Genomic DNA, 135,972 nt, shown 5'->3' on the forward strand with positions numbered 1-135,972 from the left:
CACAAAAGGTCAAAACAGACCAGTCTGAGGAATGCACTTTTAGAATTCCACCGCAAGAGGATAAAAACGGGCAACCCAGTCCCTACAGTGAAAGGCAGAGGATGCAGTCAGAAGCAGATCCACTGTGGTCTAGTGGTTAGAGATGTGGACTAGGATCTGGGAGACCCAAGTTCGAAACCCCACTCGGACAGGGAAGCTCCTTGAGAGATGTTAGGCCAGTAACAGACCCATGCTCAGCTTAACCTCCATCCCAGGGTTGTAGTTGAGGATAAAATGAAGCAGAGAAAGGTCTTAGGATGAGGGTATAAATGAAGTAAACAAGTTCCCAACTCAACAGGGCCTGGCTCAGATACAGCATTTAATGCCCTGTCAAATACCAGTGGTTCCTGTTCGGTGCAGCTTTGAGGCTCTGCCGTTCTAGCAGTAACAGACGCCTAAACCAGCGATGGTTGGCCACGGAACCGCCTGCAAATATAATGGGAGCCCCTGTTGAACTGATATGCCAAACCCCATGGACTGCCGCAACTTGTCAGCCAACTTGTCCTGGCCTTGCTGCCTTTGGACGTTTTGGACAGAAGCAAGAAGCTGCCTTGCTCCTGGACCTTTGTCAAGAGGCAGAAAAAACGGCTCCTTTTAGTTGCAAAGATTTCCAGGAAGGTGGCAGGGCCAGCAACCGGCCTAGGACATCGCTTCTGCCTAGGAGACCTTCGCCCCGGATCCCGCATCGCTGTGAGGATCACATGACCCAAGCAGCTATTCATTTCCTAGTTCCATAAAAGAAACCTGTGAAAACACACAGGGAAACCGCAGGGTTCAAGAGGTCATCTAGCCCCCCCTGCTGCCACAAAAACCTCTTTAAAAGAACACTAGGTGGGTTAAATGAGCCAGCTTCTGATTTTACACACTCAGCTATAAAATACACAAAAAATGGTTCACGGCTAGAGAACCTCATAAAATAGCTGTTACTAGCAGAGGCTGTAAGTTTCCTCAAGCCTAGCTTGCTCCCTAAAGCTCTCCCCTTGAAAGCCCATGCTTTTAATCAACATTTGTTACTCAAAGCCCTGTGCTACTAGGAAATAGATGAGAAAGGGAGGGGGGAGCTTGTCCTACGAGCTCTCCAACTGCCTTACGAGAAAACTCTGGCTTTTCAGAAACTCCCCTGGAGCTTCTTGAGAGGCACCCAACGGTGGGTGCCTTTTTGACTGATAGGCCACGACATGCCATGGCACACATTCTTTGGAAAAACGCCTCACCATCAGCTGCCCTGTTCAGAAAGATGGCAGATGAGGATGCTAACTTCTATTTGGCTCGATTCTAATTATTTGTGGAGGAGCTGGCTGATGAGGCGAACATAAAGGGAACCAGGAGAAAAGGGACCACAGAAGTCCATGAGAGCTAGAAATGGGCAGCCAGACAAGTACCTCGAGCTCCAGGAAGGAGAAGCAGAGCTACAGAATATTCAGAAAGGAGGGTTTTGGGGAGACGTCTCCATTTAACTTCAGCACTAGGAAAGACACTACAACTGTTTTATACGGGGGGTTAATAAGCATTTGAGGAGGTTTCCTGTAATATTTTGGTTAGCCAACTTGTTAAAGGTGGGGCAGATGACAGGTCCATCAAGTGGACTCACAGCGGAGTGAAAACCGCATTTGCAGAGTTCTCGTCACAAGACTGAAAAATAGGCAACAAGGATTGCTGGGGGTCTGGGAAACAAATCCTACAAAGGAAACAAAGGAAAGGCTGAAGGAACAGAAGGAGCTGAGCTAGAAGAAGACTGGGAGAAAGGGGAAGGGCATGATGCTGCTCTTCAGACCACAAGGAAGAGGGTGAAGTCATGTTCTCTGCTACTCTGGAGGGAAAGGCTAGGTCTAATGAGCTGAAGTTACTAGATTTCAGCTGAACACCTTCCTCATGGCATGACCAGGGTGGAGGTTCTCTCTGGAGGTCGTTGAGAAGAAGTTGGGCAGCTTTCTTCTGGGATAATCTTGCTTTGAGTTTGATTTGAAAGCCTAAAAGACCACTTCTGGCTCTATACTTGTACTCCAAAGGCCTGGCCAATGTTTTGGGCAAACAGAGTATATGCCTTAGAAGGGTAGGTTTTCATCCTTTCTGTCTTCTGGGAAAACTATCCACACTGACTTTTGGAAAGACTCTCAAGAAATCCCTGTGCAGAACCCTTGTGTATTGCAGAGGACTGTGGGACACTTCAATTTCTTCTGGGTGGCAGCGCGGCTTGTAAAAGCCGTGTGAGTCCATGTGAGAAGAGAATACGCCCTACAACGGAGGCAACAATCCCCAGCAGCCATCTGGCAGGGGAAGATTGTCCTACTCCCCCCAAAAAGCTCAGGTGAGCTGCAATTTGACTTCCATTCCCAGTCCTTTCACCCAGAAATCTCAGGATTCGTGGGAAACCACTACTTTAGAACATGCCCCAGAATCCTTTGCAGCTTGAAGGGCTTCTGCGGCACAAGCACAGTTCTGTTGTAGGGGCAGAGGCCTGAACCTCCTGAATCAAGATTTTCCTGGAATGGGGCAAGCTGAGGGACCCAGAAACAGTGCAGAATCTAATGCTCCACGTGGCACTTTATTCCCGGTTCGAAATCAGCCTTCCTGCAAACCAAGTGCCTTCTTCTGACCACGGCGCTCTGCTGGGGAGGGATGCCTTGAATGGCAAACTCACGAAGCTCCAAGCAGGCTCCAGCTTGGAGAGGATTACAGCTTGAGTTCCCGCTCAGGTTTCATGCTGAAGGGCTCCAATCGTTCGCTCTCGGGTAGCAGGCTGTTGAGCCGATCCATCAAGGGGACGGTCTGGTCGATGCCCATCTGGATGCGGCGAAGGATGGCAGACATCTCGTTGACCTTCTGGATCTGCTCCGCGTACTTGGCGTACCTCTTCTGCCGCTCCTGCATCAAGCTGTACAGAGTTTCTACTGAAAGGTCCATCTGGTTGCAAAAATAAAACAAGAAGCGGGGGAAAGGACTGGTTACGCAACAAAAAGGCATTTTGCCACAGCAGCAATTCGGCAAGACGACTAACAGACCCAACCGTTTCCTGGTAGGTTAGATCCAGCTGGTTCTTTCACACAATTGCTCTCTTTACTACAGCCTACCTGCTGCATGGCTTTTGTACATTGGCCTGTTGATCAGAGGATTTGGGTGGTCAAAGGGGACTCTGCCTTCCTTCAGTGCCAGAAGACAAAATAAAAAGAGTTGGCTTTTATACCCCACTTTTCTCTACAGCCCATGAGGCTGGTAGTTCGATCCCAGCAGCCGGCTCAAGGTTGACTCAGCCTTTCATCCTTCCGAGGTCGGTAAAATGAGTACCCAGCTTGCTGGGGGGTAAACGGTAATGACTGGGGGAGGCACTGGCAAACCACCCCGTATTGAGTCTGCCATGAAAATGCTGGAGGGCGTCACCCCAAGGGTCAGACATGACTCGGTGCTTGCACAGGGGATACCTTTACCTTTACCTACCTTTCTCTACCAGAAGAAGTCTCAAAACAGCTTACAATCGCCTTCCCTTCCTCTCCCCACAACAGGCACCCTGTGAAGTAGGGGAGGCTGAGAGAGCCCTGATATTACTGCTCTGGGAGAACAGCTCTAACAGAGCTGTGACTAGCCCAAGGTCACTCAGCTGAATGCATAAGGAGGAGCAGGGAATCCAACTCAGCTCGCCAGATTAGAAGCTGTCACTCCTAACCTCTACATCAAGCTGGCTGGATCCAACCTCTGCTTGCAATGCTCTCACCTTGAGCACCTAGCACCGTACCTCTCTTCCATTGTGCTTCAGATTCTTCCCCAAAAGCCAAATTTCCCATAAAGCATTTGGTTTAGGCTCTTAAGCTTGATGTATGGGTTGGGGAAGCACTTAAATCAGGGGTAGTCAGCCTGTGGTCCTCCAGATGTCCATGGACTACAATTCCCATGAGCCCCTGGCAGTGTTTGCTGGAGGACCACAGGTTGACTACTTCTGACTTAAATGACTGCTTCCCATTGGCTCACTCCCAACGGGAGAGCTTCTGCTATTGCTCCTCCATGAGTTCAGACTCTGGTTCTGCTCTTTTTGCATTTAACTGAACACTGCCAGAACCCTGATGGAATAAAGGTGGTACCAACAAACCAGCGGTTCCCCCATCTGAATTTGGAGCACACACCGGGAAGGTGGCCCAAAGGAGTAACAGGGCCATTGTGTTGCTTTTCGGAATTCATTGCAACAACTTGTAATGATTACTAGTCTCTCCTCCCCTCCCGAAAACCGCAGAACCATTAATTGCCTCGAACCACTTCTCTTTAAAAGTAAAACATTTTTTAAAAACCCAGAAATTGTTCCAGCTGTTAATAACAAAATAACTGCGGCCTGTGTTTTTTTTGCAACTGTTTCAAATTGTGCCACTCACTGAATGATCCTGAGTCTCATTCAAAGCGGGCTGGAATATGCCAGCCTCTCTGGAAAGCACCCAAAGCTGAAACAAATGATGCTCATCAATGTTTGGCCACCAAATCCCACAGCTGCACCATTAGATACCCTCTGCCAGATGCCCCAAACTGTCAGGGAATGTTCTACAACTAAAAACTAACACACAGAGACCATCTGGGGATCTTAACTTGGGCCTCCCCTTCAGCAAAAGACCTTGAGGAGCCCTTCATGTGTCCAAAGGAAAAGCTAGGGCAGCTTCCATTGCTAGAATGGGGTCAACACATCCCCCCACCCCTACAAGAGCTTCTCCTTATGTGAACGGTCCAGACCCAGGAGCGGTCAAAGAGGGACAACTTATGATCTTCCAATTTTAAACATAGAGGCAATAAAAACTTTAGCTCCCAATTTCCACCCAACTTGCACAAAGTGGTGGCCATCTAAATCAGGGGTAGTCAAACTGCGGCCCTCCAGATGTGCATGGAGGGGCTCATGGGAACTGTAGTCCATGGACATCTGGAGGGCCGCAGTTTGACTACCCCTGATATAAATTGTTAGTAAGGGTCAGGAAACCAGGAGAAAAAGGCCTGCCAGGGCAAGGTGCCACCTCCACCGAAAGCCCAATGGAAGAGGATGGCTTTGCAGGCCCTGTGGAACTACAGACAATACCGCAGTTAACTGCTTGCTGATTGGGCGATTGTTTTGATGGTATAATTATGGCTTTAATATTAGAGATCTACATAGTATTTTATTAACACATGTCTACTGTTTTATCGGAATATGTCGAAAACCTCCCCGAGCCGGCTGTGCTGGGAGGGGTGGTGAAGAAATCAAAGAAAAAATAAAGAAAAAGTTCAAGAGTCAGCATTATGCTGCCGAAACCCAAGTCTGACTCCTTTCACATTGGAGCTGAAACCCACCAACTTTCCTCTGGGGCTTTCCCAAGGCTCCCCCCCTCGCCCCCAATCACACGCACGATATAATAAAAGCAAGCAGAGCACGCCATTCTACTGGGTGTGGAAACAATTTAAACTCAGCGCAGAAGTTTCCACTTTAAAGACACTCAGCTTAATGAACTTGGTGCGCTGGGGCTAGCCCTGTGCGTTGCGGCGTGCAAACCAGACCACCGGCAAGTCGACCCTTGCATGACAGGGAAGCAAAGGGCTGCCAAGATTCCAAAAAATGGATTGTCCCATCTAATAAGAGACAGGGATGCGGAACAGGGAGCCCGCTGGATGACTTCCAAACTCTTGTATGCTTCATTAAGCAGAGCAACACAAGGCCCTCCCCCAATGGGTACAAATATGGCCTCTAATAAGCAGTAACTCACTGCTCCTCTAATGCAGTAGCTCCCTCTCCGATGGAGATGGGTGAGAGAACACTAGTCAGAGCTCCACTCACAGCTTGGACTGGCTCCTGGTTGCTTTCTAGATTCAGTGTGAAGCGTTGATAATCTTCAAACATATTCTGAGGCACCCTACATGCCATCCTGAACCTCTGATATCATCCAGGAATGCTGTTGTGTGATTCTCCATCTAGGCCAGGTTTTCACAACTAGAGTTTTGTGAAACCCCGGGGTTTCTCGTTAGGCCTGGAAGGGTTTCCTGAATGGGTGGAAGTTCATTAATGGGTGGAAGTTCATTAATTTTTAATATAATTTTTCATTTTGTTTAACATGTATGAAGTGGTATGACCATATATAGTCAAGTCGATCCACCCATCCCCTCCCAAAATGGCCAATGATGGGCTTGGAGGGGGTGGGGAGGGGAGGGACCCCAGGTGGGCGTGTACACAGCTATACTTCCCAACCATATTTTCTAGGATCATGCCACTTCTGGCTTTCTCGAAGCCTAAACAATGGTTCAGGGGTTTCTCAATGGTAAAAAAAAGTTGAGAAAGGCTGATCTAGCCCAGTGGTCCTCAACCTTCCTAATGCCGCGACGCCCTTTGGGTTGCCGAGGCTGCCTGTTTAGCTTCTGAGATTTGATGGGACTGGGCTTGCCTGGGCTCCCCAGACTGGGTTGGCCGGAGAAGATTACAGAATCAAGGAACTCTTGCAGACTCCAAAGGGAAATCAAAAGCAGACAGCAAAGGCAGTGCTCCCGCCTTCCCATCCCAGCACAGCCTTTGAACTGCCTTTGCTGGACAACGAAAAACACGCTTGACCAGCAAAGCAGCCGCACAGCACACCACACACAAGTTTGCACAAAGCCAGCCTGGGAAGCTTCACTCTGCACCCGGGGAGCTACAACGGTCTGGAAGCCCTGCTTTCCTGAGGAGCCACCAAGCAGATGCCTTTCGCCTCTAGGCACACAGCCTCAGGGGTAGTCAAACTGCGGCCCTCCAGATGTCCATGGACTACAATTCCCAGGAGCCCCTGCCAGCGAATGCTGGCAGGGGCTCCTGGGAATTGTAGTCCATGGACATCTGGAGGGCTGCAGTTTGACTACCCCTGGCTTAAGCCCAGGTCCCACTGACAGTGCCCTCTTTGCCATTCACGCAGCCTGTGACACCACTGTAACCAGAGAGTAATGGTGCAATCCTCTACAGAGTTACTCCAGCCTTACATCATCAGAGAAGCCATGTTGGATCAGGCCAGTGGCCCACCTAGCCCAACACTCTGTGACACACAGTGGCCAAAAGCTCAAGAGGACCACCAGTGGAGCCAGAACTCCAGAAGCCCTCCCGCTGTTCTCCCCTAGGCACCGAGAATTCAGGGCAGCACTGACCCAGACAGAATGTCCCACCTCCACATTGTGCCTAGGAACCACTCACAGAAGAAGTTCTTTTGAAAATCTGTTCTAAACCTGAAATTGATGGAGCGCTTGCATTGTAAGAAAGGGAGAAAAGGATTCCGTGTGAGTACAGGGGAGAGCTTCCTTACCAACGATGCTCACTGGGACAAGTTTCAACAGCTCCGGAAGGATCATTGTCTGCCCTCCCTTACAAGCAGCCACTACAGGGAAGAGACATTGGAGACACCCCCCCCCCCCCGCATCCCTTTCCCCCTGCAATAGCAGCCCATACCTCTTTAATTCGCTTGACTAAAGCATTCTGGTCAAAGGTCACGGCCTCCGCGCACTGGTGAAGGTGGTCTTGGTACCGGAGACAGAGCTGCAGAACTTGTTGAGAATCCAGCTTCTCCAGTTTAATGTTGGTCGGTGACGTCTGCCCGCTGAGTAGGCCTACAAGAGAGTCAACAAGAGCCATAAGCAACCCTTTGGGAGCACCCTTTGGTTTAGGAGTCTGGAGCGGGGCCCACGCTGCGGCTGTGATGGCAGCAAAGTGGTTTCACGTCTCTCCTTTCTCCACATCATTATTTATTATTCATTATTGTATTTGTATGGCGCTGCTCCCGCTCCTGCCGTCTCGTGATGGCTAACAACAGTAAAAGCGTACAATAAAAGGGAACCATGCAAATGCAATCGCATAACCCCCCAAACGCCTAACCCCACATCCTACCCCTACCCCTAATTCTGCCAGATCCTTGAAGGCACCAGGGATGATGTTCCAGATGAGAGACTCCAATCTCCTGGGGAGGAGCAAGATCTTCTGTCAGCTTGATCTCAACCAAAAGCCTGGCAGAAGAGTCCTAAGTCCACTACGGCTGGGCCCTTAGCTCTTCTGGGAGCTCATTCCACCAGGCAGGGGCCAGGGTCGAAAAGGCCCTGATCTAGGCCAAGGTCAGGTGAACTTCCCGTTGGCTGGAAATCACCAGTCTACTTGTACCTGTAGAGGAAAGTGCCCTGCAAGAGATGTAGGAAGACAGATGGTCCTTCAAGTATACTGGGCCAGCAAAACCTTCCCAGGTTGTAAGTTTTTTCAAGCTACATTCCAGCTGCATGGACCTCCGATTAGGATCACAGTCATGTGGGAAGGGACTTACGTTTGTATGGCATCTCTCCTGAAACCACACTCCTTCTGCTAGCATGAACCCTGGAACAGGTGGGTGGGGGGACAATGCCAGGGGTAATTAGAGCATAATGAGTCATATTAGTAGGAAGAGGTAGAAGGATTGAAATGCCTGTTCCGTCTGGCTCTGATCCAAACTGGGCTTTTCGTCTGACTGCAATCTAACGATTTAAAAAAGAAAGAAAGAAGAAGACCTTGTTTATTTTGATCCCTGGGACCAGTTGATACTCTCAGATCGCAGGGCCATAATCCGCATGTCTTTTCTCAGAAGGCGCACCAGCTACACGATGCTCAAAAACAGACAGCGCCATTTCATAAAGGACTCAGTCAATGTGGAAAGCTCTCCCTCTGCCTTGCGCTTTTTCAAGCGCTGGTGCAAAACAGCCGCCAAAGAGTTCCACTGGCCCATCATGTGCTCCAGAGAAGCAGCCATGCCTCTATGCCCCAGGAGGTATCTATATTTATCGATGTGATTTTTACACCGCTCTCCCAGCAAGCTGACTCAGGTCAGCGTACAACATGTACAATTCATTAAAGCAAGAATTAAGAATCAACATTTAAAATTCTGTTTAAACAAATGGGTGACCTTGGGCTCACCAGAGCGATGATAAAGCTGTTCTGACCGAGCAGCAATATCAGGGCTCTCTCAGCCTCACCTCCCTCACAGGGTGTCTGTTGTGGGGAGAGGAAAGGGAAGGTGATTGTAAGCCGCTTTGAGACTCCTTCAGAGAGAGAAAGGCGGCATAAGAACCAACTCTTCTTCTTCACTAATATCAGGGCTCTCTCAGCCTCACCTCCCTCACAGGGTGTCTGTTGTGGGGAGGGGAAAGGGAAGGCAAATGTAATCCAGTTTGAGACTCCTTCAGGGAGAGAAAAGGAGCATATAAAAACCTTCTTCTTCTGTGCTAGACCATGTTTTGGGAAGGGCCAGCAGATGTTCGTCACGACACCAGCAAGTTCTGATTGGCTGCATCATACTTTCTGGGGCATGATCCCCCAAAGGGCTATAATCACTCAAGAAGGAAGTAAACAGACCTGAGCATGGGGCTCAGAGAAGGAAAGAGAGGTGGGGAAAGCTGCAGGCATCCTCAAAGGGAGGAGGGCATTTAGCTCAGCCCTGCAAGCACCCCCCTCCCGTACACACCTCTGATCATTAGGAAAAAAGCCAGAGAGGTTCCATAATTTTCCTGACCACATTTTATCTGACTTTGATTATCCTGCACACTGTCTTGGGCAGGGTGGTCTAAAAGGTGACGGGTTATGTTTAAAGATGCAATTATGGCCACACCACTTCCGCTACAAGCTGCTTTTCGCGTCTGCATAATTGAACAGTGGTTCTTGCTGCTGGGAAGATTTGATTAAAGACTTACTCCCCCCCTGGAACAAAAACCAGGGAGAGGGGGAAACCAATTTAGCTATTTTACACTTTAATAAAATCTTCCCCGAGACTTTCCAAGGCAGTTTCAATTTGGAATAATATTCTGGGCGGCAGAGACAACATGGGTGGCTGAATTTGAAAAAACAAAACAAAACAGAAAAGCAGGACTGCAAGAGAGATTTGCTAACCATCCTATTATAGCTCCTTTCAAGCCCCCCACCTCCCATTAGCCAGCCTCAAGTGGCTTCGCTCACGCAAACACAGATCCATTTCTGAAAACAGTGTGAAGCGACAGAGACCCAGGATTCTTCAACTGTGTGCTGCAAGACGATTGCTTCTGGGTCAGGGGGAAAATTAAATGACCTAAAGACCCTCGTGAGCCCAGAATCCACAGTTCAGATCAGCCGATGCCACCTCTGCAGGACTTGCTGCTCTACCCTCCATCTGCTTCCTACCAGGGCATCCCTCCCATCCATACACTAGAAGGGAAAGGCAGTGGATGGACAGGTCCTTCTAACTGGGCAGCATGCAAGGGGAGCAGAAACTAGGCTGGGAATCCCTCAGTGCACAGATGGATGCCAAAATGCACATCCCCCCCTCCTCCGGTACCACACTGCATTTCACCTGCTACGTTCATGGGGAGGGTGAGGCTTTCTTCAGCTCATGCAGGGAAAAGTGGCAACGAAGCTTATTTGGGGTCAGAAGAGACCCCCTGCCATTGGTGTAGGAGCTACATTTTAACCTGATGAGAATTCTCTGGGGACTGGATCAAACCAATGGGACATCCCGTTGCCTGCCCTTCAATCTAGTCCTGAGAGCCTTCTGCTGAAATCTGTGGCTTTGTAAAGTGCCAAGGCCTCAACCAGAGCTGGGCCCAGGGCCCATTCTGCACACGCTAGATAATGTGCTTTCAATGCACTTTCAAAGTAGACCTTCCTGTTCTGCACAGGATAATCCAGCACACTGAAAGTGCATTATCCAGTGTGTGCGGAATGGGCCCAGTAGTCATGCTGGAGGAGGGAGGGAGGGGAAGGGAAGGGAAGGGAAGGGAAGGGAAGGGAAGGGAAGGGAGGGGAGGGGAGGAAGGAGAGGAAGGAAGGAAGAAAGGAAGAAAGAAAGAAAGAAAGAAAGAAAGAAAGAAAGAAAGAAAGAAAGAAAGAAAGAAAGAAAGAAAGAAAGAAAGAAAGAAAGAGACTTCCAACACAGAATTCAGCACCGCAGTGACCTTGTGCCAAGGGCCGGGGGATTGAAAGCCCCCTTCACTTCTGACTTTTTGCACCTTCAAAACTCACGAGAGCCGTGCAGCAGGACCTCTCAAATTATGTTTACAACTCAACTATTTCTCCCTCCTCCGTCCCCTTTTCTTTCCTCCCCCCCTCCCGTTTCGTGTTGTGCTGCTTTGTGTGGAAAGAAACAGAGGCCCCCTTCTTGCCAAGGCTGATCTCAGCTCATTCTTATTCGATGATATGCAGGCAACTTTCACTCTCGCAAACATTTGCAGAGGTTGGACGCTCCAAGGCTCCTGACCGTCTCGGGCCGTGCGCACTTGTGGCTCGCTTTTCAGCAGCGGCCGGGTCTCAAAGGGCGACAGTCCTGGAAGGGTCAGGAATGATCAGGAGACCCTTCTTTCCTGACACACTCAAACCTCTCCCCTCCTCACACACCCTACACAACAAGGGCTGACCGACGTGGAATAGTGGGGCAAGACAGTGGCCGAAATCCCACTCAAGTCTCTTCTTGACAAAGGTTTAAACTATTTCATAACCCCCTCCTCCCCCAGACAGCATTTTTCCAGCCCCAGGAATATAACCCACATTTATCGGGTCCACTTTGGTAACTACCCGGATGGGTGTGCACACAGCTATGCTTCCAAACCATATTCTGCAGAATTGTACCACTTCTGGGGTTTCTCGAAAGGTTCAATGTTTAAAAAGTTGAGAAAGGCTGCTCTAGTACTAAGGATGCCAGCTTCCAGGTGGGACCTGGGGATCCCCTGGAGCTGCAACTCATCTCCAGACTACAGAGATCAGTTCCCCTGGAGAAAATGGATGTTTCAGAAGGTGGACTTTATGGCATTTTACCTACCTGGGGTCCCTGTCCTCCATCCTCAAATCTCCAGGTCCCCAATTTAGATCTAGCAACGCGACCATCCCATCCCCTGCCAGTGGCCAGGGGGAGGATCTGGCAACCCAATCTAATACAGACACATTCCCCTGAAACAGCCCCACGACAACAGTAAGGACACCCTACCCCAGGCTCAGGTGGTCAACCAAGGTTTGCACCACTGGAGGCCCATGTGACTTCTTATCCCTCCCCTTACGTACTATCGTTCCCCGGATTAAAGCAACAGATCCATCCTGGTAACTACCTAACCATCAGTTGCCTTCGTTGTTCAACATGCTTCCAGAAGTTCAGAAAGGATCGGACAGTGTTCCAAGGACGCCGCGTCTAGTTCACAAGCAGAAACTCCGATAAAAAGTCAGGACGAAATCAAGGGGAATAATTTATCCTCCACACTGTTGAAAGGAATGCTCATTTAGGGCACAGTGATGAGCCCCCCACAGGGCAGCCCTGGGAGATTAATTAGCTCCAGACGAGCAGCGTGGAAATTTATCGGTCCTGTTTCTGCCACCCACAAAGGCAGCAGCACGACTGGCTTCAAACAGGGTTGGAGAAGATAAGCATGTTACCGAAATAACCTTCAGCAGAGACGGAAGGACATCCAAAATGGCGGCAGCTGCAGGCAAATCTGTCCTACGCCCCACTGCAAGGCAGAAACCAGCATTCCATCCCATCACACACCCTGTCGGGTTACCATTTCGTAACGAATTCTAAACACACCACGTTGGATCCCATCACTCCCTGCTGCTAAGATTTTCTCCAGTGGTGAAGGGAAGAACACTTGGTAGAAGGATACTGCTCCGTAAGGGAGCCAGCTTGGTGTACTGGTTAGGAGTCTGGATTTCTAATCTGGCGACTGTAAGCTGCTTTGAGACTCCTTTGCATAGAGAAAAGCAGCAGATAAGCACCAACTCTTGTTCTAATACCATCGTGGTTGCTGATGAGGTTTTCCGGACACACACTGTGAAGTTATAGACCTTCTTCTCCCAGGAGATCAGCTGTTACCCTCTAAAAGGCCAGGCAAATGCTGTGCTGAAAAGCATTCAGTATTTGGTGTTCTTGTTAGTGTTTCTCTGTAAGCTCAGAAACCCTGGGCCAGTTTCTGGAGGGCAGTATATAAATAAATGTAATAAAATAAAACCAGTGAACTGGGATTCTGTCCCTGTTAGGCTGCAATATTAATTTCTGTAGATTCAAGTGGGTAGCCGTGTTGGTCTGAAGTATCACAACAGAATCAGAGTCCAGTAGCACCTTTAAGACCAACAAAGATTTATTCAAGGCGTGAGCTTTCGAGTGCAAGAGTGCTTGCACTTGAAAGCTCACGCCTTGAATAAATTTTTGTTGGTCTTAAAGGTTCCACTGGACTGATTCTGTTGTATTAATATCTGTAGTGAATGACCTTGAAGCAGGGGCAGTTTTAGTGATTCAGGGTTTGGGCACCAAAATTGAGTCCTCTGCATCTCAACTTACTCCGATGAAGAACAAACTACCTAATTTTTCACAATGTATGCCCCTTCAGAAATGCACTGCAGTTGGCTTTTAGATTACCCATTCCCCCAATAGTTCAAAGCAATACAGAAAATATTCTGCTAGTACTGTAAAAAAGAAACAATAATATTTGAACAGGAATGTAATGATTCTAGATTTGTTTGACATCTCAGTGTGAATGCATCACACTGGGCTTTAAAAACAATATATTATAGCTATAACTAGGGCGGAAATGAAGCTGGTAGGATAAATGTGATTTCATTTATCTTACCAGCTTCATTTGAGGCCTCACTTCAAGAAGGACGTAGATAAAATTGAAAGGGTACAGAGGAGAGCGACGAAGATGATCTGGGGCCAAGGGACCAAGCCCTATGAAGATAGGTTGAGGGACTTGGGAATGTTCAGCCTGGAGAAAAGGAGGTTGAGAGGGGACATGATAGCCCTCTTTAAGTATTTGAAAGGTTGTCATTTGGAGGAGGGCAGGATGCTGTTTCCGTTGGCTGCAGAGGAAAGGATACACAGTGGGACAGAGGCCTATCAAGAGCACCCAATGCTCTTCGTACAGTAGCAAAAGTTGGCCTCTGTGGAAAAACCAAGCCGAGAGAGGCCTACTAAGCCGGAATACAATGTGGCAGGAAAAAGAAAGGTCGACCTGATCTCAGCCCCCTAGCCAAGTTGACAGATTACCCCCCCCCACCCAAAGCAATCTCAAGATGTTCTGAATATATGTTGATTCACAGGCAGCTTCTGGAGTCTGACATTCTGCTCAAGAAATATGGTGCTCGCCTCAGTTTAGGATTACAGAGGGCCCACGTCCAACACACATAAAACCCAGGCCATGCCGGGCCACACTGCAAGTCAAGAAGGTTGTAAACGCTTAATTTATTGAGTTATGCTCGAAAACAACCGTCTCCCTCACTCGCTACGTTTTGTGGGTTTGATGCTTTAAGGGGGGGGAAATCTAGTGATTTACGAGGAAAGCGATAGTCCAAAAAGTATGAAGCCTACAAAGCCAACAGGAAAAAAAGAAAGAAAGAAAAAGTATGAGAATTCAGTAAAGCAAAACACTTTCCCTATTAGTTAATGTGTTCCTCTGGGGGAGGGCTATTTCTGGCTGGATTGCTGTATGTATTCATCGCACATGATTCGAAACCACCTTATACACAAACTTCAATGCAACTTTAGGTGTGCAGGAAAAAGAAATCCCCATGGCTTCAATACAAAACCTAAAACAAGGAGAAAGCTATGAGAATATTAACTTTAGCCCCCCAGAAACATTCCTTCACATTCCTTGACAATGACAGACAGGCTTACAACAATCCGAACACAAAATTCAAAGAATGACTGTGCTGCTGCCAGTAGCAGTTCTCAAAAAATATTGCATTGCACTGAAAACTTCAGCAGAGGCTTTATGGCAAAATTCAGCCTGGTGCCTCTCCAGAAGAGCAGTCGAGGTTTATTTTCTTAGAGAAAGGCCAGCCTCCAGGCGGGTTAAGCTACTATGAGTCCGTGCGATGCAAAAGTATAAACAAGAAACTTCACTCGTGTGTAGCTTCCACTTGAATACAAACAATGTTGTTATGTAGGGAACTAGTAGTAAAACCCGTTGCAAATTGTTGCTGGTAAGGGCTGGCCAGAGCCCACAGCCCAGGTGGGACACACCTGCACCGCTCCATCCCGACCTCAGCCTGCAAGCCTCTACCACTGTCTCTACTAGACCAGGGGTAGTGAACCTGTGGTCGTCCAGATGTCCATGGACTACCATTCCCATGAGCCCCTGCCAGCAAATTGTAGTCCATGGACATCTGGAGGACCACAGGTTCACTACCCCTGTACTAGACTATAAAGATCAGCTCAACAGGCAAAAATGGCTGCTTTGGAGCATGGACTGTTTTGAGGCCCCACCTCCAAACTTTGAGTATTTCCAACCCAGGGGTAGGCAACCTCCAGGTGGGAGATCTCCTGGAATTGCTGCTCATCTCCAGACTATAAAGATCAGCTCCCCAAGCAAAAATGGCTGCTTTGGAGGGTGGACAGGGCTGTTGTGCAAAAGAAACATTTGAGGCCTCCCACACAGGTTGTTGTAGAGATGAAACACTTGAGGCCTACTGCACAGGGCTGCTGTGCAAATGAAGCAGGAGGGGAAGGAACGCCCACAACAGCATCCAGTTTCGTCTGCACAACAACCTTGTGCAGTAGGCCTCAAATGTTCAGAGAGTGGTGGAGAAGAGACACACGAGGCTTGGCTGTGTCTTCCCTCTAGCACTGAGGTTGGCCAGAGCAGTATTTTAAGTGAGAAGGGGCTTTTCTGTGGCCTCCCTGTCAGCCAACTGTTAGGTAGAAGAAGAAAGCTTTCCCCCCTCAAAAGGAATGAATGCCCATGCATGCCCACAGACTCCCCTGCATTGCTCTTGGAAATGCGTCCCTCCCCTCAGCCAGGGGCTGTTAAGGTCTCCCTTCACAGCATGCCTGAAGGGAGGGGGGGTGTGGGCAGAATCCTGAGCAAGAGCCTCAATTGCCCCTGACTGGGGGGATGTTCCACCAATAGGCAGCTTCAGAATCTTCAGCCGCAAAAGTATCCTGCACTGAAGGAACGGCTTCCCTCTCCATTTGCTGGAGGCCCAAAGCCCTCTAGAAGGGGTGGCCAAACTGTGGCTCTCCAGATCTCCATGGATGACAATTCCCAGGGCTTGTGGGAATTGTAGTCCATGGACATCTGGAGAACCACAGTTTGGCCACCCTGCCCTCTAGCATACTCGGCGTTGCTAGCCCTGTGGATGCCTTCTTCCCAGCCAACTCAAGTCCTAGAGGGGAAAAGCATTGTTGTTACTGCCTACAGAAGTCTACACATTACCTACATTTGTCCTGGGGCGTGAAGGAGTAAGTGGAACGTTACCAACCGTCCCTTCAACTCGGGGCAGACTGGGACACTCCAGTAGCCCTGAGTAAGCTGTGCCTAGCTGTCCTTGAGGTCCCAGTAGACCTACATCTGCTGCCATGGTTTGGATCTCAGCTGAGACCTTGTGTGATGCTATCTCAACACAGGGGCCCCTTGGCTTTGCAGGCTCCCGGCCCCAACGGCCTTCCTCCAGGAACACCTCGTCAATTCAAGGGGTGCATCTGCCCCTGCAGAAATTGCTTTGCCTGCACATTTCCTTTTCTCTGTGAGCAATCAAGCCTGTCTGTTGTGGTAGTCAAATCGTGTCTGCATGCCCCCCAGCTCCCATGCTGGTCACAATGCTGCTGCAAAAAGGAGTGCATGAAACCAAAGCCTCACAGGGTGTGCATGGGTTTCAGCGCCCCCTACTGGCTGTGGGCTGGTATTGAATTCCAAGCATTACCCGCTCCAAGGAACAACTAACCAAGATGTTCTGTAGTAGTGGGTCAAGGCAACAGTCTGCAGCGCCCCCTGGTGGACATTGAATTTGTTTACGTCATTTGTCTATCTCAAAAAGGGAATTAATTTGTTATATATTTTTAAAATATTTATTGGTCGATGTGACCATCTGTGGTCATGCTGACCTGCCCCTCCCAAAATGACCAATGATGGGCCTGGAGGGGCATGTAAATACACATAATATATCTATTCCAAATAGCGATCTTGAAGCTAGCAAGCCCCTCACAAGAACTGGGGGTTTTCCATGACTTGGAGCACCTTCCCAAAGTAAGTTTACCCTCCATGGCTGATTACGTTATGAGAGGTGGGAATCAACTTGGATGTTTTGCTACACTCCAGCACATTTACTGCGGCCATTTCGGTAACGTCAGAACAGGTGGTTTGAAAGTGAGGTCAGAATGTATGTATGTATTTATTTCATTTTTATACCATCCTTCCCTCGTGGGCTCAGGGCGGTTTACAGAAAAAATAACAAAGCAGTCACAATCCTAAAAAATAGTAGTTGAAATCGATAAAATGACTGAAAGCACTACCGTAATAAAATCCTCACAGCTGAACCCAGATACCCTTTGGTAAGGTAAAGGTATCCCCTGTGCAAGCACCGAGTCATGTCTGACCCTTGGGGTGATCCCCTCTAGCGTTTTTTTGGCAGACTCAATACAGGGTGGTTTTGTCTTTCCCAGTCACTACTGTTCTACCCCACAGCAAGCTGGGTACTCATTTTACCAACCTTGGAAGGATGGAAGGCTGAGTCAACCTTGAGCCGGCTGCTGGGATCGAACTCCCAGCCTCATGGGCAGAGCTTCAGACAGCACGTCGGCTGCCTTACCACCCTGCGCCACAAGAGGCTCATACCCTTTGGTATTAAGCCTTTATTTATTATTCTCAGTTACGACTAAGCTGAGAGGGAGAATCATTTAACTCAGCAAAACAGAACAATACAGTGAAGGTTACGAAACCCTGGCTGCTGGACATTCTGTGTACAAACAACATCACAAGCCAGTGTGTCAGAGACCAGTCCTTTCCCCCTGACCGGCTGGATTGCTTTCCAGAAGGCCGGCAAGGCAGAGACTGGAGAAAGAGAAAGCGTGAGGAAGCCTCAAGGACCAGAAGGGTTTTGGAAAGCAGACTGGAGGGGGGGGGGCATGTTTCTATACTCAACATTCAGCCGTGTCCTACCTTTCAGAAGGGGCTGGAAAGTCGGGATTTCCTGAAGCTTGATGACTTCCGGGTCGTTGCTGACGTTGCGTGATGACGGAGTCCCTTGTGCCACGACCACAATGTCATCCATTTTGGCTCGCTGCTTGGCTGGTGAAGGGGATGCTGGGAAAGAGAGAGCCAACCTATCAATCAAGGAAGCACCGGAAGGACAACGCCGGTTCACAACTAGCACAAAAGGAAGCATTCAGGTGGGTGGCCTCATTAGTCGGAGGAAGAGTGCTTGCACTCGAAAGCTCACGCCTTGAATAAATCTTTGTCGGTCTTAAAGGTGCTACTGGAGTCTGAGAAAAGGGGAACAAAAACCCAGCCTGGAAAACAGGCAAGGGCCAAAAAGGTTAGGGATGAAACCAAATATATAGGAAAATAAACTATTTATTATTAGAGTTCAAATGTTTAAAAACCATTACAAAAATCTGTTTGGCACACATGAAACATTTCAGTGAATACACCAGTAATGCTGCTAACACGTTTTGATCATACTTATCTTTATCAGAGGTCAATAGAGAGATATACACAGTTGTAAATATCAATTTTTTTCAATGGGGGGGTAGTAGTAAAAAACTTCTTTGATGTGTTATGGCTGGTGCTGGTTCTGCAAAGTATTCATCCTGGCAGAATCCTCAGCCAGCAAATATTTCTTATTCCTCCCCTGGAGACTCCTGCTGGGGGCCTGTCTGGTTCTTGTACAATTACAATTCCCAACGTCCTCGTTCCAGCCACTGGCCAGCAGCAGGCAGGACTGCTCCCTCTAAGGATGTATGATCCTGCAGCTCTCAAAAGCACGGGAACCCTGGCAGGCCCAGAGAGCTGGCAACTGCATCCAACTTGCCCTGGGAACCCCATTCCTGTGACTATTTCCTGCCCGCGCTCCCCATTGGTAGACAGGGATACATTTCCACTGCTACCCCCCAACCAGGGGGCTGAGGCCACCCCCCACACCCTGCACAGTTGGCAAGAGAGAGCAGGGTACACAATCCCTAAGGAATTGCTGGTGTGGCATGAGAACAAGGTCTGCTGGGATGAATGGCAGGTGGTGGCACTGAACCTCCTCTCGAGGGGTGGCACCATGGGAAAGGGCAAAGCAAAGAGAGTGAGGTCTAGTGCAGGAGTGGTCTGTGCCTTACGACTGTGGCCGGAGGGCGGTACCCGTAGGCCCCTCCTGGTCACGCCACATTCCTCCTTGCAGTGGAGGCTCCTGCAGATGCTTTTGCTCCTCCTCTTTGGGACTCTGGAGATAGGGGCAGCCAGAGTGGTTTCAGAGCGGCATGCCAATATCAGCAGGTGGATTGGCTGCCTTTGCGTGTGTCTGATGCCCTGGGATTGGCTATCAAGGCTGTGCCCAATTGCTGCTCTTCCAGCTCCTTAGAGCTGGGTCTCTACGGAGAGCGCCCCAGTTCTGGGCTAGTTCTGCTCTGCCCACTCTGTTGATGCAACTGAGTCCTGCTCCCCATCAGCGTGCCCTGGGAATCAGGACCTCCCCTTCGGGATTCTCCTCTAGCAGAAACACTGCAGTCCCACTGTCTAGGGAGCAAGTCACAGTTAACAAGCAAGACTTCTTTTCTGAATACAGCGGACTGCAAGATCAGTGGCTTTAGGCCACGATTGGGACCTGGCCCTCAAAACAATACACAACCGGGGCTGTCGTAACAAGATGCGTCTTGGGCTGAGAGCTGCAGAACCCGAGAACGAGCAAAGCTCAGCAGGAAATCATCCAGAGGGAACCCTTGAGAAGCAACTGCAAGGAACTTGGTGGAGAAAATCAGCCCTGGCGGCTGTGTCTCTCAGTCCCTACAGTATGAACAGCCCCGGATATTTGGACACCAAGGAGGTGAATCAGTCTGGATCGGTTTCAGTTGTTGTGACCCAGAGACATTGACCCAAAGTGCTTGGGACCGGTCTTTCCAGCACTGGATCGGTGCCCTTCATGGCCAAGTACAAATGGGCAGGGAGAGGCAGTCAAGGAGAACCAAGAAATGTTAAATTTTTCACAGAGGGATGGAAGGGCGCCAACCTTTGCTCAGGTGGGTGGCCGTCTCTGGATCTTACTCTTAGCGTTGGCAACGGATTCTTGTGGCTTATGAAGAAATCTGGGAGAACGGCTTGGAAGTGTCGACCCCCACTGTGAAATGAAAATGCATGAAGTATGTTTGCTCTTTATTAGCTGCACTGAACTGGGCCTATTCTGCACACAATAGATAATGCACTTTCAATGCACTTTAGAAGTAGATTTTCCTGTTCTGCACAAGAAAATCCAGCTGCCAAAGCACATTGAAAGTGCATTATCTTATGTGTGCGGAATGGGTCCTGGACGGCCCAGGCTAGCCCTATCTCTTTATATCCTGGAAGTTGAGCAGGGTCGGCCCTGGCCAGGATATGGATGGGAGATGACCCAGGAAGTCCAGGGCTGCTGCGAGGGGGCAGGCAAGGGCAAACCACCTCTTGTCTTGAAAACCCTACAGCAGGGATAGTCAAACTGCGGCCCTCCAGATGTCCATGGACTACAATTCCCAGAAGCCCCTGCCAGCATTCGCTGGCAGGGGCTTCTGGGAATTGTAGTCCATGGACATCTGGAGGGCCGCAGTTTGACTACCCCTGCCCTACAGGGTCGCCACATGTTGGCTGTGACTTGACAGCACCACACACACACAAACACACAGGCTGGCACTCCTGCTGGGTTTGGCTGAGTTGCATTGTATTGTATTTCTGGAGATGGGGTGCTTGACAATTTCTCTCTCTCTGTACAGTGGACTGGTATTTGAGTATTGTAGCAAAATGTCAGGGCCTTGCAACCCGTGTTACTGAAAGATGGGATAAAAGTCTGAGAGATGAAATGAAAGTATGCATCCAGAGCACTTGTGAGTGCTACGGAGATGCTCAGCATCCGCCAGCTTTTTGCCTACACTATAAGCTGCATGCAGATAAATAGCAACGGGGCTTGTGACCTTTCCAGACAACGGCATGGCCTTTATCAGCTGAAGCTGATACTTCAAAGAACAAAGCTCAAGCCCAGCAGCAGCTTTAAGACCAACAAATCTTTATGCAAGACCTTAAAGGTGCCGCTGGAACCTTGTTCTGATGCTTCGGACCAACACGGTTTCCCACACAATTCTGTTATTTACTGGACACAGGAAAAAACATGTGCACAGGACAGGTTGACTTGTAATGTACAGATGGTTTACACTGCCTGGTCCCCTCCCCCTCAGCAGAGGAGCGCGTGAAACCTGGGGTCGTGCTGTACAGGAGTAATCTGAGCACATAAATTGCTCTTGAGTAAAGCTGAAATTGGCAAGGGTAGTCAAACAAGATGTCCACAGACTACAATTACCATGAGCCCCCAGTGCATGGACACCAGGAGAGCCATCGTTTAAGTGTCTTTGCCAATTTCAGCTTTACTCAAGAGCAATTTATGTGCTTAGATTACTCCTGTGCAGCACAACCCCAGGATTCATGTGCTCCTCTGCTGGGGGGGGGGGCAGGCATTGTAAACTGTCTGTACATTGCAAGTCAAACAATCCTGTGCACATGTTCTTGGCCACCCTTAGAGGAACCTTAAATGTGCTTTTAGAAGCACTGAATAACAACAGTAAAAAGCCTACCAATGGGCCTAAAGGTCCAACTAGTGCAGAATTTGGATTTCTCCAGGAAAGAGTATCTGTGCCTCTGCAAAGCCCTCCCCACAGTGCTTGCCCTCTGCACAGGTAGACTGCTCTGAAAGGGAAGGCTCCTCCTTCCCGTCATGCTGGAATCATCTGTTTCACACCCCTGCGAGCAGCTCTCCTCTGCACCAGGCGTCTTTCCCCTGGGTCTCAACACTTACTGTTGCGATTATTAATTCTATTTTTATGCTGCCCTTCCCTGAAGGCCCAGAGCGGCTTACAAGTTACAATCAGCTGAGTTTGGGCTGCAGCCCAAGCCAGAATTCTCTCCCTAACCCAAATGCAAACTCTGTCTGGAGCAAGCTAACTGGGACAGCTAGACTGAACTGTCCCAACAGCTAGCTTTCTGCCTGCGAGGAGCTCGTGCATTCATCCCAACTGCAAAAGCCCTTCCCCCGCCCCCTGACAGCTAATTTTTTGCCTGCAAGGAGCTCGGGCATCCCCTCCCTCGCCAGCTAGCTTTCTTCCTGCAAGGAACTTGTGCATTCATCCCGGCCGCGAAAAACTCCCCTCTCGATAGGTACCTTTCTGTCTGCGAAGAGCTCGTGCATTCATCCCAGCTGCAAAAGCCCTTCCGCCGCCCCTTGACAGCTGGTTTTCTGCCTGCAAGGCGCTCGTGCCTCCCTCCCTCTCTCCCCGTCAGCTAGCTTTCTGCCTGCAAGGAGCTCGCGGATTCATTCTGGCCATGAGAGCCTCCCCCGCCTTCCGAAGCGGCGCCGGCCGCGGGCACCTACCCGACACGCTGGGCTCGTGCGGCCGGCTCTCCCCGTCGGCGCTCTGCTCGGCGCCCATGGCAGGGCGGATGCAGGAGGGCGGCGGCGCTACGCCCGGCCGGGCCGAGCCAGAGCCAACCCCAGAGCCAGGGCTTCGGCCGGGCGGCGGCTGCTGCTGCTCCCCGGGGCCAGGCGCATTTCCCGGGGCCGCCGAGGCCGCGCGGCCGCCTCTCGCTCGCTGGGCCCCGCCCGCCTCCTCCTGCGCGCACCCGGCCGGCTTCCGCCTTCCCGGCAGCCAGAGCCGCTTTCGGTTCCCGGGTTAAGCCTCGCCCCTCGCCCCGCCGCAAGGGCCGCTCCGCCGGGCTCCGCAGCTGCCGCCGCCGCACCACCACCCTCCTCCTCCTCCTTCCCGGAGGCAGGGCGCGCCGGGCTCCCGGATTTGCAAGCGGCGGAGTCGCCCAGGGCGTGTGCTCTCGCTTACTCGCGAGGAGGCCCTTTGGGAGCGCGTCTCAGGGCAGGGGACATGCGGGGAAGCGGAGGCCGAGCAGCCCCCCCCCCCCCGGTCCCTGGGATTACCATAAATGTTATGGGGCCAGAATAATCCTCACTGTACATCTCTAAGGCCCTGCTGATCAGAAAGCTCAGGGAAGGGATCCCCAGCCTGGTGCCCACCAACCTGGGCCCTGCCAAGTGTCTTAGCTGTGGGTCAGACCCTCCCTGCAGCCAGACCAGGACCCACTCTGCACACATTGGATAATGCACTTTCCATGTGTTTTTGCACTTCTAAAGTGCATGATCTAACGTGTGCGGAATGGTCCGGGTCTAGTTGCCTTGCACAAGTCCGTAGCGCCTCCTCTGGGTTCCTCTTCCACTCTCATCTGGGACTTCTCTGCCTTTCCAGTTCGGCTTACACTTTCAAAGCACTGCAGAAGTACATCTCTCTGTTTCACACAGGAAAACCTGACTGCAGAAGCACACTGAAAGCGCATTGGCCAACGTGTGCAGAATTACTTAGCTGCCTCCTCCTAGGACAGGGGTAGTCAACCTGTGGTCCTCCAGATGTCCATGGACTACAATTCCCATGAGCCCCTGCCAGCAAATGCTGGCAGGGGCTCATGGGAATTGTAGTCCATGGACATCTGGAGGACCACAGGTTGGCTACCCCTGTCCTAGGAGACGTGATGTACATCCTCCATGCTTAGACATAGTGCACCTCTGAATGCAAGTCACAGAGGAGGGACAAAACCATGGGGAAAGCCGCTGACTTTCCAGCCTACTCTTAGATCTCCCGGTTGCTGATGGCTATTGGGGAAAGGAGGCCAAATTCTGTGTGTGTCCAAGTCTGAGGCTGAAGGCAGTCTGGAGAGCCGTTCTTCCTGCAAGCAAAGTAGCAGGGAGGAAAGGGCTATAGCCTCCCCCTCTCGCCCATGCTGTTATTGAGGGAAGAACCACCTCCTAAGGGCTTTTAAAGCAAACTGGGAGAACAGTCAGTGGGAGTGCAGCTGAGCGCTCACAGCAGCTCTTTTGACCTTGGAGGAGCTCCTAACACAACACCGGACTGATTGTCCCTGGGCTGCGGAACACATAACCCGAATTATTTTATTAGACAGAACACTTCACTTTTCTGGCCAGCAGGTGGCGACGTCACATTGAGGCATTGCCACAATATCTGGCCGCAAAAGGATGTTTTTCCAGGGACTCAAAAGGTGAGAATACAAACTGTGGTGCATCATGTAAAGGAACCCCTCAAGAAGGCATCTTGGGGGCTGTATGGTGAGTTCTCTTGCAGATGCGACAAATGGGAAGGGAGAGAGGGAAGAAAGTGTTGGAATGTTCAATATCTGTAGTGAATATGAGGAAGTGTCCTGCAGGGGGCATTGGAAGAGAGGTGTATTTAGCATAGTTAGATTAGGAACTTCCTGGAATGTTTGAAGTACTCTCCTCCAGTGTCCTGATTGGCTTGTTGGAGATTTCCTGCTCCTTTGAGCACTTCCTCCCTGCTTGCCTTCAGAACAGACAAATGATTGCAGGCAACGGAGAGACAGGAGTATCTGTCCTGCTCTTTCCACACATAATTTATTTCTCTTCTTAATAAAACTATTTTAATTTTTTAAGCAGCCTGGTGCTCTGTAACTCTTTTGCAAATCTAAACTCTGCCATGTTCCAAACGGCCTTATCTGTTGAACCTTGGGAAGAGTAATTTCTAAGAAGATGTGGGGGGTACGCTGTGGAATTTGTCTATGTCACCGCAGAAGATGGCAAACTCTTCCCTGTTCCATCTCACTAGCTGGAAGAATCACCACAGGCCAGTGTTGTCAGCCTCCAGATGGGACCTGGAGATCTGCTGAGATCCAGACAATACAGCTCAGTTCCCCTAGAGCACACGGCCACTTTGGGAGTGGATTCTGTGGGGTTATATCCAGCTGAGGCCCCTCTCTTTCCCAAACCCTGCCTCACCCTAAGCACCACCCCCAAAGTCTCCAGGAATTTTCCAACTCAGAGTTGGCAACCATGTCACAGAGCAATTTAAATTCTAATGAGCGTTGATGTGTTTTGTAGGGCTGGACATTTGGACTGCCAAGATCCAAACAGGACCTGGAATCTCCCAGAATTACAACACATCTCCAGACCACTGGGCAAAATAGCTGCTTTGGAGGTAGACTCTGGCAGGGGTGGCCAAACAGTGGCTCTCCAGATGTCCATGGACTACAGTTCCCATGAGCCCCTGCCACCTGGGCCCATGCCATGTCACTGTAATTGTAGTCCAGGGACATCTGGAGAGCCACTGTTTGGCCATCCCTGCTCTAGGGCATTATACCTAAGGTCCTTCCCTTTTCCAACCCCCTTCCCTAAATCTCAGATTTCCCAAAACTTTTCCTCCAGGTAATTCCGCCTGGAACTGCAACTGATCTCCAGACTGCATGGCACCCCCCCCCATCTCTCCCTCCTTGTCCTCCGAGAATGTCGCAGCCTGGAGTTGGCATTCCTACCCTTTAACCATCAAATCACAGAAGACTACGGTGGACTGGTGGGGACTTTCAAGGCAAGAGGGATTCAAGGGTGCACTGCCATTATCCGCCTCTGTGCAGCAATGCTGAAATTCCCTGGGGGCCTCCCATCCAAATACGGGCTGGGGCTGATCCAGCTGAGCTTCCCAGATCCAAGGAGGCTGGGCTGGCTTCAGTCATCCAGCTCAGAGCTAACTTGTGCTTAAAACACCTGTGGGGGGGGATTAAGATTGCCAGGTCCCCCTCTTCGGCTATCGGCAGGGGAAGGGAGGGAGGGTTTCAGCTCCAGGTTTGGAAACGCCTTGAGATCTGGGGCTGGAGCCTGGAGGGCGTGGACCTCAGTGGAGTACAACGCGGTAGAGTTCAGCCTTCAAACCATTTTCTTTTGGGGAACTGATCTCTCTAATCTGGGGGTGAGTTCTCATTCTGTGGAACACCCAGGTCCCACCTGGAGGCTGGCATCTCTAGGGGAAGATGAACATGGAAACCTCCCCACCCTTTTCCAGCACAATGGCCCAGATCTCTATCTCTCCCCCCACTGGCCAAATTATACATCTGGAGTTCCAAGGAATTCCATTGCAACCTATAATTGAGAAAGGCACCTTCCCAGCTGAGAGGGTGTGGGCATGCAGGCAGTTGGCATCTTTTCCACAATGATGGGAGCGAGGAGGGACAATACCTGGGATGTGCCTTAGTCAGGGATGATGGGTGAGGAGCCTGGAAGCATCCATCCATCCATCCATACATACATACATACATACATAGTTATACTTATATCCCCCCGCATCAACTCATCTCGGGGTGGGTTAAAGGTAAAGGTAAAGGTATCCCCTGTGCAAACACCGAGTGATGTCTGACCCTTGGGGTGACGCCCTCCAGCGTTTTCATGGCAGACTCAATACGGGGTGGTTTGCCAGTGCCTTCCCCAGTCATTACCATTTACCCCCCAGCAAGTTGGGTACTCATTTTACCAACCTTGGAAGGATGGAAGGCTGAGTCAACCTTGAGCAGGCTGCTGGGATCGAACTCCCAGCCTCATGGGCAGACAGGTTCAGACAGCATTTCTGCTGCCTTGCCACCCTGCGCCACTTACATCATGTAAAAATACAATACTTATATACACATCTAATAAATAACAGTTAAAATTCAATGAAACATTCATAATCTCTCAGTTGAACAAATGACTCATGTGCCTGCAATTAGTATATCTATGCTGAGCCAGTTTCCTAATGCTTCCTCCCCCAAGGGGAGGCGCTGAGGGGAGATGGTGTGTTGGCAGGGGAAGTCCACATGGTGTTCAATATTCTGAGCGTTCTGGCCTCAACTAAAAGCGGAAGAGCTCCGTGGAGCTGTATTAGTTCCACCAGGGCCCTGATGTTCTCCAGGTGCTCATTCCACCAGGCAGGGGACAGAGCTGAAAAGGCCCTGGCCCAGGTGAGGCCAGGTGCACTCCTTTAGGGCAAGGAATCACAAGCTGGTTCTCTTTTTTCCTGAAGGGATTCTCTTTCTCAAGATGACCTCCCCCCCCCCTGGGCTTAAGACAAGGAGAAAATAATAGAACTGCTTTTTAAAAAGGGCTCCTGGTGGCCATCTTGAGTACCAGCACCGACAAAGTTGTCACATGCCAGGTCGGCAGCTAGGGGGCCTCTCCTCTGAAGACCCTGCCTGTCGCCAACACCAAGCGGTGTCCCTTGGGCAGGATGTTGGCTTTCCCCAGCAGCACTGTAGCCTTGTGAGCCCAGTCACGAATGGTCCAGAAAGCCAGACAGAGCTTCATTAAAAAGGAAAAAAGAACACAAGACAAAAAAAGTAGTTCTGGGTGAGCCTCAACTCACAGACCCACAGCTTAGTATCTTTGGTCCACCAGCATGAGGATCATTCTCGTTTCTTCCCCAGTAGCTGTGTGTTGTTTGTTTCCCTCAAAGGAGCTCTCCTGTGACCAGTGATCCCCTCCCACCTTCCCAGCCTAGGGTTGTCAGCTCTGGGTTGGGAAATATGTGGAGGTTTTGGGGGTGACACCTGGAATATAATGCCATGGAGTCCCACCCCACTAAGCAGCCATTTTCTCCAGGGGAAGTGATCTCCATCACCTGGAGATCAATTGTCAAGGCGGGTGATCTCCAGGCCTCACCTGGAGGCTGGTAACCCAATCCCAGGGCATGGATGAGGCATACCAAGTCTACTTCCTGAGTCAGCTGCCTCAGTTTACCTCAGGTTCAGGCTCCCTCTGTGCTTCAGCCCTTTCCTCTGTCTCCTCTTGGTTCAGAAGCCTTGGATGATAAGGAAGAGTAAGGCAGTCATTTACGGCAGGGGTAGTCAACCTGGCAGGGGCTCATGGGAATTGTAGTCCATGGACATCTGGAGGACCACAGGTTGACTACCTCTGATTTACAGTTTGCAATCGCAGAAGGCCTCTCCCTAGGAGACCTTGACCACTCCCTTTTATTCTCCACCTGCAAGGGGCGCATGTCTGATTCCCCATGCTGGGTTCAGAGCAAGCATCTCTCCCCCACAGTATGTCATGAGATTGCTTCGAGCCATTTTCAAATATCACATAGAGATAGAGCACTATTATCCTTTTTGAAGCCTGTCCTTCCAGTGTGGGCCAGGAACGACAGGTATGAGCAAACACAGAGGGGGGAAATGCCACCCAATGTGGACAGGGCAGCTTTAAAAAGTCCATCTTCACCACCACCCTCTGGATAAATCTGTCTCAGCTGTGATGTTTCCAGAACAACTGGACCAGAGCAGAAACATGGGAACAAACCAGGGAAAACAGCATAAATGTGGTGGTTGTAAAGTGATGCTTTGATGTTCCCCAAAGGCCGGTTCCTGTTTGATGGCTGCAGGGGGGTAAATCTTTCATGTGAAAGCAACCAACGTAATAATAGTAACCTACCCTAGCAAGATATTGCTTTGATCAGTTGATAGTTAATTCCAGTTCCTTGTCCAGCCAGCCTCTCTAAACTGCTTTATGTTAGAAATCTGTCCCAGAGGAAATTTCAGATTAACTTTGTACCCTTCCACTCAACCCAGTTTTCCAGGGACCTACCACAGTTTCATGTTGACATTGCAATCCTTCCTTATCGTCCAGGTCTTCTTAACCAAGCAGACAACGGAGGAATGTGCCGAAGCACTCAGGCAGCCCAAACAGGAGGTGAAGCGAGGCAGCCAACTCAGGAAGAAGAAGAAGAGTTGGTTCTTATATGCCACTTTTCTCTGCCCAAAGGAGTCTCAGAATGGCTTACAGTCGCCTTCCCTTTCCTCTCCCCACAACAGACACCCTGTGAGGGGAGGGGAGGCTGAGAGAGCCCTAATATCACTGAAGAAGAAGAAGGGTTGGTTCTTATATGCCGCTTTTCTCTACCCGAAGGAGTCTCAAAGCGGCTTACAGTCACCTTCCCTGTCCTCTCCTCACAACAGACCCCCTGTGAGGTGGGTGAGGCTGAGAGAGCCCTGATATCACTGCTTGGTCAGAGCAGTTTTATTAATATTTTTTCCCCTTCAAAAGTATCTTAGTCTTCACTGATTGTGCTACAAAGTTCAAAAATAACAATCCAGGAACTGAAGCCTGCAGATTCATCCACGGGACGAGTCATCGCAGCGGAAGTTATTAGCGGGTTTCAATCTCCACCCAACTGAGCAGCAAGTCCCCGGCATGCCTCCCTTTCTGCATCCGACTGCTGCTTCCCTTTGTGCTTGGCTCCCTCCCCTCCACCCCCACCCCTCAGGCTTCCACCAGGTGTATGCATCTCTTCATTTCCTTACTAGACTCTGTACTGTGGAAGAGACCAATCAGCCTGTCTCTCGGCTGGCTTCCTGTCTCTCCCTGCTCCAGTAGGTGTGTCCACACTCACCTGGAAAACTTAAGACACAAATGAAATACCTTCAGCCTCGGGGAGGCCAGGAAACCTTCAACCCGATTCCCGCCGGAGCTATGGCCCCAGCCGGGCCCACCAGCTGCCCGGGTCTCCAGGACGGGACACTCGTCAGGTAGGAGCCTGGGTCTCACCTGTCTTCAGTTGTTCCATGGAGGAGGCAAAGTTTGCTCTGTGGCCACATTCCAGAGAGAATCGAGGAGGGAGGGTGAGCCAGCGAAGAAGGAGGGAGGGAGCAGCGTGGGGCCTTGCACACAAATTCCAGCTGAGCTGTGTCAGATTTAATCACAGTCACAATGGGATCTGACAGGCAACTTCAGAGGAAGATGGAAAAAACAGGGACCCACCGTCTAAAATAGATATATATGTAGGGCAATACCCGGTCGGTGGTTTTTTTATGGTGTTTTCCTTGTTAGCAATAGTAGCCAAGAGTACGGTTTGTTACTTACTGGACATCTTTGCTTTCCTGTAAAGACTGTCTCCCAAGGAGGCTGGGCTTATTTCTCAGGTTTCCCCACTCCCAGGGTAAAAGTCAAGGGGTCAAGAGACTCCGGTCCCTAGGAGAAAACCCAGTGGGAGTGAGGGAATCACAGGATCTGCCTTTCAGGGTACGCTGCTTGGACTCAGATCCCATTGCATAAAGATCTGAATAGCAGAGCAGTCAGGTATGGGGCTGCAGCTGGAGAAATGGCTGCAATTAAGACAAAGTTTTGGAAGGCTCTGGCCCGTGGCTGCACAGCTGAACTCTTGTCAACATCTTGCCATCATCCAGGGCCAGATTGACATGGGAGTAGGGCTATCTTGTCTTCCGTCCAAGGGAGGATTATTCCCCCCCCCCCCGCCCAGAGAAGCAACTCCCTTGACGTCTGTCCTTAGAGATGAATAATTCCAGCGTCAGCTCCTGCTTCAGGGGGCTTCTGAGGACGGCAGCAGAGCCACACAGATGGGCACGAACTCTGGACATCTCTGTGTTTTCCTTCCTGGTCTTATCGGCTGAGGTCCTGTGACTTTTATGGGGTGCACATGTCGGAGGTAATGATCAAGTCACGGGGGCAAGAGACTTCTGTTGCTCCCTCCCTCCAGCCATGAGAATACGTAATTCTAACTGCCTCTTCCAAAGGCTGGTTGGCATAAAGGGAACCTTTAAGAGTCCTGCATTTCTCCTGCATGGCTCTGACTCATCTGTCTTCACACAGATCAGGCTTTCTCAGCCAGGGTTTTCTGAAACCATGGGGTTTCTTGACAGCCCTGGAAGGGTTTTCTGAATGGGTGGGAGTTAATTTTTCATATTTTTAAAAAATATGTTAAACATTGATTGGTTGATGCGGTCATGCCGACCCCCCCTCAGGTAGCCAATGATGAGCTGGGAGGGGGAGGGGCCCCAGCTAGGCCTGTTCACAGCTATACTTCCCAACCGCATTCTGCACAATTGTGCCACTTCTGGGGTTCCTTGAAGCCTGAAGAATGTTTATAAGAGTTGAGAAAGGCTGGCATAGATGGTCATCAGGAGTGGTCCAGGCTGCTTCTGCCATTAGAGATTCAGAATATGACCATTCCACATAAAATAAATTTCCTCCCTGATTAGCATCCAAGGCAGTTTTAGAATACTTCAGATAGACAAATGAACCCCAGAGCTCAGAGTGCAGCTTAAACTGTGCAAAACACAAAGGGGGGGGGGGAGAGCAGGAGATGTACTGTTTGTTGAGGAATCAAGATGTATCATTTAATAAATTTATCCATCGGTAATAAATGAAGGGAGTGAATAATAATTCTGGAGGTGAGCAAAAATGAAAGGAGGTCAATATCGTGTGGACAAACCCGCCAGGATGCCCTAGAGCAGGGGTAGTCAACCTGTGGTCCTCCAGATGTTTGTGGACTACAATTCCCATGAGCCCCTGCCAGCATTTGCTAGCAAGGGCTCATGGGAATTGTAGTCCATGAACATCTGGAGGACCACAGGTTGACTACCCTGCCCTAGAGTTTAACAGCACCAGGGAGACGAGTATCTGATGACATTTTCATAGGTATCCTTACCCAGCAAGAAGGACTGGGGTTTGAAGCTGGTAATTATTACGGGCCATCAAGTGTCTTATGATGACCCCTCATGGGGCTTTGAAGGCAAGGGACGAGCAGGGTGTTTACCCTTGCTTTCCCCTTCATAGCTGACCCTGGGATTCCTGGGTGGTCTCGCATCCGAGTGCTCGCTACGCTTACGTTCTGAGCTCTTGACAAGCTTGGGCTAGCCTGGGCCATTCAGGCCACTGTGACTGATAGGTCTGCATCTGCAACTGAACTGATCACCCAGGCCTTTTCAAGCTTCTAGGTGTATTGTTGGCGTGGATCAGGATGCATGTAGATCTAGCCATTGAGCACAACTTGCACAACGTTCAGCCAACTTTCAACCAGAGCCAGTGTGGTGTAGCAGTTACAAAATGGTGGACTCTAATCTTGAGAACTGGGTTGCATTCCCTACTTCTCCTTATGAAGCCAGCTGGGTGATCTGAGGCCAGTCACAGTTCTCTAAGAGCTGTTCTTGCAGAGTAGTTCTCTCAGAGCTCTCTCAGCCCCACCTACCTGACAGGGTGTCTGTTGCGGGGAGAGGAAGGGAAAGGATTTGTAAGCTGCTTTGGAATTCCTTTGGGTCGCTGAAAAGCGGGATATTTAAAAACTCAGCTTTTCTTCTTCATTTCAGCTGCTAATTACTCATTTAGGAGGCTCTAGCTATTATTCCAGAAAATAGACCCCCTGATGGCAGAGCAATAGTCTATTCTTGATAGTCACATAGCACTGACAACCCCCGAGAGACATGGGGAAGGGGAGTTCAACGTGGAAGTGCATCAGGGCAATGCTCTAGAATTCATCCCAAATAGTAAATGGTTTTACCACAAAGTTTTGGTTAATCCTAGAGAGTCACCCTGATGCAGTGATGTCACTTCAAGGTTTGCACAGAAGAGCCAGCTTAGTGTGGTGGCTAGGAGTGCAGACTTCTAATTTGGCGAGCCGGGTTTGATTCTGCGCTCCCCCACATGCAACCAGCTGGGTGACCTTGGGCTCACCACAACACCAATAAAGCTGTTCTAACCGAACAGTAATATCAGAGCTCTCTCAGCCTCACCCACCTCACAGGGTGCCTGTTGTGGGGAATGAAAGCCACTTTGGGACTCCTTCGGGTAGAGAAAAGCAGCATATAAGAACCAACTCTTCTTCTTCTTCTGTTGTGGTATTGGTGCCACTTGAATTCCATACCCCCCTTTTCTCCCAGTATACCAACTAATCAGGTACTGCCGGAAGGCCTAAAAGCAGGGAAAGAAGCCCCGTTATCCCCTGCTGTTCTTTCTCAGTAGTGGTTTACATAATCTAGAGGTTGTATTGAGCCTTCATGGCTAATGAACAAATAAATAAATAAACCGTCATTGATGGTTCTGTCCTTCATGAATCTACCTAATCCCTTCTAGTTTAGTTTAACCCCTAAACAGTTGACCATCACAACTGCATCCAGTGGCAATGAGTTCCGGAAGTTCATTTTTTAGTACAGAAGTGCTTCCTTTTGTTGGTTCTGAAGCTACTGTCCTTTAGCTTCAGGGGTTGCCAGGGAGGGAAAGTGATTATGACCCACTTTCTGCATCTTGTGCCACATTTTCAAAACCCACTTTCTCTCCCCTGGCCCCTTAGTCATCTGTTCTCTCAACTACTGAGTCCCCAGCCCCTTAGCCCTTTCCCAGTAGATAGGTGCTGCATCTCCAGTATCTTTTGTTGTGAAAAAGAAGCCATAGCTTGGCCTGAAGCCAGCCTGAAAAGAGGCTAGAGCAAGGGTATTATACAAGACGTGGAGTTAGTTCACTACTGCTCTCTCAGTCACTGTGCCCAGAATGGGTAAATGAAGGACTGGGTGGTAATTGGCCAGGTCATTTCTCTGTAGGGATAGTTTATTGAGTAGTGCATGGATTCCTGCCTCTTGGCGTGGCTGTGGGAAGGTGCTCTCAGTTAGTGAAAGGCTTATAATAGCTACTAAGTGTTTGACGTGGACCTTTGATCATTTTAACAGTCCTGATGGGTACGTAATGTCCTCCACAGATCCCAGGATTTTGTCAACATCCATCACAGAAAGTATGTCAAAATGACCCTTAAATAGACCAGTTGGTGCATTAGGCTTTTCTTCCAGAGTATCTGTTATAAACTGACATCCAGTTCAGAGAGCGTTAAGCATGGCTTCAGAAGAAGAAGAAGAGTTGTTTTTTATATGCCACTTTTCTCCACCCAAAGGAGTCTCAAAGCAGCTTACAATGGCCTTCCCTTTCCTCTCCTGACAACGGACACCCTGTGAGGGAGGTGAGGCTGAGAGTGCCCTGATATTACTGAAGAAGAAGAGTTGGTTCTTATATGCCGCTTTTTTTTACCTGAAGAAATCTCAAAGCGGTTGACATTTGCCCTCCCTTTCCTCTCCCCACAGCAGACACCCTGTGAGGTAGGTGAGGCTGAGAGACCCGGATATTCCTGCTTGGTCAGAACAGCTCTATCAGTGCTGTGGCGAGCCCAAGGTTACCCAGCTGGTTGCATGTGGGGGAGCGCAGAATCAAACCCAACTTGCCAGATTAGAAGTCCACATTCCTAACCACTACACCAAAGAAAAGTCCTGCCTCACCAAACTTTTGCAGGTGAACCAAGGAACCTGTTCTACACTAGCCATACTCTTGTCCTTCCTGATCATCGTTGATTACTCTGACGGGCAGCAGATCTCCACAGTCTCAGGCAGAGGTTCTTCCCCTCACCTGCCTTCTGCTTCTTTGAACTGGATGTGCCGGGAACAAAGCCAGGGGACACCTGCATGCCGAGCACAGCTTTGTGACTTAGCTGTGGGAGTTCTTTGTGAGTGTCACCAAATTAAGGGATAAAGGAGATCTAGGACAGGGGTAGTCAACCTGTGGTCCTCCAGATGTTCATGGACTACAATTCCCATGAGCCTCTGCCAGCGTTCATGGGAATTGTAGTCCATGAACATCTGGAGGACCACAGGTTGACTACCCCTGATCTAGGAGACAATCTGTTCTCACAGTGCAATCCTAAACGGAGCTGGAAGGGTGTAACTCTGTTTAGGTTTGTGCCCTAAGACCTCCGAGAAGCTTTTTGATTAAAATCTCTAATCAGATGCTCCTGCTTAAAATCAAAAGTCACTGGACAAAAGGTTGGATCTTGGGCTTAGAAATCAGCGAAATAAACTGAAGCAGAGGACGGGAGTAAACGGACAGTTCTTGCAAAGTATCAGTAGGTGAGACTTTGATAAGATCTTGGCAGACTGCCGTGACAGATACTGTTCTCGATAGAGCAGGCTTTCTCAACCAAGGTTTCATAAAACCCCAGGTGTTCCTGATGGCCCTGGAAGGGTTTCCTGAATGGCTGGGAGTTAATTAAATGTTTACATATTTTTAACAAATGGTTAAACATTTAATTATTTATTTATTTTCTTGGATTTTTATACTGCCCTCCCACATGGCCCAGGGCGGTTTACACGGGAATGTTGTGGGATATATAGAACATTATACATTAATAACAGTAACAACGATAGGTCAATAACAATTCCGACAGTAAACATAAGTTTGACAGGTTAGCATAAGTAACTAATTGAACAGTTTCAATAGAACAGCTTTAACAGAGCCCCTAGAGAGGTCAGAATCGTTCACATTAATGGAGGGTATGATTTGAGGGCAGACCGCCAGATGTTTCTAGGTCGGATTAACCTCAATCAAATTCCTGGGGGAGGAGCTCCCCTTTTATTGGGTGATATCATCATCTATGGTCAGGTTGACCCACCCACCTCTCCCAAAGTGGCCAATGATGAACCTGGAGGGGCTGGGAAAGGAAGGGTGGGTGTGTCCACAGCTCTTCTTCCCAACCATATTCTGCATGTGGTGCCACCTCTGGCGTTCCTCGAAGCCTGAAAAATGTTCTCAATAGTAAAAAGAAACTGAGAAAGGCTGTGATAGGCCATTTGTCTATCACATTTGTCTATGAGCCTCTTGTGGCGCAGAATGGTAAGGCAGCAGATATGTAGTCTGAAGCTCTGCCCATGAGGCTGGGAGTTCAATCCCAGCAGCCGGCTCAAGGTTGACTCAGCCTTCCATCCTTCTGAGGTCAGTAAAATGAGTACCCAACTTGCTGGGGGATAAAACAGTAATGACTGGGGAAGGCACTGGCAAACCACCCTGTATTGAGTCTGCCATGAAAACGCTAGAGAGGGCGTCACCCCAAGGGTCAGACATGATCCGGTGCTTGCACAGGGGATACCTTTACCTTTACACTTCTTAGCTGTCATTTCTTAGCTGTTTCTCCCGTTTCTCTTCACCCAAGAGCCTAAAGACATCTTGCTTTTTAATTGCTGGACTGCCCGTTGAACTGACTACATTTCAGCTCCTTTCTAAACTTCCATTTTGCAGCTCCTTCCCCAAAGCCCATCTCCCCATTCACATCACTAGCTGCTGGGGGAGGAAACATTGGGAGCGCTGTCGTAATGTGGATCAGTGATATAACACGTTATTGGGCAAAGGGGGTAACTTAACAGCTAGATCTGTAACATGTAATCCCACCCTAAGTGAGTAAGGTTGGCTTGTTTTTGTATTGGCCAGATGCCATGGCAATAATTCATTTCTTCCCCCATTCACCTCTGTTCTCCGCTAACACGTATTTTTGCTCACACTTACTTATTTAGTACTGTAAGTAGGTTAGTTGAGGAAGAACAGCTATCATTCAATCCGCACCTTGCAGAGCAGAGCAAGAATGGAGTTAAAACAGGTCTGTTACTCATTCGCTGTCGGTGACACTATGCCAAATCCAAAGCAGTTCATCTGCAGTTAAGCCGTGAGGGACATGTGCTTGAGCATCATGTTGCTCAGGGCCACGTTAGACATTATGCAAAATGTGGGGGCTGCCAAAAATGAGTGTCATAAGGGTATACCCCCTCCCCATCCTCGACACGAAAGTCTGGAAGAAGCTATCCGTGACCTGGCATTGCATCCTTCCATCTCTGCACTGCTTCCCCTCCTGCAACATCTGGATCATAGAATCATAGCATCATAGAATAATAGAGTTGAAAGGGACCTCATGGGTCATCTAGTCCAACCCCCTGCACTATGCCTTTTAAATACTTGAAGATGGTTACCAGATCCCCTCTCAGTCATCTCCTCTCTAGGCTAAACAGACCAAGCTCCCCCAACCTTTCTTCATATGTCTTTGTCTCCAAACCCCTCACCATCTTTGTTGCCCTCCTCTGGACACATTCCAGTTTGCCAACATCCCTTTCCAACTGGGGTGCCCAAAGCTGAACACAGTACTCCAAATGAGGCCAAACCAGAGCAGAGCAAAGTGGCACCATCACCTCCCGTGATCTGGACACGATACTCCATTTGATACAGCCCAAAATCCCATTTACCTTTTTAGCCACTGAATCACGCTGCTGACTCATGTTCAATGTATGGTCTACTAAGACTCCTAAATCCTTTTCGCATATGCTACTGCCAAGTCTCCCCATCTTATATTGGTGTATTTGGTTTCCCCTACCTAAATGCAGAACTTTACATTTGTCCCTATTGAACTTCATTCAGAGGGATCAGGCCCCTCTTGCACCTCTGACCACCCCAGCAAGGGTTGCCCATTTCTAGGTGGTGGCTGGAGATCTTGGGTGATTACACCAGATCTCCAGGTGATAGAGATCAAGTCACCTGCAGAAAATGACTGCTTTGAAAGGTAGATTTTGGCATTATACTCATTGAAGTCCCTCCCCCCCCACAAATCCCGCCCTCCTCTGGCTCCACCCCCAAAGTCTCCAGCTATTTCCCAACCTGGAGCTGGTAACCGTAATCCCAGCACAGGACCCCCTCCCCTTGCCCCCATGCATAACTGTACTGGAAAAAAAGAGAGGTTCTTTCTGACCATCCAAAGGGCTATGCACTGGATCAGGGGTAGTCAAACTGTGGCCCTCCAGATGTCCATGGACTACAATTCCCAGGAGCCCCCTGCCAGCGTTCGCTGGCAGGGGGCTCCTGGGAATTGTAGTCCATGGACATCTGGAAGGCCGCAGTTTGACTACCCCTGCACTGGATTGTGGGACCTGCCTGGAGAGAAGGCATGTGGGACAGATGCTGTAGGAAGGAGGGGAGATTGAGTGGATGTGGGCTGGATCCAACCCTTTATGGGTATGCCTAACACAGTGATGTGGAAAATGGTCCTGAATAATTATTGTTATGAAGGAGTGAACTGGCCAGTTTCATTTAAAAAGTGACTTGACTTTTATTAATAAATTTATTAGTAGCAGTCATGTCGTATTCTGTTACTCAGTGGAAGAAACTCAACATCCAACTGGATTTTCTCTTTCTTATGCATTTTATTTTGATGGAAGAATCTCAGCAATCAAGATTCAGAAAACCTTTATCAGCATAAAAATTAGATCCATAATGAGTAAAGTTCACAGACAAGAGTATATAGCAGGGGTGGCCAAACAGTGGCTGTTCAGATGTCCGTGGACTACAATTCCCATGAGCCCCTGCCAGAACGTCCATGGACATCTAAAGAGCTACAGTTTGGCTACCCCTGGTCTATAGTATGATAGTAACAGTAGCTTACTCGATACCAACAGTCTCCATCAATGGGAGACTTATTCTTAAAATGGCCAACAAAATTGTAGCTATCCCCAAAATAGTTGATGGGTCTTTCTCACTCAACATCATTTTAACCAGTTGCTTCTCTTCTACACAGTCATGTTTCAATTTCTTCATATAATCGCCTAGGGAATGCTGATATAACAAAAACGTAGGACAACCCAACAGGAAATGCGGCAAAGTATCTGGGACAATGCATCTATGTGAACAAGTGTGAATATCCGTGTGAACAATTAATTTCGTTAAATTAATTTTAGACACAACGGCCCCTAGCTAAGCTTGAAGGAAAGATATTTAACCTTGTTAAAAGAAAGGCTCTATTAAGAGAAGAAGAAGAAGAAGAGTTGGTTCTTATATGCCGCTTTTCCCTACCCGAAGGAGGCTCAAAGCGGCTTACAGTCGCCTTCTCTTTCCTCTCCCCACAACAGACACCCTGTGGGGTGGGTGAGGCTGAGAGAGCCCTGATATCACTGCCCAGTCAGAACAGCTTTATCAGTGCTGTGGTGAGCCCAAGGTCGCCCAGCTGGCTGCATGTGGGGGAGTGCAGAATCGAACCTGGCATGCCAGATTAGAAGTTCGCACTCACCTACCCAAGTAAATTGGCATTGATTTCTATGACAAAGGGATACCCCAGTAACTAGGTGAGCATACCATATGCAGGGATGGCCAAACTGTGGCTCTTCAGATGCCTATGGACTACAATTCCCATGAGTCCTTGCCAGGGATCCATGGGAATTGTAGTCCATGGGCATCCGCAGAGACACAGTTTGGCCACCCCCGCAGACTGATGAGCCCATTGACCAGCAATCAATTAATACAATGCATTTCGGTCACCATCAGATCCCCATCAGATTTCTATTGTGCTGCAAGACAATTAACAAAATAGCTTCATACAGAGACCTCATATCTGCACAACCTAAAATTAAAATTTTTCATGGGATGAACTCACCATCAAGTTCTCCCACAACCCTTCTAAAGACCAATTCCCACCCTCGCTCCATTCACCTTTGCCTTTCAAGGAATGAAGCGACGGCGTTGACCCACCCGCCAAGGGAGAACCCGACGGAAGTGAAACAGCAAGGGCTAATGTATGGAAACGTATGCAGTTTCAAACAGTCCATTTGCTGATGCAAGCCTAAAAATAGCTAACAAAGGGGTGATTCTAACCAGCACGGCTCGTCTAAAACCAGTCTGGCAACCCTGGGAGGTATATGAAATAAAGGTGTAATCATACATGATCTGTTCTTTAGGCCATGGGAAATCATCTCTCCTTACCAGGCAGGGTTCCATTTGTAAATGAAACATGGAGGTGCTTCTAACACAGTGGCTCTCAACCTTGGGGTCACTTGGCTCCTTCCCCGGAGTCACCAGGTTGCTGGTTGTCATGGCGGCAGGAAGCGGCATGCAGAGGCAGGTGGTGGTGGTGGTGGCGGCGGCGGCAGGCCGAGGCTGAAGCCATGGCAATGGCCGCCTCCATGCCGCCTCAATTGTTGTGAGCCTGTGCATGCATGCGTGTGCGCACTTGTGCACTCCATATGTGCGCTGCCATCACCGCAGTCACCGCCAAAGTTGGGGTCACGGCAAGGTTAAGAACTACTGTTGTAACAGATCAATGGGAGGAGTTGGACAGCCCTGTGGACAGCCCTCTCAAAGTTGTCGAGGTAGATATTTGGACATGTAGAATACTCTATGAAGGTGAAAAATTGTTAGAAGCGGTCTCCCCTTTTCGCTTTCTAGTATTGCAAAGCCATAATTCATGAGCAATCACTTGAATTCACTCCCTCCCTCCCTCCCTCCCTGGTCTCGGCCAGAGCTGGCTCACAGTAGCTTACAGTTTAAAAAGGAATGAATAAATACAATATAATAGTGTTATAAAGGTAAAGGTAAAGGTATCCCCTGTGCAAGCACTGAGTCATGTCTGACCCTTGGGGTGACGCCCTCCAGCGTTTTCATGGCAGACTCAATAGGGGGTGGTTTGCCAGTGCCTTCCCCAGTCATTACCGTTTTACCCCCCAGCAAGCTGGGTACTCATTTTACCGACCTCGGAAGGATGGAAGGCTGAGTCAACCTTGAGCCGGCTTCTGGGATTGAACTCCCAGCCTCATGGACAAAGCTTTCAGACAGCTGCCTTACCACTCTGCGCCACAAGAGGCTCTTAATAGTGTTATAGCCAATCTCAATTAAAACAAAAACAATTATACAGAGCAGCGATCAATTTCACGCCATCTCCCCCTTCCGCACCAAAAGAGGCTCCATTCACAGGGCCTTTTCGCACAGGGATCTTTGTTGCAAATTGTTTGCGGAATGAAAAATCGCCATTTAAAATAGTGGAATTCGTCGTTATGCATACCTGCCTGTGTAGTGGAATCAGTTGCGTTTTTTAGCGTTTCCCACAGGCTTCCGGTCTCGGCAGAAATCGCTAGAAAGGAAGCGCTATTGCCAAGCTCGTCCCGCCCCTGGCCGTCAAGCAGCCAATGGGCAGCCGTTAGCATGCTCCCAAACAGCCCCTTTCCCTTTAAGAAAGGTTTAAAAAAAAAAAAACCGACCCATAGCAACGAATCTAGGTAGATTCGTTGCTACGGAGAGACCCATCCAGCTGCCTAATGTGAGCTGTCGTTTGATTGTATGATCGTTTGCACGCTGCCTCGAGTGATAAAAAAAAAATCCCCCCCCCCTCTCACGGGCCCGATTTTCAGCTGAATTTATTTGTAAAAAATAAAGGGACTTTATTTCAGCAAACGGGCTTTTCAGTGGTTTGTGCTTAGTGACTAAAGGTGAAGGACTGAAGCCAGGGAAGCCTCTAAACAGAAAGAGGCTCGCCGGTGCGTTTATCCCCGCTCGCTCGGAGAAAAAAAAATGGTGATCGCTTCGCCGGAAGTTTGGAGGAGAGAGCCAGGGGGAGGGACTTTGAAGAACCAGCAACAATGGTAACGCACAGGTCTTTAGTGCTACTGTTGCAGATTGGTTGCAGGAGTGTATCGCTATCCGGAGGGTGAATCCACTTTTCTGGATTCCCCTGAAAGCGCCACAACGAAGCGCTTTTTGCTGATTGGTTTCAGGATTGTTGCAGATTGTCTACGACGTCGTGGGTTATGGCAAATTAGTGGCGTTTCCAAATAGCAACCATTGTGCTACTTTGAAGCCGTGCGAAATGGCCCACAGAATCGACCAAACACCTGGTGGAAGAGCTGTGTCTTGCAGGCCCTGTGGAACTGTGACAGCTCCAACAGGGCCCTCAACATTCTTGGGAGATCATTCCAATGGGGGGGGGGCAGGACCGAAAAAGCCCTGGCCTGGGTCAAGGCCAGGCGCACTTCACATGGGCTGGAAATCACCAACCTATTATTACTCGCAGAGTGAAGGGCCCTGCGGGGGGCATAGGGAAATAAGCAGTCCCTCAGGTATGTAGGACCCAAACCGCAAAGGCCTTAAAGGTCAGTACCAAAACCTTGAACTTGATCCGGAACACCACTGGTGGTAACCAAGGCAGCTGCCTCAGCACTGGCTGGATGTTGGCTCTCCAAGATGTCCCAGTGAGGACCCTAGCAGCCACATTCCACACCAGGGTCAAGGCCAAGGGAAGGCTTCCGGGTCAAGGCCAAGGGAAGGCTCGCATAGAGCAAGGTACAGAAGTCTAGCCTGGAGGTGACCATCGTGTGTTGCCAGGTGTTTTGGGGCCAGATAGGACGCTAGTAGCCTTGCTTTGCGTATGTGGGAAAATGCCAATTGGCAATCTCTGGTGACTTGCACCTCACTGTATACCATAGAACCATTCTGTCTAGTTTTCTAGGAGCAGGATCTGGGATAGGAGGGGTTTCTTTCTATCCGTTGAAAGACATTTGCTACCCAAGCCTCCTGCGCAGCTGCAGATTCCAAAGTGAAGCTTTCACTGGATTGTTCTCTGAATATTTGCCAAACCGTCCTGTATTTGGCATCTGGTAATGTTTCCCCCCCTCCCCAATATTTGATATTGCACTTCAGCATTTGACTGCTGACAGCACGAGCGAGATCACCACGCCGTGGTATTTATTTAGCACCCGCTGACAGATTTTGGAAATTCATATCTGATGCCTGCAAGGAACAAAACTGTTGAGATATTCCGACAAGACTAAATGACTCATCTTAAAGACCTCGCTTCTTAGAACTGATTGATGAAAGTTTGGCAAATTGTGAATATTTATGAGTACTCGTTCCAGATTTATGATGTATGGGTGTGTTTTGTTTGTTAGCCAGTCTGGAAGTGGATTTCTTTTTTAAAGAATCTCTCAGCATGTGTTGGGTGCATTTATAGTTGTTGTGGGGTGAGGTGGGGTGTTTCTAAGGGAGACACATTTCTGGCATACAAGCCTCTGTGAAGAGCCAGGAAGAGTGGCTGGGAGACAGCAGCAACCATCAATATTCTAACTAGAGTTGCCTGTCCTGTTTTTGGAAATACCTGGAGATTTGGGGGTGGGTGGGATGGAACCTGAGGAAGGTGAACCTCGGGGACAGGAGGGACCACAGATTCCACATTCCAAAGTAACTATTTTGTACAAGGGAGTTCTGTAACCTGGAGACTAGTTGTAATTTCAGGAGATCTCCAGCCACCATCTGGAACTGGTAATTCTGCTTGCTTGCTTGCTTGCTTGCTTGCTTGCTTGCTTGCTTGCTTGTTTGTCTGTTTGTCTGTTTGTCTGTTTGTCTGTTTGTCTGTTTGTTTGTTCATTCATTCGTTTATTATTTTGATTTATATACCCCCGCATTTCCTAGGAACCCGTGGTGGTTCACAGAATAAAACATTAAAATACAATAAAACCCCAATTTACAATAAAACAACCAAGTGGTCAAAGCACCAATAATCTATCCCATCCCACCTCATCCAGACGGTTCAGACGGAGGCCGAGTCTTCTTCCACTAGGAGTAAGTGCAGGTCTAGTAGACCCTAATAGACTTCGGTAGACTTTGGGAAGGGGTCCTTGATGGAAACACCGGGGGTCTACCCTGGCCTCAACCAAACGCCTGGCGGAAGAGCTCCGTCTTGCAGGCCTTGCGGAAAGCTGACAATTCCAATAGGGCCCTCAGCTCATTCAGTTCTAGTTCTAGTCAAGCATTCGGGGTAGTGGTCCCTCTAGTCCAGCGCTCTGTTTCACCCAGGGTGTAAATAAACAGAAGTTCAGCGTTTGAGTAATAATTAGTCATAGGAGCTGCATAGGATATATTCAGCGGTGTTGCTATTCTGCTTAAAACAAGCTTTGCACCCAGTCTGGTGATGTTTCACCAATGAGTCATCTGGGCAATTCTGAGGAGGGCACAAGAATTTCACTAAGAAAAGATTCCCAGGGGTGGAAACAGAGGTCTCAAAGTCTCTGGGGTTTGTAATTATTCACAGTTGCCACAAGATGGCAGAGTGAATTCTGTAAGGATAGATTCAAATGAGTAGCCGTGTTGGTCTGAAGTAGCACAACAGAATCAGAGTCCAGTGGCACCTTTAAGACCAACAAAGATTTATTCAAGGCGTGAGCTTTGGAGTGCAAGCCACCTCCCTGAGGAAGAGTGCTTGCACTTGAAAGCTCACGCCTTGAATAAATCTTTGTTGGTCTTAAAGGTGCCACTGGAAGTAGTCTGAGGAAGAGTGCTTGCATTCGAAAGCTCACGCATAAAATGTGGCAGTGAAATTTCTCTGTCGCCACCCATTTTGTCTGGCCAGTGCCACCTAGCTAATGCTTTCCAGGTAGGGAGGGGACTCTTCTGACACCTTACAATATAAATACCCTGCATACACAGTTGTGTTCTTTTTGCAAACGATTTTGCAAAAGAAGAGTTGGTTAAACTGTGTAATATAGTACAAAATCAATAATAACACATGGGGCATATAAGGAAGATGAAGAGTTGGTGTTTACACCCCACTTTTCACTGCCTGAAGGAGTCTCAAAGTCTCTTACAATCACCTTTCCTTCCTCTCCCCACAACAGACATTCTGTGAGGGAGGTGGGGCTGAGAGAGCTGACAGGACTGCTCTGTGAGAACAGCTCAATAGGGACTGTGACTAGCCCAAGGTCACCCAGCAGGCTGCATATGGAGGAGCCGGGAATGAAACCTCATTCTCCAGATTAGAAACCATTGCTCTTAACCACTACACCACACTGGCTCTCAGATTACACAAAAGTCTTGAGCTGGAAGTTAACAGTTCTTGTTACAACTGCTTGAATTAATTCCATCTACTGGGTCCTAAGTATTTTCACTAGATACATGGACAAGTGTGATTTATCATGTCAATATTCCATCTTCGCCCACCCGCCCCACTAGTCAGAGGGGATTGTTGGACTGTATTTTTGGGTGTAGGAAATTATTCACCAAAGGAAGGGATTGTGCTGTCCACTTAGGACATCTCCTTAAGATCTGCATAAGTATCAGGAGGTTGCTAGTCCTAGTCAGAGGGGATTGTTGGACTGTATTTTTGGGTGTAGGAAATTATTCACCAAAGGAAGGGATTGTGCTGTCCACTTAGGATATCTCCTTAAGAAGATCTGCATAAGTATCAGGAGGTTGCAATGCCCTGATTCTTGTGCAAGGAACTCAATTGTGTGGTGGGATTCCTTGGATGAGATAAAGCCATTTTAATCTGGTTTCCAGCTCAGTGTTGGTGCCCAGATGCCCTCACTAATGTTCGGGTCCTGGAAGAGGCTGATGAAGCAGAAGCACGTTGGTTCTCCGGGACCTCTCAGTGGCTTTCAGTACCGGTGCTGAGGTTTGGTTCTGTTTGCTTCTGGCCACCAACGTCCCACCAGGGACTTTCCCTGTAAATTTCATGGCCAGTTTGCTCTGGTCAAACTTTCTGAGAAACTGATTTATGGTGACCTAATAGACTTAAAGTATACAACCGAAAAGGGAAACAGAAACCCAACCGGACAAGACAAGTCAGGAACTTAGAGGTTGAGTTGCAAATATTTCTTTTGTTTAAAACACAAATATTTATTAGAATACTGTGCATATAGTAAATGTAAAAGCACTGATAAAATCGCAGTAGTATCAACTGTGCAATGCAGCAAGTACAAAATCAACAACAACACATGGGACATATAAGGACGAAGAGGACTTGGTTTTTATACCCCACTTTTCACTGCCCGAAGGAGTCTCAAAGCCTTCCCTTCCTCACCCCACAACAGATACCCTGTGAGGTAGGTGGGGCTGAGAGAGCCCCGATAGAACTGCTCTGTGAGAACAGCTTCTAACAGGGCTGTGGCGAGTCCAAGGTCACCCAGCTGGCTGCATGTGGAGCAGCGGGGAATCAAACCCAGCTCGCCAGATGAGAAGCTGCCACTCTTAACCACTGCACCACGCTGGCTCTAAGAAAAATGACAGGTCACCCAGAATGGAAAACCAAGGGGTCTTCCCAGAGAAGAGGACACGCAGTAATGGGTTTAAACTACAAGTACAACGATATAGGCTAGATATCAGGAAAAAGTTTTTCACAGTCAGAGTAGTTCAGCAGTGGAATAGGCTGCCCAAGGAGGTGGTGAGCTCCCCCTCACTGGCAGTCTTCAAGCAAAGGTTGGATACACACTTTTCTTGGGTGCTTTAGGATGCTTTGGGCTGATCCTGCGTAGAGCAGGGGGTTGGACTAGATGGCCTGTGTGGCCCCTTCCAACTCTATGATTCTATGATTCTTCCTCAGTGGTCAAATAAGTTTAAATGCCCTTGCGCGCTATAAAAATATATAACCTTTGGGCTTGCTAGGTGGTAATGAAATCTGGGAAGTGGTGCTCTAACTGACATGCACTGCATATAAGAATGTCTAATAGGGAGGCCACCTTGTGAAATATTGTTCAAAACTCTCAGGGTTGTCCAGCTCTCATTCAAAGTGCATTCTCATGTGTTAAGCAGAAGAAGAGCATTGCTATTTCTGAGAAGTTGACTTCTGGTGTCCCCATAGGCCAGGGGTGGCCAAACTGTGGCTCTCCAGGTGCCTGTGGACTACAATGTTGGGGCTCATGGGAATTGTAGTCCACAGGCATCTGGGGAGCCACAGTTTGGCCACCCCTGCCATAGGCTTTTCAAGGCAAGAGGTGGCTTGTCTTTGCCGGCCTCTGCTCAGCAACCCTCACCTTCCTTGGTGGTCTCCCATCCAAGTACTAATCAGGCTTCGTGGATCTGATGAGATGGGGCCATCCAGTTCAGAATGGCTTTTTTCCTAACATCTCATTTGCTTAGCTGTTGTGTGATGGCTGGAGACCAGTTTTTGCTGGGCAACTTCTTGCGGTTACCAGACTTTTCGTCATAGAAGTAATAAGAATTAAAAAAAATTATAATCCAAGTGCCTTATAAACACCCTCCCCTTCCTTTCCCCACAACATACACCCTGTGAGGTAGGTGGGGCTGAGAGAGCCCTGAGAGAACAGCACTATCAGGACTGTGACTAACCCAAGGTCACCCAGCTGGCTGCATGTGGAGGAGTGGGGAATGAAACCTGGTCCTCCAGATTAGAAGCTGCCGCTCTTAACCACTATTCCACACTTTCCTGAAGCCCTGGGGTTTCTTGATGGCCTTGGAAGGGTTTCCTGAATGGGTGGGAGTCCATTAATTTTGTATACATTTTTAAAATTTGTTAAATGTATGGTCATGTCAATCTTCCCTCCCAAATTGGCCAGTGATGGGCCGGGAGGGGGTGGGATGTCCCGCGCGCCCAGATAGAGAGTGATAGACCCTTGCTGAACGGGGAAGGGAGTGGGTTGTATATTTATTATCCACCACCTTGACATTGTGTTTTAATTATGCTTTAATGGGTTTTTACGGGATTTTAGTGTACTCGTGGATTTTTGTAAACCGCTGCGAGACATTTGAGTGTGGCGGAACATAAACATAAACATAAACATAAACATAAACATAAACATAAACATAAACATAAACATAAACATAAACATAAACATAAACATAAACATAAACATAAACATAAACATAAACATAAACATAAACATAAACATAAACATAAACATAAACATAAACATAAACATAAACATAAACATAAACATAAACATAAACATAAACATAAACATAAACATAAACATAAACATAAACATAAACATAAACATAAACATAAATATGGGGAGGGGTCCCAGGTGGGCATGTACCCAGCTCTGCTTCTCAACCATATTCTGCATGATCTCCCATCTTCTGGTTCTTTTCAAAGCCTGAAGAATGTTTCAGAGGTTTCTCAATGGTCAAAAAGTTCCATTACACCATGCTGGCTCCAAGAAACATGATTGGTCACCCAGAATGGAAATTCAGATGCATTAGAACCTGCTGAACTTGCCCCTGCACAATCGGCAACCGTCATCCGTTTGGGACAGCCAGGGCCAAGTCTTTGCAAAATGGGCCTAATGAACAGGGCTTCCCTTGTAGCACCAAAAAGAGCCCAGGTGAAAGCAAACAGCCTCCACCTGGCTCACAGCAGCGTAGGCACTGAGCAAACCTCTCTGAGCAGGGTGTTCCAGAACTGTGGCATCGCTACAGGATAAGCCCCATCTCCAATCCTACCACCTGGCTAATCTTCAGGTGAGAGTACCTGAAGCAAGGCCGCTGATGCTTATCTAAGTGATCGGGCAGGTTCGAGCAATAGGAAGCCTGTGGAGCAAAATGTGGTGCTTGTCTCAAACCAAAAACACCCCCAGAATGCAGCCTGCGATTTCAGACGGGTGGATGCTGCTCCAAAAGGGCTGCCAGGCCTCGGTGTGTGCCACCCTACCTTTCTTGCATTTGCAGATTGGCATGGGCTGTATACAAGGAGGGGGGCGTCTCTCTGCACCTGCCAGTCATTTCATTTCGTCATCCACCTTTCTCACTGAGACTGGAGCAGGCAGCACAAATGCAAAACAAGGCAGCGAGAATAATTAGTATCCAACCAACAGCGTTAACACAGCCTTCTTACAAAAACAGACCTCTACTGACCCGTGGCTCTCTCTCTCTAGCCTACAGCCCACAGGTAGCAAAAACAGCAGGTGTATCTGGAGAACGGCCGCCCTGTATCTATGGGAATCACGTCCCACTGCCAGAGAGTCCTCTTGAGTGTTTTGCATGAGAGAGATCATGCCATGTGGTTCTAGGGGTAGCTGGGAGTGCATTGTTTGGCAGTGGGGACTTCTAAAGAAGTGTGTCCCAACCTGTGTATCAGGACCCAAAAGTGGTTCACGAAACCTCTAGAAGTGGGTCTTGCTCAGAAATGAACTCCCATTTGCCTGGAGTTTATAATGAGGGCTGCTGCACCTTTGGGAGGATGTTTCTTGGCTTTTCAAAATGTTTGGTAGGATGCTGTAAAAGAAGAAGAACAAAAAGTTGGTTCTTATATGCCGCTTTTCCCTACCCGAAGGAGGCTCAAAGCGGCTTACAGTCGCCTTCCCTTTCCTCTCCCCACAACAGACACCCTGTGGGGTGGGTGAGGCTGAGAGAGCCCTGATATCACTGCTCGGTCAGAACAGTTTTATCAGTGCCGTGGCGAACCCAAGGTCATCCAGCTGGTTGCATGTGGGGGAGCGCAGAATCGAACCCGGCATGCCAGATTAGAAGTCCGCACTCCTAACCACTAACCACTCCAAGATGGACACCAAGGTCACTATTGGCCCAGGACACCCAAAAAATCTTGTCAGGCTTCATGAGGAGGAGGAGTGGGGAATCCAATTTGGTTCTCCAGATCTGAGTCTGCCGCTCTTAACCACAACACCACACTGGCTCTCAAAAGGACTTGAGGGCCAGTTGTCTCCTGAATTTAGATGGGGGAATTAGTGCATTCCAGGAGACTTGGTGAGAAGCAGGTAACCAGCAAGATCTCCACTTATGTATAAGGGGGGAGTACCTCTGTCAGAAAACTCAGGCAGAGGTTGAATTTGAAATAAAATTAAAATGTTTTATTGGATAATAAATTTAGAGCCCTAACACGCTTGCACATGAGTTGAACTAACACAAACACACAAGAGAAAAGTACAGTGCTGAGATGGTATAATAGGGAGTATAAGATTTGGGTCAGAGAAAGATCAATAGCTACCTTCTGACGTGAAGAAGTCTGAGAGAGACAGCAAATATGACTTGCACTGTGCTGGGTATGTGGTCTGGATCCGCGGATGGCGCATATGCACAGCTATGAACAAGTGTCTGGGTTTAAACACTCTTTTTTCCTGTCTGGAGGGTAAGGCTGGGCAGCTAACCCTAAAACAAAGGAATTGATGTATTTACCAGCGTGAGGCAAAGAAATGTAGAGACCAGAGACTGGTTTTGTTTTTGTGAGACAAAAGTCCTTGATTGTGTTTCTGGTTGCTCCCAGGTCAGGGAGAGCATTGATGATTACTTTAGGATGGACCCTACTGTGACTCCCACCTGAAGACAGAAGTGTGACTAGTAAAGATGTCCAGGTGTTTGATTCTCTGGTAATTAAGGGAGGTGGAAATACATTAATTAAGGGAAATAATAGCCACAGTTGTAAGAAGAGTACCAAAGAAAAGAACATGCTCTTTGGTGCCATGATTCCAACAACAAGCAAATTAAGATGAGAGAGAGATGAAGAGCAGGTTTTTTTTGTATCCTGCTTTTTAGTAGCCAAGGGAGCCCCAAAGCTGCTTACAATCGCCTACCCTTCCTCTCCTCACAAGAGAAACTCTATGAGGTAAGTGAGCTTGAGAGAGCTCTGAGAGAACCGTGACTAGCCCAAGGTCACCTAGCTCAGGGGTAGTTTTCTGGCAGGGGCTCGTGGGAATTGTAGTCCATGAACATCTGGAGGACCACAGGTTGACTACCCCTGACCTAGCTGGCTGCATGTGGAGGAGGAGCGGGGAATCAAACCCGGTTCTACAGATCAGAGGCCGCTGCCCTTGACCACGACACCAAGCTGGCTGTGGGAAAGGACAGTTCGAGAAGCCCCTCGAGAGAAGCCCCATCAGGTGGCTCTGCATACAGCAGAATTCTCCTGAATGGATGCAGCATCCAGCTCAAAAAAGTGCATTATGCTTGCAATGTGAGCGCAAACATTGCTGTGCCAGCTTCCTGGGTGAGACTGACAGGACATGGCACATTACTGTCCAAGCGATGCTTTGTTAATACAATGCAGGCAACATTGTCCCAAGGATGATTCCCAACAAACTCCCCCTCTGCCCATGTGGGGTCTGAATCAGGGGAGGTTTATCCTAGCAGCCCATGTAGCACGCACTATGGGCCCTGCAGTTCCAGAGCCCCTGCGGTGCTGTATGGATGATCCTAGTAAATGCCTTCAGCAAAGTGAAGCTGTTAGTTGCTTCCAAAGATCCAGGTATCCCTTGGAGAGGGCCCTGCAGTTACTTGTGCGGCACAAGTAACAGCTCCAGCTGTGCTCTGCTGAAGTCCTGCAAATCCTTAAACAGACTCTGGCCCTATGAGTTCCTCGAATCCTTAAACCGGGGCAGGAGTCCCTGTCCTAAAGAATATTTGTATGCTCAAGCAGTGTGGCGAAGCTGGCGTTTGGCCACCCGGGATTTCCTTGTTTGGTGCTTAGGATCAATCTACGACCGGTGCTGATGTTGCACCAGATTGTCAACTCAATGCCCGGGTGATGGCACCCAGGGAAAACCTCCCATTCTTCAGTTGGTGGCTTTTCTTAAATTTCCTCCCCCCTACCCCCTTCTACTGCAGCTGTGCCTGTTTGTTCGTGGACTGCAGCTAAGTGTGTTGAAATTTCCTGGAGCTGATAGTGATGTCACAAGCAAAGGTTGTGGGGGGGGGGGGGAGGATCTTTTTTCTTAATATATGCTTTTAGCTGCCCTTAGTCACAGCCGGGTGTTTAGACTAGAACTTCAGAGTTGCCCAACGTTCTGGCTTCCGCTTAGGCACAATGAGGGAGCGCCTCGCCAATGCGCTTTGAGCAAACAGCCATGGATTTCTTTATTTCCCTGCCTGGTGCTGCAGGAAGTTGGGGGAGAGCCATGCAACAGTAGCTTCCAAACATCCTGCTGGAACTGAGCGGTTTTTCTTGGGCTGCCTCCGGGCATTTTGTGCAGGATCCTGAAGAGCCCCTCTTCCCTCGTCTTCCTGGCCTGCCAACATCTCTGGGGCAGATTCGATGAGGCTCTTCTCGTTCCCCTACCAAGATAGAGGGGGTGTGATAGACAATGAGGTGATGTGGAGCTGCCTGCTGGGCCCTTGCTTAGGGGCAAAGGACTGTCCTTTGGAGTTTGCATAGAGCTTGCGTCTTTTACAATTTTGTTTTTCTTTTTTGGCTCATGTGCATTATCGGATTAGAGCAAATGGGATACACTAGAATGCAGAACAGGATGCATAGACATCGGAGACTGCCGAAAAAGGTACTGTGGACTTTCAAACTACCCGTCTAGGATTCCGAGTTTGCCTATTTGTACTGTCTGAGTTAGAAATAGCAGGCAGAAGAGAACTGTGGAAATCGGGGAGCCTCCATGTCCTGGGGCACTGTACCTTCCAAGTAGCAGTGGAGGGAGCCGTGGCCTGTGGGTGGCTCTGCCCCGGGCAGACTGCAAGAGTATTTGGCCTGTGACCCAATTCAGCCAGGCGAGTAGCACAGAGGTTAAGCAAATAAATGAGGAAATTGAAGAATGCAGACCTCACGTAAGCTCACAGGCTGGTCTTGAGAACTGACCTAGGTGAGAAGCCGGGCAATCTATGGCTGGAGATCTTCAGTGCTATTGGAAGGGAAAGAGCAAGCCTTGGGGGCCGGATCCAGATCAGAGCTACAAGAGTGGACCCTGCAGGGTTTCACCAACAGAATCCACCCTCCCTTATCTGCTCTGTTATTCAAGCCTGGTTCTCCAGCCTAGACCCTTAAGGCAGGGGTAGTCAGCCTGTGGTCCTCCAGATGTCCATGGACTACAATTCCCATGAGCCCCTGCTAGAGTTAGCTGGCAGGGGCTCATGGGAATTGTAGTCCATGGACATCTGGAGGACCACAGGCTGACTACCCCTGCCTTAAGGGACTGTTCACAGACACTAACAAATGTATTTTCAATCCACTTCATAACTGGATTTTACTACGTGAAATGGCAGAAGTAGATTGAAACTGCATTATTTAGCGTGTGAGAAAGAGGCCAATTAGTTTCAATTAGAAGTACCCCTCTCCCCCTGCAGTTCCTTGTCTAGTTTAGTTCCCATCAGCTACAGGGTTGCCATCTCTGGGTTGGGAAATACTTGGAGATTTTGGGGTGGAGGGATTTGGGGCCGGGGGGGGGGGGAAACCTCAGTGGAGTCTAATGCTATGGAGTCCACCCTCCAAAGCAGCTATTTTCTCCAGGGGAACTGATAATTGTTGCCTGGATAACAACTGTAATAGCGGGAGATCTCCAGGTGCCAGCTGGAGGTTGGCGCCCTTACAAACTAAAGCCCCCTGCTCTACAGGCCTAATGGCAGGTGTTGCTGAGATTTGCCTGCGAATAATTCCAACAGAGGCATGTTGATCTACTGTGCAGAGTTCCTTGTGTAAAGAACATAACGAGATAAATGTCAAGAATTGTTTGAATTGTTAGGGAGGGGCTGTGGGTCAGTGGAAGAGCCTCTGCTTTGCAGGGAGTAGTTTCCGGGTTCAAATCCCAGGTATCTTTGATGAAAAGTGAAAAGTACCAGGAGCAGGTGACGTGAAAGGCTGGCCAGCTTGGGAGGAGGAGGTCCTCCCAAGCTGGAGGACCCTCCAAAGATGGAGAACCCACCACCTCTCGAGGAAGCCTGTTCCACTGAGAAACCGCTCTAACTGTCAGGAACTTCTTCTGGATGTTTAGATGGAATTTCTTTTGAATTAATTTCATCCCAATCGTTCTGGTCTGTCCCTCTGGGGCAAGACAGAACAACTCTGCTCCATCTTCGATATGGCACCTTTTTAAATACTTGAAGATGGTTATCAGATCTCCTCTCAGTCGTCTCCTCTCCAGGCTAAACAGACCAAGCTCCCTCAACCTTTCTTCATAAGTCTTGGTCTCCAAACCTCTCACCATCTTTGTTGCCCTCCTCTGGACACGTTCTAGTTTGTCAACATCCCTCTTCAATTTGGGGTGGCCAAAACTGAACACAGTCCTCCAAGTGAGGCCGAACCAGAGCAAAGTAAAGTGACGCTTCTGTGTTTGGACCCAAACTGCTGGTCCATTGAGGTCACTGCTGTCTACTCAAACTGCCAGTGGCTCTCTAGACAGAGTTTCAGGCAGAGGTCTTTCATATAAACCTACTACCTGGTCCTTTTAACTGGAGAATTGACCCTGGAACTTCTTGCAAGCAAAGCAGAAGCTCTCTCACTGATCCACTCTCCCCAAGTTTTCAAGTGTGGCCCTGAAGTTCATGGTCACCGTGACAACGATGGGATATCACAAAAAATGTCTTCATTCTGAAACTTGTGCTGCATCTTACGTTCCCTAAATAAATAAATAAATTTGCTTTCCCCTGTTTAAGCAAACACAAAATGGGCGAAATGTCTACAAATTTCTCATCGTGGACCTGCCCAAGGAAGTGCAGACTTGCCAGAACTTCTCAGGGGTGGAGTACCAAAGAAGGTGGTTTGGCCTCAGAGGGCAACTGAGACATACACATCTGGGAGCCACCAAGGGGCTTTCTGGTCCTTATGACTGGCATGTCTCTTTTAAACCCATGTGGACTGATGAAATATGGAAATCATCTGTAGTTTACCTTAGTTTACCAAACTTAGATTACCTAATCATCCTTAGTTTACCGAAAAGCAAGAGACAATGAGGAGGGGCAGCACCAGCACGTGGTTTGAGAATAAGTGGAACAAATACAACCTCGGAGCAGATCTTTGTTCCTCCTTTCAGCAAGCAAAATGGCAAATGGTTTGTGTTTATCTGCCAGCATTGCATCTCTGCAACCTCATCCAGCAGAGTTTTTTTACAAATTGCGAGAGGGTTTCCTCTTCAAGGTCACGGTCACAGGAAAATCAGACTCTTGCTGTGACTTTGTTTGAAGATATATAGAAAATATATACCACATAGGACAGTTGTGATCTGCAAGCTGCTCATGCCACAGTGCAGCCTTAGAATGTAGCCACAGACCAGACTCGTTTGCAGTTGTTCGGATTAATTTTTAATGAACGTAGCCTGCCGGTTTGGACATCAAAAGGGTGCGTCCTCTTAGATCTTTGTTGGGCCTTTGCTCATCTGGACGTGTTACAACTTGTAAAGGAGCTGGATCCTGTGGGCAGTGATGACTCTTTAAAGAAGAATATGGACATCTCTCACCTGAACAAACTAGCCCATATGCATTTTATATATGGAGGAGCCAGCTTGGTGTAGTGGTTAAGAGCGGCAGCTTCTAATGTGGTGAGCCGGGTTTGATTCCCCGCTCCTCCACATGCAGCCAGCTGGGTGACCTTGGGTTAGGCACAGTCCTGATAGCGCTGTTCTCACAGAGCAGTCCTGACAGAACTCTCAGCCTCACCTACCTCATAGGGGGACTGTTGTGGGGAGAGCAAAGGAAGGTGATCCTAAGCAGCTTTGAGATTCCTGGTAGAGAAAAGCGACTTCTCCGTTTCATCCTCTTCCTCTTCTTTTGCTCTAAGTTTACGAACATTTTAATGCATATTTTAGATCTTTTCTTGCTTTTTCTAAAAAGGATACTACTAACTTTTATTCTCTACCATTATCCACATTTGTTTGCCCTTTCAAAAATCCTGAATCCCTTTTTCCCAGTTCATTGATTATTTGTCATGAAGTTGCATCAGTGTTTTGAGTGGAGATTAGAGTCCATGAAAAGAATACTTTGGTAGTGCAATCCTATGCATAGTTATCCCAGTCTAAGCCCATTGATCTAAATGGGCTTAGACTGGACCAGGACTGCACAGAATAGCACTGTAAAGTACCTGTCACAAGATGGGTAGCTGTGTTAGTCTGTCCGTAACAGCTGAAAAGAGAATCGTCCAGGAGCACCTTAAAGACTCACAACCTTTGTGGCAGGGGAAGAGCTTTTGTAAGTCATTGCTCAAGTATTCAGATACCTGAAGAATATCAACTATCTGAAGTTAGCAGTGACTTATGAAATCGCCTCCCCTGCCACAAATTTCATTAGCCTTTAAGGTGCTTCTGGACTCCTGCTCTTTCGTATTACCTGACACAGGCTGAACTTTGCCTGGAGTTCTGTGTACCCAGCTGGCTGGTGGTTAAATTGGTGGGCACAGCTCAGGGGCTGAACTTTAATATTCCCTTCCCCAGGATCCCCCCCCCCACACACACACACTTCCAGCCTTCTGAGTGCTGTAAAGATGAGTCTATTTTACTCTAGGCTCTTCTTATAGGAATTTGTTTTGCATTCCATCCCTTGAATTTCACACTGGGTATATTCTTGGTGGGCGATACTTGTTTTCCTCATGGATCTAGTACCACCTGGCAGCCACTCAACCAACTTCGTTTCCAGTTTTATTTTCATCAATGGTTCTTTTTGTTTTTAATAGTATTGATTTGTTGTGTTGTTGTGGGTGCTGCACGTAGGCAGGCATGAGGTCATTTTTCCTAAATAAACACATGAATGGCTAGTGTAATCACTGCATCCGTGCTTCGATCAATAATTAAGCCATGTCCATGACTTAAGTGTGTGTGTGTGCAGCAGTGGTCGTAATTTCCAGCAAAATTTCCCATTCTCTAAGGCGCATAATTTCTCATCACAATGAGAAGTAGCTAAATGACTTAACTTGCAGAGGCTCCTGCTAGAAACAATCCCTAAGTTTTGTTTACCACGTTTAATTTGGGGGGGGGGATTATTTTAGGGATGTGCATTCGGACATTTCTGGTCCGTATGCCAGTATTTTCCAAATATATTCAGGTGACTCGATGTTATTTGGGATTCTAGGAAAAAAGGGTCCCCCAAATCCCAGAAATATTAGGGAATAATGGGATAGCCAGGAGCCAGTATTTAGGGTTCCCAGAAGAGGTTTTCTAGAATTGCACTGTGTGCTTGTGTCAGTGTCTTCTTCCCAGGCCTTGGTACTGGCTTGCTAAGTTTGTTTGACTTGGATTCTGGCCTTTGAAATTGTGTTTGTTGGTCTTGCAACACTGTGTTCTTTGTGCAAGTCAGTTTGCGTCAGGTTTGTGGTTTGCATTGGATTCTCCAGTCTGATATTTGTTGGGCCTGCATCAAGCTGTCCTCGTTAAATCCGCCTGACTTGACGGATTCTCTGATTTGGCTCTATTTGCATTGGGAGGATCTTGGCCAGTGTTTCCTTTGCTTTCTCTTGAGTGTTTGGTTACCCTTTGCCTTGGAGAAAGCTTGGCATTCCAAACCATGGTACCTGGGAGCACCTTGTTCAGGGGCCCGTAAAATTGGTCCTCTTGGTCCGATTCTCTTTGAGGGACAGGCACCACCCACTCTCCTGAAATTCTGGCGCCATTAGCTTCTAAAAGAAGCCACAAAAGATTCCCCACAAGAAATAGTGGGGCTGAAAAAGACTGGGATCCTGGGGGGCGGGGGGGGGAAGCAACCAATCTGGATCCAGATACTAAACTGCTATTTGGAACCTGGATATCTGAGGACACCATTTTTATTTTTATTTTTGTCTCCCGATATCTAGAAGGTTTGGTGTACACAAGATATAAGCATACAGATTAAATTAACATTGATTGTGCGCAACCTATAAAGGTAGTTTAAAACACAGGCTCATAGGCTCATCGTTGAAATCACAAAATATGCACCAGACAATGCTAAGCCTAACGCATTTTGACCCCCCAAGTGGGTCTTCCTCAGAGGTCTAATCCTGAACACATGTGTGATATAGTAGAAAATACAACCAATGAGATTTTTAAAATTCAGTTTATTCTCTATGAATAATACGCTCGATAAAAATGGAACTGACAGATGTCCGTTGATCAAATGTCAGTGTCATTCCCAAGGGCTGCGTTTTTCTACTATATCACACGTGTTCAGGATTAGACCTCTGAGGAAGACCCATTTGGAGGTCAAAACACATTAGGTCTAGCACAGTAAGTCTAGCATTATATGGTGCATATTGTGTGATTTAAATGAATAGTCTATGGGCTCTGTCTAAGTTTTCAACTTTTTAACTTTATAAGTTGTGCACAATAAATGTTAATTTTATTTTGTTATAGTTAACAAAATAAAATTAACATTTATTGTGCACAACTTATAAAGTTGGACACCTAACTTTTGGGTTCCTAACTACTGGTTGGTTAAGTCTGTTATTTATTTATTTTTTTGGTAACACTTTCCCCTTTTGGGTTTTCTCCTGATATTCAGATCCATAAAATACCATTTTTTAAAGGTGCACATCCCTAGCTCATTCCCATGTGGAACTAACTGCTTGATCTTGCAGGTAGTCATCATGGGATGAATATTCAGATGTGAACCAGCCCTGTGGAAGGCAGCAGTGAATATCCTAGAGTGAAAAGGCAACTGGCAAGGTTGGGTTTTGATGGTCAGAGCCAACCTACCATGACACAAATCAGTCTGCTGCCTCTCTCCCCCCAGTACTGGGTATGCAAAGTGGCTTCCATGGACAGGTATCCCCTTCCTCCCCCCAGTCCTTGGTCAATATTTACAAATCACTAAGAGCCACTGTTTGGTTTAATTGTCCTGTCTGCTTCACCTACTTTCAGACTTTTCACTTTCTATGAACTTTCACTTGAGGGGCATCTCTAAGAGCCATTTCACACATTGCAGAGTCTTCATGCACCGTACTGGTGGGTCAAAGGCCCTGTCTATCAGATGTTCTCAGAATTTAACTCCCAGGCATTCATGAGCCCAATTCAGAATGGGAATGTGGTGCGTGGGGGAGAGGAAGGTTAAGCTGCCTCCGCCCACTGTTTTGCCAATCCAAAATCCTGGGAAACCACTACTTACGCTGCTTGATGGGGTGGCACATGAGATTCCCCAAGGGGGCAAATACCTGCTCTCAGTGGCCATTCCAGGTTGGGAAAATGGTACAGGGGAAAGGTTTAAACTCAAATACAGAAACCATTTTTCCCTGCCTTACTCAGCTACTGATCTCCAACTTCATCCTTCAGATAGACTGAAATTAATGAAAGCTCCCTAGTGTAATGGTCTGGCCAACTGCTAGTATCAGATTGCAGCTTTTTTAGCTCTTTCAAATAACCAAGGCCAAGGGTGGAGATGAGATACAAAGTTGTTCCAATCTGAGGTTCCGAATTCCAGAGGTCAGGCAAGCCCAATAGTCTGGTTCAGGAAGTCAAGGCTTTCAGGATTCAAGCAAGGCGGTATCAGCATCTACCACCACCCTCAAGAGGTTCTATAGTTAAATGCCAACTGCTCAGACTCAGTCCTGCAACAACTCATAATCACTTTCAGCAAGTAGATGATATCTAGCCATGAGGCGAGCGCTTCTCCTTTTCACCTTCAGCTCTGCTCCAAGCCTGTGCCTTTTCATCTCTAATGGCGCAGGTAATCCAGGCTTTCATCTGCTGGATCAGAGTTGAGGAGTGGAGGTGATTATATGCAAGCTCTGGGCTGTAAGTCTTGTCATGCTTGCACCTATCTTCTGTCTCTGGTCTAGCTAGCTGGCTCCTTCCTCCTCTGAGGAGTCCTTTAGATCAGGGGTAGTCAACCTGTGGTCCTCCAGATGTCCATGTACTACAGTTACCATGAGCCCCTGCCAGCGTTTGCTGGCAGGGGCTCATGGGAATTGTAGTCCATGGACATCTGGAGGACCACAGGTTGACTAGCCCTGCTTTAGATTGCCGAGACCATGGCTGACACCTAGACTCTTCATTTTCATTAACATCACACATTTGCCATGCCAAATTGATGGGACACCAGGGCCCCTAGACTCCTGCATAACGTATCTTTCTCACTGCTTATGCATCTAAGCTCCAGTGAGGCTTAGCTCTGCATAAACATGCACAATAGGATCAGGCTTCAAGACTGAAATCCTAAGCACATTTCCCAGGAATCTCACTGAACCCGCTGCTGAAGCACATTTCAGATGGAGCTGTTTGTTTCTTTTTGATAGCACAGGTCCACAATTAGATATAATTCTATACATTCTATATAATTAGTATGATAATGCTTTCAAAGCATTTGAAGGCTCTGAAAGTAATTATTATCCATTTCATCTCCCAACTTTCTAAGCCTCCCACCTTCACAGGCAACCAAAGTGCTTATGAAATGGGTGAAGACAGAGATCTTCCTAACCTGGTTTTCTTGGCCCGTGAGGGTTTCTCTCTGGAGGACATAGGACGTTGAAGTGCTGGTGAGATTTGTTTAATTCAGAGCATAGTAGGACATATGTCTCCCCTCTCTCTTGCACATGTTTGAGGCTTTAGGAGACAGAATATCAGATGTGCTGGTGACAGGACAGCCAGCTTGGGTCTGAGATTATTTTTCTCCAGAAGCCAGAGAAGAAGGAAGACCCGCTGCTCAGGAGCCCCTGACACATTGGCTGTGAAGCAGAGAGTGGAACATGAAGCAACACATGCCAGAATGAAGCCACACCTCACAGATGGTTAATAAACCCAGGAACAGGGCTTGGTTTTCAGCAAAACAGGAGAAATCAGAGAGAGACTCAGCAGATTTTGACAGGCAAATTGCCACTGCCTCCTGTCCTTCCATCTCCTTCCCAGGAAAGAAACATGACGGCTTCTGGGTTGCATCTCACATACTTGCATGATATCATTTTTTTTTAAAAGAGAAAAACAATACTGTGTGAGAGGAGACAGAGGTTGCCTCCGGGGTAACTGCCTCTTAGTTCTTTACTAGTTTTGCTGTAATGGCTCCCCACAAACACATAGGCCCCCACTTCTAGAAGCGGTAATTTGAAGGGGAGGGTGAAAATTTTCTGTTGGGGTTAGAGTTGGTATTCTCTAGTTGGGGCCGGAATTCTCCTGAAATGACAGAGACCAGTTTCTCTGGAAGAGACATCATTTTTGATTGATTGACTTTATGGAATTATTTCCCTATTGAAGAAGACGAGCTGGATTTTTGTACCCCATTTCTTACTACCCGAAGGAGTCTCAAAGCAACTTACAATCACTTACCCTTCCTCTCTCCATAACAGACACTCTGTCAGGTAGGTGGGACTAAGAGAGCTCTGAGAGTACTGCTCCTGGCCTAAGGTCACCCAGTAGGAATCATGCATCTCATAGGGGCTTATGATCGCCTTCCCTTCTTCTCTCCACAACAGACACCCTATGAGGTAGATGGGACTGAGAAAGTTATGAGAGAACTGGGACTGGCCCAAGTCAACCAGCTGGCTGCAATGTATAGAAGGAATGGGGAAGCAAATCCAATTTTCCAGAGTAGAGTTTGCTGCTCTTAACCACTGCACCAAGCTGGCTACTGAGCTCCTTCCCTTCCTCAAACTCTGTTCTCTCCCACAAATCTCCAGTTATTTCCCAAACTAGAGCTGGCAACATAATTTGGGGTCCTTTTGCTCTATTCTCTTCAGTTGCCAAGATATCTTGGGAAGAAAGAATAATTTAAGCTGCTACACAACAGAGATGCGCTTAAAAAAAAAAAGAAAGCGGATTTCGGAAATAGACGCCTTTCCTCCAGCATTCATTTTACCTGATTCTGCCTTCATTTGCATATCATCAAACAGAACACGTGACGTTTTAACAGAGGATTAGAAACATGAAGAAGACCACATTCAAGTCTCATCTGCCTAGATAGGAGATAGGTCTCTTAGCAGCTATGCCAGTGGTCCCTCTTCCTGCCCCCCCAAAGTGAGAAGCTCGCCAGACCGCGAGCAAGCTTGCGGCCCGGCAAGCTTCTTGTTTTTTTTTTTTTTGGGGGGGGGGAGATTCTTGCTGGACCGCAAGCTATTTGGCCGCTTGGGCGGCCGATTTGCTGGCAGCCCGGAGGGGTGGAAAGAGGGAGCCGCGGCCGGCGGCATGGCGGCTGTGCAAACGCACATGTGCAGACTGCTGCACATGCGCGTTTGTGCCCGGCAGGGGCGCAGACTGCTGCACATGTGCGTTTGTGCCCGGCAGGGGTGCAGACTGCTGCGCATGTGCGTTTGTGCCCGGCAGGGGCGCAAACATGTGCGTGCGGAAGCGCTGCACGTGCGCGGACTGCCACACACACGTGTTTGCACCCCCGCCGGGTGCAAACACGCACGGCAAGTCCGCACATGTGCGTTTGTGCTGAGTCTGCCGCGCATGTGGGGGGCACCGGGCTGCCCTCTCCCACCGCTCTGGCGCAGCGGTCTATAGCAGCCAGAATGTTGCGGACCGCTGAGCTATGCTACAGTAGCAGTGTGGGGTGAAGCAATGAAGTCAAGAGAGTAACAATGCACAGGACTGAATGAATGAATCAATTAATCAATCAAGTCTCCCGACTAGGAGAACAGGAAGGATCGCAGAGCTTGAACCTACATGAGATTTCCTTCAGCGTGATGTAAGAGTGGTTAAGAGTGGTGGCTTCTAATCTGGCAAACGGGGTTTGATTCCCTGCCCCTCTACATGCAGCCATCTGGGTGACCTTGGGCTCGCCACAGCATTGATAGCGCTCTTCTGACCAAGCAGTTCTGTCAGAACTCTCTCAGCCCCACCTACCTCACAGGGTGTCTGTTGTGGGGAGAGGAAGGGAAGGTGATTGGAAGCCACTTTGAAACTCCTTTGAGCAGTGAAAAGTGGGGTATAAAACCCAACTCCTCTTCTTTCCCAAGCATTCTGAAAACATCCTTGCTTTTAAACTAGTTCTGTGCACTGCCCCCACCACTCACATTCCAGACAGCAACCATCTTTGCTCTGTGTTTGTTCTCACAGATTTTCATAACAGTGTGCTGAAGGCTCTGATCCAGCAGTGACATTAGAGGACCTAGTGTCAACCTTTCCACCAGACATTGTAACATCTGCAGGTGGCAGATAGGATGGAACTATGCCTTGGACACCCTCTTATGCACCTGTGTCTCTAGGAAAGAAGGGACCAGCTGGTCCAGTCTTAGTGAGAGGACTCCCATCACACCCTTCTGCTAGAAACACCTTGGAGATGTGATGGAGGAAGGTCCAGTCACACCACCAAGACCACCTCCTTGCTGGTTGGTGGAAGACGCGGGCAGGGTGGGAGCTGCTCCTCAATCTGCATCTCACCCATCACTGCCTCTTCCTTCAGCTTGAGAGAGGAGGAATCAAGTGTGGCCGAAAAGGTCATGTGTTGCTCCTCCCAAGGACCCACCACCACCAAGAAAGGGGTGTGCTGCTCCCACTCTCCCAGGCAGCCTGCACAAAGTTATCAGCTGTGACGCAGTGAGCAGAACACCTTATGGAGGCCATTTTCTTGCCGAAAAACTTCCTTCTTTGCAGGAAGTGCTGAGCCAAGTAAGACAATGGCTCCTGCAAGGAAACTGGATTCCCCCCTTTGCAGCCAGAAGAGATGGGGGGTAGGCGAGATAGTTGCCAGACATGTGTGTGTGTTTGTGTGTTTCTTAATTTTTGTAAGAAATAGATAAGAGGTCAAAGGAAAAAAGTATAAACTGAAAAAAAGTTAATGCAGGAATTATCCAAGGTAAAACAGGACACTGACTTTTCCTGTACATCAGCGACCTATATCAAATTGATTTGAGTTGATCAGTCTACTCCGAAATTACTTTCTTACTCTCAAACTATTATAAATTACACGTTGATGCCAGATGTTACCAATTTGTTAGTATCTCCAATCATTATGACCTTCAGTACTGTTAAGTTTCTATTCCCTTTTTCTGTAAATCCATAAGTCATCAATTCGTTCTTTTCTGCAGAAGGTCAATGAAGGGTTTCCAATGAATAATAGTAATTTCCCCTCTAATCAAAATGGTAAGATGAACCATTTCTGCAAACTCCATCAATTTCATCATCCAGTCTTCTACTGAAAGTATTCTTGAGCCTTTCCAATTTTGTGCATACAGACGTCTTGCTGCTGCCACCCATTAGAAGAAGAAGAAGAAGAATTGGTTCTTATATGCCTCTTTTCTCTACCCGATGGAGTCTCAAAGCGGCTTACATTCGCCTTCCCTTTCCTCTCCCCACAACAGACACCCTGTGAGGGAAGGGAGGCTGAGCGAGCCCTGATATTACTGCTCGGTCAGAACAGCTCTATCAGGAGTCTCAAAGCAGCTTAACAGTTGCCTTCCCTTCTCTTTCCCTACAACAGACACCCTGTGAGGTAGGTGAGGCTGAGAGAGCCCTGGTATTACTGCTCTGTCAGAACAGCTTTATCAGGGTTGTGGCGAGCCCAAGATCACCCAGCTGGCTGCATGTGGAGGAGGAGCAGGGAATTAAACCCTGCTTAGAAGTCTACACTCCAAACCACCACACCAAGCTGGCTTTCAGATCAAGATGTTGGCTTGGGCGGGAGGAGGCTTAATCCCCTGCCTTCGTTCCATGGTCCCAATCCGAATCAGGCCCACATACACTTGGGAATTAAGTGGATATTTAATCGATTTCCATGGGGCTTATCAGGGGATGGATAACTTCCGAATCAGCCCTAATGCTTTAACAGAAACTACCCACGCACTGTCAAGCATATTTTTTGCAGCCATAACATGCAGAGCCCTGACCAGGGTGACCCAGGCTACAGCAGTCTTCTCAGATCCTGGCCCTGGTGCGTATTTGGATGGTAGACACTCAAGTAAGCCCAAGGTTTGCTATGTAGAAGCAGGCAATAGCAAACCACCTCTATTTATCTCCTGCCTTGAAAAATCTCAGGGCTTTCCATGCCATGAGACTGTGGCAACTTGGCAGCACTTTCTACCACCAACGCAGAGAATCCTCCTTTTAAACAACCAACCTGGGGCAGGCTGTGAGTTGGAGTAGAGGAAAAAGTAGAAGAAAAGGTTTTGGAGAAATGGTTGCTTAGCCCTTTTTCCCTCCACTCATATTCAGTGCAAAATCCCTCTATAGAATCTGCCTTCTCACCTCAGGTTGGGTGTGGTGGTGAGAAAGGAGACGTGGGGTCCCCCAAAGCTTCTAGCCCATAGGAACTTAGGAAAGATAATTCCAAGCTGACAAACAACTGGAAGCGAAAGGATTAAGCAGACGGTCTCCACCCAGCCTTCCTTGCTCAGGCTGGCTGTTTGCCCAGACTGGTTTTCATTTACAGAAAAGGCCAGGGAGGAAAAAGAAACAGGAAATGCTGTGCAACACGTAGTTGGAGCTTCAAGAAACTGAATTCTGTGCACAGAACCACATTCAGTGACCGCAGTCAAGTTTGCCTCACTCTGTCGCATGATGCCAATGGGACTGAAGTTCCAGATAAAAATATACACTTCCGTTCCGCGCACGTTGGATAAGGCACGTTCGGTGTACTTGAGAAGCAGATTTTCCTGGAAGGCAAAATCACAAAACTCCGACTCACTTAGTTTGGCCATATCATGTGATCCAATTCAATGGAGAGAGCAATTATGTTAGGATTGGTCAGTGGGACAACGAACATGGTGGTTAGATACGATCAAAATGGACACTGGCCAGAGCATTACACATCTAAAAGAAGCAGTGCAAGGTTGAAAAACATGGTGGCCATTGACCCATACGATCAAGAGTTGGACACGACTGAATGGCTAACATCATCATCCTTTAACCAGAAAATCCAGCTGCGAAAGCATATGGAATGTGTGTTTTCCAATGTGTGCAGAATGGTGACTGTTGTGTCTGTAGACTGCCAAGGACCAAGCATGAAGTCCAAGGCAGGATCATAATTCTGGGAATGCAACTGGTCAGCACACGGTGAGGGTTCATCTCACCCCAGCATTTGTCACTGTCAACTCAGTTGCCCTTTTAAAACTTTCCTGTCTTCCAGCTGGCCAGACTGTGGAGGGAAGCAGCACTTGATGAGGGGAGGGAGGAGAATTCCACTCAGTAGTGGTGTCTTCAGGGTTGCTTTTCCCTTCCCCTCCCCCTCTGCAGAAATGTTGCATTTTTCGTGTTTTTTTAAAAATTGTCAGCATATTTTTAAAAAGAGGGTTAAAATGTTTCTGCAACTTTGGTTCCTCCACATTTTGGGAGAAATCTCTTTTCTCCCCATATGGGCTCAATGAGTGGATATAAGTATCCACAGTTAGGGGGCACACTTGGAAAATAGTACATAGGCCAGGCTTTCTCAACCAGGGTTTCATGAGAGCCCTGGAAAGATCTCTCGAATGGGTGGGAGTTAATTAATTTTGATATATTTCTTTAATTTTTAAATATTTATCACATGACATGACTATCTATGCTCTTGTTGACCCCCCCCTTCCAAAATGGCCAATGATGGGCCTGGAGGGGGTGGGAAGGGGAGAGGCCCTGGGTGGGCGTGTCTACAGCTCTGCTTCCCAACCATATTCTGCACAATCACACCACTTCTGGGGCTTCTTGAAGCTGGAAGAATATTTCAGGGGTTTCTCAATGGTCAAAAATGTTGGAAAAGGCTGATATAGATAAATAGCACTCTTTAGGGGTTATGTACAACATTCCTGAAGCGTCCCTTGGGGTCTTTAACTTCCCATCACAAATGCCTTCAATTTCCTTGTCATGAATGCCTTCCTTCCTGCTGGCCACTTGGTCTCTATTAGATGTATTTTGAATCCATTCAGCACCTTGAGATTCTGAATGTTTTCTAGGGTATATTTCCAGCTCAATCATTTCTTAACAATAACAGGGTTGTTTTCCCCCATTTTCTAGAATGCACCATTGATGGAGTCTGAAAAACCTAAAGCGGAAGACCCATTTCCTGCAACCATCACCTCACTCTGTGAACTTTCCGATCCTGCTCCAGCCAGCAGACACCATGAAGTCACAGACTTTCTTACCATGAGTCACTTTTCTGAAGAGGAGGAGGAGGAGAAGGAAGAGGTCTCCTCTTCTCAAGATACGGCACTTCTCTTTGTTGTGGAAGAGCAGGTGTGGAGCAGACTCTCTAATCCTTCGGAAAGAGAGACACCTGTGGGACGGGAAAGAGGCCAGGGGGATCCGGGGGCCTTGACAGAACTCTCTGAGGGGGAAAGTCACTTTGGCGTACAAGCAACGAGTTTTCAGGGCCCCTCTTTGGATTTTTATCAAGGAGGATGTACAGCGACTTATTCTTCAAGCGGCCTCCAGTCTTCTCTTTCTGGCACAACTCCCTTGGAGCAAGATCCAACCCCTCCCGGCAAGGCCGATGTGGAACGGCTGCAGGACCACGCCATTCCTATTGGATTTCCCCAAGCCCTGACCCTTTGTGACGCATTCCTTCAGACGCAGTATGAGGAAACTTTGAGAACAGACTCTTTTCCTATGCAGGAAGGATCAGTTTGCAGATGCCCCCTGGTGAATCACGGGATTGCAAAATACCATCAGAAAGCTGAGTGTTCTAAACCCAGTTCAAATGAAGAACAGTCATGGGAACCAGAGACCTCACAGGGATTTGCTCCAAAAATGAAAGCAGCAGGAGGAAGTGACGATGAGATCTCCTCAAAGGCTGCCAGAGATGTTGGGGGGCAGACCACTCTTTCCTCAGGAGATGAGGAGACAGTAATAGATCTAATGGGACATCAGAATGATGTGGAATCTTATGCTTTACCTACATGTTCTGAACTTCCTAATGGCAGGAGAATAAGTTTTGAAGCAACACAAGCAATGCCCAATACGACCTCATCTCCTTCACCCTCCAAGACAATGAGCAACTATTCAGATACAGGGGAGAACGCGGAAGATTTGGACAATGAGCCATTTATTTCCAGCATCCTCCATCTCTGGGAGGACGAAGACAGCACACGGAAAGACAATCCCCATTCTCTATCCCAAGAGGGAATCCAAAGTAAACACGTGAAAAGCAGAGCAGATTGTAGGGAATCAGAACCCACACAGAAAGAGTTGGAAAAAACAGAATCTGTAAAACTGGAAGTGCTTGAGTTGGAGGGCATAAACAAGGAGGAGGAGGACAATCTGAACGGGAAAGAAATGGAGAGTGCCATGAAAACAGAACAGGAGAGGCCAGAGTTAGACCAGGGAGATCAGGAGTGGGGCATGAAGGTACAGAACATACCCAAGGAAGCATTACAGAAAGAGAGGCCAGGCCAGTCTTCCAGACCAGGTCTGGAAATCTTAGGCACCCTGGGAAGCGACTCTGTCCTTCCGGAATTCAGCAAGAACCATTCTTTGGTCGAGTCAGAAGGACTGGCCTTCCCTCTCGTGGATCTGTTCCTGCCAGATCTGCATGTCCCAACAACAAAGGCAGATGCTGTGCTTGTGAGCCAGAGCCCAAAGATACAGCCTGATGATGGAGGGTGTAACCATACCGACTGTGGGCGAAGCATGGAGAGGGGCAGCAAGGAGGGCATGGAAAATGTCAGAGAAGGGGAATGTATGAGGGCTTTGGGTAGTGAAGGTATGGCATTGCTTGTTGAAGATTTAGCAGTAATTCCTGATCCACGTGACGGACATGACTCCCAGGTTGTGGATCACTCTGCTGATGATGAAGGCTGTATTCTGGCTTTGCTACCAGGGACCATGAGCATGGCTGATATAGTGCAAGGAGATGCTGGCAAGGGAGCCGAAGACAGCACAGTAGATGATGTTATGACAGAAGAAGAACCTGATTCCATACGTGAGTCACCAGGTGCAGCGGTCTCCAGAAAAGCCTCGATACTGAGCAGTGACTTTGGAGATATCAGGAGCCACCCTAAAAAGAACACCAGCAGGATGGACTTCCAGGAAGAGACGGATGGTTCTGTCCCCGAGAGCCTCCAAATGACACCTCCAGGTGAGGGTTTGTTCAGGGCAGACAAGGAGAACGTAGAACAAAGCCTTGTTTCATCTTTGACTCCACGGGATCCAGAGTCACTCCAGGCACAAGATGCTGATGTGAATTATCTGGAGAAATTCCAGCAGCACTTGAAGCCTCCTATGAGGAGCTTTGTGTTTCCAGGCAAGGAAGCCGGAGGAGAGACGCCTGACACAATGCAAGAAACAACTCTGCAGGAGCAGCCTTGTCATGTGGTGCTGGAAGACAACGGAACAGAATGTGAGCACCCTTCTGAGATTCCTGCTTCTCGTCTTGCTGTAGCGACTCATCCGGTGGAATTCCCAAAGCCTTTGTCCCCAGTTCCCATCTCTGACCCAACACAAGCCCATGAAAGAGTTTCTGGCCAGTTCAGTCAATCGTCGCCACCTACACAGGACTTCAGGCAGCTTGCCTGGTGTGGAACCCCTCCACCCAATGCAAACTCACCTGGCCAGCCCCCAGATCCTGAACTGGATCCTACGCATCCCACTCAGACCCGAGCGCAGCTGCCCACTTCCAACCAAAATGGCCAGTTCTTCACCATTCAGCCCACTTCTGTTGAATCGCCTACATTTTCATCTTCCACGCTGGACACTGAAGCTCCTGTCTTGCTACTCACTTCAGAACCCAGATCCAGCCAGCTCTCGGATCAAGTGTTCACTTTTGACTGTTCTCCACCCCCGGAGGATGTTGCCGAACACCCCGTGTCTATACCAGCCCCTCCTCCACAATCCAGTCTTTCTGTATGCCCCACTCCTAATACCAACCTGTCAACCCAACCTTTCAAAACTGACTCTAGCCAGGTGAGGGAAGCTACAGCTCCTGAGCTTAACATCAGCCTCTTCCTCCCTCGGCGTCTAGTCTTTGGTTTTAACAGGGATCCTCCTCACCTGCCTCCTGCTTCTACCTCCAGCCTACCTCTTACTACTGATGGCAACCAGTCTACCCAGCAATCAGTAGAATCCAACTCAGTAATTAACTGCTTAGCAGGTGGTACTCAGGCATCTGAGAGTTTGCCCACTGCTAACTTGGTCTCTCAGACCTCACCATCTGTTCTTGAAGCCAAAAGCCATGCAAAGATCTGGAATGTCCATGGCAGAACAGAAGAACCAACTCTAGTTCATTTGGCCAAGCTGGAGAGTGAGGGAGCTATGCATGGCCAGGGGAACACATTGAGTGACTCAGGGGTCACTCTGTTGGCCACACATTCCAATTTAGCCACATTGAGAAACAATCCACCAGCCCTAGACCCTTCCTGTACTCCTGAAGCAACAGCCAACATTATGGACAAGCATGAAAGTCAATCTTCATCAGATCATACCTTCCAGCCTTCCCCTGGGGGTCAGGAAATGCCTGAAGCTGTGGAGGCCAGAGTGCCCAAGCAGATCCCTCCTGTGCTAGCATTCACCAACCCAATCCACTTCTTCCAGCTTGGCCCTCCATCCCCACCAACTACTAAACACCCACGCAGGTATCACGCCATCTCTCAGGGGTCATTAATGCAGCCAATGACAGAAGACATGAGAAGGCTCTGGAAGGGCTTGGAAAAGCCAGAGGCGGAGCCAGTCCCCCCCATGCTCCCGAGGAAGGAAGGGAAAGCCAAGCACCCACCCTTGGAGAAATCGACCAGTTGTCCAAATAGAAGCAATATTCATTTGGGTGCAAAAGATCCAGAGCATAACTCAAAGACACATGGGGCGTTAACCAAAATCCGAACGAAAAGCAAAGACTGGCATCGACAGGGTGTGAGGAAAGTCTCGATACCGACAGAAAATGCATTAGGTGAGTAAAAATGCACCTTTGTCCCTTAACTAAAAAGGAAAATGAAGCGAAGAAGCTGATGAGGCAAGAGGTCGACATAACCTCCATTTTGCATTCTCCTGCACAAATACTGAAATCTCTACCAGTAGGCCTCAGCTGCATGTGAAGGTTGGGGAAGCATTTAAAACAAGAATGTTGCGCCAAACAGCTGATGATGACAGGCATGCCACCTGCTCCCTTTAAATCCCTCCCCAAGCTTGGTGGGATTTAAAGGGAAAGGTATTGTCTGGGAAGGGGGCGAAGCATGTGCACACACACAAAAAAAAAAAAAAAAAAGAAAGAAGAAAGTTTTCAGATTTGGTAGAATCTCAAAAAGTGAAGGACCCAAAGATTTGGCCCAAATAATGTTGAGCTGAATCCAAAATGGTACATTTTTGTGTGTGCACATGCCTAGTTCTGGAGGAGCATAGAGCTGGAAAATCATCTCCTTTCCCCCAACACCCCACTGCCTGGAATCTTAATTGGGGGCACCAGCTTAGTTTTAATTGATAACATTGTAAATTTTATTATGTTACGATATGATGTTTTATTGTGCTGCCCTGAGCAACATGGAAGGGCGGGCTAAAAATAATGTTATTATTACTGTTACCTTCCTGAAAACAGTCTTGTGCACTTCCATTTGCAGCAGAAACAATAGCACCTCTTGTCCCTTCGAGGGAGGACACCCCGACACACAAAGACCCACCAGATAACTTGGATGGAGCTCTGCATGGGTGAGTCTCTCCCTTGGAGATGATTCGTTCTTGCCCCTTATGGCAAAATGTTTGTAAATGTTGCCATAAACACTTCCAGGTAGCTGGTTTTAGGAAGGTTGCCAGGTCCCTTGGAGTTACTGGTAAGGGATGCTTTTTGGGAGCAGGGAGGAGTGCTAACAATTAATGTGACATGCTGATGTCACCTGGAAGTGGCATTGGTGCATCAGCAACATTGGGGGCGATGTTCTGGCTTTTGGGCAAAAACTCTATGGTAGAAATAACTTCTAATCATAGAGCTTTGCCCGCCAAAATAGAGCGTCACCTCTTGACGACTCTGACGTCATTTTCGGTTGATGTTAGGACATTATGTTCATTTTATGTATTCTTCCCTTTGGGGGGAGGGTTAATTCGGTGTGTGTGGTGTGTCTGGAAAGTGGGGGGATCCCTGTCCGAACCAGAGGATCTGACAATCCTACTCCCAGGGCTTCCTAACAGAATTTTAACAAGGGCAAGGCAAGTGAAGTCCTTGAATTGGGGGGCATAAAAAGTGTATAATTGTCTATGTAATGTTATTGCTATTGTTATTCATGAATTTACCTTCTAACCAAAATTACTATGACAGTATAGAGGAGAAAAAAAGAGCTGTTTTTATACCCTACTTTTTTCTACCCAAAGGAGTCCCAAAATGGCATACAAGCACCTTTCCCTTCCTCTCCCCATATATTTATTATATATTCATTTTCTGTGTTTTTTCCATGACGGGACTCAAGAAAACAGACGTAATATTTCCAGTTCTGCCATCCGAGACCTGCTTAACCTCAGTGATGCTGCTGCATCCTATGACTTCCAATAACCTTCCTGGGCCCGATTGCCCACAAATATCTCTGCATTTCAGATTGAGAGCTCAGCCTCCTCTGTGGGTGACTCTGCCGTGAGGCTTTCCTTATCTATACAGGAGCCAGCCAGTTTTTTGCTAGATTAATAGATTAAATTTTGAGTGAGCATCGTAGACCCGATCTCAAAATCTTGATGAAATGAAGCTATTGGCCTGAAAGAATCAGGAAGTGATACGTCTTTTCCAGGCTCAGCTCAACCATCTTGCACCCACCCATGACACTGGCATGAAACATTCAACCATACGCTCATGAGCAAGTCTAGGACAAAGTTCATTTAAGGCATCTTAAAATTCCGTATAGATTCCAACTCCGACTCCATGACCACGCAGGATATGCATCACACCAAGCCTCACAACTGGCAGTCCACACACGGGAACATGTAGAATATCAAGTTTCCATGAGGCATGCCTCTGGATTCGTAGCAGGGATGTCAGCCTCCAGGTGGAACCCCCCAAATTACAGCCCATGTCCAGACTACAAACATCCATATCCCTGGAGAAAACTGTATTTTGGAGAATGGACTCCAGGATGCTGTACCCCACTGAGGTCCCTATTCTCCCTAGGCTCCACACCCAAGTCTCCAGCAGTTTCCCAACCTAGACCTGGCCACCCTCCCCCCCACATTCCCCATTGGTGGCCAGGAGGTACCTGGAAATCCTAACTAGGAGAGCTCTAACACGGAGGAGATACCTATTTCCATACTAATCACATTGCCTTTTCTTACTCCGATAGAGAGAAGAAATCTGCAGAAACAGTGGAATATATGAAAAGAAGACACTCCAAACTGATCAATTCATGTAAGTATCTCTTGGCCAAAGAACTTGGAGGCATTAGAGGGGAGGAAGACTCCAGAATAGAGATGGAGGAATATCTGAGAAGGGTATTAAGTATGGTCCTACAGAAAGGTCCTTTCTCTTTTCTGGCACTGATTATGGGAGGGTTCGGGAAAGTGGTAATTTATGGCAAGCCAGACAAGATGTACTACTGGTCTGATCAAGCAGGGCTCTACTAAGGTTGTCTGCGATGAAAATGTGCAGGGAAAATTCTTTCCAGTTGCTCACATCTTCTTAGTCTATATCCGAAAGTGCGAAGAAACCGTATAAATACATCTGAGTTTGGTAGTCGGACTATGTCTCACATCGAGGCAGTATTCACATGGATTTTGATGCTGTAGAAAAGTGGATTTCCCCCCTGCTGCTCTAGAGCAGGGGTAGTCAACCTGTAGTCCTCCAGATGTCCATGGACTACAATTCCTATGAGCCCCTGCCAGCGAATGCTGGCAGGGGCTCATGGGAATTGTAGTCCATGGACATCTGGAGGACCACAAGTTGACTACCCCTGCTCTAGAGCATCACAGTAGATCCATGCACTTCCTGGGAGTGGGGTGTTCCTCAGTTTTTCCCCAGTCTTTTTCAAACCTGCTTTGCTGCAGTTTTCTGAAAGAACACAGCAAAGCCTGGAAGGTTGCTGTGTGGGTGGGAATGTTTGGATTTTCCCCATCCTTGTTGCAACCATTTTCCATGATCTTGTCTCCCCAGCTGCTGTTTCTTCCCCTCTACCAAGGGGCTTTCCCCCACAAATGGACAACTGGATAGGTTCTATCAATATAATTTTAAAACAATGTATAAACCAGGTTCTCTCAATTACCAGCATTCATTTTGGGGGGCGGGGAAGTCTTTTGCCTTTTTCATTGTGGGGCTATAATAGGAAAGGTATATGTCTCCAAGAAAAGAAACAAGAGACTTAGATTTGGTTTTAAAGAAAGCCCTGATATCAACTATCACATTTAATTGTGGATTTTTAAAAAAACCTGGTGGTCTGGGAGCAGAAGGTATAGCTGCTGCTGAGAGAAAGGGAAATTACAGGGAAGCCTCCCTTGTGAAACCCCCATTGCTTCAGAACATGTAAGATTTTGTGTTTTTATTTCACAGCACGGCTGCTGTATCAGGAATACAGTGATGTTGCACTGAACAAGGCCATTCAAAACCAGAAGAGAGCAGATTCCCTGTCAGAAGAACTAGAGATCGTATCCCCAGGATCTCGAATCTCCCCGAAATTACGGAGGAAAACGCCCTATTCCCAAGATTCCTGTCTGCAACGCCTGTCCGTCTCCTCCAGCGCATCCCTCTGGCAAGACATCCCCATGGTCCGAGGGAGCACCATGCTGCTTAGCATGACTCGCGAAGAGCAGAAGTTGCAGGAGGTAACAAATGAACATTATGGGCTGGTTCAATCCAGCACAAAAGTTAGGTTTTCGCTAGAGCTCCTGTGCAAGTAGAAATGCAAGAAAACCCACTGCAGTAACTGCTGGCACTAAGCCAAATGTATTGCATCTGCATTTGTGCAAGTTAACATGTAACATACTTCTGAGAGCTGCAATACATAGGGAGGAAAGTGCTGGGTTTTGCACATCACCTTGAGGAAGCACAATTGTCCTAAATGGTTGATGTTTTCATTAGTGCATCACTGGATCTAAGACTACAAGGAGAGAACACAATAGCAATGAAAAGTTTATGTTCTATGACACTAGGTTCAATTGGGTAGCCGTGCTGGTCTCAAGTAGCACAACAAAATTTGAGTCCAATGGAACCGTCAAAACCAACAAAGATTTATTCGAGGCGTGAGCTTTCGTGTGCAAATCAATATTACAACCAGCACTAATTATAATACCATCCCTCCTTGGAGCACCCAACAGCAAATAAACAAAACTCTTACACTTCTTGCTAGTGCTACTGAAATTACAGCCCAAATCTCTGTATGCTCGCTAAGACATCTCACTGCATTCCCAAGTAAGGGTTCCTGCTTTTCATAGGAGTACAGTTTGGTCCAGAGTACACAGAAAACAGCAGTGTGGTGCCAAAGAATTGACTGAAGTAATTGCAAGGTAGTAAATTCACATGAAGACGTTAGAAAAGAACAGATTGGGAGTGGGGATTTAAAAAGCTAGCCTTGTACAGCCCTAATCCGGGCAGGTTTGAACAGACTTCCAGGTCTGTACATTGAGGTATTTGCAACATTTTTTTTTCCATTTTGTGATTGAGTGTGATTCTCCATCTGCGAGTTTTGATGGATTATTTTGTAGCTCCAGGCCTCTCTGTGAACAGATGCATTTGGCTGCTTACTCTGTCCCCACCAAGAACAGCAACTGTTAGCCTTCCTTTTGGTTGTTGAGGATTTCCCGTTCCCTCTTCCACACAATCCATTGCTCCAAGACACGCTTTCAAGCGCCGTTCTCCTTTTTGTTCATGCACAGGCCAAGTTTGAGCTCATTGCATCGGAGGCTTCTTACCTACGGAGCTTAAACGTGGCCGTGGATCACTTCCAGCGCTCCGCAGAACTCCAGGCTGTCCTGACAAACCAAGACAAACAGTGGCTTTTCTCCCGCCTGCAGGACGTCCGTGATGTTAGTGCCAAGTAGGTTCTGGTTTTTCAAATCTCAAAAGCCACAGACGATGCTTTGATTGTAGCGCTGAAGGGGTCGGGCCAAAACGAGCACCAGCAATTGGTTCTCAAAGGCCTTGTTCTTGGCTAACAAATCTAAATCCTTCACATCATGATGGGAAAGGTTACTCCGCGGCTAAAAAGCTCTCACACTTTGGACACAATATAGATTCGGATGGGTAGCCATGTTGGTCTGAAGCAGCAGAACAAAGTTTGGGTCCAGGGGCAGCTTTAAGGCCAACAGAGTTTTATTCAAGATAGACGCTTTTGCGTGCAGACAGATTTCTTCAGGTTAAATGGAACAGAATTTCCTCAACCTCAAAATCTCATGTAACATTCCACTCCAGAAGTGGTGCGATTGTGCAGAATACGGTTGGGAAGTATAGCTGTGGACACGCCCACCTGGGGCCCCTCCCCTCCCCACTCTCTCTAGGCCCATCATTGGCCATTTCGGGAAGGGGTGGATCGATATGACCATACATGGTCATAGCACTTGATTAATGTTTAAAATTAAAAAAATATATATTTAGAAATTAATTAATGCCCACCCATTCAGAAAACCCTTCCAGGGCTGTCAGTAAACCCCAGGGTTTCATAAAGCCCTGGTTGAGAAAGCCTGCTTTAGAACAAGACGCGGCCCAACCAGCATGTTGCAGTGGTTAAACTTGCTGGACTAGGATCTGGGCAGCGCCAGTTCAAATCCCCATTCGTGCCATAGAAGGTTGCTGGGTGACCTTGGGCCAGTTACATGATTCTCAGCCTAACCTACCTCACAGGGTTGTTGTAAGGATAAAATGAAGGAGAATGAACTAAGACAGTGGTCCCCAACCTTTCCGAGGCTGGGGACCGGCAGGGCATCGGGCCGCGCCCCCGCGGACCGCGCCCGTGCGGGCCACGCCCGCGGATCGGGCCGCGCCCGCGGGCCGCACCCACGGATCGGGCCGCGCCCACGCCGCGCCCGCGGGCCGCGCCCACGCCGCGCCCGCGAGCCGCGCCCGGGCCGCGCCCACGGATCGGGCCGCGCCCACGGGCCGCGCCCGCGGATCGGGCGGATCGGGCGTGGCCCGCACAGGCGCGGCCCGGCCCTGATTCCCTCTCCCCGCCTCCCGCAGTAAGAAGCTTCCCGGGCCGCAAGCTTGCGGCCTGGGAAGTTTTTTACTGCGGGGGCGGGGTGGGGAGAGGGAGCCGCGGCCCGGTGCCATGGCCTTTGCGGCCCGGCACCGGGCCGCGGCCCGCAGGTTGGGGACCACTGAACTAAGACACTTTGGGTTCCTACTGGGGGGTAAAGGTGTGATAAAAGCCTTACTGCATGACAATCATTGCATGAAAAAGTAGTCATGTATAAACCATCACTGACTTTTGAGAAACCTGCTGAAGTTCTCCCAGAAAAAGCTGGAGGGGATTGTTTTTTTTATTAAAAAAAATATGCTGGCTGACTTGGCCCTGGGCATTATTTGCCTTTGCTGACTTTCTCTTTCCCTAGCAAGAAAGCCAGAGAGACAGGCGCAATTATCTCCTAGGAAAAGTTCAATTAAGCGCCAATAAATAAGAGATGGAGAAAGGCATTGGTTAGTTCCCTTCCAGCAGCTTTCTTGGCCTGTCTCCAGCAGGGCTTAATCCACATTTTGTGCCTCCACACTGCTCCAGTAATCTTTCCCAAAGGCATGCTGTTTGAACAATGTCCCAGCCATACGTAGATGTCATGCAGATAGCATTGCCGACTCCAGGTTAGGAAACACATGGAGATTTTGAGGGCAGGGTTTGGGGGAGGGCAGTAGAGTAGATCACCACATAGCCCACGGTTAAAGCAGCCATTTCCTCCAGGGGAACCAATCCCTGTTGATTAATTGTGATAGTGGAGGTTACCACCAAGACAAGGCAAGCTGATGAAGGCTCGATGAAGAAACTGCTAATAAAGTCAACGAAAAACACAGAGCCAGAACAAGCCCCGGTACAATGCTCATTTTCAGAGAAATTCTTCCTCAGTGGCCTAATATGATGTATATTCTATTTTCCTAATATTCATCCAGTACAAAAGTTACCTACAAGTATCACCTTGCCCAACAGGGTCAGATATTCAGTTGTAGTAAACGGGAAATCGTGGACAATACTTCCAATGGATAAATATATAAGTATACCACAGAAGTCGTACCAGAGTGTCCACCTTCTGCAGCCATTCTAGGACTTCCATTTCTTCTAGACTCTACAGTACATCATAGAGTCGGCAATTGCTGTGCCTTTTTGTGATAACTGGGGGTGTCCTACTTTGGATTACCAATATGTTGTGCATTCTTCCACTACTATATGGATAGTATTGTACACTCTGGTAAATTCTGTGTATGTACCAGCAATGCCAGCTACTGAATACTGGTGCCTGGATAAGTGTGGTTGCACATAATGACACAACTCATGTTAAATTATGCATAGCCTTCCCATGGTGACTTTGGGAAACCAAACTGGGGGCATGGGATAACAGCACCCATGCGACCAGTTGTCATTGCTCAAAAACAAAACTACTTTTTATATTGCAAAGAAAACATCAACACAATGACACGAGGTGCAAATGTCTTACTTGTGAAGATCCGATCATCCTGGGACTGCATTTCTAAATGTGATGCCACCATACGTTGCTAGGGCCTCTATGGTTTGCAGGTGGGAAGAGGGTCATACAAAACAGGACTATGGTTAACAGGGACCCAGAGCCAGAATTGCTGCTTGCGAATAACAGTACCCTGCTTTTCTTTCACGATTCCTCGGTGCATCTCTGCAGTTTCCTCTTTGATCTGGAGGAGAAGCTGGAGGAAAACATGTTCACCTTCAACGTGTGTGATGTAGCTCTGAAGCATGCACCGGAATTTCGCCGGGTTTACCTGCCGTATGTGACAAACCAGACCTACCAGGATCAAACCTTTCGGAGGCTACTGTAAGTCACCTGACGATGTTCCCTTCTCTGACCTAATTTTCTGTGTGGCTCTATACAAATCTGTCTTTAGAAGAAGAGTTCGTTTTCATACACCAGTTTTCTCTACCGAAAGGAGTCTCAAAGCAGCTTACAATTGCCTTCCCTTCCTCTCCCCACAACAGACACCCTATCAGATAGGTGGGGCTGAGTTCTCAGAACTGCCACTGGCCCAAGGTCACCCAGCTGGCTGCACGGGGAGGAGTGCCAAATCAAACATGGCTCTCCAGATTAGAGGCTGCAGCTCTTAACCATTATACCACGCTGTAGGCACCACAGACCTAAGCTGTTCTCCCCGTTGATGTTTTGTTCAAGGAAGTGCTTTATGCTTGCAATAAGATTTTTTTTTCATTACATAGTCATCCTAGGCCATTCTAGTCAGATTTTGGAAGCTAAGCACAGTTCAGTCCTGGTTAGTATTTGGGCAGAAGACCACCAAATAAATCCAGGGTTGCCACACAGAGGCACCCATAAGTCAAATGTGATTTCATATGCTGTGAACCACCCTGAACCCATGGGGGGGGGGGGGCAGCCTACAAATCAAAGCATAAATAAATAAAAGCAACCTCTGTTCATGTCTGGTATTGAAAATCCCATGTAAGGTCATCATAAATTGCCTGCAACTTGATAGCAATGCTCCCCTCCCCATTAGATGCATCTCATGCGAAACAACCAGAACAAAAATGTCACACCTCTTCATTTACACTGGAATGATGCCTTAGGGATTGCTGACTTGGATCGGGAAATGTCACCTGGACTTTATCAAGAGTCCAACCACACCCTTTATTTTATTCGGTCTGTAATGGGGGAATAAGAAGATTTGTTTCTGAAGTACAGTTTTTATAGCTGGATAACCCCCAAGGACTGAGGATTAATCCAGTAATTGAGGGATACAGAAAGAAACTTGTGTCTCTTTTTTAAGAAGGTCTGCTTCTCTTAAGCTTGAGATCTGTAGACTGAGCTTCTATCCACCCAATCAGAACAGGGTTGCCCTAAAAGTTTGTTGCAAAGTATGGTTAGGTTAAAGCGGAGGATTACATCATTTGCATGAAATACCAGATCCAGTAAGCTGGCGCTTTTCTGCCACTGGCCAAATTTTGGGGTAGGGGTAGAAACGCAACACAAGTACAGTTCTGCAAGGCCTGCTGGCATGCCGGAGGAGCAAACACGCATGCATGGACCCGCCGCGAATGTGTGTTTGTGTCCCGACAGGGGCGCAACCGCACGAGTGGTAGGTTCGGGCACGCATACATGTGCAGAGCCACTGCGCATGCGCGTTTGCGCTCCCATTGGGAGCACAAATGCAGATGTGCAGCAGGTTCGCGCATATGCAAAACTGCCGCACGTGCGCATTTGCACGGGCTCCAGGTCGCCTTCTCCCCCCACCCCTTGAGCTGATTTGCTGGGACAGTGGTATATAAATTTAATAAATAATAATGATGACAATAAGGTCAAAACCACAGAATGAGATACTAACATTTATGGCACGCTGTAATATATATGCATGAGTAGTATAGTCATGCCTCTAGTGCAGGGGTAGTCAACCTGTGGTCCTCCAGATGTTCATGGACTACAATTCCCAAAGGCTGGCAGGGGCTCGTGGGAATTGTAGTCCATGAACATCTGGAGGACCACAGGTTGACTACCCCTGCTCTAGTATACTTTCTATACCAGGAAAATGGCAACTGCATAGTGTTGGACATACAGGCAAGCAAGCAGGGCAAATTATCACAACTAAGCTGGCTGCAGAAGAACACAGAAACTGTACACATGTAGGAAGATGTTGCTCATCCAATCCCTCCTTTCTCTGGCAGAAACGGTGTCCCTCTCTTCCAGCAAGTCTTGGAGAAACTAGAAAGTGACCAGGTGTGCCAGCGCCTCTCTCTCAAGTCCTTCCTCATCCTCCCGTTCCAACGTATCACACGGCTAAAACTGCTGCTCCAGGTGAGCGCATTGGGATGCACAGGCCTCACTGCTTGATACATCATCTAAACCAGGGGTAGTCAACCTGTGGTCCTCCAGATGTTCATGGACTACAATTCCCATGAGCACCTGCCAGCAAATGCTGGCAGGGGTTCATGGGAATTGTAGTCCATGGGCTTCTGGAGGACCACAGGTTGACTACCCCTGATCTAAACCTTACTGAGAATTGTGAACCGCACATCCACCACTAAGTGGGACTTTCCTTGGAAATTAACACTATGAACAGCGACTGGTAAAAAAAAAAATAGCTGGTTTTTATATCCCCTGCAAGGAAATCCTTCTGACATTTTAACAAAGGTATACGAGCTATTCACATTTGGTGGCATGAAATATGTATTTTTCCCAGGTTCAACTCAAGTACTTTTGGGTATTGTTAAAGGAAAGGATTCATTCATAGGAAGAGGTCTTTCTGCTTGGCTGCAAAGGTTAGGAACTGCATCAAGTGCTTCCTGCATGGAAAACTTTGCTACCATTTTTTCATAGTCTCCTCCCCAAATTGCCAGCATCAGCGCGCTAATTAAGCATGCGAAGAACTTTGGCAGAGGTGCCGTCATCAGGCAAGCTCATCTGCCTCAGCTCCTGAATAACTCATTCCCTTGCAAGATGCCTGACAATACTGCTTTCCTTACAATACTGCTAAAAATGACTCTTATCTGCTAACCGTAAGAGAAATCAACTGGACTGTCACTTGGCAAAGGTGACCATGATCTCATTGCCCTACTGAGAACCTTTGGGCATGCTTAACAGCTGGCTGTGCTACAGGGCCAGATTTTGTCTGCTGGCATCAGCTTTCAGTCTATAAGCTAGACTTGTGGGGAGGGGGGCAGTGGCTCTCCAGATGTCCATGGACTATAATTACCATGAGCCCTGGCAGCATGTAGCATGGCAGGGGCTCATGGTAATCGTTAGCCCATGGATGTCTGGAGAGTCACAGGTTGGATTACCCCTGGGTTACAGTATCTCATTTTCCAAGAGGACAATGTGTCCGCCAGGGTCTTTAAATAGATCGATTTATCAGCAGCATCATTTAAACTAGCGGTCCCCAACCTTTCTAAGGTCAGGGACCGCCTCCAGGGTGAGGGGAGAGCCGACGGCCCAGGTGCTGCGCAAATGCGCGTGTACAATTGCCGCGCATGCACGTTTTCGCCACCAGGGGGCGCCACCAGGCGTGCCGGCAGCTGCGCCTGTCTCTTTCTTTCCTTCTTGTTGTGGGCGGGGGGAGGCAGGCATATATGCCGGCGGCTCGCCACCGGGGCGCGGACCGGGGGTTGGTGACCCCCAATTTAAACGGCGATATGAGTGCAATTGCTTGGCAGACTCTCTTACCCAAAGCCTTTCGTTTCCGTTTGTCAGAACATACTGAAAAGAACACGGCCGGGTGCTGATGAAGAAGTCCAAGCGACTCAGGCGTACGATGCTCTTGAGAAGGTAAAGGATACCCAAACCTATTCTTCCACCCTTACAACATCACCTCTGTTCACCCCGTGCAACACAATAAACTCATACTGTTTCAAATATTCTCCCCAGCATACTAAGTAACAAAGTGAGCCAGTGTGCTGGAGTGGTTAAGAGGGATAGACTCTAAGCCAGGGGTAGTCAAACTGCGGCCCTCCAGATGTTCATGGACTACAATTCCCATGAGCCCCTGCCAGTGAATGCTGGCAGGGGCACATGGGAATTGTAATCCATGGACACATGGAGGGCCATAGTTTGATTACCCCTGCTCTAAGCTGAAGAACTAGGTTTGATTCCCCACACCTTCATACGTAGCCAGCTGAGTGACCTTCGGCTAGTCACAGTTCTCTTAAGGTTATTCTCCCAGAGTTCTCTCAGGGCTCTCTCAGTCCCTCCTACCTCAAGGGGTGCCTGTTGTGGAGAAAGTTCATGTTAATAGGAACCTTTCCCCAACCATTCTGGAAGAGGGGCCTTACTTCATGCACTTACCAGCTTTCTGGTTTTTTTTACCCTCTCACATTTTAGCATGTATTTATTACAGAGATTCACGGCGGATTTCATATAGTGAGTCACTACAATCAGCAAAATGGGACTCCATAAGCAATGCATTAGAATCTAGAAGCCTGGAATGAACTGAAGTCTAGCGGTATTAACATGACATATCAAGCGGCTCAAAATGTACATAATAGGATCCTACTTACAATGTTCTCCAGGGCAGTATAGCACACAGGTCCTAATAATTTATACAGTAGGTTTGTGAACTATTTTGCCCAGTAGAGCTTTATTTCCAATCTATATACGCTCAATGATATGCCAATGTTATCTACATCGATCCATGTATCTAGATTATAAGGACAACATTTATCTCTTACCTTCTCAAGGGTCAGCCCCCTCCCAGTCTTCAGCCCCTCCGTCCCTGACCGTATCTTCCTTTTCCTAGCTCATCAAAGACTGCAATGAAAATGTCCAGCGCATGAAGAACACAGAGGAGTTAATCTACTTAAGTCAGAACATGGTCTTTGAATGCAAGGTAAATGCTCTCTTATATCTCTTTGCATTGCTTCCTAATATGATCCAAAATAAGAGAGAAGCTGTCCTCAATTCTTTGTCTGGCTAGGCAATTGTTACAGGGAGAGTGGGTTCCAAGGATAGCCTGTGTGAATCTTTGCAGTGGACAGAGATGTACCATCTCATGTTACAAAGTCCATGTTCTCCTATGTGGACTGTCAACACAGGTGGACTGGGAGCTAGGAACTTAAGTCTAGGCCTATTCTGCACACAATAGATAATGCACTTTCAATGCACTTTAGAAGTAGATTTTCCTGTTTTGCACAGGAAAATCCAGCTGCCAAAGCACATTGAAAGTGCATTATCCTATGTGTGCGGAATGGGCCCTAGTTAGACGGGGCCCCATTCTGGAGCAGACAGGAAGCAAGGAGCTTAAGCCACCTGTTCACACTGTTTTAATTACTCGAAATGACCCAGAGAATCACTACTTAGCCCACTAGGGAAGCTTGTGTGCATTTCTTTAGTGGGGAAAACAGCAGACCCCTGGAGGCTGTCTGAAAATGGGGAAATGGCTTGTGCCCCTTCTCCCTGCATACCACATTCTGGTCCAAAATAAACCACACATATCTGGGATAAAAGCTCCAAGAAAATTCCAGATGAGATGTTGACAGCGCTTACATGCAGGATGTGTATACTTCATAAACAGTGAAGCTGCTCTTAGTAGTGACTCCCGGTTTCCAAGCACAAAATGCTCTTAAGGCATCAGTTTCCAAAGTTTTTGCCTTTCAAGAAACCCTTTCCAGATTGAAAAGTCCATCAAGGAAACCCTGAGCTACAGTAGTAAAACCTCTCCTTGCTCTGGAGGGTTTTCACAGCAGCACATGTTAATGCAGAAAGCGGAACAGACAAAACCATTTCTTCCTTTGGATAGAGAACGGATGCATCCCAAACTACAACATAACTGCAGATTTTAGGAATGGCTGAGAACAATGGGACAAGTGCCTTTCAGGGAAGATCAGCATCACCAATCTTCTCTTTAATAAACCACCAATAAATGCGCACAGCCACACAGCAGGAGACACTGTCCTACAACAAAAGGAAAAATGTCTTTCACTGGAAGCTCAGCCTAATCAGGACTGCCTTTAGTATATTTCACACATTACGAAGGATGCAAGTTGGGTCTAGAATCCCCACCCTTTCAGACATGGTGTTGCAGGTTCTCTTCAACTCCCATGTGGCCAGGGCTTGATTGGGGCCACGGCAAGCAAGGAGAATGGCTCTAGGGGTAGCTTAACCCAGCATATTTGTAACAGCTCGCAATATTTATCAGACTAATCAGGAAGTACAGAACATTGTGCTCCCCCCACCCCCTTCTCTTTTCCGTGACAATTATCTTTCTAATGCCAGAGACAAGATTAGACATGCCCACCTGCTCTTTGGGAGAGGAAAATAGCCTTTGACGTTGTGCCTGGAATGCAGAGGAGAAATGGGCCTCACTTACAAGAGCTGTGCTTGTTTTCCTTCCAGATTTTCCCACTTATCTCTCAGTCCCGGCGGCTGGTGAAACGTGGTGAGCTGACAGCGCTGGAGTACAACCTGAGCTTGAAGTGGAAACTCACCACCCGCCCGATCTACCTGCACCTCTTTAATGACTTCCTGCTCCTCTCTCGGCCCAGGGAGTAAGTACTGGGAGTGAACTGGGATCTGTTCACAATTTCATTAAGAGAAAAATTATGTTGAAGGTAATCATTGTAGGCTCTGCCAGACTTAGCAAAGTGAAATGGTAGAATACATGCCATTTTTTTAACAGGCTGCAAAAAATTCTCCAGTAATTAGTAGTGGAGTGGGGTGTGTTGGTGATATCAGAAATGGTGGCCAATGGGTACCTTCCCTTGGATTTTCCAAAAACCAGAAGAACCAAGATATCAATATACAAAACTAATTTAGAGCCCAGCACCATCTTTAAGACCAACAAAGTTTTATTCCAGGTGTGAGCTTTCGTGCTGGAAGCTCATACCTTGAATAAAACTGTGTTGGTCGTAAAAGTGCTGCTTGACCCAAAATTTGCTCTGCTGCTTTTTGACCAACACGGCTACCCACTTGAATCTATGCCAATCTACATTCTCTGTCTTTGCAATAAAGTCTGAACTACATACCCTGTTACAAGCTCTTGACACCAAAGCCCTGCTGCTGTTCCGTGACAGCCCAGAGAAGGTTTGGACATCTACACTTCCCCTTAACTCATAGGTTTGATTCCCCAACTGCTTCTCACCAGCTTAAAGGTACAGAAAAGAGTAGGACAGTTGCAGACAAAATACCTAATAAAATTAGAGTCCAGTAACACCTTTAAGACCAACAAAGATTTATTCAAGGTGTGAGTTTTCAAGTGCAAGCCCTCTTCCTCAGACTAGTCTGACAAGTGGGGACCAAGCCCTATGAAGATAGGTTGAGGGATTTGGGAATGTTCAGCCTGGAGAAAAGGAGGTTGAGAGGGGACATGATAGCCCTCTTTAAGTATTTGAAAGGTTGTCACTTGGAGGAGGGCAGGATGCTGTTTCCGTTGGCTGCAGAGGAAAGGACGTGCAGTAATGGGTTTAAACTACAAGTACAACGGTATAGGCTAGATATCAGGAAAAAAATTTTCACAGTCAGAGTAGTTCAGCAGTGGAATAGGCTGCCTAAGGAGGTGGTGAGCTCCCCCTCACTGGCAGTCTTCAAGCAAAGGCTGGATACACACTTTTCTTGGATGCTATAGGATGCTTTGGGCTGGTCCTGCGTTGAGCAGGGGGTTGGACTAGATGGCCTGTATGGCCCCTTCCAACTCTATGATTCTATGATTCACTCAAAAGCTCACGCCTTGAATAAATCTTTGTTGGTCTTAAAGGTGCTACCGGACTCTGATTTTATTGTTCTCTTAAGCTACCTTCATTATGGAGAATGTGTTCAGACATTTCTTCAGTCAGTGTTCAGACATTGCCAAGTTTCCCCACTGTTTACTTTTGCGTGTTCCTCTTCTCTTTCACTGCAGGAATGGGCACTTCATAGTATTTGATTACGCCGCCTCCTCAGAAGTGCGTGGAGAAAAGTGTGAGATGAAGCTGCACGGAGCAAACAAAAACGTTTTCCGTCTCTTCCTGCTGCAGAACCATCAGGGGAAAAAAGTGGAGTTCCTTTTCCGAACAGAAACACAGTAAGAACAGCCGAAGAGCGCTCGGGAGGGGGTGTTAAACACACTGCACTAAATAATCTGAAATAAATAAACTGGAACAAACCATTGATGATCAAGAAATAAAAATAAAACTGATTATTTAGAATAATTATTAGTTTAGAATGATACTGGATATACATGGCCTTCAGCTTTCAGTTATTAGCAACCCAACTGTGAAATTATCAACCTGATTTAGAATCTAATTCAGGAATTTTGCTATAAATTTAAATTAGACAAAACCGTGCCGGATGTGGCAAGACAATGGGTTTATGTGGGAATTATTTGGGTGTTTTAAAATATTTAGTTGTTATTAGCCAGTCTTCCCCCCCCTAAGATGTTTTACATTATAATGTACATAATCTGTGCTTTGTTAAGAAAGTTCTTTAATTAACATATTTAAAAAGGAAAAAAGCTGAAGGCAAGGGAGGTTTCCTGCTGATATAGCTGCTAGCTAGACTTGCTTCTACCTACCAACATTGGGTTTTCTCCATGCTGGAATCAAGCAAAATTTCCCCCAAAAAATTTACCTTAGAGCGTTAACCTGTGGTATTTCCAGGCTAAGCACACATTTAGCCTAAAAATAATGCAGGTTAACAACCACATTAAAACATAAGCCTGTTTTCAAGGCCCAAAAGTTGCCTTCAAGCAAACCCTGGTATATTTACAGCGTCATTGTAAGCAGAGTTCTACCCTTCTTAGTCTGCTGAAGTGAAGGAGAGTATAATGTGTTCTTTCCCATCATCTGCAATCAAGGATGTCACATGGTGGTCAGGGGAAACACATCATGTAACGACATCACAAAACAGATAAATATGTGTAAACACTGCATGTTTTTTTGGCAGCTGCCAGGTAAAAGGTAAAGGTATCCCCTGTGCAAGCACCGAGTCATGTCTGACCCTTGGGGTGACGCCCTCTAGCGTTTTCTTGGCAGACTCAATACGGGGTGGTTTGCCAGTGCCTTCCCCAGTCATTACCGTTTACCCCCCAGCAAGCTGGGTACTCATTTTACCGACCTCGGAAGGATGGAAGGCTGAGTCAACCTTGAGCCGGCTGCTGGGATTGAACTCCCAGCCTCATGGGCAAAGCTGTCAGACAGCTGCCTTACCACTCTGCGCCACAAGAGGCCACAAGAGGCTCTTAGGCTTTGTGTTGGCAGCTGCCAACACAAAGCCTAATCACAGATCCTTGGAGGATAAAAATGTACTAAACAAGGTTTTTTTCCCCTATTTTCTAGGAGCGAAAAACTCCGATGGATTTCTGCTCTTTCACCGCAGCAAGCAGAGCTGGATGTTTTAGATTACCCTGGTAAAACTTCTTGCAAATACAACTGAAAAATAGAACAGGATACAGCTCATAATGAATATTCAATACCCATTTCCCCCTCTTCCCCCTCCCCCCCCAAATATACAGCTGCTCAGGAAGTTCTTTCTTCAGCTCCCAATTTTCCAAAGGAAATCTCACTTCTCAACAATGAAACCCAATCTCCATTTGTTTTAAGAATCCAACAAGTGAAAATACAATTTGAAAATGTGAATCCAGATATATATCTTTCATAATGAACGAAAAAAATGAAATGCAAAAGAAATAAAATCAAAAAGCTGCTTTCTGTTCATAAATGCAGAGGCTGATGTTGCACTGTGGTTCATAATAAGGATGCAAGATTCAGCTCGGATACTCAAATCAATGCTGATTCAGTTATTTTTTTCCTGCTTACCCAAGCTGAATCACACATCCCATTAGTTTAAATGAGCTGAACCAGAGAAGCCCAATTCATGATTGAGAAAAACCACACCAGTCCACAGGATCAGCTGCTGGGTTGGGTCTGTGCTGGGGAGGGAGGCATTTAAACAGACCTAGGTCTATTTAAATACCTTGCCTCCAGTGTGCTGCCCTCCCCCGCCCAGCACAGCCCAATGAGAGTCCAATGAAAGGCTGATCCTCGCTTGCTTGTCAGGCTGTGAACTGGAGGGGAGGCATTTAAATACCTCAAACAGCTGATTCAGAGAGAGGATTATCTCCACAGGTTAGCAGTTTGTGGGGTGTGGCTAAATTCACTTGGCTGAACTCAAATCACCTGAATCTCTAGACTGATACTGGGATATTCCAGAATCGATTTGGTGCAACATTACCAATTTTTTTTCTTCATAACAAAGTCATACTTTGCAAAAGCTACAGAAATAACAAGAAGTAACCATCTTGTGCTCATAATCATAATTGTGCTGATTAAAACAAGTTTGTTCGATCTGAATTCAGCCCCCCAATGACTTGTTTTAAGTCAGACATCTTTCTGAGGAGCTTCAAGTCTCAATGGGCTGCCTATAGTAGTCTTGGGAACACAAAAGACATTGGACTTTCCCCAACCCATCCAAGACCTCCTGTCCTTCCCCTTCCTCTTCCTGGATATGCTCAGGAAGAGGACAGCAGGAAGGGCACTGTGATAGGATTGCCGGTCCCCAGTTGGTAGCTGGAGATCTCCTGGGATTACTCCAGGAAACACAAATATGGCACTATATCTCACTGAAGTCCCTCTCCTCACTAAACCCAACCTCACTATTTCCCAACCTGGAGCTGGCAATCTTGTATAGTGAACAGAAAGAGTGCACTGTGCTACGACTTTCATTAAGCCCTAGAGCAGGGGTGGTCAAGCTGTGGACCTCCAGATGTCCATGGGCTACAATTCCCATGAGCCCCTGCCAGCAAATGCTGGCAGGGGCTCATGGGAATTGTAGCCCATGGACATCTGGACTTTGCCCTAGATTATGGTAGATGCAGAGCTCTGAGCCCCAGAATCCCTGGGAATTTTCCTTCTATGCCTCACAAGGGTTGACTCCCATTTTTCTCGCCATCTCTAACCTTCGGTTCCAGACCAGGGGCTATCTACTATGCAATCATTAGGATCCGCTCATATAGCCCTCTGCTGACGCCTAAATCTGACAGCCCTTCTCTTCCCTTTCATCTGGGAGTTGTGCCCAGCTTCAAGGCAGGCAAACTGCAGGTCTGCTCACAACTGGTGGACTGGGAGTCCCTTCTGAACTCGCTCTACTGCCAGCAAGGAATTTGCCGGCAAATGAGGACAATCCTATCACACAGCTGCTTAAAAAAAAAAACGTAGTGTGCACTAGGAACGGCAGAAGAGTAGTGCTGGCAAAGCCAACTGAGGACGAAATTATCCATTGAGTGTCCCAGGTATGTCCTGAACTCAGGTTCATGGCTTGAGTTCTGCACCTGGGCACTTGGCTCCCAGGTACGCAATATGAAGCAGGACCACGATGTGTGTGGAGGGACTTATGCCAGCCCTCCTCGCTGTTCCTGAACTGAAATGGGCTTTGTAGAGCACCTACTTGCCCCAATAGGGACATTTAACGCATAAAGAAAGCTACAGGTAGGTTTCCCCAATGGGGCAAACACAGCCCCAGAGGACATTTCAGGTTGGAAAGCCACCATTGGTTGGGGAGGCAGCTTAAGATCCCCATCTACGTGTGCCATGCTGCTGATCTGAATCAAGTTCCATCCTCAGAACTTGCAGCCCATAGCTGATTGTCAGGATTCAGGATGACAGATCATTATAGGCCCCTAACCACCTTCTTAAAAACAGAAAGGAGGACCTTTCAATGCCTAAAATCCCCAGGTTTTCCACACCTGCCTGTAGCTTCTACAGTTGGTAGAGCAGTTGTTGTTGTTAGTTGCAAAGTTGTGTGTGACCCATCGCGACCCTATGGACAATGGTCCTCCAGGCCTTCCTGTCCTCTACCATTCCCCGGAGTCCATGTCAGTTCGCAGGTAGAGCAGTATTGATCCTTTTTATTTATCTAGGAAGTATTGATGGTAGCTCTCCATGGACCTGGCTCAAGTGAGCTTGTGCAGTATCAGAAATTGCTGGTGGCTAAGACAGTACAATACTATTTCTGGTTTGGTCTGTTGCAAGATCCTTCCTTTCCTTGGATTTTCATATTCTCCAAGGAGACGCAACTGAGCTATACTAATGACTATCAGGGCAGTTTTCCCAACTAGCAGCCTTTGCATGGTGGATACAACCTACCTCTCATTTGAAAACTGAAACCAGGGCTGGGAATATTCCACGGTGCCAAGGTCAGAACTGACACGGTGCCTACAATCCTTCATCCCATGAACCAGCTTTCATTTTTTTTTTAAAAAAAGGCTTAGAAGGAAGTCTCCAGTCTTTAAGATAGTGAAAGTAGATGTGAAAGTATGAGGATGCTGCCTGAGAATATTCAGCGCATGGAACAGAATGACACAAAATAAGTAAATATTTGCAAATTTGCTTAATTGATACAGATGTGACGCTAAGCATTTTGAGGCGCAAGATTCTGTCTTTTATATGCAAAGGTTAAAGGAAAGAGCTCTAGATTGCCAGCTGGACAGAGGTGCAGGGGGTAGACCGGGGGGGGGGGGGTTGTTAATTCCAACTAATAGTCATATTTAATGTGTTTTTACATGCAGGGGATTTTAAGGGTTCTGTGTTTTATCATTTTATTTTAAACCGCTGAGAGTCTCCAAGAGCAGCGGTATATAAATGAAATAAATAAATGAATAAAATAAATAAAATAAATATTTACAAGCCTTTTCAGGAGAATATAAATCTATTCATGGTTTAATCACAAGGCACCTGACACCGTTCCTGTTTTCCTGTCTTACTTTTCCAGACGCGCTGCAGGTTCAGTGTATAAAGTCATACAAAGCCCGGGAGAATGACGAGTTAGCGCTGGAGAAGGCAGATATCGTTATGGTCCTGCGGCAAAGCACTGACAGTGAGTGGGTCTGCTGTGATGCTGCCATTGGAGGAGGGGGCAAGAGGCAAAACGTTAGGGGCAGAAGTTGACAGCCTGATGGCTGATTGCCCAGGGACGGGTCTTTCCTTATCCCTTAATTACCTGTCCTCAGTCGCCTGAAGGAATGGAAAACACAGGATATGATTACTTGTTGCTCTGTATATCAGTTCAAAATAGGTATTGTTAGTTTTCAGTATAATTAAAAAAAAAAGAAAACACAGAATCAGAGTTGGAAGGGACCTCATGGGTCATCTAGTCCAACCCCCTGCACTGTGCAGGACAGTCACAACACTATCACTCATCCATTGTAACTTGCCATCCCCTTAAGCCTTCACAGGATCAGCCTCTCTGTCAGATGGCTATCCAGCCTCTGTTTAAAAATTTCCTAAGTTGGAGAACCCACCACCTCCCGAGGAAGCCTGTTCCACTGAGAATGGAGCACCTTGTATAACTTGGGGCCAAAGTGGGTAGGGAGTAGATCAGGGCTCCTCAAACCTTGGGAGCCTAGGGGGCACGTTTGAGATTCTGACAAGGCTTGGCAGGCACAATCACAAAATGGCTTCCACACAAGGCGGAGTCAACCGTGCAGTGTCAGGGAGCAAAATTATGCTTTACTGTAATGGTACCTCTTCAACATTTTGGGCAGAAGCTCTGCTTAGCAGGATGTCTTTAAACCTGCACAGGCAATCCGAAGCCCTGGTGGGAACTTCCCGCATCCTCCTGTCTAACCCCATCCACTTTCTAAAACCATTTCTAGGTGCCAGGAAAGTTCAGCAGGCACCATGTCCCCCATGTGCAGCACACTGGAGAGCCCTGGAGTAGACTGTGTCTCCCTAGTCCTGATGCAGGCTGCTTTATTGCACATCACCTCTGGGGACCATGCCAGCTCTGGCCACATCCAGGTCAAGGCATTTCTCACCTCTACAACTTTACCATGGTACAGATTTTCACCAGCAAAAAAAGAGGCACAGCCCAGCTCCAAATAGCTCAGAATTTAAATTTTGATGGGGAAGACTACGGTCACCTCTATCATCTTTGCAAGTGGTAAAAAGAGAATTTTTCACATACAAGCAGAGATTGGAGGTAAGAGTGGTCACCTGCATCCACTCAGATCCATGGCTTACAGATACATCTTGGACATTTGACCACTTGACAGGTTTGCCCGTATTCACATGTTGCGTCTGTTCCCTTCCGCAGGGTGGATTGAAGGAGCAAAGCTCTCCGATGGTGAGAGGGGCTGGTTCCCTTCCGAGCAGGTCGAATTCATCTCCAGCAAGGAGGCACGGCAGATGAATTTGAAAGAAGAACAGCGTGTCAAGAATGCGAAGCAGCAAGTCTTCCGAAGGAAATAGGACAGATACTCCCCAACACAAGAGACACCCCCCCATGATCGCAGTAGATATGCCTGCATTAAAAAAAAAACACTGCAAAGGGAAATGTGTTAGGAATATTACTTTCGAAAGCAAGCAAAACTCATGGACAGATTCTCTTTATATGAATCATCAGAATGAGAAGAGGGAGAAACTGCTTTCTTTTTTGTTTAAAAGAAAGAAATACAAGAGACCCGAGAAGTGGACGTCAGGACTTGTGGAAATCACTGGATTTTGCATAGACTCCTCACCTGGGAACTCTGCCCCAGCTTCTGCCTTTGCAAAATGTGTTTGTGTGTGTGGTCGGGGGGGGGGGGTTACCTATCTCACCAAAAAAAAGTGAGGCTAAAATATTAGTATTTCAAATGCTTTGAATTCCTGGGAAAGAAGGCACTACAGAAATGCAGAGGAAATGTATTTTCTAGGTATTATGATGGAAGAGGTCTCTTCCCATTTGAAATGTTTCATTTGTCTTAACTCCCAAATGTTCTCAGAGAGAAAAAAAGTTTGCATGTGTATATAAAGGACGGACGTATCTATGACTATTGGTGAGTGAATTTCCCCCGTTTTTAAAGCAAGTGGCACCTTCCTTTGCAGCACATTTCAACGTTAGACTGCTGCAGCCAAATCAACAGTCTCGTTCCACCTTAAAGATAAGCCGGTTTGTTGTGGCACAAGATTTCATGAACTGGAACCCACTTCAGTAGATGCATGAAGCATTAACATTCAGTTGATGGGGATACACAGATACACACACACGCAAACCCTACGAACAGCAGTAGGCTGAAGGAGGGGGCGTTACTACAAAGAGAAGCCTGAAGTTCTAGTTTCTCAGCACATGTGTGTTGAATAAAACCGCACAGATAAAAAAACAAGATTGAGTTTTGAGAGTCAACTACCCACACAGACCGATCCAAGTTGTTAAAGTCTCAAGGTCCTGCTTCCCATGACTTTAGGATAGATGGTAAAAATGTCATCTGTGAATCCCAAGATGAGGCAAGGCACTTAGAAGCAGGTGCTGAAGAATTACTGTTCTGCCACAGCATAATGCAAAGGCACAGGGGGACCCATGGTTGTGCCCATGACTTTAAGATTCAGGGTTTCCTCCTATCTGATGTACTTGCTGGTGAAGAAGATGAACCTCAACAGATGCCTATTCTGTATCATGATCAGGAATGGCATTCCTCAGGGCATGTCCGTGTGGTTACAGAGATTCCATACCCATGGTGGCCAACATGATGGTTCCAATAGATCACCGATGGACATCATTGTCTCAGAAAGCATGTAGAATTGAACGAATAACTAGGAGGGTAGAGACCGCGTAGCTGGACATGCCTACTTCCAAAAGCAACACAATCCACTGATGAGACCCTGAAGGACATGATGTGGAACATCATGGGCAACAATTTACTGAGAGATAAACAAGGTTGCCAAACTGTAGGTGAGACAAAGGGCCTTGTATTGATGCTGATGTCCCCCTCCCAAACAATGAGGAATAGACATCCTGATAAAAATAGTCAAAGCAAACTCTTTAAACTGCTGTGTATCCTATTATGCCAAGAGTTTAAATACTTCCCAACACTGGATTGCTTAAGAGTCTTTTAAGTATGCTGGCAAACTAGACTTGAATGCTTCTATTATTTATGGGACAAGATCTTTTAGAACTTGAAGTACTGTTACTGCTATTCTTCTACATGTATTTAGACCCAGGGATTTCTATTGGAATTGACGTCAGAAGGATTTTTGCCAGGGACAGAGTGCAACTGAATCGTTATAAATTGTAAAACAAAAATCACAAACGTACAACTTAATGGCCGCTACCTGTTTCTATTGTCAGAAATGTAAAGGGTCTAGCTAGTCTTAGGCTCCCCCCCCCCCCAGTTCACAGGAATCATGCCCACCATCAAGTCACAGCTGTCTTATGACGCCCCCTACAGGGGTTGCAAGGTAAGAGACATCCAAGCATGGTTTGCCATTGCCTGCCGTCAAATGCTGACCCTGATATTCCTTGGAGATCTTCCAGAGCTGGTTCTGCTTAACTTCCAAGACCTGACAAGATTGGGCTACTCTACTTTAAGAACTGACAGATTTTATTCTAGCATGTTTTTGTTTCATCTGAGTCCTATGGAAAGGCTATCAAAAGCCACAGAGGATGTGAGCATCTGTTCTTAAGGTACAGGGCCAGACCCCAAAATTGTGGATTTTTTGCTTTGTTCTTTGATCTTTGGGACCACCCAGCACTGCTACAATGTTGAATGGTCAAAATGGCATTATTTCCCTCTCCTATCCATTTTTTGCCTCCTCTCTGGGCATTTGCCCTGTGCCCTCCCTGGGAGATGCCTTCCTTCATCAAAGAGTTCCAAAATCGGAACTGTCAGTGCCAGGCCTTAATACCTCTGAATATATGTGGAGTATATCTTTCCTTCTGCTTCCATAACACCTTCCCAACTTCTAAATAAAGCAGTTTCAACCCACCTGAGCGACTGTTCTGCAAATGGACTTTGCCATTTAGCACCAGTTGCAAAGTGGATTGAAAGTGTGTTATTTATTGCAGTGGTCCCCAACCTTTTTTTCACCGGGGACCACTCAACGCCGGGGACCACTCAATGCCTTTTGCTGAGGCCCGGTGGGGGGGGGGATAGTTTACTCCTCTACTCTCAACCACTGCCCTAACACTCTCTGATTGCTATGGTAATGTTTAAACATCCCTTCAAAATAAGATACAGACACGCCACAACAATGAACATAAGGAACATTTTAATTTTTCATGGAAATCTTAACTCAGGACAATGACAAATCAATGGGAACCCTGAGCTTGTTTCTCTGCAACGAGAGAGTCCCATCTGGGAGTGATGGGAGACAATGACACCCGAAGTGTGTTGTAAAGGGCCGGGGGGGGGGGTGAAGTAAAGGGCTGGGGGGGGGGAGAAGGCGTCCTTTGGGGCCCACCTCCAATTAGTCGAAGGACTACATGTGGTCCACGGCCCACAGGTTGGGGATCGCTAATTTATTGCATGTCGTCTACAAGGCATGGCCACAAGATTCATTTCTTTGAAATAATTGATCAATGTGTATTCAAAGGGACATTGCCCTTAAACATAGTTCCATTTAGCTCCAATAGCCATCAGTGGATCTGATCTCTATGAATTTGTGATATAGAAAAGGACAAGAACAAGAGATGCTAGCACCTAGTAGCTACTTCTCTGCAGAGCCTATACACAAGTGGATGACCCCTCAGCATTCCAGTTCCACTTTGAGACACAGGAAAAGACAGAATCTAATTATAACAGGTTCATGTATCAATAAAGGAGAAGAGGGGGGGAAAGAGGGCATTACACCTTTGACTATAGACAGACTCCCCCCACCCCAACATACACAGCTCTAGTGCTCTTCCATTTAATTCAATGCTCAGCCCATATCTGGGCTTATTTATTCAGCAGTATGTACTGACCAGAAACTACCCCACCACAGACGAGTGAACAGTATTTGAGCCTCCAATATGTTTTCTGAAAGTTTCCTGATTCCAGTCACCATCAGTAAAATGCAGAAAGTTTCCCTACATAGAAGGTTCTCTTGGGCAGAAGGAAATCAATATATCTAATTCTCAGCACAGCTACATCTGTGGTTACTTATATCCAGGTACTGGCACTACGGAAACACAAGAGAACTTTCTATAAACCTGAAAAATGCACAGGTTTTCAGAGAAGTCTGAAATCCATAAGGTAGGGGAGGAAGAACCACAACTGCAGGTTTATCTACCCCCCAAATAGAAAGAGCACCCACAGTGTTAAGAAACTAAAGTACTAAGTAATTGTTGCTAGGCAACCACAGAAGTATTGCCAGTGAAAGCCTTGGCTTCTGTCAGTAAAACACAGGGGGAGGAGTGGAAGGACTCATCAACCCCAGGCCAGCAACAACCCCTAGGTGACCAACATAATTTGCTTATTTATATTCAACAGCAGATGCCCCACAAATATCAGTGTGGAGTGATGGTTAGAATGGCATATTGCAATCTGGGAAACCCAAATGTGAACCCCCACTCTGCCACAGAGCCTCACAGGGTGACCTTGGATCAGTCACAGCCATTCAGCCTGATCTACCTCACAGGGCTGTTGTGAAGATAAAATGGAAGAGAATGATGTAACTTGCTTGGAGTCTACATTGTGAAGAAAGCGGGGCTATAAAAGTAGGAATAAAAATATAACTGGAGGGCAAATAAAAAGATAGGTTGGTGGGTGGGAAGGAGAGGACATGGGGGCTGCCAGGAAGCAGGAAAGAGGAAGCAGTGTGGGGAAGCAGATACTGGGATAGCCAAGGTATCAACCACACAACTAAGTCTGACCTGGTGAGCCACACTACGCAACTTAGCCAAAGATGCCCCATGGAGAGGCTGCAAGGCGGAAGCCCCAAAATAGAGGGAGGTTTAGATGACTGCAAAGGAGAAAAGGGGGCAGGAAAAAGCAAGAGATTATGGGGGCTTTCAGAGAAGAGGAAAAATAGTGGGGGAGGGGACATGAGATGCACCACAGCAAGTCATTGTGGGCCCCCACTGGTCTTACTAGAATTTCATACTTTTAAACTTATATGAGTACCTAGGCAAGTCAGTCAGATACATAATGGTTCCACAGTTTACCTTAACAGGTGGCTACGCTTAAGTTATGCTACATACCTTCTTCCTTGCGTTGCTTTGACTCAGCAAGTGAAACATTTCTCCTACCAGGGTCAGCAGTTGCTCTCTGGGCAACATTTCCCAGCCCAATATTCAGGAGGCTATTGTTCTTGAGTTCAATTTGGAGGCATGTTTTAATCTTAACCTTCCCAAGGACACACACTTTCCTGATCCAATCCTTGAAGAACAGTAAGCTGCCTCCTCCGAGCAGCTGTGATGCTCCTGCAATCCCATCTCACCTGTCAGTGATGCTATGAGTGGATGTTGGCCAGTCTGCACTGGGGGGGAGAGGCTGCCCTCAAATGCCAACCCTGGTGGAGACACACAAATTGGGTTCTTTGAGATCACACCCTTCAGAGCAGGGGTAGTCAAACTGGGGCCCTCCAGATGTCCATGGACTACAATTCCCAGAAGCCCCTGCCAGCATTCGCTATCCCGCATTCGCTGGCAGGGGCTCCTGGGAATTGTAGTCCATGGACATCTGAATGGCCGCAGTTTGATTGCCCCTGCTTCAGAGTGTTAGGTAAAGTGTCCCCTGGCAATTACTGGTTCAGCTGGAGCTTGGGCCAGCTAGTTCCTTTTCTGCATGAATTTGGTAGTTTGTAGGTGGTATGTGAATGGAAGTCCACCAAGGAAGAGCAGGGCCACCATGCAGAGGAAGGCTAAGGCAGGCCACCTTTGACCTTCTTAGGGTCCCGATGAGTCAGCTGCGACTGGAAAGAACACCTTTGCCTTGGCACACAAGGCCTCTTCCAACAGCCTTAGCTTACACCTAAAGGAAAATCTAATATCATAAGGACAATCCTTAAATAGAAGGAAAACTGCATACAGATTCATAGTACATTGCCAGAGCACGGCTGCAATTCTATCAACAGAGCAAAGCAAACATCCCATGCTTACTCCAGAGGAAACACACATTACGACAGGCTGGATGACTTTCCAGAAAGTCAGTCACCACAGAATACAGGAGCCCTTACTTCTGAGTAGACCAGATCAGGCTTGCAACCGGAGACTCATTCTAACATAGAGGGGTTGGGGATCTCCCCAAATTAAAACAGAGCATCTAAACGGGGGGGGGGGGGGAGTAAAAGGTGGCCAAAACGGTGGTTCTCCAGATGTCCCTGGACTACAGCTACCCGCCAGCGTGGAGAACCACAGCTTGGCCATCCCTGCATAGCATTACACCTCCCCAGGTCCCTCCCCAAAGCCTCCAGGAATGTCCCAACCTGGAGTTGGCAGCTCCTACAAAGTTCAGGCCGGGCTACGCCTCTGCGGAGCCTCCACCTGGGCGCAGGGTCGCGCATCAGCGGCTCCCCCCTCCCCCGGAAAGGCGAAACCTTGGAGGGTGCAAAAGGCGAAGGGCTTTGGGACGCCGGCTCGCGGCCGCCCGCCCGTCCCCCGCAGGTGGGCTTGATGAGGCCGGCGCCTCCGCCACCCCCTCCTCCTTTCTCCTGGCGCCGCCTCGCCTCGCCCCGCCGCAGCCTCCGCTCGCGAGGACCTTACAAAGCTGCCCCGGCTCGCCGCCCGCGCCCTGGAAGGCCATGGAGCTGCGCGCCAGGCACGAGCCGCCGCCTCTCGAGGACCTGGGTAAAAAGCTGGGCGCCACGGCAGGCGGGGCGGCGGGGAAGGGAGCCTCACCTGCTCGCTGCAGGCGAATGGCCGAGATGGGCTTCAGCCGTCCCCGCTAACAAGCCTTTAATTTGCCCCCCTAATTGCCCCGAGCCTGGCGCCGCATAATTAGGCCCTTCGTCCAGAGCCGGGCCGCCCCTTTGGCGCTGCACTCTGGGGTGGGAGAAGACGGCCGGGAGGCTCTCGCCCCCTCCTCTCCTGGTTGCCAGCTTTGGGTCGGGAAACACTTGAGACTTTTAGGGTGGAGTTGGGAGTGGGCGAGATTTGGGGGCAGGGGGAGGCCGCAGTGGAGTGTGATACTATGGAGGCCCCTCTCCAAAGCAGCCATTTTTCCTCTTCTCTATCACCTGGAGATGGGTTAGAATTCTAGGGGATCCCCAGGCTTCACCTGAGGACTAGCATCTCTCTCTTTCTCTCCCACCCCCCTCCCCGCTTGGCTGGGTAGCTCCTTTCAAGGGGGGGGGGTGGAGAACAAGTTGCTTGAAAACCCCACATGCTTGGGGAGGGAGTCCTTTAACCTCATTTGCACACCTTGGCTCACCTGTGACTACTTCCCAGTAACCTCAGCAGCCCTTGAGCTGCCGTTTAGTTTTTCTGCAGTCCTTTGGTTGCTCCCTCAGTTGCATTAAGGTGGAAGTTTTCTGCACAGCTGTGTGTTGGCAGCATCACTAGGCTTTGGGGCAGACCTGTATGGGGCTCAAGCCGGTGCAAGAAAATAGGGCTTTTGCTGGAAAGCAGGTAAAAGAAAGGCTGGTGGGCAAAAGGAAAGAGCTTTGCCCCTTCTGCTAACTGGCTTGCAAACAAGCACACACACACAGCCCCAAATGTTTCTTCCCCGCAATTTGCAATGAAACTTTGTTTTAGCCACAAGCCACTTAAAATGCCTGTGCTAACAGATCTGATACTATGATGGAGCGGCTGCTTTGGAACATCTATCCCAGCAAGGACTCTCTTTTCCATCCTCTGAGAAACCTGTTTTGTTTTTAAGGCGCTCTGGGACAGTCAGAGCCTCTTGTGGCGCAGAGTGTTAAGGCAGCAGTCATGCTGTCTGAAGCTGTCTGCCCATGAGGCTGGGAGTTCAATCCCAGCAGCCGGCTCAAGGTTGACTCAGCCTTCCATCCTTCCGAGGTCGGTAAAATGAGTACCCAGCTTGCTGGGGGGTAAATGGTAATGACTGGGGAAGGCACTGGCAAACCACCCCGTATTGAGTCTGCCATGAAAACGCTAGAGGGCGTCGCCCCAAGGGTCAGACATGACTCGGTGCTTGCACAGGGGATACCTTTGCCTTAACCTTTGGGACAGTCAGCCGTGATCTGAATTTTCATGTCAGGAAGTTTACAGGCTCTTTAAGGATGCTTCAGTCCAATGGTTAGACGGAGTACATTTAAGGCTGATTCTTGTGTTAGAGTAATGAATTAATTTGTTAAAGGCGCCTAAAGCCAACTGACCACCAAGGGACACCTTGTTTGGACTAGGTAATTGGGAATAGCTCTTTCTCCCCCTGGTTTTCCCAGTAGCAACTGAGCTTCGTTTGATACTCTTAACCACGGAGTGTCTAATCGCAGCTGGAGGGAGGGAGGGATTTCTGCTGGGAAAATGACACAAGGAGAAAGGTTTACCTGTGCCATGTCTCCAGTCCAAATCTAGGGAACCCACAACCGGAAATCCTTTTGTTGCTCTCTGACATCATACCAAGTGGTGCCCTAAAGGTGCATCAAGTACATGTGTTCACATCCATCCTACACTCTGCTGGACCTTTCTTTGCTCTCCTCCCTCTGCAGTTGAGATTGAAGGCAGGAGCCAAATGCTTTTCCTTTCTTTTGAAAGGATCAGGTATGTTGATGACCTAACAATTTTTTTTTTTGGGGGGGGGTTGCCTTCCAGTGTGCAGAGAAAAAAATGAGGAGCGAGAAGGAAACGGACAGAGGGAGTCTCTGTTGTGTACGGAACAATTTGTTCAGGATGGGACCCCTGCCAAGGAGGCCAGCACCAGAACCGGCTTGTTGTCCGTCTTCCATACTGTGATCATAGAAGATGAGTTTGGGAAGATCCTGGAAACGAAAAGGGATCCAGATGTTGTAAAAGAAGAGGAAGGGAGTGGAAGCTATTATATAGACCAGGTCTCTAGATCGCCTACCTCACAGCCATCAGGTTTGGGTTGTCAGGATTTCACCACTACATGGAGGCTAGTGCCAAATTACTTCAGTGACGTGGACTCTGTTCCCCCAGTTCCGGCCACCGAGCCGGCCCACGGCCTTCACACCCAACCAGAGTCACAAGGCCGAGCCCAGAAAAACTCCCTTAATATTACAGAAAGGGAAACCAAGAAGAAGAGAAACGGTAGCATTCTCACAATGTGCTCCCCCAAAGGATCTTCTGCAGCTCTGGGGGACAGGCCTGCGCCAGAGCAGATGAAAGACGTGAATCAAAACTTCCGTTTGAGCCATGCCAAGCGCAGGTCATCTAGATGCACAGCGGTTGTCAGCACAAGTCAACAGACCTGCAAGCTTTCTTCACTCCAGATTTCCAGAGGCAATGAGGATCAGACCAAGGAGATAGAAGGCCCACCAGAATGCCCAGAAGGGTCTGTGCCACCTGCTCGGAAAAAGACACGCACATATTACAGCGCAGGTAGGGGGTTATGAGTGGACACTTCCTTTGCCATGCATATGGCTGTCTGCCCTGAGCCTTAGGGAAGGGCGGTATATAAATATAATAAATCAATCAGTAAATAAATTAGTTCCAGGGGCAGCTGTTGAAAGCTGGCTCTTTACAGTGACAGAGAAAAGCGAAGGAGTTGTATGTAACCTCTGTTTATTTAGCAAGGTGAACTTTAAGCCTGGCGGAATTGGCCAGAACAACAGGGGTAGTCAAACTGCGGCCCTCCTGATGTCCATGGACTACAATTCCCACGAGCCCTTGCCAGAGAATGCTGGTAGGGGCTCATGGGAATTGTAGTCCATGAACATCTAGAGGGCCACAGTTTAACTACCCTTGAATAGACAGTGTCTGTTGTTTCCCAAAAAGTCAGCAGCTATTTGGGATGTTAGATGTGCAAATGTGAGGTCCTGAAAAACTAGAATAAGATAGTAACTTTTTAAATGGTTTACTTGCTCAAAATATTTTCTAGGATGTATGCAGTGAAATAAATACAGTAGGGGAGTATAATTCCAAAGTGGCATAGATATTTATTTACTGGGTTTCGCATTCTTCTCTTTTGCAGTCTGTAAGGGAAACTGATCTGTGTTTGAAATTTTTGTTTTGTTTGTTTGATTTCATTTACAGCCATCTTTGTCACTGATAATCCCCATAGATTACAAAAATGTACCCGGTCAAGAAGGGTTGTAATGTGAAAGAGCTGAGAACCATTTAAGCTCACACCGACTACTTCAGTGACTCCATCCAGGCACCTCATTCTCTGTCGTCCCCTTCTTCTTTTGCCCTCAACCGCTCCCAGCATTAGGCTCTTCTCCAGGGAGTCCTTCCTTCTCATGAGGTGGCCAAAGTATTTGAGTTTCATCTTCAGGATCTGGCCTTCTAAAGAGCAGCCAGGGCTGATCTCCTCTAGGACTGACTGGTTTGTTCGCCTTGCAGTCCAAGGGACTCGCAAGAGTCTTCTCCAGCACCAGAGTTCAAAAGCCTCAATTTGATGCTTGGCCTTCCTTATGGTCCAACTTTTGCAGCCATACATTGCAACTGGGAATACCATAGCCTTGACTAGACGCACTTTTGTTGGCAGGATGATGTCTCTGCTTTTTAGGATGCAGTCTAGATTTGCCATAGCTTTCCTCCCCAGGAGCAAGCATCTTTTAATTTCTTTGCTGCAGTTCCCATCTACAGTGATGTAATAAATGTAAAATAAATAAATAAATAAATAAAGGTGCCAGAAGCCGTTTGCTGCTCTCTTCCCCACGTATTAATTGTATTAGTAATTTTGCTGATAGAAATCTGGCCACACAATCCGATGCAGAGTTACTTCAATCTCAGCCCACTAAAATCGACAGCCTGGAGTGAGGATTTCATTGTATAAATTTCATAAATATACTTATTTCACAAATATGCCTAATAGCACAATTTTATATTTTGAGGTTAAGATGTTACCGGTGGTTGCTAAAATAAGTTGACATTTCATAAGAAAATATTTACTGCACATATTTCAGCCCTCCCCCTTCCCGTTGCCTCTGCAGTTCTAGGAATATTTATTTATTTATAATTGTTTTTATTAACCACCCTATCCCATGAGACTCGGAGCGATTTACAATAGATGTAAAATATATGAAATATAGATTCAGATAAATACATTGTGATAATATTAAAACAGTCATTATTCAATTGCCCGCTTTGTTATCATACGAGAGAAGGAGGAGGCTCATAATATTATCTGTGAAGTTTGTTGGTGGATTCTGACATCTCCATCCATCGTAAATTTGTTGTTAATTATTGAACAAGCAAGAGGGGAATATTATAGTTACACTTATAAGGTGAACCAGCATGCAAATATTCAACTTTTTTTCTTTTGGTAGACTCCTTTCATTTTGCTTTTTCTGATTCTCTTTGGTTTTTAGAATCATAGGGTTTTCTATGCTTTTCTTTCTCACCTCCTTCTGTTTAATGGTGCCTCTCCTGCAGAACAGCTAGACGAGCTGGAAAAAATGTTCCAAGAAGACCATTATCCCGACAGCGAGAAGCGCAAGGAAATTGCTGCTAGTGTAGGTGTGACACCACAGCGCGTCATGGTGAGTGTTGCTTGGCTCAAGTGGTACCCATTGCCAGAAGTTTTACCTGTTCCATTACAATCCAGCATTTGCTTGCCTCTCTGTGCCTTAAGGCAGGGGTAGTCAACCTGTGGTCCTCCAGATGTTCATGGACTACAATTCCCATGAGCCCCTGCCAGCGTTTGCTGGCAGGGGCTCATGGGAATTGTAGTCCATGAACATCTGGAGGACCACAGGTTGACTACCCCTGCCTTAAGGCGACCACAACCTTACTGGCAACTGGCAGGGTGTAGGGGCGACTTACCACTAGACGCCTAAGCACTGGAAATGTCACCACATGGCCGGTACCACCGGTGACTCTTTAGTGTTCTCCAGTGTGGGATTTGCTTCACATCCCAGGAAATTGTGCAAGACCATTGCCCAGTAGGGTTGGTGGCTTATGGGTGATTTCACACCTCCAAATACTGGAGGGCCTGGAGAACAGGTAAGCTGCACACTGGGGTGGGAGATCCCTTCCATAACACCCCCTCGCCCTTTTCTGCAGGCTCTGCATGCTCATTGCTGGACCCAGCCAGCTGTCCGGAGAAGAGTAAACTGGCCCCAGAGAAGAGAGGGCAAAGCCACCGCCCTGGCAGCCCCTGGGGAAAAGAGCAGGCTGGCTAGAAAAGGGTGGTAGATATTATTTTAATTCTTTCTTCAAGGCCAGCTTGGTCTCTCACTCCCTTGCCTGACCTCTTGCGCATCACATTGAGGAGAGCTGGGCGGGGGTGGGGGGGGCATAGGGTTCCACGGTATACCCAAAGAACACAGAAATTATAACTCTTAACATTTATCTAAAAGTTTTGCCGTTTTTAAAAATTAAGTACTGACAGTTATAATTTCTGTGTGCTTTGGGTACTCTCTGGGATCCTATGATTTCCCCCACTATTTTTTAACCTTATTTCTAAGTGTACCCCCCCTCTCTTGTGCTCACGCTGAGGAGAGAGGAGGTAGGCAGAGAAGAAACTCCTTCCGGACAGGTAAGGGCTGAATAAGGTTCAGCAGTGCTAAGGAGATGCAGCCCTGTATACTCAGAGGTAGGCTGTTGATTTAGAACATTGTGTGTCAGTGTTTGCCCTGACCTTGGGTGGTTCAGGCTAGCCCAATCCCATCAGCTCTTGGAAGCTAAGCAAGATCAGCCCTGGTTAGTATTTGGGTGGGAGATCACCAAGGAAATCCAAGCCACTTCTGAACATTTATTACCTTGAAATCCCCCTTCTGAGATCCCAAGTCATCCGTGGTTTGACTACATGCTCCGTCCCTATGCCTGTGTTTGATGGGGTGGCTTGCAGCTCTCTAGACTGGTGATAAATATGAATGTGGCTCTTTGTGAGCTGTAAACCAATTACCACTGCTTTAGGTGAAAAGCACAACCCCTGGGAATTTAGTCCCACTTGGATGGGGGTGGGTTGGGTGGAATTGTTACAAGCAGAAATGTGGAACCAGCAGAAGTGGATAAAGAAGATGAACAAACAAAAGGATTTTAAATGAGCAAACAAGTAATGTTGCGTACCATCCTCTTGATGACAGGCTTGAAATATAGTGGAAGGTCTGCCCTGATGTCATAATCTCCATTCTCTTACAAACAGCAGTTGGGGTGTTTGCAGGGTAATAAAAGAGAGGTGGAGGGTGCAGACAGAATGTGTGTGCATTGCTTTCTCTTTTTCATTTAACCCCCTTTTCTCTCCTTGTATTAGGTCTGGTTCCAGAATCGCAGAGCAAAATGGAGAAAAATAGAAAAGCTGACAGTGAAAGTCCCCAAGAAGTGCCCGTCGATTTTGTCAGTAGGCCCTCAAGAGGGCGGACCAAGGTGAGACGTCTCCATCTCAGGTTGGAGACAGGTTTAGGGGAACTGAAAGTGGCTATTGCTGCCCCTGTAAACAGGTGTTTCTTTTGTTTGACCTATCTGACGTGTTTTCTTGAAAGGTACAAAACCTGGCAAAGCTGTTTATTGGAACCAGCAGCAAGACTGTGGGCCATTTCCCACGGCTTAAAAATAGCACAATGGTTGCTAATTGAAAACGCTACTAATTTGGCATTACCCACGACGTCGTAGACAATCTGCAACACTCCTGAAACCGATCAGCAATAAGCGCTTCGTTTTAGCGCTTTCAGGGGAATCCAGAAAAGTGGATTCACCCTCCGGATAGCGATACACTCCTGCAACCAATCTGCAACACTAGCGCTAAAGACCTGTGCGTTACCATTGTTGCTGGTTCTTCAAAGTCCCTCCCCCTGGCTCTCTTCTCTGAGCTTCCGGCGAAGCGATCGCCATTTTTTTTTCTCGGAGCGAGCGGGGATAAACGCACCGGCGAGCCTCTTTCTGTTTAGAGGCTTCCCTGGCTTCATTCCTTTACCTTTAGTCACTAAGCACAAACCACTTAAAAGCCCGTTTGCTGAAATAAAGTCCCTTTATTTTTACACATAAATTCAGCCGAAAATCGAGCCCGTGAGAAGGGGGGGGGGAATTTTTTTTTATCACTCGAGGCAGCGTGCAAACGATCATACAATCAAACGACAGCTCACATTAGGCAGCTGGATGGGTCTCTCCGTAGCAACGAATCTACACAGATTCGTTGCTATGGGTCTGTTTTTTTTTTAAAAAACCTTTCTTAAAGGGAAAGCGGCTGTTTGGGAGCATGCTAACGGCTGCCCATTGGCTGCTTGACGGCCAGGGGCGGGACGAGCTTGGCAATAGCGCTTCCTTTCTAGCGATTTCTGCCGAGACCGGAAGCCTGTGGGAAACGCTAAAAAACGCAACTGATTCCACTACAAAGCCAGGTGTGCAAAACGACGAATTCCACTATTTTAAATGGCGATTTTTCATTCCGCAAACAATTTGCAACAAAGATCCCTGTGCGAAAAGGCCCCAAGAAAATGCACCAGAGGATGCAACTAGGGATGGACACAAATAAAACTTTATGATTAATTTTGCCCTGTATTTGGTTCGTGAACCAAAGCCTGTGACAAGTTTATCGTCATGGGCTTTCAAGGTAGTTTATGGGGTTTGGGCCGGCTCCTGGCCAGAGCAGAAAGCAGGAGTTTAAAGGGACTCTGAGTCCCTTTAAACCATTGCTTTCTGTTCCAGCCACAGAATCAACTGTGGCTTTCTTGTGTAGTTTCAGGCTTTCTTGTGTAGTCTCTTTAAATTTAAACTGCTCTGTGTGGCTCAGCTGTTTAAAGGGGCTTTCAGCTGTTTCTGAAGCATTCTGAAATCTGTTTTAAGAAATTAAACTTTGCCAGAAGACAGTTGGTAGGAATTCCCAAAAGAAAGGAGAGGAAGGTTTTGTGTTAGCATACTTCAGGTATTCCTGGTGTAAGGAATGTAACAGGGAGCTGAATGGCCACCCCAGGAAGCTTTTCCTTTTGTTTCATGCTGAATGTGGTGTTTCATTTTGCTTCCAGCATATGTCTGCTGCCTGTGCCCCCCCTCCCTGATGTGGTACACAGTCACCCTGCTGCCCTCCAGATGGATTCTGCACCTCCGGTCTTTTCTAGAGTGCTCTGCAGCCAGCCTGATTCTCTAGCCTCTACAACAGGTGAGACTTGCATGTCCCCTAGACTGATGGTTTGAATATGGTGACTCCTTGCTATTGAAGTTCTGCTTTGCTTTCTTTATTTCTTCCCTTCCCTGTGTCTACTACAGTAAGGGGCATTGGAGGCACCATGCAAAACCAAATTTGGCTGCAAACCGTACCCAGGGCAGAGGCAGCAGCCAGCTAGACTTATCATTTGCCTGCTTCAGGTGGCAGTCTCCCAGTAATTTGGCTTTCCCACCTTCCCTTCCCTTCCCTTCCATCCAGGCCAGCAGGAGAATGTGGGGAGAGGAAGTGATGTCACAAGGTGTCTGGAAGCCATTTCCTGGTGAAAACCTAAATGTGACATCAGTGCATCAGGTGACGTTCTGGAACCCCCTCCCCTCCAACTGTATGGAGATGGATTTCCAGAGCATTGTTTGACGCACTAACATCACACCTGGGTTTCATCCATTAATGCATCGTAATATGCCCTTCCACTCCTTGCCCTGCCTCCAGAGCTCCCAGGGGCTCCAAGCAGGATCTTGCCAACCCTAATCCAGCATGATAGATGCATATCCTTCGCCTTCATTTTATCTGAATCACATTTCACCTTTTTCAAAGGTATAATTGCCAAACACCTATTAAGGAGAGCCAGTGGGGCGTTCTGGTTAAAAGTGGCAGCCTCTAATCTGGCAACCAGGTTTCATTTCCCCACTCTTCCATATGAAGCCAGCTGAGTGACCGTGAGCTAGTCAGTTCTCTCAGAGCTCTCTCAGCCTCACCTCCCTCACAGGGTGCCTGTTGTAGGGAGAGGAAGGGAAGGCGATTGCTTTGAGAGTCCCTCAGGTAATGAAAAAATGAGTATAAACAGTAAGCAGAAAAAATTAATCTGTGAATTGACCCACTGTCACCTGAGACCTTGTCAGATCTCAAAAGCGAAAGAGGGTTGGCCCTGAGTAGCAGTTGGATGGGTGACCACCAAGGTGGTCCAGGGCTGCTACACAGCGACTGGTCATGGCAATCCACCTCTGGAAACACCCTGGGATGTATGAATTACCTTTTAAAATGTATTTTCCCCTCCTCAGGATTAAATATTTGGGAGCAGGGAGGAGCTGGTGTCTTCATTTTGCTTTTGTTTGAGTTTCTTTTTGAACGACAAGACCAGGTGCCGGCCTTCCAATTGCCAAGACAGCAGAATAGGAGGGAAGGAATGGCTTCCTGGATCCACTAACGGCTGTTGAGGAGCAGAGCTTGGAAGTTCAAAGTGGGAGTGGGAGCCCCATGGTGCTCTCTGGCATGGAGGAAAGATCAGTTCCAGGACAAACAAAAGATTTGCTCTGTAGACCTGCCATTCTTGGGACCCCACCAATCTGCAGTGTTTCAGAAGTGAAACATGGTAGGATTTACCTCAGAAAAAGTAAGTGAAGCTCGTGACAGATCACAGTTCTGTCTTGCAATAATCCAGAATTCTGTAAAAAGATTTAGAAGGTTCACTTAGAAACAAGGCTAGCTCTATCAGTTCAGGTGAGAAATGGAGAGCCAAAAACTGCCACCGGTGATATCCTGATTCTATTCTTCCCTTGTCCATATTTCAGAGTCCATGTTAAAGAATATAGTTGTCTTGCAAAACAAGATGAGTTATCAGTGGGTAGAGAAACAATTAGGGTTGCCCAAAACCTGCAGAAGAAGCACTCTGTCCCTTTTCTAGAAGCTTTTACTGTGTGGATGGGCCACTGAAACTTTTTGTAGTGTAGAAATAAATCGCACCACCTGATGAATAATGCCCCACTATGCCTTTGTTCAAAGGAAAGGATATTTTTTCCAAAACCTAAGGCAGTGTCCGCACAATATTCTGGCTGGGATTTTTCAGACCTTTAAAGACCTAATGAGAAGGCAGAAAGGTTTTTTTCTTTGCGTTTTTGTTCTTGCTCGCCCCCAACCTTCGAAGTTGGGCTAAAGCTATTTCAGAGTTCTCCAGAACTGAAAAGCAACTGGCTGAAGTTGGTGGATTCCAAAGGTCTTCCCTAAAAGGAATGTATATCTGGCAAAATTTGATTTGCAGCCTGTATATCAAGCCTTGAAACTCCTTTTTTTCATTTTTGCTGTAATGGCTACGACTGCCAGTAAGCTGTGCTCTTGTTCCGGCTTTCCACACACTTCCTATGATCTATTTTGTAGGGTGTGAAGCCTTTCAGAATTTCTTTCCCTCAGTATTTTCTAGCTCTCCCTGGCTTGAACAGCCCGATCTGTCCTCCTCCCCAACTTTTGGCTTTCCCCGCTAGAGCATTTTCAACATTCCCCAGACAGGTTGGTAGAGCATCTGCTTGGCTTGCAGAAAGTTCCAAGTTCCATCCTCAGCATCTCCAGCTGAAAGGACCAGGCAGTGGGTGATGTGAAAGTCTTGAGCACCTGGAAAGCCACTACCTGTCTGAAAAGACGTTCCTGTCCTTGACAAACCAATGGCCTGATTCAGTATAAGTAACAAGTGAGATTGTAGTGTGAAGAGACAAGAAATAAACATTCACTGTCAAAAATATCGCTCTGCTTTTATATAATTCAGGGGTAGTCAAACTGTGGCCCTCCAGATGTCCATGGACTACAGTTCCCATGGCTGGCAGGGGCTCATGAGAATTGTAGTCCATGGAATTATAATTGCTCAAGATTGCATGTGGTTCTTACAGATGGAATTATCTCAGAGGTCACAGTGCTACAATAACGTAAATGTAGGAAGACCCTGGCCAATCAGCATCTAGATTCAAGCCTGTTTTGTGATCATTCCTCTTCAGGGTTTCTTATTATATTTTCCTGAAGTCAACTATAACAATTGCAACTTGGAATTGTCACCCTGATGAATGGGATTTAAGTGTTCGATAACATTGTAAACTCGGCTTTTAAAACTCATTTTGCGTAAATAACTCTGGCTGTAAGAGGAACAAAACAGTTTTAGTTTTTTACTGATCTAGTATGCAGTCTTCTCATTGGATACTGGCCAGCAAACTGTTATTTAAAAGGTTCCTCTTGTTAATTTCATACTGTTCTGTGTTTGTGTAGCTAACACAGAGTTGCAGATCACCGTGACCTTAACTGAAATGACAATTAGTACGTTTTACGTATTTTGATTGTAGAAAACGTTATTCCAATACCTTTATTAATAGAAATTAAATGTCTTAGTAGAAACCTAGAATCCTTCAAAAGTTTTGTGACTACAGAAAAGTCTTACAGAAGTCATTCCATGGCCAGCTGACTGATTATGGTGAAAGTCGGATCTGATTAATAGATCTCTAATATTCTTGGCTTTCCTGAATCCAGTAAGCGGCAGCAGAACCAGGACAATGTACTAGTGCTCAGCAGCAGAACCCTGTGCCGTTGTGGCAAATGCAGACTCAACAGGATCACAATCCAAGTTGCGGGGGGGGGGGGGGGGCAAGTGATGAGAACCAGTGCAGTAGTGCCCAGCAGTGAGGAAAAGGACTTGAGATAGAAGACAAACCAAGAGCCTAAACCAAAAGCCCCTCCAGACTCACCAGACCAAAAACAGAAAAGAGAAAAGGAGAGGAAACAAGCCACAACGCCTCCCTCCCCCCAACTCCCCAAAAAAAGAGAAAAAGAAGGGGGGAAGAAAATTTATGTAATAGATTAAAAAAAAACAAGCAGAACTCACACACAGACCCCCCCAAAAGAACCAAAACCCAAGTTTTAAGCAAACTCCAGAGAACCAAAGCAGAAGGAAGGAACCCCTTGGCCTCCCCACCCTACCACAGGCCCAAACAACAAAACTCCAGAAAAATAACTGCAAATCACAAAACCAGGTGGAACTGAAACCTAATAATAATTTTTAAAAGGCACAATGTCCTTGCCCTCACCACCACCACCCCCCACACACACACACAGCCACCAAGCCTAAACAAGTAACAAAAACTCCAAATTACAAAACCGGAAGAACTAAAACCTAACCAAAGGCAGCCAAAAATAACAGGCCCGAGGCCCTCTGTCTCCCCTCCCTTCTACAACCTACCACCCACCAAGCCCAAAGAACAATAAGAAAGAAGAAAACTTTCAAACCAGTCACTGTCTTCACTTTCCTCCAAGCAGGCAGGATCTGATCCCAAGTCCACAGCAGAGAGACTCTCAGCAGTTGAAGCCAAAGGCAGTGTGTACTTTCCAGGCCTCTCAGCAATGGAGTCTAGCTCGGCCCATGCTTTTATGTTCTTTGCCCGTGGACAGAAGAATTTCATAAAAGAGCAAACTTCTGTGATTGACGAAAGAGCAGTGGTCCCCCTAACTTGAATTTGACTTGCCAGATTTCTGCTGCTCCTTTCCCCTGCCCTCCTGTTTCCTGGGAAAGCAAAGTAGTTACTTCGTTGGACTTCACATTTGAAGCCTTGTGATTTGCAAAGCTGCAATGCAAAGTCATTTGCAAAAGCATCTCGATGATTGGATCTGACTCCTTCCAAGGTGCTTTCGGGGCTGCGGAGATGCTTCTTTCTCCTCCCTCGTGTTGCCCTGGAAACCAGAGCCAAAGGTGGGAAAGAGCCCTAAAGCAGTGGTCCCCAACCTTTTTATCACCGGGGACCACTCAACGCCGGGGACCACTCAATGCCTTTTACTGAGGCCCGGTAGGGGGAATAGTTTACTCCTCTACTCTCAACCACTGCCCTAACGCTCTCTGATCGCTATGGTAATGTTTAAACATCCCTTCAAAATAAGATACAGACATGCCACAACAATGAACATAAGGAACATTTTATTTTCATGGAAATTTTAACTCATGACAATGACAAATCAATGGGAACCCTGAGCTTGTTTCTCTGCAACGAGATAGTCCCATCTGGGAGTGATGGGAGACAATGACACCCAAAGTGTGTTGTAAAGGGCCGGGGGGGGGGAAGGCGTCCTTCGTAGCCCACCTCCAATTAGTCGATGGACCACATGTGGTCCGGGGCCCACAGGTTGGGGATCGCTACACTAAGGTATTTTTCAGGGATTTTTTTGCAGTTTGGAGACATCCAAATTTACTCCCCTGGTAACTTTGTTGGTCATTTCTCATCCAAGTACTAGCCAAGGCCGACCCCGGTTAGCATCCGAGATCTGACTAGCTTGGACCATCCATTCATTTCTAACTGCCATTAAACCAGGACGGGTAGCAATCTGGCTCCTTACGACTAGCATGTGTTCTTCCTTCATTTCTTTGGACTCAGGGCCTTTTCACGCCAAGTTCTGGCTCCAGCTTTGCTTCTTAAGCTGAGCCTAAGGGAACGGCGGTATAAAAATTTAATAATAATTAATTAACTGTGCTGGTCCTCCGCCCTTACACAGAGTTGTTGTGCTCTCACTTTTGTGGTGCCCTGAAAACACAAGTAAAAATTTGGGGGCAGGGAAACAGTGGCCATCAAAGAATACTGTGTAAGGTAGGGGGGCAATAAATGCAGTTAAGAAGATGATGTGTAAAAGCCTCCAAGTTTTTCTGGCTAGAAATAGTCTTAATCACTATTAAGCCTAAATTTTGTTACCTCCTTCCCCCCCCCCCCCACTGGCCCTGCATTCTGATTTTTGTGGCCAGTCACTCATTCTCAACCCATAGGGCCAAATCATATGATATATATGACATGTCAACACATGGATGTCTATGGTTGCCAACCTCCAGGTGGTGACTGGAGATTGCCTGGTATTATAACTTATCTCCAGGCAACAGAGATGAATTCACCTGGAGATAATGGCCACTCTGGAAGGCGGAAATTATACCTTACTGAAATCCCTCCCTTCCCCAAACCCCATCCTCTTCAGTCTTGACCCCCAATATCTCCAGGTATTTCCTAACCCAAAGCCATGAGCTGACTTGTAGTTGCAATTAGGATCACATTTAAAACCTTGTGTTTTTCCATCCAGCTCTAGTTGCTGGAATGGGGGTTTCTGGCTTCCTTCCTGTGCCTTTATTGCCAGTTGAAATGGTGCTGGGAAGCCTGCAGAGGGAGCCCCCATCCCTCCCTCCCAGAGGCTCATAGCTTGGGACCGTTCTAGTTGAAAGAGGATATTGGCAGTGGAATGGCTGGGCTCCTTGCATTACAGCCAGGGGGGCACGACAACAAGCCCAGAAAGAGATTAACTGGCACAGTGGAGCACAGAGAAGCATCGATCTGCTCAAGCACAAAAAGCTTTTAGAGCACTATTCCAAGTATATTTTGGCTTGACTGAGGCGCCCTTGGCACAATCCCTCCTTGCCCGTAGTTCATTCCTCCCTAATAGTGGAGATCCTGGGAACATCAGCATCTAACTAATGAAGTTTTTCTCTTTCACTTGACTCTGTTCTTGTATGGTTGGCATCGTGGTGCTCTTAGTTGGGTAGCTAGATCACTTCCTTCCCACCCCAAGCATTCCCTTCCTTTCATTGCCTGGAAGAACTCCCTCTTCCACACCTCCACCAGAAAGCTTGCCTCTGGGTTCCTCTCTTTTGCTCTCCCCTTGGTGGTGGAAAGTGCTGTCAATTAGTTACGGTGACCCCATAGGACAGCAGCCCCCCAGATGTCCATGGACTACAATTCCCATGAGCCCCTGCCTTGAAAACCCAATGGCAGGGGTAGTCAAACTGGAAAGCCGCAGTTTGAATACCCCTGCCATAGGGTTTTCAAGGCAAGACAAGTTCAGAGGTGGTTTGCCATTGTTTAATATTCCTTGGAGGTCTCCCATCCAGACCGACCCTGCTTAGCTTCCTAGATCTGTTGAGATTGGCTGGCCTGGGGAAATCATATCCTTTGTGCCCTATTATTGGCCTGGGGAAATCATATCCTTTGTGCCCTATTATTGGCACAAAGGATATGATGGTGGGTGGTGGTGGGGAGAACCTCGAGATGTCCTAAATGCTCTTTAGGACTCCTTAGGATGTCTCTTCTCTTTTCCCTCAAGGATGAAAGTTGCGGTTCGTATCATAGGAACCATTTCTGTGCTCGTGTCGGTGTAGTCTCATTGGAGTTAGATAGCTATAATAGCATAAATGCTCTAGTTCCCTGGTGGGTGGGGAGTCATCCCTCTGAGGCAGCTCTCTGTCGGAGCAAAGTGTGATGCAAGCTCCCCTGCACCTGGTCCAATACGATGGCATCAGAGCCAACAGTATATTCAGGGGTAGTCAAACTGCGGGCCTCCAGATGTCCATGGACTACAATTCCCATGAGCCCCTGGAGGGTCGCAGTTTGACTACCCCTGGGTATGTCAAGGAGGTGTTTCCCGCTGCTTCAGTTCTGTGACCAAGCAACCCTGATATGACTTCTCTCAAGGGGCCATGTGCATTGCTCAATGGCTCTACTATGGTGTATTTATAAAATTAGGCCTGCGGTGGAAGGAACTGACATAGAGAATTGTGTTCTCCCGTTCCCCAGAATACTAGAACTCAAAGGGATTCCAGCGAAGCTGATGGGCAGTAGATTCAGGACGGGCAAAAGGAAATAATTTCTTCACACAGAGAGTGATTAAAATGGGGAATTCGCTGCCAGGGGATATTGTGATGGCCACAGGAATAAACAGTTTGGACAGGGGATTAGACAGAGAGATGTGCAAATCAGCCTCTGAATTCCAGAGCCAGGAGGCAACATCAGGGGAAGGTCTCCGCCTCTAATGTTCCGTTGTTGGCCTTCAAGAGGAAAAGTGTGAGTCGATATGCTGGATCCTGTGTGAGGGGAGACAGGAATAGATGGACCACTAGTCTGTTCTTAAGTTCTTATTAGGGGAAGGCCTCAGCCTCTATGCCCTGTTGTTGGCTCTCCAGAGGAGCTATGTGGTCACGGTGTGAGACAAGATTCTAGACTAAATGTGGCCACTGTGTGAGAACAGATGCTGGGCTTGATGGACCACTGGTCTGATCCAGCAGGCCTCTTCTTAAGCTCAAGAGGAGCGGCAGACATTCAGAGATCCTTGATGGACATGGTTGTGTTATTTAGGGGGTTGCAAACTGTTCTCATATTTGCACTTTGTGCTCTTAGGTGCACACCTAGAAGACCTTTGTAGAACTGTTCTTTCATGCTTTCCTCTTGAAGCCCGTTCCCTCCCCTATAGCAGGGAGCTCTTGGATTTGTTTACCTTTTATAAGTGACACTCTCCTTTTTCTACCCTCTCTGGCAGTTACCTCAGTTACTGACATCACCACCTCGAGTGAACCCGCCCCATCAAAGGGTGTACCCCAGGGCTCCTTTGGTCCGGTTGCAGAAGAAACCTTTCCTGCCATGCCAAGCCCTCCTCCGATCCAAAGAGCTAGCCTCTCACTCAACGTGGCCTTCAATCCAAACAACCACATCATTCCACTGATGCTAGACACACCCAGCAGTGAGTACACCCCTCCACCAAGCCAAGAAAGTCAGTCTGGTGAAGTCTTCACTTACAACATCCAAAGCCAAAGGTAGGAGCACCACCCATCCTTTTATTCTGCACAGGAGACGTGGGACAGAGGAGGGGACCTATTGGGAATGAAAAGGGAAGGCATGCAAGAGCCTTCTCAACAGCGCTCTTGCCTAGGTGCTTTTCAATCACCACCGACACCCCCAGCTGGTTCAATGGCTGCTTCATCCTCTAGCCAGTTCATACAAGCTTCACAGTACATCTTTGCCCTACACGTTTGAAAAACATGTCTTGTTCATGGGTCTACCAGATGTCCAAGGTGGGGGAAAGTCCTGTCAAGTCACAGCTGATTCACAGCAACCCCATGCAGTGTATAAGAACATAAGAGAAGCCATGTGTGGTCAGGTGCTATCAGGAGGTCCACCAGAACTCCAGAATGCTTCCCACTGTGGCCACCCAGGCACCAAGAATACAGAGCATCACTGCCCTTGTCAGAATGTACCGTCTCTACATCATGATTCTCGAGGCAAGAGATATTCAGAGATAGTTTTCCATTGACTGCCTCTGTATAGTGACCTTTGATTTCCTTGGTAGTCTTAACTACTAAACAGGGATGATCCTACCTAGTACATCCAAGTACTAAACACAAATGTGCTTAGCTTCTGAGAACTGATGAGTTTGTGCTATCCAGGTCAGAGTCCTGAAGTCTGTGCATGGGCCCAATTCTTGTAGACAAAGAGTTGGTTCTTATATACAACTTTTCTCTACCTGAAGGAGTCTCAAAGCGGCTTACATTTGCCTTCCCTTTCCTCTCTCCACAGCAGACACCCTGTGAAGTGGGTGAGGCTGAGAGAGCCCTGATCTTACTGCTCAATCACCCAGGTCACCCAGCTTGGCTGCATGTGGGGGAGCGTGGAATCAAACCCGGCTCACCAGATTTGAAGTCTGCACTCCTAATCACTACACCAAGTTGGCTCTGGTAGGAGCTGCCCTCTCTTGTGTAGGATCTGCCCTATAAAACCCAAGGCACAGAAATTCCAACTGCATTCCCCCTAGAGGTTTCCTGCCTTTGGACCACCCTTCCCTTTGAGCTTTGCCAAAGTTTTAGCATCTTCTGGCATCGATATTTGAGCCAGCATACAATGGTTGAGTTCCTTAAGAAGATTCCTAGGCTGCCTCTTCGGAGTCCTGCTGGAGGCAACTCACCGAACAAGACGAATGTAAACTCAAACCATTGGACTTGTGTTAGCAGCCCTAAGAGGCCAGCCAGAGTGATCTCATCAGGGTTCAGAAGCTAAGCAGGGTCGGCACTTACGGGAGACCACCAAGGAAAACAGGTGCTATTATGCAGAGGTGGTAGATGGCACACCACCTCTGCTCACTTCTCGCCTTGGAAACCTCATGAAATCAGAGTTCATGATGGTCTGCCCTGAATTGGACTTGGTGGCACACTTCACCCTTAACAAAAAACATGCCATCAGACTTTTAAAAATCTAATAAAACTTTATAATCAATACCTTATAGAGTGGTTTGTGTGCGTGCAATCTACTTTATTGTTGTCTACAACCTTCTGTGAATATTCTAAAAGGACTGTTGCCCATCCTCGTCCTTCATAGACTGATTTGGCCATGACTCTAAACAACAAACCTGTGAATGATTTCTCTCTTCCTTCACTCCAGTATCTCCTCTCCGATGCGCTGTTCGTACTCTGAGCAGCTGGAGCCTACAGCCAACCTGGAGACCCCATATTATCACCCCAGTAGCCAGGCTGGGCCCTTCCAGCTCAGCCAGTACCCCCAGCCCCAGATGTCTCAAGTGCACCATTTTCCGGTCCACCTGACCAGCAGCATCTTGCCTAGTGTTCGCCTCACTCCGGCTACACCCGGTAAATCCGGCACGACTTTTTTCTCTCTGCCTACCAACGGCGGGCTCATGGCCTATCAAACTGCGGAGACCACTCAAGGGTATCTACAGAACCACATAGGGGGACAGCTCTTGATACAGCAAACCGCTGGGAATTCTGGTGAGTAGTTCCTTAGTATTGTCCAGGGCTGCTGAAATCCGTATATGAAGGAAGATCACATTCAGCAAGACCATGAATGGCCACAAACAGGAAAGCGGATGCAAAATATTGCATGTGGTTGGTCAACGTGGCGATTCTCATGCAGCACATAGTCATCCAGTTGTCTTTGAATGGAACTTTAAAAACAGGGGAAATAATCGCATAGTTTTTGATCACCGAAAGGCTTTAAGACAGACACCAGCTTGGTTTGTTATCTGCACCAGCTGTGCCCAGGAGATAATTCCCTTTTGCATTATACCAGAGAGCGCCATTCCAAAGAATTGCCTCCCAATTTGTATAGTCCCTCCTTGAATTCCATTTCATGGTCATGTTGTAGAGTGGCAAACCTATGGGACAGGGGTAGTCAAACTGCGGCCCTCCAGATGTCCATGGACTACAATTCCCAGGAGCCCCTGCCAGCGAATGCTGGCAGGGGCTTCTGGGAATTGTAGTCCATGGACATCTGGAGGGCCGCAGTTTGACTACCCCTGCTATGGGATATGGGCTATGTCCAAGTTATATCCTAGAATTTCAAGCTGTGCCCTGGAAAGAGAGTATGTGTTTGGGTGTCCATATAAACAAATTATTTTACATACCATGGCATTCTTTTGGGTTGATGCTGTGCTCTGTTTAAAGACTGCAACTGAGACTTAAATCAGTTGCTGACATGAAAAATGCTTAAGCCCTATTCAAGCATCATCTTTACTTACTTATTTCATTTAGATACCGCCCCTCTCAAACCAGCCCTTGTGGGTTTATTATATGCATGCTGCACACCGTCCCAAAGATGCCTGGTTTCCACTTTCTATGGACAGGGCAACGCATACATCTTCCAGCTTCAGTACATGAAAACAGAAGCGCAGATTCCTGTGCATGTGCCCTTGCGCATTCTGAAGCTGGAAAACACATGCATTGCCTTGCTACCTAAAAATACCTGTCCCAGAAATATGTGTAGTAAGAGGATCCCATGCAGTGTGCTCTCCCAATATGCAAAGCAGGAGTGCCCAAACTGGAACCCTTGCAAAGAAATCCCTTGGTGATTCATACTGTGAAAAGAGATTCTTCGCCTTCTGTCTTCCTTCCTTCGCGTCTGTTCTTCTTCCAGGCTACATCCCAACATTTCAGGCTGTGCCCTGGAACGAGTTTTACTTGCCAGGACCTCCGCTCTCCAACCAGCCGTGCCCACAGATGCAGTTGTCCAGCCCAGGGGAAGGATGCTACCCTGCAGAGCAGGCGCCAGGTGGTCAGAACCCAAACATGCCTCCCGGTTCCTCTCTGCTCCAGCTGCCCAGAGCAACAGCACCAGGCACTACCATTGTGCTCTCGGCAAAGCAAATGGCTCCTGCAGATGCAGATTCAATCCCGGAGCAGTTGACTCGAGTAGACCACCTGGTGGTACCTGAAAGGGACTCCACGGCTGACAGCTTACCCCAAGAGGAACAAAACATGGCTGGTGAGTGACAAGACGATGGCACCAGCTCCCTGAACAACCCCTGTCTGAAATGTTGCTGCTTAGGCATCAGATTTCCCTAGGCAGGGCTGGCATCATATGCTGCGGAGGTGTAGCTGCCAGGGCCCAGGGCTTCTGGTGGGACCTTGGACCATTTGCCTCCCTTGCTGCCCAAGCAGCCTTCCCACACCTACTTGCTTGTGAGCACTCTGCTGTCCTTGCCCCCTACCCAGCATGTCAGGGAATGGGCACATGGGCAGTGCAGGCATCTGGGAGTGCAGATGGTCAGAGGGCTTGTGAAGAGGTGGGCGAACGACATGCGGAAAGGGAGGCATTTGAGGGGGAAGGCAGAGGGGTGGAGCTGTCCCTGTCCCTAGGAAGCACTGAGGAGGCTGTGGACACCCACTATATCTCTCACGACTTTGGAATGGGTACAGCGCCCTGCTCAGGATATCAGATTTGGGGCAGGCGGTGGTACCTCTGGGCCGGAGAGAAGAGATTTAAAAATTTGATTATATTTTAGTTAAATTTGTTGCTTAAAAGAAGGACCATGACCAGTGATCAAAGGAGGTGGTGCTAAAAACAGAAGGGGAACAGCTACAGGACCAAGGCAAACACTGATAAGTTCTCTTCCTTCACTATTCCATCACATCTGACTTTTTCAGGGAGAAGCAAAAGACAGTAGATTTGAATTCCTGTCAGGCAAGGACAGTCCTATTGGCGTAGCTTTACTGCTGTGGTTGACTTGCAAGTCTCTCTTCCCCATATAACTATCATGGCTCACTGACCTTTATCTTCATCTTCTCAGATTTCTCTGAAGACAGCAAGAACTGACTGGGCTGCCTCATACAAAGATGGCGGGTAGAGATAATCAAAGAGTATAACAATGATGATAAAGTTATATTCTTTTAATAAACCTTCTCTTGGAGTGAAACAGAAGGGGCGGGGACTGTAACCTGTCCATTGGAGCAGCTGTACAGACTTGGGGGGGGGTGTACTTGTTTACAAGACTGGTTCTGTTCGTTATTTATTTATTTCTTTAAGTTATAAGTTCCCTGCTGAAGAAAAGAAGCAATGACAGTCAGTCAATAACCCAATTCCCGTTCTGTTGTTTTGTGCTTAAGGAGTCTTTTTGTTTGTTTGTTTGTTTAGCTTAATAAATCCAGAATTCATTTAGTCGCTTGAGAAGGTTACAAAGTTGTAACTATGGGTTGTATCCAGCCAACCAAGAATGAATCTGTGCTTCTAGAATATAACTCTGACACTGTACTTGGGGTTGAGGAGACCTCCCCCTACCCCCTTCAAGAATCAACACTGGCCATTGTTTGAGGGTCTAGGGTAGAAGTACTTTTTCAACAGTGGAAAATGGGTATTGGATGCAGCTCTACATGTATGGCTTTCAAAGACTTAGTTTTAAGAGGTCCACTTCTACCGTGGCAACATGACCCATTTTAGTTTTTAGCCAACTTCATGGGACGTTAGTGAGGCAGGGGCTGGTATGGAATTCTAGGATACTGTGATGCAGAAAACAGAGGTGGCAGCTAATACCTCTCTTTCTCATGTTCCTTTTCTCCTCTAGGGCAGGGGTGGCTGTCCAGATGTCAATGGACTACAATTCCCATGAGCTGATGGCGAGAGTTCTTGGGAATTGTAGTCCATGGATATCTGGAGAGCCACCCCTGATCTAGGGTTACCAGTTTCAAGGGATGATGTAGCTCTTGTAAGTTGAACCATTATGTAGAAGGGCTTTCAAGTAGATACAGCCTTTCTCAACCTGTACTGAAATGTCTACAGAGGTGTTTGAGATACAGGAGCCCTCTCCTCCTTTCTACCTAGTCATCATATATTAAGGGGGGAAAAAAGTAATTCAAAAGCACAGAGCTAGATAAGAATTGTGTAGTCCAAAATCTATCATCCTACGAAGTTGTCTTCAAGGCGTCCTCATACATTTCCATTGATAGACTTCCTTGGTTGCAGTGGCTGATTGGAATGCCTAGTTAACAGTGCAGTCCTAAGTGGACTTACATGCTTCTAAATGCATTGAAGTCTGTGGGCTTAAAAGGGAGTGACTCCGCATAGGATTGCTCTGTGAGTAACTGGACTAAGCTTAGCCAGTGGAATCCATTGCTGAGCTGTGATTTGAAGGACAGTTATTTATATCCAAACATCACACATTTTTCTCATCAGTTAGACCAGGGGTAGTCAAACTGTGGTCCTCCAGATGTCCATGAACTACAATTCCCAGGAGCCCCCTGCCAGCAAATGCTGGCAGGGGCTCATGGGAACTGCAGTCCATGGACATCTGGAGGGCTGTAGTTTGACTACCCCTGAGTTAGACAGCTGACTTGATGTCACTATAGGGGCTGGCTCTAAATAGATGCAGGATAAAGATGCTAAGGGGTAGGAAATAGCACAGATGTGATACCCGAGACCCTCAAAATCAAAAAACCAGAAGAGAGCTGGCCCTAGATGGCCCACTGCTACAAGCGGGTAGTCCCAAGAACATTTCAGAAGCCATTGACCAATCTGAATGTTGTGGAGACAGTAGGAAGTAAAGAATCCACTGCTGGTTCAATCTGTACACACGTATGCTGCTTGTTTGTTTTGATAAGATTTGCAGTTATTACTTTTGCGTTCATTTGCATTTAATAGCCTGATTTCTATCAAGAGGTTTTTTTTTCATGTTTTACTTGATTAAAAATCAAAAACATTGGTTAAATTCCTTTGACTGAGCTTTCTCCTTGCAGTACCCTGAACCTTTGAAGTGGACCTTTGAAGTGGTCGAATAACTAATTGCACTCTCCTATGGTTGGCAAGTTGGGAATAATATGACCACAAGGGGAACCCAGTGGTTGTAGCGCTGACACCACCATAGTAAGTTGGCATCCTATGCTCAATCAATAGAGAAAAATAGGTCTAACACACGAACCCCAATCTTGAGGAACTGATGAGGGTGTAGCAATTGCCCTGAAGTCCATAGTAACATCACTAACCAAGGAGAGCGTGCTGGTGATGAGGTCCCCATGCCAGCCATATGTGGAAGCAGCCAAGTGATGCTGGTGTACCACCATGACATCATGGTGATCTTACCCACCCACCAAAGAAGGGAAGGAGCAAAGGCAGCTCAGCGCCCTCAAGTGTATGGAGGACTGTGGTGTGCTCTGTAGGCTCCCTAAGGTGGACAAAAACACCCATCTGAGGGAGGGATTTGAATCACACCAGGGAGAAACCAGCAAGTTACACATCCCTGTTGGGCTACAAGCCAGTCAGCAGGGAAACAGAAAGAAGATTCAGGAACTGGAATTCCCAGCGTTCGCTCTTTTAAAAAAGTGTCTAGCCTCTTTATAAGATTAAAGGGGATCTAGTGGACTTTCTCAACCACAGGTTCATGAAACACTGGGGTTTCTTGACAGCTCTGGAAGGGTTTCCTGAATGGGTGGGAGTTAATTCTTTGATATATTTTTTAAATTTGTAAAACATTTATCAGGTGATATAACCATATGTGGTCACATCGACCCACTCACCCTTCCCAAAATGGCCAATGTTGGCCCTGTGGGTCAGTGCTGCTAGACTAGAACCAGAGAGTAGGTTCTCATACAGGAAAGCATTTAGGTGTGTTCTGGTGAATATGACTGTTAAATTGTGTGTGTGTGTGGGGGGGGGATTAAAGGAGTATTTAGACACTGTAACCAAAGTCCGGATTAATAATAAGCTTGTGGAAACAGACAGACCGTTCTGGCACATGGTTCTTTGTTTTCTTAAGGGAACTGGGCCTATTCTGCACACAATAGATAATGTACTTTAGAAGTAGATTTTCTTGTTCTGCACAGGAAAATCCAGCTGCCAAAGCACATTGAAAGTGCATTATCCTATGTGTGTGGAATGGGCCCAGGGGATCCCCCGGAATTACAGTTCATTTCCAGACTAAAGAGATCAGTTCTTCTGGAGAAAATGGCTGCTTTGGAGGGTGGACACCACAGCATTGTGTTTTAGTGAGGTCCCACCCCACTCCAAATCCCACCCACTCCCAGCTTCACTTCTAAAGTCTTCAGGTAGTCCCCAATCCCGAGCTGGCAGCCCTAGTTTCCCCAGGTGCTCTATGTGCTTCCAATGTTTGTAGTTTGTAGTTCAGTAATACTCACAATATCCGTTTGATTGGCCTCTATTGTTGCACCCATAAGGAGGGAGATGTGTGTGTGTGTGTGGGGGGGGGGGGGGGCTGAGACTGCCAGAGTCAACTCTTGTCTGAGCTCCAAGCAGCATTGTGGCTCCCAGGCAGCTACCTAACCTAGTTTTGATTATTTTTCTGTGGTTTAAACCAGTATTTATCTCTCTCACACACATACTCAACTTACTTAATGTCCTGAGTTGACTTCCTGTTTTGGAAGGCAAAGGCATCACCTCCCTAATCTTCTGAAAAGACAGAACTTCCTCAGTCAAATGTTATCGGACAGACACAGGAATTAACTTGTTACTGTTGATTAACATTTCCTATACTAAAGACGTCGGCCTTAAACAAAGTGTTAACAAGAGTTATGAAGGCCAGAGATGTTTATAAGTGGAGCCAAGTTGGATACAGCCATGCAGTGGGCAGTTTTTCCATTTTGATTCAGCACAAAGATCCCACCATATCCTTTTTGGTGTCCTGTTGCATGAGGTTTCCATAGGATATGACTACGCTTTGTTCTACTATGGTTTTTGGGTACTACCTTCCCATTCTAAGGAAAAATAACATTCCTGCCTACCCAGTTACTGAAATCTATTATTCACTTATTTTCTTTGGTGGTGGTGGGGGGGTGGGAATTAACGTGACTAGAAACTTACGAGAAAATTCCTTTTCTTGCCTGACAGAACCTTATCAAAGGATGCTCTGAATTACTCATCTTTGTTTTATCACCACCAATTCTGTACTTCACCTGTTCTTTGGGGGTATTGTGTCATCAACAATCATAGAACCAGAGAGTTGGAAGGGGCCAGACAGGTCATCTAGACCAGGGGTAGTCAACCTGTGGTCCTCCAGATGTTCATGGACTACAATTCCCATGAGCCACCGCCAGCAAATGCTGGCAGGGGCTCATGGGAATTGTAGTCCATGAACATCTGGAGGACCACAGGTCGACTACCCCTGATCTAGACAAATCCCCTGCGTATCTGTCCAGCCGCTGCTTGAAGACCATCAGTGAGGGGGAGCTCACCACCTCCTTAGGCAGCCAATTCCACCACTGAACTACTCTACCTGATATTTCCACCACCCCCCGCCCCCCTGATATCTAGCCTGTACCATTCTGCACATAGTTTAAATCCATTACAACGGATCCTATCTTCTGCTGCCAACAGGAACTTTTCCCCACCTTCCAGCAAGGACAAGCCACTGCTGGCTTCTCATGAAACTAACTGCTGATATATCATCTTTGCTACATCTTTCCCTGTAAATTGTTGTTCTCCCTCATTTCTGGGTCTATAACAGGACAAGCTCAGGTAGCTTCAGAATAGCAACAGGATAACTTGGGGAGAAATGAGGTTTGAGGACTGGGTTTGCCCCTGTGGCAGGAACGTCCGCGTCTGTCCGACTGTGCAGTTCTGAAACGGGGGACAATTTGTGATCTCCCATCACTGGAAGACTTCTTGCCAGAGGAAGTCAGTGGGACTGGCTGGATGGGTTTCTGGGAGGTCAGTGAGTCATAGACGGAGGAATGCTGACTTGAGGATATTGGCCTCTTAATTGTTTTTTTACAAAACATACAAATCATGCCAAATATACAAAACAAAAAAAGGCTGTGGAGTAAGCATGGTTATAATGTAGAGTGTTACAAGTTGGAACCCACAAGGTCATACAGATGAGAGGTTTCTCATCTTTTGTTATTTCCTCTTTCCCTTCCCTGAAAGCCACCTCCTTCTCTCCTGTCCACCCACCACCTTACCTCTATCCAGCCCTCTGCCTTCTGTTTTTCCTCCCTCCCTCCACCTGGCAGCCTCTACCCAGCAAAACTGTAGCCTAGTTCCATGAGACCAGTTGCCAGGCCAGGATCAGTTCTTCAGTGTGGAAACTGCAAGAGTTTATAAAGGAACCCTCATTGTCCCTTGTGTCATCTCCCCCATACTATTTCCTCTTTCTGTCTTCCTGGCAACACCCATCTTTCTCTCCTTCCCACTTTCCTACCAGCCTACTTTTCATTTGCCCCATTACCAGCTTTATTGATGATTTGTTGACTGTATACTCCATCTTCCTCATAATTGGTGGCCCATGACTGCTTAGATCAGCCTTTCTCAACTTTTTTACCATTGAGAAACCTCTGAAATATTCTTCAGGCTCCTAGAAACAACATGAGTGGTGCGATCATGCAGAATATAGTTGGGAAGCATAGCTGTGGACACACCCACTCAGGGCCCCTCCCCTTCCCACCCCTCCAGGCCCATCATTGGCCATTTGGGCAGGGGGAGGAGGGTCAACATGGTCACAAGTTGCCCTTTTGCCTCGGCCAGAGCTTGGGCTGTTCCCAATCTTGGCTGTGCTGCAGCTGCCCTCTCCAGCCCTGTCTTGACCTATTCTTGGGCTGGGACTACCCTTTCTCTGAGAGCTGCAGCTGCAGGGCAATCAGGAGCTGCTTTGCTGGTGGCACTGTCCCTGCATGCTGCACAGCGGCTGCAGCTTAGTCATCAGAAGCCATGGCCACAATGAAGATGTTTTAACACACTGGCAGAGCCCACAGCAGCTGGCAAGGCCCTTGGGAACCATCACATCTTGTCTCCGAAGGTCTCTAATATCTAAGCTTTGACAGTGTCTCCACCATGTCTCGTATATTCCACAGAACCATCCCCTAAAAGGAGGAGAGTATTTTCCAGGAATCTTTCTGGGTATTTCAGCTGCCACAAGTTAATTACTTCTAAATTATTGGGTTATGTTCTCCAGAGTTTTCCTGCCTGCAGAGCATGGCTTTCTAACTACCTTCCTATCATGGCAATCCTAAATGCCTCCCCTCAGTTCCAGTATTTTGGGAGACAAAAGGAGAGAGGGAAGCTGGACAAGCTCTCTGGATCTGCGATGAAATGTGGAAGGATTTAAGTTACTATCTTCAACTTGTTCTATAAGATAATGCAATAAAATGCTTAAAGGATCCCAGACAGGGACTCATGGGAATTGTAGTCCATGGACATCTGGAGAGCCACAGTTTGGCCACCTCTGATCTTAATGAACAGGTAAAATAAATCTGCTCCTAGAAAAAGGGGAGTGTTCTTTGCCAAGATGCAATTGTTGCAGAAAGGTTTATACAGGGCCTGATTTAACAAAAGTATTCTCATGACACAGCAATAAATAACTCTGGAAACAGATGCTCAGAGCTATTTTCCCTCTAGGACAAAAACAGAAGCGAGGAAGATAACGAGTTACCATCAGTCTGTGAAAAGTAAACTCTACATGGGTGCAGTCCTGATTCAGGGCCTAGACCATGGGAAGGGAAGAAAGGGAGGGCTTAATCCTTCGACCTTGAAAAGCTTTTGCTAATCAAAAGTGAACTCTTTTACTAACATTTTACCAGTTGCATCCTTAAAAAAATAGTCTTTTCCCCTTTAAGATGCTGGCAACCAAACAGGAAGCCCTGTTGCATACTGCAAAACTGATTGGGAGCTGAAAGGTTTAAATCCACTCTGTCTTTCCCTGCATTGCCCTACTTCAGATTGCAGCTGCTCAATTTCCCTCTGATGGAGAGCCATTATCTTCTTCCTGTCTGTTTTTGATCTTTTGGGTATGCCTTCTGTTGTTGTTTTTTTTCTTCGGGCTTCAGCTTGTTGTATCCCTTAGGCCAGGGGTAGTCAGCCTGTGGTCCTCCAGATGTCCGTGGACTACAAATGCTGGCAGGGGCTCATGGGAATTGTAGTCCACTGACATCTGGAGGACCACAGGTTGACTACCTCTGCCTTAGGCCACCCAGCCTTAATAAGGCAAAACACTATGAATCCTGATTGTGTTAGAGCAGCGGTTCTCAACCTTCATAATGCTGGGACCCTTCAATACAGTTCCTCATGTTGTGGTGACCCCCAACCATAAAATTATGCAAGTGTTCTTTCACAGAAATTAAACCGAAACTGACCAATGGCATGAAGATCCATTGTTCATGATGGTTTTTTCCCCTGGGGTGTCTCAGTTCAGCTCTGCCTCTTGTTCCACCATGCCGATCTCGCTCTTTTCCGCTGCTCCAGACAAACGAAGGCTCAATCTCGAACTACCCCACAAGGCTGTTGTGTGGATGGTGCTCCCCACCCGCCCGGCCAAGCTGCTTGTCCTGCTGCAACCCCTGTGAAAGGGTCTTCCCCAGGTTGAGAACCGCTGTATTAGAGGAAGCCAGACTGGCTTATCCTTCTATTGCAACAGCAGGAAGTTTGAAGTGTGTACACCACTTCCCTGCATGCACAATGCGCCAAGGGAACAGGGTACCGATTGGTTGTTTACAATCTAGACGCAGGCTCATTCCGACAATAACAAAGTCACTGAATGGAGAATGCAGTTCCCAGAAATTCTGCAAGGTCTTCTTTGAAAGTTGCTGAAGTTTGCTCTCACGAAAATCTCTCCTTGTGAAAGATACCTTCCTGTTCTTGCAATACTTACCAGTAGCGGGAAGGTGGTGACGGGGGTGAGCAAACTGTTTTAGTTCTCTGTGCAGGAGGACCAGCCAGTAATGTCAATATTTGTAGATTCCCACCTCCATGAAATTTTTCTCGCTACAGGCATATGAATATTAATCACAGGAACAAAAAATTTCCCTCTGGACTCCAGGCCAAAGTATATGGAGTGTCAAAAGACCTGACCAGCTGTGTATTTTTAAAAAGTAAATAGCACTTACAGAGGCTCCTGATCCAGATGTGGGTTAAAGCATAGGAATTAGGGATTGCATTCAGCCCCTGCTTCACTAACTCCTTAATTTGTCCCATTAAATAAATGCATCATTAACACAGCCTTTTTCAACCTTTTGACTGTGGAGGGGCCCCTAAAATAAAATTTCCAGGCTTGGAGGACCCCCAGAAGTGATATCAACTAGCCACGCCCCTCAGAAGTGACCTGTCACTGGAAGTGACATCACCACCTGCACCTTTTGCCTTGCTTTCACTATGGTGGTTCTGCCTCATTCAGGCTGGGAAGAAGGGCAGGAGCTGAGAAGATAGCCTGAACCCCCCCCCCCATATCACGCCACAACCAACTCCCGCCCCCCCCCCTTGATTTTTACACTCATGGCCTACCCACTAAGCCCTGTGGGCGGAGGCAGCCAGTTCCTTACCTTCCTTACCTTGTGGCCAGTTCCATTAAGGTAGGAGGGGAAAGGCCTCAGACCCCCTCCAGAGCTCCTGTGGATCCCCAGAAGTCCACGGACTCCTGGTTGGGAATCCCTGCATTAATGTATGGGGATCTGGTATTGGGAGATGATGTCTTGTGCCTGGAAAATAAAACCTAGCCCTCCTTGAGGACACAACTTGGAACTGCCTGGTTGTAATCAGTCCTTTCCAAACAATTTGTCATGTCATTTACAATCTGCAAATTACTCGATACATTCATTGGGGGGGAAAAAATCAACCCCCCACATCTCTGCATGATTCTAATTTCTATGCTCTGGCATTGCTTTTTCCCAATCTGTATCAGCAGAGGGCAGGCAATTCAGCACCATCTCTATCCCATGTGTGCTCGGACCGCTAACTCATTCTTGGCAGAGGAACACAAGGGAAAGACTTGCTGTCAGAAAAGTCGTCCTATTCCTGTTGCATCTCTGTATGAGGTACTGCTTTGGGCTTGCTTGGAACCGGGTGCCATTCTTACGGTTACATATTCCACAAGTGAGCCTCAAGAATGAGGTAGGCCTCCAGTTTTCCTTTAGTGGAAAAAGTGTCTCAGCTGTCAAAACTTCAGCAAGCAGAGATGTAAACACGGGAGCAGGAAATCCAACTGTTTTGGAATAGGCCATCGTAGACTGGTAGTTTCAACAAAACGTTATTCTTCAGCCGCACAAATTCTTTCTCCCTCTTTCTGTCAGAATGTCTCCAAACCACAACAAATTATCCTAAACCTACAAACACAATCTATTCCCAAAGTACTGGTGTGGAAAAATGCAGCACGCATCCTCTCAGGGCTGAGAGGATTGGAGTAACTCTCTGGGAGCTGCAGGAGAGCTGCCAGCTTCATCATCCCATCGGAATGTGGCCATTTATCCTCCCTTCACACTGAGGGGTCACACCCTATGGTGCTCTCCCAGCTTGTGGCTAGGTCTTCAACTTGTCTGTGGCATTTTTAAAAAAGTTGATTAATTATGATGCTCTTGAATACAGGTAAGAGAGGAATGCCAGAGGGCTTAGATAAACTTGGGAAAGAAATGACAAGAAAGCACCCCAAAGTTATGAAATCACTATGGTTAGCGATCTAGCTTCGTTTAGGGAGCCAGCTTGGTAGAGTGACTAAAAGCAGCAGCTTCTAATTTGGAGAGCTGAGTTTGATTCAAGTATTTAAAAGGCTGCCGTGTAGAGGATGGAGCAGAGTTGTTCTCTCTTGCTCCGGAGGGATGGATCAGAACCAATGGGATGAAATTAATTCAAAAGAAATTCCGTCTCAACAACAGGAAGAAGTTCCTGACAGCTAGAGTGGTTTCTCAGTGGAACAAGCTTCCTCGGGAGGTGGTGGATTCTCCATCTTTGGCAATGTTTAAACAGAGGATGGATAGCCACCTGATGGAGAGGCTGATTCTGTGAAGGCTCAAGGGGGTGGCAGGTTATAGTGGGTCAAGAATAAGGTGAATGAGTTGCATAGTACAGGGGGTTGGACTAGATGAGCCAGGAGGTACCTTCCAACTCTATTATTCTATGATTCCTTGCTCCTCCACGTGCAGCTAGCTAGGTGACCTTGAACTAGTCACAGTTCTGTTAAAGCCGTTCTAACCAAGCAGTCCTATCAGAGCAGGGTATAAAATCAACACTACTTCTTCTTCATCCTCCCCCTCAGTTCATACAAATGGTGTCAAACCCATTTTGATGGTGGAGCATCACAAGACCAAATGACTAAGCCACATTGACATAGCTCATGAGGACTGCCTCCTTTCTTCAATGATTTTTTTCATTCATCTAGCCATAGCTCCAAAAATGAAACATGGATCTGTCACTGCATTCATCATCGTATGGTATTTCTCTAAGTACCCATAAGTTCCAGGGCTGGAGATTGCTATTTTCAAAGGAGTTGAAAGTTGCTTGAGAGTGTGGTCAGTTCCCACATCTTCCTGTAATTTGAAACATTTATAGCCCCACACTCTCAGCTGACATCCCCAAGGCAGCTTCCCTGGAAATACAGCTCATCTCCAGACTACAGAAATCAGCTCCCCTGGAGAAAATGGGATGATTTGGAAGCTGGGATACTGGACCCACTGCGGTCCCTGTCCTCCTCATGCTCCTTCCCCAAATCTCTAGGAGTTTCCCTACCTGGATCTGGTACCCCTCCCCATCCCGTGCTGGTGGCCAGCGGGGACATGACAATCCGATATGAAATAATGTGTACAGGTCTGGTCAGCCCATTTCGGAAACAGATGTTGCCAGAAAATTGCAGCCTGAAGTATCACAGACACCTTCCCTCAGAGGCAAGTCTTGAGGGTTTTCCAAATCAGGAGAAAGAAAAGAGACGGCTAATGGGGTACAGGAAGTAAAGAGAGAGACTGTTTCTCCCTCTCCTCATAGGATGGGATATGGGGTCAAGCAAACATATTCACAGTAGATTCCCTTATCAGTGCCCGAACAGAATAATTTATTTGGGAATACGGGGGCAGGAAGTAAACCCTGCATGAGTGCCACCCACTGGCAGTAGAATAGGGAAAGGAAGAGATGTTTATGTGGAAGAACAGAGGACAGGAAGGCCCAGGCACCAGGATCAGGAAGGGTTGGGAATGGGCCCAGTGACAGCCAAGGGAGCCCCGGAGATTTATAATGCTGAGAAAGAGAGACCAAGCAGGGTTGCCACACAGCTAGAAGAAATCTGGCCTTGTAGTTGTTTTGTTTTGTTTTGTTTCTTCCTTTCATGCAATATCTCTCTCTCTCAAGGGGATCAGTCATTTCCCACCTCCCCATCCTTACAAGTGAATAGACAACTTTTATGCTGGAGTCCACTGGAAATGCCTGGGTTTCCCACCTCTGGAACCACCAGATCCCCCCCTCCTAGGAGATCACATTCTTGCTTGGTGTTCGTTTAAGCAAAATGTTGTTGTTGTTGTTGTTACATTTGTTACTCCCCTCTCCTTGGAGGCTCGAGGCGAGTTACAGTAAAAACCCCATGCAATAAAATCACAAAAAAAACCCCATAAACATAGTCAATACAGTAAACCAAGATGCGGCAAAAACACATAAGCCTAAACTAACCCCCCTCTGATACCCATCCTAAGTGGGGGGAGCAAGATAAGGGTGCCAGTTGTGCACACTGACAATGGTTGCCAACCTCCAGGTGGTGCTGGAGATCTACTAGACCACTGATCTCCAGGTGACAGCAATGAGTTTGCCTACAGAAAATGGCCACTTTAGAAGGTTGACCCTATGACATTATATACCAACAAAGCCCCTCCCCTCTCCAAACCCTCCCGTCCTTAGGCTTCGCCTCCAAAATCTTGAGGTATTTCCCAACCCGGAGCTGGCAACCCTAACAATGGCACCTAAATCCATTAGATCAGGGGTAGTCAAACTGCGGCCCTCCAGATGTCCATGGACTACAATTCCCAGGAGCCCCTGCCAGCCGCAGTTTGACTACCCCTGCATTAGATGAAGCCTACCAAGACAGGCCTCAAGATGCATATTGTGTGGTGCAAAGTACCTGGGGTTATATGATGCTGGAACTTGGAAAGAAGAGGAGTTGGTTTTAGACCCTGAAGGAGTCTCAGAGCAGCTTACAATCACCTTCCCTTCCTCTCCCCACTAGAGAGATCCTGCGAGGCAGGAGGGGCTGAGAGAGCCCTGACAGCACTGCTCTGTGAGAACAGCTTTAACAGGGCTGTGACTGGCCCAAGGTCACCCAGCTGGCTGCATGCGGAGGAGCGGGACTTCAAACCTGGCTTGCCAGATGAGAAACTGCCCCTCTTAACCACTGCACCAAACAGGCTGTGAACAAGGAGTTGATTGCGCTTTGGTCAGGTCATTGTTTGCAAAGCAGTTTCAACCAGTTTGTCTGGTTAATTTTCCAGTACTCAAACAGCCCAGTCCAGTGAAAATGAAAGTGTTTCTGGCCTTTGCGTTCTCCCAGAGATTGAATTTGGCCTCTCCCTCCAGATCTGTTGTTCCTGCCTGCCACTTGGCAACCAATTGTACACACATACAGTGATCAGCCCATCAGCAGTCAGCAACTATAATGAAACGCTCAATAAAAAAGGCTTACCAATGGGTAGTCTATGCCAGTGGCCCCCGACCTTTTTATCACCGGGGACCGGTCAACGCTTGACAATTTTACTGAGGCCCGGGGGGGGGGGAGTATTATTTTGCTGAGGGACGCTGCCGGCTGAGCCCCTGCTCTACTTGCATTCATGCTGGTGCTCCTGACTTCCCACCACCCACTGGGGGGCACAGCTGCACAGCAGCTGTGCAGTGCCATGCCAAGGGGGAGCCCCAGCTATGGTGGCTGCTGGAGAGCACCAAAGGTGAACCAGCAGCAGAGTGGCAGGGCAGCCCCCAGGCAGCAGCTGAGGAGGAGGACAAGAAGGAGCCACAGTCCGATACCAACTGATCCATGAACCAGTACCGGTCCTCGGACCGGGGGCTGGGGACCACTGGCCTATGCTATCCATATTAGGCTTGCAATAATTTGCCAACCTGCATTGACTTTTGCCCTTGCAGGTCATATGATCTCTTTTCTGATCACTAAACAGGATCTCCTTTTTCATGCCCAGAAAGGGTGGTCAGATCCAGTGTATCATTGGGGCATGCACATTTTTGCCCCTCCTTATGGGAGGTATATATGGGAGTTAATGACCTGATTCACGCATCCATCATCCCAGGTCAATTCAATCTCACCTGCTGCAGAAAGGAAGGAAACTAAAGCAAGGGAACGGAACTCTCCGTCCACGGTTTCTGTGCAGCTGCATACCTGTTCAAAAAGCTGCCTGGTCAGGAAACAGGCAAACGGATCGAGTCCAGCTCATAGGAGAGTTGCAGCCCTCGAACAAGATAAGAACGGCTGCCAAAGGGGCAAATCTGCAGCCTTTCTCATCGGAGTGACTTGAAAGAGTCTGAATCCTCCACCCAGCATGACCTCCTGCACATTTCCCATGCGGCTGCAGAACTGCAGCTCCGAGCAAAGAAGATTGTAGGAAATTCAGTGCTAAATCACACATCCATTAAACGATAAGGCTTTTAAAGGCAGCCATCTGTGATGTGTCACTGTCTCAAAAAACAAAACAAAACAGAGGGGATCATCATCCCGGTTGCTACACTTAAGGGTTGCTAATGAAGTTATCCCAAGAGCATCCTGGGGTGGCCCTTCCCTCAGTGGAATATACAAATGGGGTTAAGATGGGAAAGGATGGATCCCTGAAAGCTCCAGCAATGAGAGACTGAGCCACATGAAGACCTGCCTGTTCATAATTTGTCTTCTGTGAAGACACACTTCTGCTTCTTTCCCGGCAAAATTATGAACCACTGCCCACTTATTATAAACAAATTATAAAACACTTTGCATAATGGCATCCTTGTTTTCCAGGGAGATAGCACAGTATACAATGTGTTTTGCCTCCTTCCTCTCTTCCGTGAAAGTGGGCACACAGGAATCGATCCTCGGGTCCGAGTACGAATCCAGATTTCATTCTGTTACCCCAAAGGTTTGTTGCTCCCTCTTTTGAAAAGGATGCATGGGCTGAGCTGGGTTCTGAATTTGAAATAGCAAACAGGCGATCAGAGCCTGTATTCCACTATCCTAAAGTCTGGTCAGTTTTAACATGCAAATCCAGTGTGCTGTAGTGGCTAAAGCAGGGTTTTTGCAATGGTGGTACCATACATATGGTACCACAATGGTGGTACCATACCCCTGTGCAAGCACCGAGTCATGTCTGACCCTTCGGGTGACGCCCTCTAGCGTTTTCATGGCAGACTCAATACGGGGTGGTTTGCCAGTGCCTTCCCCAGTCTTTACCGTTTACCCCCCAGCAAGCTGGGTACTCATTTTACCGACCTCGGAAGGATGGAAGGCTGAGTCAACCTTGAGCTGGCTGCTGGGATTGAACTCCCAGCCTCATGGGCAGAGCTTTCAGACGGCTGCCTTACCAATCTGTGCCACAAGAGGCCCGGTACCATACATACAGGACCTCAAAAGCCCCTGAATAGTACCATGGGGATTCTCAAAACGAAGAGCCATTTCTGGGTGAGGACTACATGTTATGGTGGAAATCCCAATCCATTAAACTAGCAACAGGTCATGTACAGAAGAGAAACCACTGGGGAGGAACATGGTGAGTAACCCACTTCTGAAGGTCCCTGAAAAGTCCCCACTTTTCCCACACCAGTCTAGATTTGACCAGATTTTCCCTTAACTGCGTTAATCATGTGAGGGCTGGAGATCTCTATTATGACTCGTCTCCAGGTGACAGAGATCACTTCCCCTGGGAAAAAATGGCTGCCCTCCCCATGCTCTACCCTCCAAATCTCCAGGTATTTCCCAACCTGGGACTGGTGATAAATACTCCCTCAAATCCCCTCCCCTCTTGCTACCGTGTGGATCCACTTCCTGAGCAGAACAGAATGGCTTTAATCTTAAAACGGAAATTGGAAAGGGCAAAGACCCCCCACAGCTCCAGATTGCTACTGAGTGGGACTTCCAGGGTTAAGCATCCGCCCACACGCACGGCTTAGAAGGGACAACTCTGGCAAGCCTAGCGGAGAAGCAGAGAAAGGCCCTCTCTGCTCTGCTCCCCAGTTCTCCCAGTGCTTCTGCTTAGGATCCCCAAGCCAAGGCATCTGGGAAAGGGCAGTGTGATCTTCTCATCACACACTGGAGCCCATATTTTGAGCCAGCTTGGTGTAGCGGTTAGGAGCGTAGACGTCTAATCTGGCAAGCTGGGTTTGATTCCCGGCTCCCCCACATGCAGCCAGCTGGGTGACCTTGGGCTGACCACAGCACTGATAAAGCTGTTCTGATTGAGCAGTGATATCAGGGCTCTCCCAGCCTCACCCACCTCACAGGGTGTCTTGTGGGGAGAGGAAAGTGAAGGCGACTGTAATCCCCTTTGAGACTCCTTTGGGTAGAGAAAAGTGGCATATAAGAACCAATTCTTCTTCTTCTTGAGCCACAAGGCTGTCTTGTATTTTTCAGTCCAGGGGCATCTTGAAGACCAACCATGTTTTATTCATTTATTGGTAGGTCTTAAAGGTGCCCCTGGACTCTTAAATTTGTTCTGCTGCTTCAGACCACCACGGCTACCCACTTGGATTGTATTTCAGAGTTTAGCGAGGCCAGTTTTCTCTCTCCCTTTCCTTCAGAACGCTCATCCTAAAAGCGGGTCAATGGCTCCTAGTGTATCACAACACACCAATTCTGCCACAGCCTGATCTACTGGGAGTTCGGGATAAATGTCACAATTGAGGAACCGAACTGTTCCCCCTCCCCAAAAATGGCCCAGCCGTTAACCCAGTTCTGAAGATCTATTGAACGTGAAACAGGACGCTCAGTCTAGCGAAGCATTCACGCCCCATGAATGACTTCCTTGTAGTTTTCAGTTTCGGCAAAACTAGAATACCACAGCCTGTGTCCCACACTGGAAAAATCTCCCATCTGTTTTCGGACTCTAGTTACACAGCACACAAAAACAGCTTCCAATTCTCAGCCACTTGTTCAGGGTTCTGGAGGCCGATAGTTGGAATAAAGTATTTTTCTCTCCCCTCCCCAATTCTGTGCTTAAAAAAAAAACATAGAAGGGAAACAAAAGATGTAGCTTTATTACACACTCTTTGCAATTATGGTTAAACCCACAAGCACCACCCGTGTTCCAAAGATAGAAATCCAGCAAGCTGAGCGGGAATCTACCCACACCATGTCTCAAGAATGGCAGCATCAGCTCTTCCATTACAAAAGTGCAGGCACATAGAGGCGCATTGGCCCTATCAACTTCCAGCAGTGCTTGTCATAAAGGTAAAGATATCCCCTGTGCAAGCACCGGGTCATGTCTGACCCTTGGGGTGACGCCCTCTAGCGTTTTCCTGGCAGACTCAATACGGGGTGGTTTGCCAGTGCCTTCCCCAGTCATTACCGTTTACCCCCCAGCAAGCTGGGTACTCATTTTACCGACCTCGGAAGGATGGAAGGCTGAGTCAACCTTGAGCCAGCTGCTGGGATTGAACTCCCAGCCTCATGGGCAGACAGCTTCAGACTGCATTTCTGCTGCCTTACCACTCTGCGCCACAAGAGGCTCATAGAGTAGTCATAGAGTAGTTGATGGCTATTTCAAGCCTAAGCTACGTTTGTAGAAGAGTTGGTTTTATACCCTGCATTTCACCACCCCAAAGCATTTCAAAGCGGCTTACAATTGCCTTCCCTTCCTCTCCTCGCTATGGATACCCTGTGTGGTGGGTGGGGCTGAAAGTGAAGAACTGATCTGTGAGAGAACAGCTTAAAGCAGAACTGTGACCAGCCCCTGGTCATCCAGCTGGCTGCATGTGGAGGAGTGGAGAATCTAACCTGGGTCTCCACTACATCAAGCTGGCTCCTGAACTGTCATCCTCTAGCTACTAAAAGTCTAATGCAAATTGGAAGGGGATGTGGCTCAGGGGTAGAGCATCTGCTTGGCATGCAGAAGGCCCCAGGTTCAATCCCTGGCATCACCAGTTCAAAGGACCTGGCAAAGTAGGTGCTGGGAAAGACCTCCACTTGGACAGCCGCCTCCGGTGTTGAGTAGGCAGTTCTGAACTCGACAGACTCACGGTGTGAACCGGTATGAAGCCAAGTCTAGCGAAGGAATTCCTGTTTGCAGCATCACCACCAAAAAGACGCTGGAATTCCTGCCTAGGTTTCACATGATGAGTAAAGAGAAACCTGACCAGTACATCGAGATCTGAACAGATGTGGGCAGAGCAAATGCTTTGACCATACAGTTAGAGGCACTGTTAGCCATCCGGCCCTGCCCTTAATGACTCAGGCTCCTGCGGGTAATTTAGGCTGACAGGAAGTGATCTAAAAGGAGCTTTGCGCTGGACATGAACCCCTGGTCTACGCACCTGTCCACTATGCCACAGTGGCTCCGTTGGATAAGAATATAATTCAGTTTATTACAAGGTCCTCCCACCAAATACCAGGGATTGGTGTAGCCACATCATCATGGCTGACCTGTTTTTCATGTTTCCTTCCTTCAAGCGGCTTGCAACATTCTCCTCTCCTCCATTTTATACGCACAACCACCCTGTGAGGTAGGATAGGTAGAGATGCCATGACTGGCTCAGGGTCACCCATCAAGCATCCACAGCAGAGTGAGATTTGAGTCCGAGTCTCCCCTAGATTAGCGA

The 135,972-nt window shown here is 47.6% G+C and overlaps 3 protein-coding genes and 1 non-coding gene across 9 annotated transcripts in view; 3 read left to right on the forward strand and 1 right to left on the reverse strand.

Moving 5' to 3' along the window:
* Positions 1-22,642, reverse strand: part of BORCS5 (BLOC-1 related complex subunit 5) — a 23,543-nt gene extending 901 nt beyond the window's left edge. Inside the window, exons 1-4 of one of the 3 annotated variants that reach the window (XM_077310781.1) lie at positions 22,322-22,642; positions 17,890-18,033; positions 7,442-7,599; positions 1-2,943 (exon numbers count right to left, since the gene is read on the reverse strand). The exon at positions 1-2,943 is cut by the window's left edge and continues 901 nt beyond it. In XM_077310781.1, coding sequence (XP_077166896.1) covers positions 2,713-2,943; positions 7,442-7,599; positions 17,890-18,033; positions 22,322-22,379 — 591 coding nt within the window. In that variant the 5' untranslated portion in view covers positions 22,380-22,642 and the 3' untranslated portion in view covers positions 1-2,712. Of the gene's footprint in view, positions 2,944-7,441; positions 7,600-17,889; positions 18,034-19,942; positions 20,042-22,111; positions 22,208-22,321 lie in introns of those variants that run through there. The other 2 variants (XM_077310782.1, XM_077310783.1) reach the window with 2 other exon arrangements.
* A 6,436-nt stretch (positions 22,643-29,078) lies between these two features.
* On the forward strand, positions 29,079-91,630 carry ARHGEF5 (Rho guanine nucleotide exchange factor 5). 4 transcript variants are annotated; one of them, XM_077309990.1, is made up of 16 exons: positions 29,079-29,301; positions 51,068-51,129; positions 65,383-69,244; positions 69,909-69,996; positions 71,607-71,671; positions 72,806-73,077; positions 74,128-74,288; positions 77,086-77,238; positions 79,089-79,218; positions 80,611-80,685; positions 81,653-81,742; positions 83,248-83,399; positions 84,749-84,910; positions 86,163-86,233; positions 89,593-89,697; positions 90,916-91,630. In XM_077309990.1, the coding sequence occupies exons 2-16, from the start codon at positions 51,073-51,075 to the stop codon at positions 91,068-91,070; spliced, it is 5,598 nt and encodes a 1,865-aa protein (XP_077166105.1). In that variant the 5' UTR covers positions 29,079-29,301; positions 51,068-51,072; the 3' UTR covers positions 91,071-91,630. The 4 variants fall into 4 exon arrangements, with proteins under 4 accessions (XP_077166105.1, XP_077166107.1, XP_077166106.1 ...); XM_077309991.1 differs by lacking the exon at positions 29,079-29,301 and adding an exon at positions 57,108-57,268 and having other exon boundaries at positions 50,604-51,129; XM_077309992.1 differs by lacking the exon at positions 51,068-51,129 and having other exon boundaries at positions 29,080-29,301.
* Positions 91,631-97,092: 5,462 nt separating this feature from the next.
* On the forward strand, positions 97,093-120,156 carry NOBOX (NOBOX oogenesis homeobox). Its single transcript, XM_077310576.1, has 9 exons — positions 97,093-97,344; positions 99,271-100,017; positions 102,016-102,122; positions 103,838-103,950; positions 105,546-105,679; positions 113,768-114,041; positions 115,660-116,003; positions 117,148-117,495; positions 118,301-120,156. The coding sequence occupies exons 1-9, from the start codon at positions 97,299-97,301 to the stop codon at positions 118,324-118,326; spliced, it is 2,139 nt and encodes a 712-aa protein (XP_077166691.1). The 5' UTR covers positions 97,093-97,298; the 3' UTR covers positions 118,327-120,156.
* Positions 120,157-135,225: 15,069 nt separating this feature from the next.
* Positions 135,226-135,297, forward strand: TRNAA-GGC (transfer RNA alanine (anticodon GGC)). The gene has a single exon. It is a non-coding gene; the product is annotated as a tRNA-Ala (tRNA).
* Positions 135,298-135,972: the final 675 nt, after the last annotated feature.

The sequence above is a fragment of the Paroedura picta genome, chromosome 14 (genome assembly GCF_049243985.1).
Source record: "Paroedura picta isolate Pp20150507F chromosome 14, Ppicta_v3.0, whole genome shotgun sequence".
In the NCBI taxonomy this organism is placed as follows: Eukaryota; Metazoa; Chordata; class Lepidosauria; order Squamata; family Gekkonidae; genus Paroedura; species Paroedura picta.

Excerpts from the sequence above, each read along its gene's own strand:
- ARHGEF5 (XM_077309989.1), top strand. The coding sequence starts at position 51,049 with ATGTGCATTATCGGATTAGAGCAAATGGGATACACTAGAATGCAGAAC. Across the intron at positions 77,239-79,088 it reads CAAACCTTTCGGAGGCTACT|AAACGGTGTCCCTCTCTTCC; the intron begins GTAAGTCACCTG and ends TTTCTCTGGCAG. Across the intron at positions 84,911-86,162 it reads CTTTTCCGAACAGAAACACA|GAGCGAAAAACTCCGATGGA; the intron begins GTAAGAACAGCC and ends CCTATTTTCTAG.
- NOBOX (XM_077310576.1), top strand. The coding sequence starts at position 97,299 with ATGGAGCTGCGCGCCAGGCACGAGCCGCCGCCTCTCGAGGACCTGG. Across the intron at positions 97,345-99,270 it reads GCCGCCTCTCGAGGACCTGG|TGTGCAGAGAAAAAAATGAG; the intron begins GTAAAAAGCTGG and ends GTTGCCTTCCAG. Across the intron at positions 103,951-105,545 it reads CCTCAAGAGGGCGGACCAAG|CATATGTCTGCTGCCTGTGC; the intron begins GTGAGACGTCTC and ends TTTTGCTTCCAG.